Source organism: Neopelma chrysocephalum, unplaced genomic scaffold (assembly GCF_003984885.1).
Source record: "Neopelma chrysocephalum unplaced genomic scaffold, ASM398488v2 Primary Assembly neopelma1_63, whole genome shotgun sequence".
NCBI classification, from domain to species: Eukaryota; Metazoa; Chordata; class Aves; order Passeriformes; family Pipridae; genus Neopelma; species Neopelma chrysocephalum.
Window position 1 is genome coordinate 9,459,780 of NW_020897720.1, and position 126,746 is coordinate 9,586,525.

Genomic DNA, 126,746 nt, shown 5'->3' on the forward strand with positions numbered 1-126,746 from the left:
TTTGAACTTATTTACAAGTTTTACCATTAAACTTGCCCACATTATGCAAGCAGCTTGCAATCTTCCCTAATTCTCTGACTTTAATTATATAATTGAACAACCTAAAAACTCATTTTTTCCAGGAAACATTAAACATTACCATCTTAATGAAATTCTTAATGAAACCGTCCTCTCTGCATGCAAATGACTGGCACTGGATTTGCTTATCACACTGATAGACAAAAGGACAAATGCCCTTCCTTTTGTCAATCATCAAGAGTGACAACCCTTTCTAACACTCCTCCTCGATGGATGGATAGGGCTGACAGAATCACAGACAGGAGTAAGACATCACAGGAAAGGGTGAGGAAGCAGCCAGGAAAGGTCAGTAAATGGGAATAAACCAAAAGCAGATGCACAGTCAATTCAAACTTTTTCCTTAAGCTCAGGTAAGTTCTAAGTGGCTGTAACTGAACTGTCACACATGGGATGGGAAGAGCTGAAGGGGTGAATCAGTGGTCTCAGCAGGGTCCTGTTGCAGCCATGTACTGTGCTACAGCCCAGAATCAGGAAAAAACTATTGGGCATTTTAGACACTTGACTGTTTTAAGACACATGGCCCAGTCTCCCCTGCCTCAAACACCCTCCTTGTGGTGCCTTTATCTCAGGGAGACTCTTGTCTCCAGGCCTTGCTGATGCAGATGTTACATTCACCAAGAAACAAGAAGCCACAGCAGATCTCCACCCTGAAGGAGCCCTGCCAGGGGCATGTCCCCAGCAGCAGCCCTGTGCTGGGAGCACTTGTCCTTCCCCTTGCAGCTGGATGAGTGCCCATTGTGACACAGCACAGAGGGATGCTGCCACATCAAGCAGCTGTACTACAGGGACCCAAAAGGTCTGCAGGGGTGAAAACCCCAGCAAAAGCTGCAAAAGAGCAGGGGGAAGATAGAAACCAGCTCTAAACTTCTTGTGTAACCCCTATTGCCTGTCTCACCTCACTTACTAACTCGCCAGTCCTTCGTACTACACCAGCTGCAGGGGAGAGGAGCATCTGTCCCCTACCAAGGGTGTGGAGGTATCTCTCTGGTCCCAGGTCCTCTTTTGGTATCTGGCTGCTGCCTTTGAAGCACCAACCCAGCCAACACTCCCAACAATTTGATTTACACACTGCAGCACTCTTTTCCCAACACAAGCCTGTGCTGCTCCCTTCAAGCATTTTCTTGCAGAGTATTTTTACACAGCTAATTTCTTGTCCAGTGCCAAGCTCTGCCCAGCTGAAGATATTTTTGACACGAATATTTCAGGTGCATCCCTTCCTTCTCTGTCACTTTGTGACCTCCAATTCTTGTTTTTGATACCAGTTCAAAGACACCACGAACGTCTTTCATTTTTATTCCCATCAAAAACATGTGTAGTTCAAAGACATGACCTTGGTGTCTGCTTCTGCAAACAACACCGGCCTCAGTGCTACACCAAAATCCACGTCACTGAATCAGCTTGCTCGAGCCTCTTCTAAATCTAATTCTTTCTAAATCTAATTCCCACAGATAAAGAGCAGAATAGTTTTATTCAATAAGCATTAATTAGTTCTTTTTTCTCCACCCTCCTGATTCACTGCACTTATAGCATCCTACCCCTTTGGTCCACAGGTACTCCTCACCATGCAGCAGCTCCCAGATTCTCTTGATGATTTCTTGACAATAAAACTCAAGCCCCAGGTGCCTTTTCCCGATTTACACTCAGATCTGCAGTTATGTGGTACATGGCCACGGCAAACTTTAAAATAAACAGAGATAGTTGGGGTCAGTAATTTAGAGGGAAAGAAGGAAAATGCAAAGTGGTGTCAGTGTCCTGGGACTACTCTAACCAGAAGGTCTGGGAGGGAATAATGCAAGAGTTAAAGATCCAGCAGTGCTTTGGAGGTGGGGATCTGAATCTGACCCCTGGATGGCCTCCACTAAGGGCATTCTGCTACCTCAGATTGCTACTGCTGTCAGCTGAATGTCTGACAGTTTTAAAGATATAAGGGCAAAATGGTCTTTTACATTTTAAGTCTAAAAAATATAAATATTTTTGAGTCAGCTACAAATATTTGACAGGTTAATTGCTTGGTATCATTAGCAGATAAAAGAATTATGTTACTTAGGTCACACATTTAATCCAGGTGATCTTATGCTGGTTTGAAGAAAAGGTTAGAGAGCCTTGATTTGACAAGTTCCCACACCTGGTCTTGATTTCTCAGCTAAAAAGAAAATCTTCTGAGTGCTCCTCACAATTGCAAATAGGTTCTGCTTTCTAGCTCTTCATCTTTCCTTAAAGTACTACTCCCCCAGTTACAGCCCTACAAGCACTGCACTGGAACATTATCTGTGTGGGGAACAGAAATCCTTTTAAAAGCTCTGGTATGCAAAAAGATTCTTGATCCCCTGACAGCTCACAATCCTAAACAACAACAGGGATACCCTAACTTACAATTAACACAGACTTGGTGCTCAAACAGTCCAGCTGAAACCAACTGATATATTTGCCCAGTAGAGTAAGAAAACATCCACAAAGCACAGGGGATCAAAACATGGCCATTGAGGCCCAAATCAACTCATTAAAAAAAATAAATGGGAGCAATTCCATTGGCCTCGGTGGGAATTCAATCCAGTGTACAGCTTATAAAGCACTTTCACCAAGTGCCTTTTATTTGAGGCTCTTTACAGCAGAGGTGCATCATTATTTGCTATAACCCCAGAACCTTCCTCTGTTCTGGTTTGTTTTTCACTCTATGATTCATTCCACTCTCTCAGAGTATTCCCTAGTTGTACATTTTTGTCCTTGGCATTGTTTCCTGTCCTGTGCATCCTGTGTGCTGTATTCCTCAGCAATTATTTATAGAAGGGACTCATCTACCCCCGGATCCTTGCCCCCAGCCATGTGTCAGTGCAGCTTCAGCTCTTTGTCTCCCAGGAATTCGATCACCTTTCTGTTCCCAGGTTGCAGCTCACCACTCATGACAGCTCATCCTCTCTGCAAAAGCAGAGCTCCATCCTACCCCACAACAGATTTCTATTTAGCCTCCACAACAGTCATTTGCACATGGAGCTATGAACTTTAAATAGGTAAAAGGGGGGTCCCCAAAATCTATTTTTCAGGCTATTAAACACAGCACAACATTTAAATCCTACCTTACTCTAATATAAAATTTAGCTCTTCATTCATCCTAGCAGAAAGCCTTATTATTTTTATCCTGGTAGCATTTGTGATGATAAAAAGCATCTCAAAGTGCTCAAAATCACACATGCTTGAACACACCAGCCCGAACACAAGGACAGACTCCGTCCATTTTGCTACATAAACTTCTGTCTAGCTTGATTTTCTCTGTTACCTCTTCTTTTTCCTTTCCCCTCTATTCTTCTCGATCCCTAAAAGAAGAAATAATTTTTGCCTTTCCCAGCGGGAAGTCTACAGTGACAGGGTGGGGAAGGAAACCCTTCAGCAATGGGAAGGGGAGGACAGCCAAGTGCCTTGGGAATGCACCAGAAGTGCTGACTCTGCTCCTGAGAGCCAGGAACAGCCTCCTGGTCACGCTCCGTGGCTCTGACCAAGAAGGATGCCCTTTCCCAAGAAGGCATATTGATTGCAGACGACCGTCCCACCACACCCTCCCTCAGCAAGAGGTCACTGCAAAACTTGCTCTCCTCTCACTCGCATCTGTCTTGTTGACTCTGTGGAGATTCTGCTGATTATAGCAGAGCAACTGTATTATTCAGGCTAATGAGAGCGTAATGTTTCATTGCCGACTTCCACAGTCGCTTAAATTTATCCTTATCTAATTAATTTTGCAAAACAAAAAGTGACTGGCCAAATAAACTCCACAACCTGACAGCCATAAAATTGTAAGAGTTACCGTTTGGTCAGCAAACAGACCAAGAAAGTGTAAGGGGGCAAGAGAGGGAAGGGTGAATAAACTACTCAATACATGATTGACTTTAAATGAGTGCAAAATCTGGGGAGGGTGAGAAAACCCCACAACTGACCCACTTTAGCTCTGTGAAAGTGTTACCACTGTCATCCTGCCGTTGAAAGGCACAGAGGCTTACGGATGGCAAACTGATAGAACTGAGCTACATAGAGCTAAGGCAGCCACAGCACATCTCAGAAAAGCAAAATTAAACAACATTAGCAATGACCCATTTCTTCACTCAGCGGGGACCAGCGGAGATAATCTGGCACTGGAGGAAACACGCTGAGGGTTTTCCCACACTGAGAGATCACTCTCTGCCAGCACATACAACACTTCCACTAATCCACCTCGCCCCAAAATGGTTGACCATTTCTGTTTAAAGAAATAAGTGGGGATTAAGAGGAGGAAGCCTGAAATCCAACTGTATTGAAATTAAACTGGCAGGGAAGGTGAGCTGCTGAGAAAGAGCAATTTGCTCTGGAAAGAAAGGCAGAGCTGCAGCAGGACTGGGAGTTGTACTGTGGGTGTAGCAGTCCCAGCCCAATGACACCCTCACCACCATGGGGGGTGTGCTCGTTTCTGGGGGTTTATTTTTGCTTTCTTTTTGTTTTTTTTTTAAGTAGAAAAAGGAATTGTCTGCCTGTTCACCTCCAAGGGAACAAGTTCAAATGTAACTTTAGCCACACAGACCTTTCACTTGTGCTGCAGGTAAATGTTTTCACTTAAATAACCTAAACTGCAGTGACGGCAAGGTTGGACTCGATGATCTTAAAGGTCTTTTCCAACCTAAACGATTCTATGATTCTATGACAGCTACTTCAAGTGTTTGCTCTCATCCTCTCCCTCTCACTCCCCCCGCCAGACTTCTACTTGCCTTGCCTCAGTTTACAGCCATTTGTATTCTCTCTGCTACCAGTTCCATTTGCCCACATGTTCCCTTAAAAACCAGAAGGAGCCCCTCAGCCGATGCTGCCTGGCAGAGATCTTGGACTGCAATCAGAGCAATCTTCATTTATTCCAGCTGAGGACCTGACCACAGGACTTCCAGTGCTTGAGCTCTAATAGAAGTAGAATCAGACCAGGCCAATACACATTTGGGAGGTGTCCAAGACGCTTTCAGGTGCTACAGGAAGCAGTGCCAGCAATTCTGCAGTTCAGAAGGGGTTCCCCCCCCCCTCTGAATCAAACAGAGATGATCAGTGCAAGGGGTATGGCACAAAGGGATCTTATCCAGACACTCTTTTGATTGTCAAAACATGCCAAGATCTACCACAAGGTTTAGTTGAAGGGTGAGGAGCCCAGGGCATGCACCAGCCCAATTTTACTGTTCAGGGCTTACTTATATTCAGGTTTTTTGTTTTCAGTCTCAAAAGCAAGAGAGACCCCGTAAATCAGATGGTCTGTTGTGTTATTGCTGCATGGTGCCACTTCTGGCAAACAGAGCCATCTTTAGATCCAAACTGGGACAATTCAGTTACTTTTGAAAGGAGGTTCAAACTACCAAAAAAAATCCAACCAAAGCAAACAACTGAAACAAAGAACAGGACACATTTTACACCCAAGCATCCAAAGAAAGGGGAGGTTTCATTCTCCCATTTTTTCCCTTCAGACTGCACAATTTTATCATTGTTTTTCCTATTTCTCTGTAGGAAAGACTGCCCTAGATGAGATGAAGGATGGACACCAGACACCACTTGGTCATACCTTGAACATTTCCAACAAGAACAGGTAGCAACTATATTCAATACTCTGAAGGGCTGCCTTCTTCAGTACACATGGTCCAGTCCACAGGAGACTAATTCCACAACTATTTGAGGATAATAATGATAATCTTTCCCAAATACAGTTATGCCTGGCTAAGGGACACAGCATATTCTGCCTAATCCCACCCACACAGAAGTCATAAAACCCTCCTGGAACACTGAAACAAAACTGCCACTTCCACTCTACCTGACTGCTCCCACTTGCTTAGGCCACTACCATTTGCTTAATAAGGTGTTTCACAAGACAAACAAGGAGCAGCACAGGATGACAGTAACACAGAAACCCGAGCCCAGAGACCTGTAGCAATATGTCACCACATGCACAAACCAGCAAAGAGCCTGACCCTGCAGACACTGACAGCAGTTTTCCTTTACAGGAAGAGAATCAGTCAAAACCCAGCAAATATGATTAACAGGTGAGGAAAAAGACATATCCAAGAACAAATCTGTTTATTTATATAGTTATTTTTCCACTAGGGCGATGTATTCTGGCATAACTTGCCATGTCCACCGTTTCTGTCCCTTTAACACCTCTGAGTCTCCCTGCTAGACCAGGAACAGGAATACAGCTCTTTTTCTAAGCAATCTCATTTCTTTCTTACTTTGTCTATCGCTACTAATGTCTTAGGTTAACTAATTGAATTCAAGTTGCTTAATTGAAACATCTTGGGTTAACTAATTGAATTCAAGTTGAAACCTGTTAAGTGCAGCGCCTTTTTCTAATGCAGCAGGAGAGGGGAAAAATACCCATAAAACAATGAGTTTCAGAGCTCTCTGCATTTGTTGGCAGCATTTTTTTTTTACCTTGATGTGGAATAGGATCATCAAAACAATATTATGGACACTATTCAAATTTCTACCAAAGAATGAGAGAAAAGAGGTTCCTTTCGTACAACAACATTTCTGTAAATTTTGTTTAGCTTGCGTGGGATACAGTTAATTACAGTAATTTATCAAACTGGCACAAGGTAGTATTCACACACAAAGTTTTTCCTGCAGTCAGAATCCTTAGTTTTATATGAGACTGGTTTGTGCTAATTGAATTTTCACTTGGGTAGATAAAATCTTTAACAACTCTGGAATAACTAAGTGCTCTTTGTTCAATGATGTGGATCAGAATGATTTACAGCACCTTTCACATAATCATGCTAATTTTGCTTTCATATGATTAATTAAAACAATATGTTCTTTCTTTGTAAAATAGAATTAGTGCACCCAAGGAGACAGGTTTTATTGCAAACTTCTTTTTCTGGTAATAAAAGCAATTTTCACGCGCCACCTTTTTGGCAAAGCTAAGTAAACACGCTTAAGTGGGCAAGGAAACTGCAGCTGGGGTCAGATCCCCCCATGGAGTGTCACCAAGGGGATTAGCAGGTTGCACTAAGGATGGTTGAGCCCCAGTGCTGTGAAGCAGAGCACAGCCAGCAGGAAGCTGCCTTTGGGATATCCAGGTCAAAATCCCTTCCCACTGCTACAGTTTCCTGTGTCTCTCTCATCACATCTAGAGCCAAACTATGAAAACCAGAACCCAACCTGATACTTAAGCAAGAATTGGGATTTAAGCAGTAAATTCAAGCAGCAATAGGGACAGAACTGTTTGTGTGCAGTCAGTCATCACTGCCCTGGACAGTTCAGGAACTCCCCAGCAGCGATGGACCAACCTGGAGTCAATGGACCACTTCACAACAAAGCCACTGACTGCTACAAGAGTGGGAATTTTGGACAGGCTGGAGATCACAGCAGAGTGTGGGTTGGAAGGGACCTTTAAAGATCATCTAGTCCAACCCCTCAGCCATGGGCAGGGACATCTTTCACTAGAGATACCCCCAGGCAGCTCCTGCCATGCACAGATCAAATGATGGACACACCATTCTTCATCTCAGAGGCACAGATTAACCCCCTGGATGGAGAGACTAGCAGGGCCTGCTGCTGAAGAGACAAAATTGTGTGTGGGTAACTAAACTGTCAGTAAAAACTGTTCCTGCAGGTACAGCAGTGGTCACTTAGGACCCATGAGAAGGGTGAAAGTGAATTTGACAGGGCCCTGCTCTGTGTATTGGGTGCCAAAGAAGAAACTGTTTTATTGTCACTTGGTACTGTCCCTTCCAGTTTTTATTATTGGGCCTTGGCAGGACTATTTAGATCTTCTCCTTAAGGTAAATACTGATGAAATACAGCAAATAATGAGACCTGTTACAGGAGAGTGGTGAAGTGGATCACATGGGGGGGCCCTGGAGGAGAGGCAGGTGCTCTGGCTGATGACAAAAAGGGAAGAGGCAGCCCCAAGAGATACTCTAATAGCACCAAAGGGGTAATTGTGCAACCTGATGCATGAGAATGTAGATTCACAACCATCATTATAATTAATAGCAATCATGTGGATGGCTAAACTCCACATACAGATCACTGAGTATTGGCCTCCAAATGTTCCCTCCTGTCTTATTTCACTTCAAATCTGCAAATACCAGAAGGCTTACCCAAGTCAAAGTTTCAAACACACTAACATCATGGTATCACAACTCTGACTACATGCCTGGATCTAAGACTTTTTTTAGTGCATGAAACAGTAAAGGAAAGCCTATAGTGCTGGGTTTCTCTAACCATTAAAAATATTCAAAATGAGAAGTTTATTTTCATCTGCCAAGCCAAGATCTCAAGTCACTTTGACTAAAGTATCCATGTATACCACCAAAAAGAAATCCCTCAACTGTCAAATGTCACATTTCAAGCAGTTAACCCACCACCATACCATACAGAGATATCTGCATAGAGGCATAAATATGAGGAGAGTGAAAATCAGTCAAAGTAATAATTTGGGGGGGTTGAAATAAAAAAAATCAACACTGGACAGATCAAAACAGAATATAACTAGTACTTGAAACTAACACCAATGCTAAAATACAGCTGCAAGTGGTAAGCAGAAAAAAAAATACCTTTTGGAAAAAAACTGTGAAAAATTTAGGCATCAAATAAAGACAGCCCATCAGCAGGTAAAAGAACTCAAAAAATCAATCAAGTTTAGGACAAGCTGAGTATAGATGGAACAAGCACATCCACTGGTGCAAGGAAACACAAGCACTCCCAGAAAGCCTAGAAAAAGCATCCTCTCAGGAAGTCATGCACTTGGTACGGATACTGAAATGGAAATATTTAAACCTAATTCTGATTTCTATAAGAGACTCAGATGCAGAATGAGAAAAAAAAAAAAGGAAAAGTTTTGCATACATGTTTTTCTGTACCTACCAAAGAATTTCCAAGGATTGTCTGATTAAAGGACCATCACTACCCTCTCTGCTGTAACCATCTCCACATCTCAGCTTGCTTTGTCTAGCAGGCAGAAGGGTGTGGGGTTATTTGAAAAATTCCTACCACTGCAAATAACTCCTTGTGCACACAGTCTGTCTCCAGGACAGAGGATGAGCAAAAAGCAAACTGCATGTGACAGGCCACTTAATGCACTTCATGGCGATGCTCAGTACATAGTTTGACTACAGTCCTACCAGACTCTAATTTAGGTGTCATGACTACTTCTCTTCAGTGCCTGATGTGCAAGTTGTTGTCCGGGAGCCCTGGCCAGTTCCTGGTCTTAACCTCTCCGTGCTCTCTGGAGCTCATGGGATTCAGGAGCTGTGTCAGCCAAGGAAGGTGCCCTTCGGCTATGTGTCTCCAATGCTACTGCATGAAATAAAAACTCCAGCTAGAAAAGCAAGGAGAGAACAGACTGATGGGCTGCTTCTGGCTCAGGGTGGTCTGGATGCTAGCAGTGGTCAGACAGCGTGGTTGGTCTGTCTGTCCTCTCACTGCACAGTCCTCTTGGAGCCAGAGCAGGCTGTGCCACACTCTGCTGCCACCTCCTCCAGTGACTGGCATTTTCTGCTCCTGTAAAATTAATTTGATGACTGAATTAAACTAATAATTGCTTAATTTACAAATATGGTCTCTGGGTGCACTTGAGTTAAAACATGTTTCTCTTGTGAGGTACCAGGGAGATCTGGTTGTATTACTTATGGAATATGGGCTAATTTAATTAATTTTTGATGGAAAGTGCTTGATTTTGCAGACGGTAGCTGTCTGCAGGGCCACACAGTTGCTGATATCTTTCCACTTTCCTCTGTGATGCAAGAGATGATAAAGGGCCCAATTAATAAAGTCACCTTGAGAGGGGGACCTGCTGTTAATGGGAGAACCAGAAGCTATTCATTTGGGAAAATTCTGCGTGCCTTATTTCTATCCTATCAGCCATTCACCCACTCACAATATGCCTCTTGAAAACAACTGAATGCTGAAGGAGTCCATATGTCCACACTTTCACAAAGCCTTTCAAAGCAAGGTAACAATTAGAAGCATATTTATAAATGACATCCTGAAATTGTGCCCTTTCCCTCTTTCACTGGGCATCACCTCCAGTTCCATGTGCTCCCACTGGACTGCCATATGCAGGAACAGGCTGTTGTTCATATCCCAGGTCAAAAGTCTGGGAATGCGAGTGCTGAAAATGGAGAAACAGCACCAGGGTAAGTGATAATAAACAGTTGTTTCACAAGTAAGCCTGTACTATTCAGACAATTAAATTCCATTTTCCACTCTCCCACAGCCAAGGGAAGAGTCACAGACCTCCATCCAGGAGCATTGCACATGCTTCCTGTGCTGCCACATCTAGAGTAGCCTCAAAGTCATTGCTGGGGCTTCTAGTAAGCTCCATATGGAAGGCTGCTCCTCTTCTCTCTCTGCCTTTAATTCCCTATGGAAAAGGGAAAATATTCTTGTTTCTTGCCCTCCTCCAAATGATATTAGCAACCCAGATCACTTTTTCCTGCAGGTCCAACCACTGCTCACTGCAAGTGCAGCCAGAATCCAGTCCTGCGAAGTGAACGGGGTCTCTGATTTCCCAGGGATTGAGATACCAATATGACACAAGCAAACCGAAATTGAACCAGTCAGCATGTAATGGTAAGTGCCCTGTCAGCACGCTGAAGGGAGATGGAGAGTATCAGCTCATCCCCACAGCTCACAGGAAATCCTGACAGGCACTTCAGTCTGCAGAGCATGAAACACAACGGTAAAGATGCATCTTGGAATTTGAGATTTACTCTCAAGGGCAAAGTGGTTGAGTTCTGCTGAAGCATGCCCAGCTTTAAACAGCACACAGAGAATAAGGAGCACCAGCTCAGCTGCTTTCTTTAAAAATGATGCACAAGATCTAGGTCATTGTCTGTCAGCAATGAGGAGGAAACCTCCCCAGAGAAAAATCAGCCAGATGAGGAGGAGGAGGAAGTAAGGAAGTAAAGGTAGAATAGTTCTGCAAAAGATGAAGAGGTAAGAAAGTTTTCCAGAGCTTTGAGTCATACTACAGATGAAGGAATGGTGAATTTTGGTGGTACTGTGAGATGCTGAGTGGTCTTAACCCCACGCCTCAGTGTGGGTCATTTTCTATCTTTTTTGATAAAACTATCATTTCCATTTAAATATCTATTGGTGCCAAACCAAGAGTTTGAAGGTTTTATCCTTCAAACTCTCCCAAAGCACTGAATGGAGGAGCAGACACAAAGCAAGTGGTACACACAGAACCATGCCCAAGTCTGGCCTTGGAAACTCAGGTGTCCTCTCCTGAGGCACTGAATGCAGCCTGCTGTGATCTGCCAGGATCACAGAGGGAGTTAAGGATATCTCCATGGGTTTGGTGCCTTCACAGCAGAGAATCTCGCCACATAAACCCTGGCAGTAAAAGACGATTTTTACACCCAGTTCTTTCCTCTTTACTGCAGAGTTGTAGAATAGTTTGGGCCAGAAGGGACCTTTAAAGGTCACCTAGTCCAAACCCCCCCCTCAGATTCTTGAAATAAGTGTTCACTCTGGACACTCATTTCTGTTAATGAGGCTCAGAACCTTAAAAATCAAAAAGCAGAAGGATGAACACATCCATCCAGCAGCATCCACACACACTGACAACAGCCAGCCTGGTACCTCGTGACTCCCCTTGGGACAGAGGAGGGCTCGAAAGAGAAAAGCTCGATTCAGCAGCGCTGACGTTATAAGGTCTCTAGTACAATATTAAATTAGAGGCTTGGTACTCCCTCTAGGACCACATACTGCTATTTGTAATACAGTTGAGCTGCACTTAAAATGACGACTTGTGAAAGGAATAGACTACCATAAAAAGAATTAATTCTCTGTACTCCAGATCAGAGCTGCAGCACTGTAGTGAGGCCTTTGGAAACAAATAATCAAAGAGCAATAAACTTATTAAAAAACAAACTTTTACTGCACCAAAAGAGTGAAATAATGACCTGTCAAAGGAATGGCTCAGTTAAATTAATTCGTTTTCTATTTTGCAAATCAAAGCAAATTTCCTAGAGAAGGGGATCTTTTTTGAACAAATGCTTCCTCTAGGACTAGGCATGTTGGAACTGCAGCTCGACTTTACAACATGGCTGTGCATTAAGCAGATTTTTACTAGAGCAAAGAAGTTACGGATGTAGTTAGTCAGCAAAAAATTAAAAGAGGATAATCGCAATAGTTAGGCATTAAAGACCAAGAGACACTATTTGACATGCAAAATGCTCTGGAGCTGCAGCTTTCAGTGCATGGCAGTGACCATGTCTGGTGCCCAGTGCCTCAAGTGGACCCTGTTTAAAGACAAGTGACCCTTTTCCCAGTGACTGTGTTGCTCCCATCTATTCTCTGCCAGTGACAGCTGCAGTTTGCACCTATGGTAGGTTGCAGCAAGGGCATGTCCAGTTTATTCAAACCTCTGTTCCCTATTCCCCAAATTTCAAAGCAGGGACCGACTGCTTTCATGTCCTGTCATAGGGACCTCCATCAGGTTACACAGCATCAGCTATTCTCACCCCATTGTTCCAAAAACACATGTACTTTGATAAAAGTCCTAGGGTTTGATGACAAAAAAAAGTTTGGCTTTTCTCCCAGCCTGATGCAGACAGGTCAGGTATTCATGATCCACCTATGCAGATGATGGTAGAAGGTTCATGCCTTTGAAAACAAACAAATCAGGCATTTCTAGGAGCTGCAATCTTCAAAAAGATATCAGGCAAGGACCCAAAATTAAAATGGCAGAACCAGCAATGGTTATGTGTACCCAAAACACCCTTATGGTGGTGAGAGGGAAATCACCTCACCCACAGCCCTTGCAAAAATTCATCCAGCACCTCCATTTTTCCATAGTGACAAGGTTTTATTTACCTAAAAAAGATGTATCCTGATTTTGATGAGCTCTTGCTGCTTTTTAATCTATCACTCAGGGAGTCGCTCTTGCAGAAAGTATTTGACACTGAGTGAGAGGCAGCAGTGCCTGGCAAAACCTGACTTGCCTGTTTTTATGGAGGCTGTGTCTGAGCATCCATCAGGTGTGCTGCTCACACAGCCCAGCCAGACACTGCTCTCTGGCAAGTTTGGCAGATATCACAGTAGTACTGTCTCTCACTCAGAGAGAGTGTTTTTATTTCTCTCACTACCCAGATGAAGGAGAAACTCGAGCAGACAGTCGTCTTTCCTCCTCATACCGCTTTTGTTCTTCACAGTAACAGCACTGCTGAGCTCTACAAAGTCTACTTCTTTTTCTTGCTCTGAATGTGGTAAGATGCAGCAATTTTATTCCACCTTTAATAACATGGAAACTGGCATTTAATTTTTAATGTTAGCTTAAAACCCAGGAGGTTGCTAGGCTTTACACTTCAGCAAAATCAATCTCCTCTTGGGTCATTTAGAGAGTTCAGAACTCCAACACTACTGCTGGCAACTAATCCTTTCCTCCCCCTCTTCCCTCCCCTTTCAAACACCCTTTCAATTTTGCTGGACTAAAGGCAGGGGTAAGGTCAGATGACTGGCCGGGCTCCTGGGGTACTGCAGGGGCCATAAACCAACAGGAATTAAAGCAGGATATACATGCCAGGTTATCAAGCCCGTTTCCTGGCCAGTGCAGTTTAGTAGCCCACGACACATTCTCTCGTGCTTTATCTACAGCTCTTGAACAGAGCTTGCTGCTATTCATTTCTGGTCACTAGGACTTTGCAGCTCTTACAATGACCTGCAGGCTGGTTTGATCCTACCTGCAAAGGCTGTCTTGTCTAAGGAACAAGAAAAAAATCCAGTGTATAAAGGAACGGATAAGAACATATTCCTGCGGAGACGAGTCCCTGAGGTTTTAGGGTTTCATGCACTACCAGCAGGTTCACTGGACTTGTGAGAAATGTCCATACCACCAGTGTTTTAAAACCTACTTTAGAGAACATACTGCTTTTTCTTCTCTTTGGATTTTCTAAAGGGAAAGTTCAAGAGACTGGAATGCAAGGGGGGGGGAGAAAAAGCCACAAATAGGATCAGTTCCAAGAATATCAGCTACTTGTCAGCTCTGCAAAATAGCTGTTAATTTATAGAGCAGAAGTGTGCAGGTTCTTTCAGAGCCATACGTCAAAGCTTTCTCACTATGATATCTGGCTTTATTTGGCCTTCATATTATGGACCAAATTGGATTTCTCTGGTTCTGGATAAACCGCACAAGGGTGATGTACACTGTGATTTATTGCTGCAAGTGCTTAAAACGCCTCCCACTAAATTTGTAGTGACCTTATCACACTATTAAAACCTGAAGTAAATAAGTGCACTGAGTAAAGGTTAACAACACCTCAAATAAAACAAACAGCAAACAGAGGGGAGAGGAGCTTCTTGCTCCCATTGCTGGCACACTCCAGGGAATGAATTTGCTGCACGGTCTGGCAGCACAAGAGAAGAGCCCAGAGGATGCAGAGCCATGCAGAGATAATGAATGGGGTTTAACTCCCCAGACCAGCCCCCAACCCTGCAGCCCTCTGAGCACAACAGTTTTGTGTGGGGTTTTCACCTCCAGAAGCCCCTGGGTCAGGCCTCATAAAGAACAGCATCCCTCAAGCTCCAGCCCAGGCTGGGTAATGACAGCAGCACAGAGGTTCACAGGAATCCCTCTGAGCAGGGAGCCTGCATCTAGGATCAAAGCCCAAAAACCACTGAAGAAGACCCTTTACAAAATCACTAAGGGTTACTTGTACTGCCAGGAGTTAAGAAACCAGCAGCTTTCATGTTGTGCCCAAAAGGGACTGTACAACTCGTTTGCCTGCGTTGGTCAGATCCCTTGGCGGAGTGCGAGATGTTCCCCTCTCAGGCCATGACACCCAGCAGTGAGCCCAGGCAGGTCTGTCAAAATCCGGGCAGGTACCACAGAGATCTCTCCCACTTCTCAAACAAGATCCCCTGAGCTGGACGTTCTCTGTCCCCACACCCTCCTGTAGCCACAGCAAGACCCCGAGGGCTGAACCCATCACACCAGAGGTGAGAGGGCAGCTGCCCATTCCTGGAGCAGACTTAAACCATCAGATAACAAATCAGTAACACAAAGTTATCACTGTCCACCTTTTCAGTGTCCCAGTCAGTTCCCCTCTCCAGACAGAGCAGTAACTTAAGCAATAGCTCTACAGCCAAGGGAAGATCCTCTAGAGAAAGAAATTTTACTCTGTGATCTGACAAGAGAGTCGTCATCAAATCTAGCCCAGAGTTTTAAACAAAGGCTGTTATCCCAATAATAATTGTTTTAGGTTTATTTTTGAAAGACCATGCATAGGCCATGCCTTCTACTGTCTCACACTAAGATTTATAAATTATCTTATATATGAATAAAAATAGTATCAGGAAGTAGAGAAGCCCTTACAGAAACACGGACAAAGTGAACAAATACAGACACTGACCCAGAGAAAGAAAAAGAAACATTTAAACCACTGATTTAAACAGGCTCCTTGCTGTTTTGCAGAGGGAGATATTCTCATCTCCAGGTGCTCGTTGTTACAGCCAGATAACAATAATGCCTTGTGCAAATGAGAGCAATGGAACACACCTTCCTCAAGTCAAAGCTTGCTTAAATGAAAAGCAAAATTTAGGGGGGAAAAAGCATTTTTCACTAGAGAACCTCAAAAAAGAGTGTTCAAAGTCCTCAAAACAAAAGAAAAAAAAAACAGATGATTGCTGAACAAAAGCTGAAGCAGGTTTTATCTGTTTGGCCTCTACATTTAGAATTATTTTTTTTATTCCAAAGTAAATATTCATTTCCCATTTCAGATAAGTGCAAAGTTCTGAAAGTTTCTCCCCAGACATTAATCTGTTTGAATATAACATTTAGTCCTCCCAGCCTCATTTTCTCTCTGATACATCACCAAAGGTGAATCAGGTCATTAGAATCTCCTTCCTTCTTATTCCAACAGCAGTTGTGATAATAAATTCATTATTTTCATAATTGCTTTATTATAATTTAGTAATGGATTCACATTAATTTCAAAAGTCTTACTATGAGGCATTATCCAAATAAAATAAGAAACAATTAAAATTAAATTTATCTAAAATCCTATTTAGAAGGCATTATCCAAACAAAATAAGTAATATGTAGCATGAAATTTATCTAACATCCTATTAAAAATTATAACTTTGAGGCCAAAAAGAAATACTTTACATAAAGGCATACAAAATAATTGACTTTTTATGCTGTGCTTTTGAAGTGAGAGCAGATAGCCAGTAATAGTGAGAAAACAAACAGAAATGCTGGGCAATCACAAAGGCTTCAAGCCCCCAGGGCTGATCCCAGCAGCCCACCCAAGCCCTCTCCTCTCATCCCGTCTTCCATTTTCCCTTAGAAACTCAGAGATGTTATTACACCAGTGACTCACTTTTGCCAGGGCAGCCAGAACTCCTTGGGAAGCCTCTTCCTGCTGCCTTGAAGCCTTCAGGTTAAGAATTTCTTCTTCTCTGGCTGCAGTGAAGCTCCATGGCTGGTGTGTCCTCCCTGCCAGCCCCAGCAAGTAATCACAGCCTCACCTGAGCAGTTTCCCACCCCCACAGAACCTGTTACCCCAAACCATGGGCAGCTGTGGGGAGCAGCTCTCAGCCCCTGATCACAAACCTCTTTTCACCTGGTCTGACCTGGGTTGGGTCACTTACTCAGAACCAGAGTCTTCCAAGGAGAAAAGGCTTTGAAACCAAAGGCACCTGATGCCCCTGTCTTTGTCCAGCCTTCATGCACTTTCTTTGGAGAAATCACAGCAGATTGCTGTTTGTTCCCTAAGGCTCCTGAGATCTTTGTGGCACCATCTACTATCTAGAGTTATAAATTTCTTTGTTTGCTGCTCTGGGGAGTGTGTAGCTAGGTCCTGCCTCAGACTACTCTCTTGAATGTCCCTCCATTAGGCTGTAGCCACTTTTAAATTACAACCCTCATAATTTTTTTGTTCTAAGCATTGTTGAACTGTTCTTGCTGGAAAAATGTATTTTCTCTGCAGTAATGGAACATGTATTAATGCTAATCAGCCTTCTGTGTAACAAATACATGATAACCCTAACACATTTCTATAGTATGTCTCAATAACTAGGTCATATACAGCAATAAGAAACAATGCTACAGATCAGATTGCCATCTGTGATGCCCCACATGACAAACAGCAACACTTTATTTGAGTAACTTGATCTCAGCATCCAGTTTTACATTCGAGAATGTATGTCCATGTTCAGAAACATATTAAAGCAAACACTTAACTCCACCCGTCAGTTATCTCCTGTCTCAGCCTTCCTGAAATGAGTCATTAGTTGTATTTCATCTGTTCAGTTCCAAAATCCTCAAATTCAGCTGCAAAAATGGAACCCCTTTGATCTTAGATTGCCACTAATTCATAATTGATAACCCAGTCTGGAAGGAAAGGAAAAGCTTCGTCCCCATTAGTCGTTCCACTTAATATGTTCTGGTGCTTCAATTATGCAAAACCCAACTCTCAGGGTCTGATTGCCTTCCAAAATGTGAGTCAATGGGGGGAAGAGAAAAACCCAGATTGAATTATTCCAGCTGTAAATCTTTGTAATAGCATTGATGTCACGAGAGCGATACTCAACACCGAACAATTCTGTTTGTTTTCCGAGCCGTTGCTTTGTAGAATTCCCAAGGCATCCATTAATGACTTCAGAGAGCTCAGAGTGGAGAAGGACTTGTTCTCCCTCACTTATATTTTTTTGGTCAGGTCATTAGGCTCTGTGTTGTAATGACCCTTTTTGGCCCGAGGCACTAAAAGCCTTGGAGTAATATATGACCTGGTAAGTGAGTAAGCGAGGACGAATAATTAACACAAGTAATTCTGCTCTTTATTTTGTAGAAGAGAAACCGTCACTTCTTTCTGAAGACATTTGAATTATAAATGTTAAAAATATGAGAACTGTGAAGAAAACAGCAACGTGCAAACATCGGTGGGCCAAAGCATGTTTTTCTTCTGGGAGACTGACAGAAGCAGGACTACACAGCAGGGAACTCATCTGCAAAGGCAGATATGCCTGCAGCACCTCATGAATAACCAGCAATCAAAAATATGGATACGACTGCACCTGTGTTCTGTCACCCAGCAAGTTGTTGGGCTTAAAGAAGAATCTTTGAACTTTCTTTTAGACAAAACTGTACAACCACACAGCAAACTCCCAGGAATCAAGAGAAATTAAAGCCTGCAATTGCACAGGTGCTGTTCAAGATGAGAAGTATCACCTGTTCAGGACATTTTGGTTCCACAGCTCTCCAGAATTCAGACACATTAGCACAAAAAGAAAAAATTCAGTTTGGTTTTCTACTGGCTTGTGTGAAGTGTGTGATGTACTCCATGTTCTAGGAAGTTGTGAACTGCAGGTGGAAGTTCTCCCAGAACAGGACCAGGATGAGGCCTCTTTGCTAGAGGGCATCACAGCTTTTCTTTTTCAGGTGCATATAGGATCTCCACTCTACCTATCACTGATTTTTTATAGACTTCAATCTCTTCCACTTGTCCTCAACTGTCAAACTTGGTCAACAGGTCCTGACTGCTGGGAAGTCTGGGAGATATCCAGTGCAAGGGCATAACCTTCCTTTCTGTGTTAAACTATGCTAAACACAAATATTTTTGGAGCAGAAATTCACATCCACTCTTTTATGTACAATGAGTTTCCCACAGTGACAGAGTAAAGTCAAAGGCTTAGAGCAAATGGAGGGAACATCTTCACATTGCAGTTATTGCCAGAATGTGTCAAAGCCATCACATAAACCTACTTGCATTTTCTGGTACATTTTAAGGGCCAAGCCATTAACCTCTTACAAGGCTAAATCTATCGAGTTCTCCAGGCTTCCCTTGCTCTGTAATTACTTCCCTGTTGAAACCTTTCTGGTACTTGGAAATTGCGAGGTACACCATGCTTTTTATAAACAGACAGATGCTACCTGTCCTCACAGACCATTCCCTTTTCCCTCTTTCCTCTTTGTCACGTGCTGCAACACACTTGCTGTTACTTTTGCACCCTTGGTATTCTCATTCTCTCCCAAATTTCCTCTTATTTCTTAAGGGAAACACATGCCTCAGCCTTACACAAGTCTGTGAGAGCACTAGACTGTCAGATGGTTTCCTTGGGCAGTGCAGACCCTTCCCCACATCCCAGGGTAGGGGCTGTCCTGCAGGTGACAGGGGCTCAAAGCTCTGGCTTTGCTGGCAGACTTCGGGAATCCTGTCTCGTGGCCAGCAGGACTGGGACCATTGATCCTGGGCCAGTTCTTGCCTTATACTTTGCCTCTTCTGCTGCATGTTCTCCTGTTGTTTTTATTTTTCACAGACACCTGGCAAAAGAAAAACAACCCTGCACCTCATAGACATTTTAATAATTCATATTCAACTTCAGTCACTGCAAGTTTAATAAACAAGTACTTATTAGAATACAATCACTTCTTCTTAAAGCGGGCACTTTTTAGGGATGAAATCACAATAATTACCTGTAAGAATATGTATGAATAGCAAACATTCAGTCCTCCTGTTTTCATTATTTTGTTCATTTGCATGAAAGCCTTCCCTACTGTTCCCCTTGCCTCTGTTTTAGCAAAGACTTTGCTTTTAATTGGACTGAATATTCAGCTGGGTTCAAACCTAAATTTGTATGTAAAAAAGCTATACATAGCAACCTGCTCATCCTGGAATCCATTAAAAATAACAGGAGGGATTGAAATGAGATTATTTCAAGAGCTCTCTTGCATTCATAGGAAAACAGATTTATTGCACTTGCAGCGAAGCTCTCCCAGGCAAGGGAGATGCAGGTGATAACATTGAATCCTCCTAGTTTTTCCTCTTGTTCACAAAGCAGAACCACGAGAATTTCTGAGCTAATTTCATACCTGAAAACCATCTTTGCATGTACTGAAAGCCTGCTCTCTGCACCTCTGCTCAGAGTCTGATCTTGCTGTAAGCACAGCAACACACCAACCCCGTCCCTTTCTGCAGCCTCCTTCCCTCAGCCCTCCCTCAGGGATGCACTGCAGGTCCCTGTGAAATTCAACTTGGCACTAAATAGAAGCAGTGGAGAATACTGTACAAAACTAAAATAAACCAGACACTGTAAAGTTGCAACTACAATAAAAACATCTGCAAGAGCCAGGAAAGCAGGTTGAAAAGCTGATAAATCCTCAGAGAAGGCAAGCCCAGCTACCTCAGCATCACGCTGCCAGAGGAGGGTTGACCACATCCTTACCACACACCCCTGAGCCAAGCCACCCTCCCACAGGGCACCAATGAAATTTGGGCTCACGGCATAAAAAGCAGCATGTTGCCCAAAGAACAGACCAAATTGCAGCCTGCCATCTCAGCTGCCACCCCTCTGGGAGGATGCAGGCTGTGTTTTCATTCCAGGGGAGGTTTCTTATTTCTCTCACTTAAAAAATAGCTATTTTCATAAAGAGCATCTTTTCTGCACTCCCACTCACAGCAAGAAAATGGAAAGTGATCCAGAGACTTTAGATTTCTCCTTCCAGCACTTGACAGGGGAAGCTTCTAGGAAGAAAAAGAAACCCCACCTTAACAAGATAATTAATTGTTTTGGGGGATGTGTTGTGGAACTGTTTTATGGAAGAGAACACAGGGGGAGGACAATTTTGACTTTCTCAGCAAGGAAAAATAATAGCTTTATAAGTCAGAGGCACACACACCCTAAGGCTGTAGCTGAATTTTTGAAGGGCAAGTCCTCTACTAAGACTTGCCTTACTGGTTGCCCTGCAGTGACCTCATGCAGCAGTCCCAGAAGAGGCATTGAAGTTGCCATCTCCAAAGGCACAGGCTTGGATGTTCCTCCTGAAGAGGATGCACATTTAACTCAAGGGCTACAGAGGCCAGGTGAAGGAGCAGCATGTTCTCCCGTGTCAGGTAACACATGGCCTTTCAAGCTGCTCTTCAAAGCAGAACATCTTCCCTTGCACCACAGAGCCACATGCAGCTCTAGCTTAGGGTCCTGGTGAAAGGTCTGTGCTCAGAGGGGCTGTGATTAGAAGCCAAATGAAACAGAGTAAACTTATAGAGGTTTTGAGAACGTGTTTTACTGACTGCCACACACCCCTTTAGTGTTGAAAGTCTGTTGATCCCAAAAGGTTCAGGCTGCTAAACAGAAGTCACAGGAGCCAAGGTGGTTTTCTTTGAAGTCTTGCTTCTAGTTGCTTACACCTTCCAGCTCCCACAGTAATCGAGCTGCAGCTTGGTGCTCTGTAGATAAAGGTCTTACATTTGCACTATACCAAAAGAGCTCTCAGAGCTCAAGAGTCATTCCCTGCACCATGCAGATTCCTGTAAAGCACAGTAGGGTCTTTTGGTCCCATTTTTTTCCCTTACAGATCCCACATCACAAGTTTGTTTGTTGTTTGGGTTTTTTCTTAAGAGCAAACCGAAATAAATCGAACATCAGTGTGGCTCAGGTCTGTAGCAGATCTTTAGCTGATATAAATTAACAGAGCTCTGACCCATATTCCTAATTCACACTTCTTGCCAAGCCAGGAATGGGTGGTGAAACAAACCCAGGGAGAATATAGTTAACTGTATGAGCCTTGGCTTCAACAAGGTCAAGGACTCATCATTTACCTTCATTTTGATAGTCCTCATGGCAAAACTAGAAGAGGAAAGAGGAATTTGTTTCATTGTCCTGGAGTTCATTCACTCTTGCATTTTATAAGAGCCTGTAACTCGTGTCATCTGCCAACTCATTTTCCCTGGTGCACTGGCAGAGAAGAATGTTGGGCAAACACAAAAATCCCCCCAAAAAATACTGACCATGTTTGGATCTAACCTAGTTTGGGAATCTCTGGGATGCAGAGGAAGTTGAACTGGCTACCCAGTTCCGGCTGTGTAAAAGCACCCTGGCTTCTTTTCAAGCTTATTTATGTACAGATCAAACAAACAGACTTCCGAGCGCTTTCATTTAACTTTGATGCCAAACTTTGATGTTTTCACCATTTACAGTAATCATTTTTATGTGCATTTAATATTATTTTTTTAGTCCAAAACACTACACATAAAAAGACCAACTTCATTTAAAATATGCAGCATTTTTGCTATTTGAAAACTCTGCATTTTTAATTTGTTTCTTATCAGCAGAGTACTTCTGGGGCAAAGAGAACATCAAGTTTTTAATGCCTTTCAGTTGATTTAAATTAATATTTTATGTTTCTATTCAAAAGAGCTGGCTAATAGAAGGGTTCTGACATTTTTTCACACTCTTTTTCTGGCATGTGTTATACGCAAAGTAATGGTTATTTCTCAAATGTTTGGTGCTTTATTCCACTATAAGTACCCAAAAGATGACATTTCCACACAGTTCAATGCACTTGGATCGCTGCTCAAATGCCCTGTGCCCAGGCTGGGGAGGACAGGGACCCCAGTCTCTCAAGATTAAGATTTACATCATAATATATCAACCCTTTGCTTTAGAGGCAAACACCTACCACCTACCTTTGTGTGCTTTAAAGCCCCGTTGCCCCAAAACAACCAAATGGCAAAGTATTTCTCTCCCTAGTTCTGCCTCTGCCAAGCTCTTTCCTAAGAACATAGAAAGCCACAGATAAGAGTGAAGCTTTTAATCAAAAGGGGCCTGAATGATTTCTATTGCATTTAATAACCACTTCATCACTGTCTCTAGATGAAAGTGCTGTATTGGATTCCATAGCTGACAACAGTGGTGAGGGAGAGGATAGTCTTCAATTAGGAAGCTGCACCCCTCTCCTTCGAAAATTGATGGAGGAGGACAGTATCTGAATTTCCTTTTCACTGCTGAACACTCCACCTGTCTTTAATCCAGGTAGCTCAGGGGCTGGTAGCAATGTGGTACCAGCAGGATGGAGCTCAGTTTGTATTGTATTGCAGTATTTATCAGAATTAAGGTCAGAATGATGCCATGGTCATAATGCCCAGAAACCATCCAAGATTCTGCTAAGAAGACAGTCCTAGATGACTGCTAAGGAAGCTGGGAATCATTTCCAATAGGCATCTGCTATACAGAAACAGCGTTAACCTAGGACAACTCATATTTAACCTACAGGATTCACCAAACAGAGATGAACCCTGGGCTTCTGAAAGCAAACACAGCTTGTTAAGTTGGGAATCCTGCTTTGCTGCTCCTGTTTAGGGCACAACTAACCTTCAGCTCACTGAATCAAGAATGTCCCTGCAAGCAGGAAAAACTACCCCTCTGTTCTTGACATACCCACATATTGTACCAAACATTTTCTTCCTCTGTGTTGGTGTATACATGCTCTTACAGCCCTCAGCTTCCCCATGGGCCAGACTACTCTGAGAATTTAATGGGCACACAAACCATTATGTTCCTCAGTTGAAAGTACTGGAGTCAACCAGGATCAGCTGTACAAATGAAGCAGCAGAAGGTCACCACCCACATATGCAAAGCCCTCATTGAACATCTCACGAGGAGGATTTTAGACACCTCTGGAAGCACAAACTCTTCTAGCACTTTGGTTAATGGGAAGCAGTTGAACTGCAGCAGAATCACTGGGGATGCAGGCTCTCACAACTATCTCTGCTTACAGCTACCACAGCCACAGACAGATCTACTAATAACATCTGGAAAATGAGGGAACTTAGGAGAGGACCATAATTACTGAGCCAAGTCCCACACAGCACAGGCTACTGCAGAGTTAGACAGCATTTTTACAAAAAGAAACCATTATTGCCATTATCCAGGAGGACAGAGTACAGGGGAGAAAGTTTTCCTCTCTAGGGCAGATGAAGGAGGAGGAGAGCAGTGAGAAGCAATCATTAGTAAAATAATTGGCTGCCTGCTTTGCACAGTTGCCACAAAATGTTTATGCTATCAGTGCCATGAGTGTGTTGACTTGCCAAAGTCACAGCTGTGCCAAGGAACTGTCAGCTGCAGGGGCTGCTGTTGCATTTCACCTTGTCGGTATATGATGAACCCCTGGGTCATCACCCCTATCCCCCTGCTTTCCCAGAGCCATATCAGAAAGATTTATTATTAGCCTCCTTCTGAAACCTAGAATTTTGGCCCCCGTGATTAATATCAGGACCAAATGTAACATCTGAAACCTGTTTCTGAAAAATGAAGATAGGATACTGACTGATAAAGGATCTGAATTAATTTTTTTTTTTTAAGTGAGTAATAAGTTCGAAGCTTCTGTGTAGACCTGTTGTTTTTCCCTGCTGTAGATAGAAAGAAATGTTAACATCTTAGATTCAGGCACAATGATACTGGGTTTACTCCAGGACTGTGCTGGAGTGGAGTAGAAATGTCATTTCATGAAAGTATTTTTGTTTGCTTCCCCCTCTCATTTTCCAACTAACTTTAACAAAACACACCTTGAAGAAGGAAGGATGCTTTTGTTTTGTATCAAAGATGATGGACATAAAAAAAGAACTCCTAAGAGATGCAAAAGTGGTTAACTGAGCACAGGCAGTCATTGCAAAAATTCCATCAAGAAGTCTCACTTATCACTGAGAAATCATATTAAAGAAAGGTATGGTCTAGGAAGGAAAGACAGTTACTTATTCATAGACTACATGGGCAAGGAAAGCTTCTAAGAACACAATCCTGAAGGCAGCTGCAGATCCCTGCAAGTCACTGCTGCTCTCAGTTCTGGGGGTGGTGAGCACACTCAGCACACTGCAGGATTTGCCTCTAATGGCTATCTGAGCCCAAAGCCAAACTGTTAAATTAATAAAATCCCTGCATGCTAGATCAGGACATGAGAAGATTGCCTGCGTTGCTGAGAGATTATCAAGTGAATAAATCTAGCATGTGATAGATAAAACAAATACCCATTAAAAATACAAATCTCCCAACACTGGGAAGAGAAATGCATTCCCAGCACAGACTCTGAAAGCCTTCAAAAAGACAGGCATATCCAGCATCAGAACAGATGGAGAAGATGAACAATAATTCCTTTCCAAGCATCCATCCCCACAAAAGCAGTGAGCACAGGCCCCCTAAAGAGACAGATAATAAGAGCAGAAGAAAAATGAAGAGTATCTTCAAACACCTCAGACTTGATGAGAACAGCTGGGAATCTCTGCTTTGAAGTGTGACATACTAGAGACAAACTGAGACATTTCTGGCTACTTAGCCAATAGTTCAGTTGGCATTGCCTTGATCTCAGAAATTTTCACTGACTTTTGTAGGTAAGAGAGGTGTAACTGCACCAGACTTTTGACCCTTATTCTTGGCTCCAGTCAGCCCACGGTAAATCCAAGTTTGAAATAATTTTACCCCTTCCCTTCACTGACTTTGGAATCCACCTCCCCTTCCTAAGGGCACCTCAGTTCTGGTTGTTTCACACTCAGATTTCTCTGGATATGCCTTGGTCAAGAAGATGCCATTTGTCTTCCCTCATTGACCTGCCTGCAACCCCATTTCTACATTTACCTAAGGCCCTGGGCACACTACGGGTGAAACTCATAACCAGTGTTATTTAAGAGGTTACTACCAACAGGTATCCTAAGCAGCTTCCCAATTCATATGGACAGGGCAGACAAAACCCAGCTGAAGCAAATATATGGATGTACTATCCACTACTAGAAGCTCTTTGTCTCTAGAAGTCATCCCTGGTGATTGAGCCTTTCCAGCTCAAGGTTCGGTATCTCCAGCTTGTCTTTACTCACAAGAACCATGTTACAGGCTCCAACTTGGGCACCTCTGTCACAGCACGGATTGTTGCTTCAGCCTGTGCTCTGAGCTGACAGAATACAAACCCTCCAGGCAGCCTTCAGCCTCAGTACTAATCCCAGTAAAACCCCAAGCCCAGCCCTGCTGGGAAGAGCCTGTCTCCTAACTCAGCACTGCTTTCCCCCACTTGTACAGGTAGGTTCTTCTTTAGACCACTGAACTAGTGACACATTTCAGGCTTGAAAGAAATAGAAAAGGACTTAATAAGCCTGTGATGAGAATCAGAATAATGAATAGCTGAAAGCTAAAGCTATGCAAGTTATGATAAGTTATGACAAAAGGCATTTAGTTGCTGCAAGAACTACCACAAGGCAGATGTCCCACCTCCATTCTCCATCACAGTGGGGTTCAGCTACACCCACTTTCTGGTGAAAACTTCTGCTTTTTCCAATTCTCAGCTCTTTTAAGAGTTTTTCAGTACAGCAAGGTGAATGATTCAGGAAATTCAAACTCCAGAAGAGAGGGCAGCAGCACGAGGCTCATTATTAGTTATTTAATCAGCCATTTGTGGGGGTTTCTGGGCTTGTGCCAGCTCTACCTTCAGAGTTTTTGGACACACACTGTGTGAGGGGAAGGACTCCTGTGCACTCTCTCAAGCTGTTCCATTACATCTGATTTATAGCATGACACTGCTTGTTCTAGCCCATAACCTTGAGCTTGTAAACTACACAGGGGAAAATTTACTAACCACTGAGTTCATCTTAATGCACTATTGGGACTCTTAAGTGGGGGAAAAAAGAAGGCAAAGAATCGGGGGCATCCAGAGGAGCTGGTTTTGAACAGCAATCCTTTCCTGGCCCAATCTAGTGCATCTCACAGTCCACTCTGTTTTCATTTAAATAAAGTTTTAATTTACATGACCAGCACAGAGTAAGGACTTATGTTTGTCTTGCTTTGAAGGTAATAATCAATAGGAGAGTTGTAGACACATTTCACTTATTAGCTGCACACATGGCTGGAGTTTACCTCAACAGCACATACAAATGCCTTTACTCCACTCTTCGCTGGCATCAGAGTTTGATTAATAACAGAAGCCAGAAAACTGTTTTGTAACTTTTCTATTAGGAAAGAAAGTTGTCACCCACACAGCAGAACAATTTCCTAGCAGTAAAGGAGTCCCCATCAGTGTAAACAGAAAAGCACTGAGAGCTGGAATACAGGTGTTACAGGTCCTAAGTGCAATTCTGATGAGCAACCCAACACAGACCTGGGACTTGCATGAACATCAGAGCCAACAACACGCTCTCATCAGAGGCTGCAAACTGCATCCTTGGCTCCACTAGAAGTGTGGCCAGATGACCAATGGAAGTTATCTCCCTTTCATCAGTGCTGGTGAAGCTGTACCTGGAACACCAAGTCTGGTTTTAGGTTCTGCACTGCAACAGAAATAGGGAAACTGGAGAGGGGACAGCCCAAGGGCTGGAGAACAGGATTTATGAGGAAAGGCTGAAGCTGGGCTTGTTCATCCTGCCCAAGAGGTGGGTTAGCAGGGTGATCTGACAGCAACAAGGAGTTACCATGTGATGGGGTCAACCACTTCTCAGTAGCACCAGGGAACAGAATAAAGGACAAGGACAACAGAGCTTGGGAAGCTCAGGTTGGCTTGGCAAGAAGATTTCACAGGGAGACAAGCGTAGCACTAGTACAGGCCAGAGGTGGCTGGGCCTCCCATAGTGTTAGAGACACAGGTGACTTGATGCAGTGTTGACAAAGGTGCCAACTCTGAGCTAATTTAAAATAAAGATATCATACGAATACAAAATACGGTTTCAGCCTCCACTTCATTATTTTTGGAGCAAAGAAAAAGGGAGTCTATCTAGGTTCATCTTTGACAAGTTCATTTTACCACACAAAGCTCGATGGCTGCACTACTGTGAGATACACAGAAGCAGCACCCACAAATGCAGTAGTTATTCAGATGCTCTGCCCCACGTTTTGTCTTAGTTTTCAAGGATGCTCAGTTCAAGTGTATTACAGACTTTCAGATTAATTTCCTCAGCTAATACTCTGAGGTGAATGTCTAATTTGCCCAAGGTAAAGTTACACTCTCCTTGGTTTGTTCCCTTCAATGGCAGCCTGTCCTCCATACCAGCATACAACTTCCCTGAAACACGAAGAGAGTGTTGATGTTATAGAGCAAATACAAAATGAGCTCTGCGTTTGCCGACTATTCCCAGAAGATATCTTGCTCCTTACTTCAGTCTGAGTATTCAAAAGTCAGTTCCTGAAACTTTCCCCTCCTTTCAAGTAATTTTGCCTAGGTAAGGCTCCTGTGTGATTATTTCTGCTATTACAGTCTCTTATTTTGTTTAATTTTTAATTATTTTAAATTACACAGCTGAAGTGCAACTGGATGTATAGCAGTGGATAGATGTCATTCAGCACAAAGGCTTGTTCTTTGAAGAGCCTGAACTAGGGGCCTTTCTAGCAGGAGGACTGTAGCTCATATGCTGAGGAATGTCACACTGCTTCTATGGTCCATTGAGGACATTAGGGGTAACCTTATTACTATTTAAAGGAGAATACTGTTTGTAAATGACCTCCCAGCATCCCAACAGTGGATTTTCACAGGGACTGGCAGAAAGCAGCAACTCCTATTGTTCCTTCACTCCAGTGACTGATTTCCCAAACAGGAGCAGCAGTGCTGTGACACAGCTCCTGTTTGTGCATCAGGGAATCACACAATTTCCACTGAATGACCTTGGTTGAGTCAAGTCCATAGCAGGTACAGCAACACAGCTGGAGCAGAACACACCTGTCAGTGCCCAGGTACCCCCCGAGCCCTAACACCTCAAGCACAGCAACTCCCAGGACAGACCTGACCAGAACCAGAGGTACCCACCCAGCTGTCCAGTCACTGTCTATCACACTCATTTATCTTCCACATTTTAAAAGAGGCTGATGAACTTTATAACTATATTCGTGAGCCTTTCCTTACTCTGTTTTTGATTAACTACCTCCTTAATAAGTGCCTAGGAGTTTTAAAAAGAAAAAAAAGCAAACAAACAAACCACACACATCCAAAAACACATCAGGCTGACTTGACAGAAATACTTCTACTTTCTCAGTGGATACTTTAAAATGTTTATGAACAAGCCCAACAGCAGGTTTGGAAGTTTTTCTCAATTAAATCTCACACTGCTGAGCACAGCTCACAGTTCTGCTCTCCTCAGATTTCCCTGAAGCCTCACTACACCTTCACACTTACTTGCTCCTTCTCCAGTTTTTGTAACATCAGCACATACACAAGTGGTGAGTTTACAGCGCCCCCAGATGTTACTCATGAAATCAGCACCAAGTAGAGGCCTCGGTGTTTCTCCTTCCCTTCTCATTTAAGAACACTCTTTTATCAGAGGTCACAGCAATAAATGATGTTTTGTTAAAACCTTGTTGCAGTTAGCATGGAATTTCATGTCTGAATCCATATCAGATACCAAACTAAAGTGCAGATGTACTAATTACCAAGAAAGTACAGTAGAATCAAACCCCTCAAATTTTATGTATATATAGAACTTGCCAGTAAAAAGCTTTATCCCTACACCTCAGGCAGGTTCCCTTACCAGTGTTTTGATGCAACTATCACAAAAACCACTTCACTCTTACCATCCTACCAAGGAAAGGCAGGGACAAAGCCCGTTCAAGCCCCTCACTTCACCCAACTTCCCTGTTACAAACGCACCTGTAGAGCTTCCTTAGCCAATGCCATAAAGATCCACTCTGGGTTATGCATCTTTAAGATGGCAGAAAAGGCTACTAAGGAATAAGAACACTAAAAGCATGTCAAAAAGGAGTTTTCCCACTTACTATCTTGAGGAAGAAAACAGGAATGACAAGCAAAAACCATATCTTTCGACTGAAAATTTTTGAAAGCCCAGGTCTGTTTGTTTAAAGGAGTTTCTTTCACAAAGAAGCTGGAAAAGACATCAGTCGTATTCTCACTTCTCTCCCTCTCTGTAGATTCATAACCAGAGCAATGATATCTCTAAGGCTATAGCCTTCTCTGGAGTTTCAAAAAGGATCCAAAGCAAAATCTACAGCATGCAGGAGAAATAGGTACTGGAATAAAACACCTAGAGGCCAGGGTTTAGATATTTATATGTATGTAAGTGTAATGTGTGTGAGTGCTTAATAAACTTGAATTATTTTGCAATTCTTTAGTCTTCTCCCAGATCACTGATCCCCAAAAAGATTAACTTTGCTACAACTTGTAAGAGATTCAGTAAGACAGAAGAGTTTAAGGGCAGCTGGCAGAGCAAAGCACAGCTGTTTATCACAGTACAACAGAAACAGTTCTTCAAACATACATCAGGGACTACAGAGATAGAGAGTTTTATCAGAACACACCTTTCAGACAAGTTACTAAATCGTGGCTTTAACAGCAAGTAATGTGTCTGAAAGTGCACTGCAGAAATCCAGACTGCAAACAGGCACCCATTAACAGGACTGAGCTCTGCATGGACTTCTTGTGTAACTTCACCACCCCCAATACTCTTTAACATCATGAGAACCTTCCTTTGGTAGCCAAAAGAAACACCTGTATGCCACCTTCATTAGGACAATAAAGATAATTTGTTTCCCTACAGGAGCTGCTCTTACCCATCATTCAAGTACTGATCAAAGTAAACACATGTAAGAAAGGCTACCACAGGCTACTGTGGTAAAAAGACCCAGATGAGGTAAGCAATCTATCTCCCATACTGATGTTCCCAGAATGGAAAAGTCTAAATATCAGACATTTGCATGAACAAGCAATTGCTCATTCTCTTTTTATGGTGATGTTCATGAACTCCGGCCATCTGAAGTTAAAAATTTGACTGAGTGAAATGAGATTCCCCCTACTGACTTCAGTCTTTTTCTCTTTGAATTAATGATAAAAATGGGATTGTTTTCATAGAACTGAAGGCCTAATTTGTATATGCAACAAGCCATTTCATATTATGTCCACAGTGTGTTACTTTCCCCAACATTACAAAGGCAATTTGTTTCCAGACAGTGCAGAACAATTAGTTCACTCTTCAACAAAACAAGGTTTTCTCCATATTGTGCCTATTACCCGCACTGAGTTTCCACAGAAAGCAGCCTGAACTCCATGCACATATCAGACTATTAATGCCATGGGCAGAATCCAGAACAGAATTTCAACACCCTCTAAGTTTTTGCTGCCACTTCCTCTCTGACAAACTAAACACTGCCACCTACCGACTGCCAAAACTCGAACTTTAAAGGATTGTTCTTTTATTCCCCACTCCCAGACACATTGCCCAAGAGGCACAATAATAGCTGTAAGGAAAGTACTACATCCCAGATAAACCATAAATCAATGTCTGTATTCTCAAATATTATTGTTGCTTTTTTTTTTCCAATGCTGTAGGTACTTTAAGAAATTTTAGTAGTTTTAGTCCAAGTCTGATCTTGCAATTTGACTGTCAAGCACATATTTTTACCATCAAAGCCCCCACCATACATAACAGAGATCTGTGTGAACTTCAGTTCATTACAAGCTTTATAACAGCATCGTATGTTCTAGATTTGATAGTCCAGGGTCGAGTTTGAATGCTGTGGTCCAAATAACATCTGCTGCTCCAAGATTTTTCCATACCTATGGCTTGACAAATAAGAAAAAACCCTATGATCATTCTCACATCATCCAGCTCCAGCACCAACAAAGATATAACTAAAGCATTATTTTAATTATTCTTTTATACAATTACATTGTCAAACAAGAGATACCTATACAGTCACAACAGTCTGTCAGAGTGTATGAACAAGGGTTCTGTTTCGCAGCTGCTGCACATATTCTTTTGCCTGGTCATAGCCAGTCCTTGGTGGCTCTGGAGGGGGAGGAGGACCTTCCATCAGCTTCACAAAGTAGTGGCACCTGTTGATTCTCATGAAGGCAAACATGCCCTTGGCATGGTAACGAATATGCTTCATGTAGTGGCCTCTGCCCGTCAGGGACTCGGCTGAAGGAAAAAGGAGAGAAAGACTGTTCAGGTGAGGATGAACAGCCACACAGCTGCAGCAGGAACACCTGTCTCGCCAGTGTACGTTTCGTGGCTGCTTCTGGAAAGTTAATTCTACTCAGGATTCTCTCCCCCATCTTTCTTCTGTTACCTTCAGCAGATCAGTGCTACAGAGGGACCCGTGAGCTGAATTAACACTCCTCAGGAGCACAAAAAAGGTGAATTTAGAAAGCATGCACTCAAGACAAATATGTAGGAAAGGGCAAATCCAAAGGAAGCTAGACTGAACACTTACTAGATTATATAGCTCTTCTGAAGGTGATATTAATATCACTGCTTTTCAGTAGTTTGCCTCATGAATTCCTGTAGAAGTCTTACAGACTTCATTTTCTCCCCTTATTGCATATATCACAGGTATTTTCATTATCTACACACCCAGTCCTGCACTAGCAGCTGAACCTTCTTATGGCAGAGGCTTGGAATGCTTCAAAGAATTCTAATCAAATCTGCTCTACAGTCCAGGTGACTTTAAGCTTATAAGGTCTGTTTAGTGAAATTTACACCACATTAGACAAAATGGACAGTAATAACTTTAGGCCTAAAAACACCTACAAGTAAACATTTCTCTAACATTTTTCTGGGCTAAAAAGTGCTGTAGTTATTCCAAGCTTATCCTGTAAACATCTACAGCAAAATCTTTTTATTAAGAAGTTTTCTGTCAATACTCATTTACTTGTATACGGTTTCTGACAGAAGTTTAATTCTGATCCTGCAAATCTAGCTGTACCAACCACAGACAAAGCCCCCAGCATCTCTGTTCACTGGCAACATTAAAAAGTAGTAACGGTTTGCTTTCATATTCATGTCAAGCATCTTCCTCTTCAGGACCTTCTGTTCACATAAGGAGCAGAAATTCCACTCTCAGATGAATGCATCTTAAAAATGATGCATCTGGCAGATGCCAGAACACCACCAGTGAGGCACCAACTACAACAAAGTGATGGCTAAAGGCTCAAAAACCACTACTAACTTCAGCTGTGTTGCAAGCACGTGCCTTTCATGTTTAGGTAAAGATAAGTTCAGCAGAAGCTGCCCTCTATTCATTTCTGCTGATTTGAAGCCAGAAAAACTTATTAAGGATAAAACTTTTTCATAGGGCAGGATAGGGTAGGATGACATTTTCCTGCACTAAATTTTAAAAAAGTACCTATATGTAAATTTGATTTGAATTCCACGTTGTGCTTTCTTACGGCCAAGTCCTGTGCTTCCAACAGAACCTGTAACAAAAGGAAAAGAAATGGAAATACTTGAGTAGGAATTCAAGCAAAGCTATTTCTTATCTCTAGATAACATGGAAGAAATTGAAAGTTTAAGTCGGTTATAGAAAAAGTATTTTATAGAGATAAAAATTGTTAAAAGACAAGCATCTTTTACATAAGGATGTTCCTTGCATACAGACTGTAAAAGCCTCAGGAGAATTTTATTACATTTTTGGGGAGGAAAAGGAGTGGAAACAATGGTTCCCATCAGCATTTGTCAGCCTTCCATCTACGGACCTTTGTCTAATTAGACATCAGACTAGAAACAAATTCTAAGGTGGGCAAAATGAACTTGGGTCATTCAACATTTTCAGCTCATACAGGACACATCTTTGCCATTATTATGCCAGAAACCAATGCTTCAGCCAAGAAAATGAGTAATTTGAGAATCCTAACAACTACAGTGTCTCAAAAGCCTTTGTGCCTTTACAGGCCTTTTCTTGCTAATATCCTTCACTTCTTAAAGAACCAAAGAAAACAGATGTAACAGCCATTAGAGACCAGGATTCTGCATCATTTACCAGGAACTTAACACTAAGCACTGTTACAGAGGGCACCCACATGTAATTTATCATCGTGACAAATGAACACAGCCAGCACAAGTGACCCAAACATATTTATAAGTCACAATATGACATGACTGTAACAAAAATATGTTATTTGAATGTGTTCCCAACAGGCTTACTTGAAACATAAGACCCCACAGAAACATCTCCAAACTTCAGGTGACAGGTATTGATTTTAAAGTTTTCTTGAAACTAGAAGTGTTAAGGAATACTACTACATACCTCTTTGATCACCTTTGCTCCCTTTTTGTCACTAAATTCCAGCTGAGCAAGAGCCTGATCAATGGTCATTCCTTTTATCTGCAATCAAAGCGTTAAAATTAACTCCTGAAATTACAACTATTTCCCTTCTCTTATTCAGAAGACATTACTTGACTTACATTGCCATTATGAAAACCAAAAATACTTTAGTTTCCTTAATTACCACTTCTTCAATATCTTACACACAGAAATTCTGAGCTAAATATTGAATAAATCGTGACAAAACATTCAATTATTTTTTCCTTAAAAAAAAAAAAACAGTCCATTACTATCTTTCAAAATTCCTCTTGCCATCTACCACAAGGCAGAAATCAACATGGAAATTCTTCCACAGTGCATAATCTGTGCATAATCCTGGGTACACCTGAGAGAGCACACTGGGATAAAGCAGCTAAACCAAACCACAAACAGCTGCTCCCTGTCCAGATCCAGGCTCATCTCGAGGACTCAGTATTGAAGAGGCTGATTAGACTGTGGCCAAATGAGGTTATTAAGGCAAATAAAGCAATCAAATTTTGCATTCTAACAAACACAGTACAAAGTACTCTTTGCTTACCAGTTTTGCCAGATACCACATCTTTTTGTGGCTGTATTTTATGTCTCTCCGACAGTGATATATTACCTGGGTGCAAAAAAAAAGAAAAGGTACCAGGATCAGTAATTTTGCCATGAAAATAAGAATGGACCATCCATGCCTGCTCCACAATTTTCTCACTAAGAATAAAATAAGTATGGCTCTCCCTACTATACCATGAGCACATTGGATCAGGCATAGCTCTGAGATTTGAAACTTTGATATTTGAAAGTACTAAAAAAAAGTCGCTGGCACACAGAAAAGTTTAATGCAATTTTATGACAATTTGTTCATAAACAGAAGTCCCTGAAAAGGATAATCAGAAGATTTCTCACCATCTTTTCCTCTCATCCTCACCACCTTTAGAAGCAAAGATTGACGTGCCCATTCAGTCTTAAAAATATTATTCTGCTGTCGAGTCAACTTACTGGGAGAGCAACTAAACAATATTACCAGAATGAACTTAATTACCACTTGAGAAGTGAAGAGGCTTTCAAGTTTGATTGGCATGAAGAGCTGCCTCCACAGACTCATTCAACACTATTACTGACAGGGACCAACAGTAGCTAGTAGAATATAAACATCAATACAAATTTGAAAGCAGTGGCATTCTTTATAAACAGGTAAAAAACTGATTTAATAAGCGAGTCGGTCGATAGCTGCATTTTCACCCATATTGCATCAGTCAGCACAGGCCACACCAGGGATTTCTACATCCTATGGCTTAATGGTCACAGGGGCAATCAATAAATGCTCATGGCCCACAAAAGTACATGCCTAAAAAAATCTCTTTTCTTCTGAGATGCAAACACTTTACTTTGCTGAGCAGTATGTCTTGCAACACATCAATTCCCAATGGAGAAAAATTACAAAAATGGAATTCAAAAATATCAGTTCTTGACAGTGAGTAAATACTGAAGAGTTAACCTAAAATCCTCCTAAGCTGAGCTATAGTGAAAGCAGCACTTAGTCCCTTCAGTTATCAAATACGCAACATTCTCTTCCTATGCAACTTCAGAGCCTTGCTTCTGTTTGCATTTACCTACAACTTCCCAGTTACAAAAATAATAGACTGAAATAACGAACAAATAAGCTATGAAACTAGTGCCTTGTACAGTCACCCAGAGCCAGTGACAATCTGCTCAGAAATTGCTGATCACACACAGGTAAGGACATTCCCAGGTGCATCCTTACAGCTGGTCTGCGGGGTTCTCCTGGCAGCTGTGGAGGGTAAACAACCCCGTTCTTTTTCTCCCACTTCCCAATCTTCTGCAGAGATGTGCTTGTGTGGATGCATGACAGAGGGAAAAGGCTACAGGATGGCAGCCACCTGCAAGACAAGACCATAGCCTCAGCTGCTGAACAAAACAGTTCTTTTTCCCTGCCCAGTTTAGCTGGAAAATTGTGAACCTGCCTGTGTTGATAACAAGAATCGACACATTTTCCTACTCATAAAATCAAACTATTACACTTTATTATAGTTTATGTTAGAAGGGCTTTTTAATTCAACAAGAAACCCCAGGCTTCCCAAAGCAAACCATGAACCATCAGTGACATTGGTACAGCACAAGACTCCACATTTAGTGTTCCTGAATCATCCCACAAAGGCACAGTCACCTCTGCTTATATCTTTTCCAAGACCTACCAATACTTATTTAACTCTTACCAACAACATTTTTAGCAATAGAAATTTCTAGTTTTTCAAGGGGCTGAGTATCTCAAAGCATTAGAAATTTACAAACGTTCTGAAATCTGAAAGGAGAGGTGTTCTGAACTACTTCCAAAATGCAATCAAGTCAATATAAGACAAGCTGACAGTGAAAAAAATCAGTCTTCAGTCAGTCTGCTCACCTCAGAACCTGAAAAACCAAGCCACATTTTACCCCCTGCTGCCTAAATAAAGCAGCACTGGGCAGCCACTCCCAACTGCAAGTTCAAGACCAAATATTGTGAGTTTTACTAAGCCTTGAACAGCTTCATGTGGGTGGTCAAACTGTGCAAAGCATCTGAAAAATAACTGGCAAACAAAACATGCTGATTAGTTTCAATTAGTTACATTGTACACCTCTAAGTTTTGGTTTATTTGATTAATACCTAAAAATGTCACTGAACAAGGCAACAAGTCATCATCATCAGGCAGAATATCATGGATTAGTACAGGACAATCTTTGACAAGCACATGAATATCATTTTGTAGTTTAACAAATTGAGCAGGAATGAACTAAGCATTCCCTTCCTGGCCTCAGAGAGCACATTAATATATCTGACAATTTAAGGAATGACACATTCCCTCTATCTTAAAGCAATCCAGCCTCATGTGAAGAGCAAAACTATCCTAACTTTAGGAAAAGAAACACATTGAAAGCAAGAGAAAACTGTGACAAACAACAAGCAAAATACATTACATAGGCATAAGGGGAACAGGATGGAAAAAAGCTGAAGGAATGCTAAAAGGAATCATCCATAAGCAGCAAGTGGGACACACAGACAAGAACTAAGTAAAATAATGAGCAGGTAACTCTGTCCAACTGCAAGGAAGCAAAGTGAGGACAATATAAACCTATTTCTTCCTCTGGTGACACAGGTCTCTGCAATTTACCTACACAGGCTCTAGCAGAGACTAAAGCTCTGCACTTGGAGAATCCACACCAGCCTTCCCTCTGAAGTCAGGGATACAGCAGTACCACTGCTCCCACAGCACAGCCTGTGATCCCTCCAGACTGAGGGGGAAATCCAGCAACTACAGAAAAGCAGTGGCTGGGGACAGCACAGGGGGGAGCAACAGGTACATGGTTACTGTAACCTGCACCACAAGGTCAGAGGTGGTACTGCTGGTACTGCAGCGGCTGCTGTACCAGTTGGGGCACAACATTGGCACAACATCTCTGTCATTGGCACAACATCTCAGTACACAGAGAGACACCACAGGGGCAGAGAGTGACCTGTTCTCACAGTCCCGGGGCAGGGGGGAAAGGCAGAGAAAGGGCAGAGCCCCAGGTACCCCCCGGGCAGGGCTGCCCGTGTCCCACAGCCCGGGGATGGCAGGGGGGCAGCAGAACCACACTCACCTCTCCGGCCGCGCCCAGCTGAGCAGACCCCGCGCCCAGGAACCGCCTGAAAGGGAGGAGCAGAGAGCGAGGAATAAACACAACCATAGAATCACAGAATGACTGGGTTGGAAGAGACCTTGAAGATCATTTTGTTCAAACCAGAGACACCTCCCACTATCCCAGGTTGCTCCGAGTCCCGTCCAACCTGGTCTTGGACACTTCCAGGGATGGGGCAGCCACAGCTTCTCTGGGCAACCTGTGCCAGGGCCTCACCACCCTCACCGGGAAGACTTTTTTCCTAATACCCTATCTAAACCTACTCTCCGTCAGTGTAAAACCATTCCCCCTCGTCCTGTCACTACATGTCCTGGTAAACAGTCTGTCCCAATCTTCCCCGCCCGCTCCTTCTGGCACTGTAAGGCCACAACCAGGTCGCCCCGAAGCTTCTCTTCTCCAAGCTGAACAACCCCAACTCCCTCAGCCTTTCCTCACGGGAGATGTTCCACCCCTCTGACCACCTCGGTGCTCTCCTCTGAGGCGAGAGCCTCCCCAGCAGCGCCGCGTCCCGCCCGCAGCCGCCTCACCCGCGCCCAGCGCCCAGCGCGCCGCCATCTTCCCGGCCGCGCTTTGCGGCAGCGGGCGGGGGCACAGAGAGGCGCGGGGTTTGCGTCAGTTTGCGACGGCACTCGGCGGCAGCGCCCGGGGCACGTGGGGGGAGCGGGGGGCGATGGCGGCGGAGACGGGAACGGGAGCCGGGACAGGGATGGGGGTGAGGGCACTGCCCGCCTCCCCCAACTGGTACAGCAGCCGCTGCAGCGACGCCAGCAGCGACGGCCGCCTCTTCGGCTTCGCGGCGCGGCACCGCATCTGCCTGCTGGATGTCGGAGCCGCCGCCCCCACGTTTTACGGTACCGTCACAGCCCTCCCTGGCCCCCCGCGTTGTACAGGGAGGGACCGGGATCTGCCGGGGGAGGTGTGGGGCGAGTGGGGGGTGGGGGGTATAGGGAGGTGCCGGGCGCTCCCGGGGATCCGGGATTTGAATCACGGTATGTCGCTGTCGGTGCAGGGGAGCTCATCGGGCACACGGACAGGATCTCCGGGTTCGCGTTCTGCCACTGCCCCGGGCAGAGCGGCCTCTGCGCCAGCAGCTCCGACGACGGGAGCGTCAAGATCTGGGATACGACGTCGCTGTCGCCGGTGCTGGAATACAGCCGGCACCAGGTGGGAGCGGGAGCCACCGGGAGCGGGGGGCAGAGGGACTCGCGAGGGGGTGCGGTTATTTAGGGTTCTCACACAAAGCAGGGTGAGGCTGCCTCACCCAAAGGTGAATTTCAAACCCTCTGGCCGGGTTTTAGTTCTGCCCTGCGGCCTCGTTGCATCACCTCATTGAGCTGCTGGTTGCCATCAAAGCCGCAGTAAACCAGTGTGCTCGCGGTTTGGACTCGTTGCCGCTTAACCCAGCTCACTTAAAATGATCTCAACACATTACTGTTCCCCATGGGGCAGACTAAAGGTACGTTTGAACATTTTCTGTGACTCAGGACACCAGATCAGCATCTGCATCCATTTAAAGCCCAACAGACCCAAGACACATTGGAACAAACTGAACTGATGCTGGAAAGTGCTCACAGATTGTTTTCTGAACTGGTGCTGGGGAGTGCTCACAGATTATTTTCTGCCCATTATTCTGTGTTAGATTGTGGTGGAACAGCTCTAAATGTGTTCAATCCTCTTTCCTCAGAACCCAATCTCTGCGTTGCACTGGTCACCTCTTGTGAAGGATCTCATTGTGTCTGGTGATGAAAAAGGTGTCATTGTTTGCTACTGGTACAACAGAAGTGACAGCCAGCAGTTCTTCCCAGAGCCTCGCACAGTTTTTTGCCTCACTTGTTCCCCTCATCATGAAAACCTCGTGGCCATTGGGTAAATATTCATTGTGGTTTGTTTTCCACTATTCTCCTGCAAGAACCTTATTGGGAATTTTTTGCTACACGGCTGTAGGGTTAATTTTGAGAGGGTTTGGTGGCTGTTCTTCTAGTGTACAAGTTAGAAATAACACTTAGATGTGGTAAACCTGCAAGACACAGAAATCTTTAACAGTGTAATTGTGCGGGTTCAATTTGTATTTTTGAGGTTTCTTAAAACTGTTATTTTTAATTAAACTTGACTGAAAGCTGCATTAATAATGGATTGTTGTCATTCTTGAAGCCAAGTATACTGGTTGCCCTTCTTGAAAAGGCAGCTGCAAGCACCCCATTGCCATACTGGAGCTCCCATTACCATTAGTCTACCAATCCCATTGCTGCTAGGATTTGGCTTCTCTGTCTGTAATATGATAGTGATCCTGGAAAGAGCTTGGAAATCACTTAGAAATTATCCCACAAGCATCCAAGAACCTCTTCATTAATTTAGATCTCTGCTTTCAGCTACAAGGATGGCATGGTGGTTGTCATTGATATCAGCAGGAAAAGAGAAGTCCTGCATCGGCTGAGGGGCCACGAGGATGAAATACATTGTCTGGCCTGGTGCCCTGTGCCTGGTGAAGAAAGGTTACCTGCTTGGCAAGATGAGGTCCAGGGTATGTAGAAGTGATTAATACTTTGTGAAGTAATTTTTACTTCGTATAAATGTCTGTTTCTAGAGAATTGAATTCCTTATAGAAGGTTAGTAAGTAGCTAAGCAAAGGCAACTGATAAGTTCAGTACAGTGTGTTCTGATACAAATCAGTCTATTTTTCAGCTATTTTTTTTTTAAAGCTTTGAATTTCAAAGTGTAATAACATGACTTCAATGGTGTTCAGCAGTTCCTTCAGAGGAAGGCAGAGTTCCAAATGGGGAGCTGACACAGGACACAACCACAAAGAAAGGCTGTTATCTGGCTTCGGGAAGCAAAGATCAGACCATACGAATATGGAGCTGTACCAGAGGCAGGAGTAAGTAGGATTAATAATGTGAGATAAACAGTGACAGTGTGGTGGAAGAGCTGTTCTCTAACTGCAGCCTTTGTCTGCTAATTTGATGATTTAAAGCATGGGCAGTGTACTTAAAAGCTGCAGATTCACAGGGCTACTCTTTCTATCAGGGAATTCTGATGTGCAAGGTCTGGATGATCCCTCTTGGTTCCACAGGTGTGCTGACTCTGAAGTTGCCCCCCACCAAAAGAAGAGGTGGAGCCGTTGATCCCGCTGTTAAGGAGCGCATTTGGCTCACTGTTCACTGGCCTCCTGGTCGTGCCACAGAAATTGTGTCCAGTGGTTTTGGGTGAGTAGGGCACTCAGCAGCCTGGGGACCATCAGCAGCTGCAGATTCATTTGTTGATACTTAAGGAAGTGCTGGGCAGAAAACACACTCCCTTCCTCTTTCTGTCCCAGTATAACAGGAGAGAAGATAGGCCAAGAGTTAAAGTGGGAGTTCAGGCTTCTAGAAAACTATTTGTCCCATAATTTCTCCCATAATCTAACTGAATGTTGACTGCTGATGGTACAAGTTGTGTTTTTGCCCATCTCGTGGGGAAAGATGACCTGTCAGTTTTCAGGGTGGTGTTTGTGTGTAGCTCTGTACAGGCAGGTGCAGCTGTATTAGTCTTGTACTTGCAGAATGTGCACAGGTAGTGGAGTCTGTATATGGCCTGTGTTGTTCTTTTGAAGTGAAAAATTGAATAAATTTAAATTTTGCAGAGGAGAACTGCTTCTTTGGAATTTGGCCCAACCTGGAAAACGCAAGTGGACTCTTCTGGGATCTTCAGAAGGACAAAACCACTCCCGAATTGTGTTCAATCTCAGCTCTGTGAAGCAGCAAGACAAAGAGCTCCTTTTTTCCATTTCCATGGACAGAGATGTAAGAACCATTTTAAAATTAACATAAAAATGCCCATAGTGTACAGTTTGACTAAGTGAGGCTAAGCCTTTTAGGGCCACAGTATTTCTTTTTAAGTGGGTTTATTGCAGCATTTTGTAACATCATTGCTTAAGATTGGGTCGTGTATTTTTTTGTTAGCTTATAAGCTCAAGCTCTTACCCTGGTGAATTGTTATGACATTCTGGACTGCAATGGTAAGCATTTAATAAAGAGTACTTACCACTCCTTTTTCACTTTTAAAAGGTCTGGTTTTCCATCGTAAAATCATTTAATTGTACAAACTAAAGCATCTGGGTTTTTTGGTTTTTTTTTTTAGTCTTTGGCCTTTTACAGGCAGCAGAGTGCCTCCTATTTTGAAATTTAAAGAGGACCATAGTATTAAAATATATTCATTGTGTCCATTTCATTACAGTCTTTCAACTGTTGCAGCCCTGTCAGTGACATCCTCTGGATGCAGATCACACACTGTCAGGCCTTGAATTTGACCTTTTAATTCTTCATCTCACAACATGCTTTGTTTTTCCTTGTCATATCAGTCACTCTATATTTAACTATTCCTTGTTCCTTAAATGTTCTTCAGGTGAAGTGCTGGGACCTGTCAACTCTGGATTGCAGCTGGACCATGCCCTCCCTTGGAGGCTTTGTCTACAGTCTTGCCTTCTCCCCTGTGGACACAGGCTGTCTTGCCATCGGGGTTGGAGACAGCATGATCCGGGTGTGGAATACTTTGTCCATGAACAATATTTACGATGTTAAAACCTTCTGGCAAAGCATAAAGTCCAAGGTCACAGCAGTAAGTGTGCTTTGGATTCCTTTTTTTTTCCTCTTATCTCTTCTCCTCTTTTCACTCCATTTTTTTCTAGTATGTTTTTTCTCTCTTTCACTCTGAAGAAGGTTTTTCCCAATGAAAAGTAGACAAAGCCAAGTTGTCCATTTTGTACTCTATTCTTTCAGTCTACAAGACATTTTGGGGTCTGCCAACAAATTTTTAGACTTATTTACAACCCTCGGTGCCCTCACTACATCTAGTGAAAATCAGCTGAAGTCCAGCTGGCTGTTACATTACTTTTACTTTTATCCTCCTTTGTGATCCTTCCTTGTTTCATCCATGGTTGCCCTTGCTTTGCTAGGAAGTTTGACACATACAAAAACCAACACAACCAACACAGGTGTCTTCAGTTTAGGTTTAACCAGGAGCTGGCCAGAAGCTACAGTCTGGTAAAATAGCTGGCAGAAGTAAAATCATGTTTTCCATTTTTGTTTTGCAGTGTAGGTGTCAAATAGCATTTTAATGATTTGTAGTCCGTTTTATCTTATCCCACCATACCTGGTAGGGGGAGAGCCTTTGATACTCAGAGCTGAGTGATCAGATCCAGTGGCTGTAGTTGGAGGGGTGGGTGTAGGGCATAGTCCTTGCTCAGCAGTTTCAACATTTTCCTTTTATTATAGAAGTGTCTTGGCTTATGTCATTATGTGTTTCTCTGTATTTTTCTTGCAGTTGTCCTGGCATCCAACTAAGGAAGGCTCCTTGGCTTTTGGAACAGATGATGGAAAGGTTGGCATATTTGACACCTTCTCCAGCAGGTAAAAAAGTAGCTTTCAAATGCATTAGTGTCAGATCCTGCTGATGTATGATCACACGTGGGGGGTGTGGTCTTTCCTGAGGAATATCTTTGCTGTTGGACAAGAGTAGTACTAATTTAAAACTATTCAAACAGCTAGATTTTCGGTGCATTTTTTCATCTCCATTATGTTTGATAGCTTCTAAGGTCAACTTGCCTTAAGGTAAACTTAAAATTGCATGACCAGAGGTCACCTGTGGGAGGACATGAGTTGGGGAAGACTTTAGCCAGAAAGACAATTTCAGGGAAGGAGAAGCATTGTGCAGGGGAAGCTCACCAGGACAGTTTGTAGTAGTGTCCTAGAGCAGATGTTGAAGAAAGCTTGGTTGTGCCATGGCTTTAGTATGTTAAAGCACCTGGTGTCTGAAAATACATTGCTTTGATTTTATCTTTTTTTAATTTCTGTTTGCTGAAACCTGACTGGCCCTGCTTCCTTGTCTTCCTTGCCCAGTGCTAAGAACAAGCCACCTCAGATCTCCAGTACTTACCACAAGAAGACTGTCTATGCATTAGCCTGGGGGCCTCCAACTCCTCCTCTGACTTCTGGTGAGTTTTCCAACGCCTTGTGACGAAGTAGAACATCCATGCAGAGCTCAGAGATGCCATGAAGCTGGGATGCCCTCCCTTCTTAGGAGAAGGAGCCCCATTTGCTTGGTGGCAATCCTTTGCAGCAGCTAAGAATGCATTCTGCTTGAGGAATTATTAATAATTTTTGCAATTGTTAATAATTTTGGTTAGTAATGTTTTGTTAATAATTTTTGTTAAAAATTTTTGCAAACTATTCTAGTTTTTGAATTCTAGTATCCTCAGGAAATAGGTAGGATTGTACCACACCTCTGGGGTTGTTTGTCAGGGTGTTACAGCCCAGTAACTGCACAGGCTTCTTGCAGTGACTGCATCAGATCAAATACGTGTTCCTCAGCTCCAGAAGTGTGTTTCTGCCATTTGAACTGAACAGAACTGCTCCATTAGCTCTTCTTACACAACTTGAATTTTTTTTTTTTAGGACCAAACTTAAAAGGGCATTTTAATACTTGCAGTGATTGTGTTTTGAGAATTTCCTGCTGCTGAACTACAGGCAATTGAAACATGCATAGAGCCTTTTGAAATAATGCTTTGATTAATAGTGGGAGTGGTTACTTCTGCGAAGACTGATGAAGAACAAAGTTTATTTAGCTTTTTTTCTTTGTTGGATAGGAGAAGAAAGTGAACAGCCCTCTGTAACTTTGTACAGTTGTGCTGGAGAAGGTATTGTTTTTCAACACAATCCCTGGAATCTTGATGGAGAAGCAAATGACATCAACAAAGTCATCCGAGACACTAATTCAATCAAAGTGAGTATGAATTTGAGGGGGTTTTATGAATTCACAGTAACCATGCCATAGTTTCTGTGGCCTTGTAGTTGTAAGCTTCTGACTTGGCTTTCCTGATGTATCTGTAACAAAGAGGTTGAAGCCCTCAGTCTCCACAGGTGAACTTCAGAGACAAGACACTCATTGACTCAAACTGTTTAAACAGTTTATGTAGTTGCCTCCGAAAAGGGTTGTTTTATTTTTCCCCCGGTGTCAACATGGCACATCTGTTTGGTTTTAAAGCTGTATGTGGCTGTTTAAAATAACACATTCATACAGAGCTTTCCAGTTTCAGTACACTAGAAGCAATATCCTGAATAATGTCCTAGCTTAGATCACATGGTGGTCATGCAGGAGTTATTTACTTCACCTCCTTTAGTTCTCTTGTAGCAAAAATGTACTTTTTTATTTTTTAAATAAATTATTCACTAAAGGCCATCCTGATTTTGCAGGAAGCTGTTTCCATTTACACTGTAGCCAGTGCAGAGTGGTTGGTGATAACTGTGTATCTTCTTAAGTATGATCAGTCATTTCTTAGTTGAAAATATGAATAAGTGAAGTGGGTTAGATCTTCAGTTCCTTTAAGTCACTGTGTCAGCTGAAGTCAATCTAATGGTATTGATTTATATCAGCTGGGTTTTGGCTTCTCCCTTAAGTGCAGACTCACTGGGTGTTAAGAGACTAATATCGCAGGCATTGAAATGATCATATTTAGGCATCTAAATTGTAAGTAGCTTTTGTCTGAATTAGAAAGAATAGAAATAATTACAAGTAAACTTTGGTTGCTTTTGAAATATGTTAAAATTTGCTTGCTCGTCTGGGGCTCTCCAAGGAGCATAAGAAGATCAAAACATCAAGATCCTACTGGAATCCAGACAAACTTCCTTTGAGATGTTTCACTGAACTGATAAAAATAATCACTGGTTATTGCATAAGTTCATTCAGTCTTTCTTAATTGCTAAAGATTATGCCACTGCTATGAAAGCAATGGACCCTTTTGTGATTAGTTGCAGCTCTGTCCAGTTGTGAGTCTTTCTTTGACGGAGATTTAAGAGTTTTTGGCAATAGTTGTGTCTTCTTTCTACAGCACAAACTCCCTGCACGTACAGAGATCAGCTGGAAACCAGATGGCAAACTCCTGGCTCTTGGCAATGAGGATGGGTACGTTTCACTTGTAGGTTAAGTGTGATGTCTGTGCTGATCTTTACTGGAGTCACTGGTGAAGCAAAAGTGCTTCTTGTTGCCCTGCTTTGTCTCTTGTTCTTTCCCTGCTGATGTATTTGAGTTATGATAATAAAGCATTCCTTGTTACTTGTTTTAGCTGTACTTGTCATGGAGGATCCTCATTATCACATTCAATTATTTTTCAAGGATCCACTCATGGTTGAAATGCACTTTTGCTGATGTTTGAAACAAGGGTTTGAGTTGAATCCAGAAAGCACAAACTCAGTTACTGTAATTATGTTCTATAATTCTGCTCATGCAAGACAACCATTTTCACCAAGTACTGGAATTCTTACCCTGTTGTTCTTGTATTTCAGCTCAATTGAAATATTTCAGGCCCCAAACTTGAAGTTGCTCTGCACTATCCAGCAGCATCACAAGCTGATTAATGCCATTCGTTGGCACCATGAGCACGGGAACCAGCCAGAGCTGAGTTACTTGATAGCTTCAGGCTCAATCAATGCCACCATTTATGTGCATAATCTGAAGAGCGTTGTAGGTAACAGTTTGCAGATTATATTTCAAGTTTTGGCATCTTTTTTTTGGTTTAGTTCTGGTTTGTCTTGCTGACCATTCTTGATCCTTTTTTTTTCTTTCAGAGAGCACTTCAGAAAGCCCTGTGACAATAACAGAGCCTTTTCGAACTCTGGCTGGGCACACAGCTAAAATCACAAGTCTTTCTTGGAGCCCCCACCATGAGGGAAGATTGGTATCTGCTTGCTATGATGGCACTGCACAGGTACTGTCCACAGCCTCTCAGAAGTGTTGCTAAACAGCAAAGCTTTTTTGTGAGATAAACTACTGAAATACTGCAAATTTACCCTTGGTAACCATCTCCCGATTCTGGATACCTGATATGCACCTGTCTCCATGTTTTTGCAACTTGCAAAATGATTTGTAAGTCCAGTCATTATTGTTTTCGTATCAACATTTTGGAATCTTTAAAAAAGAAAGGTGTTATGCAACTGTATCAATGCAAACAAAGCAAGCCCTGAATTTTCTCCATTTGCATGTTGGTGTTTGAAATACCCCTTCAAAAACCCAAGAGAGAAGTTCCTACAAGTGCAAATCATGAGAAAATGCAGAGTATTGGGGGAAGAATAGAGTTTCTGAGTAACTGGATTTCTTTCTTGTTGAAGGTGTGGGATGTTATGAAGGAAGAGCCACTTTGCAACTACCGAGGGCACCAGGGCCGCCTGCTGAGTGTCCAGTGGTCACCAGTGGATTCAGATTGTGTTTATACAGGAGCAGATGATTTTTCTGTTCACAAATGGCACATCTCAAAGCAGGAGCACACACGGCCCCCTCAGGGTAAGTATGTTCAAACAAAACATCCTTTCCTGAATGCGATATTGGAGCTGGGAAATAGAGGGTTGCCACGTTGAAATGGTGTCAGTTCTTATGCTGAATTTCCACATCTGCCTGCTTCCTCTTCAGGAATAAACCATGTCCAGGTTTAAATTGAGTTGTATCCTTATTTGGAAACTAAACGTTGATCTTCAGAGACAGGCAGCTAATACACTAACATTGCAATCTTTTATAGGCAAGAAGAGTATAGAATTAGAGAAAAAAAGAAGTATGCAACCAAAGGTCAAAGCCAAGAAGAAAAAAAAGCCTACAGGACAGAGTTCAGGCAAGCAGGATGTAAATGATGCCATGAATGGAGATGAAAGCATGAAGGAAACGTTGCTAGAGGAAAATGGAATGTTGGACCATGAAGGAGAAAAAGAAGCTCAGGAGGCAGAGTTGCCTGATAAAGTCTCTATGACTGGTAATAATTAAATCATCTTAGTTCAGTGGTTCCCAGAGTGTTCAGCCCTCAGAGCATCACCAACTTTAATTTTCATGCAGATTTTCTCATTATATGGTTTTATTGAAATTGTCCAGTTGAAGGAAATATGCTTCAGGAATGCATTTCATAATTTTCTAGACTAGTTTGGGACTAATTGTCTTTAAATAAGAAGATTCTGGCCTCATGAACAGAGTTACTGTGTTTGGCTTGAAACAATGTGAATTTTTGATCAGTGTTGCCTTCTGGTGATAAATCTTAAAATGCTGGTGGACCTTCATTAGTGTCTGTTGACATCTTATTTAGCCTTCTGACAGTTCTCTGATGTTCTCTTGATACTTCCTTTCCCTAAAAAGCTGTTAAGTTCTATGGCAAAGCAAAGCTTGGTATATTTCAAAGTTAATGTAACAGATTGTGAATATGTGAATTTTTCTGCTGTGGCCTTTTCCATTCATTGGGTTTCCTTTTTTTAATCACTTAACTCCACAGTGTCCAAGGATGCATCTTCATCTTCATATGATTATTCTTCATTCAACTTGCCAAAGCCTTTTGTGACCCAGAAAGCTGCTCCTGTGAAAAAGGATCCACCTAAAGAGAAACCAAGTTAGTATGTTTTAGGGTCTTTTAACAGTCCTGCAGAGTTTCTCATTCTGCGCTTGTGTTTGGCTGCAGTTTCTCTTCCTGATGTGACCAAATAAGGGCCAGAGAAATAAGAGTGTGCATGTTTATTTTAATTGCCCTGCTTGTCAGGTCAGTTCAGTAGTTGTTTAATGGGGGCTTAGATATTGCCTTTTAGTTGCTAAAAGGCTATTCCAGGCAAGATGGGCAGAAAATATGCAAAGTGATCAGTATTCAAAAGTCAGGGTTGTCATAGTAAAGATTTTTGTGGGTCTTGAGCATCTGCTTTTTGATTTCCAGTGTGAGGAAGAAGGTACTTTGGAATATGTTGAGGAGTTCTGCTGTAACTGCAGCAGTGACTACAATGTGTCTGATTTTTCAGCTCCTGATGCCTCTCTGAAGAAGAAGAAGCCTCGTTCTATTCTGCCCTTCAGCACATTCATGGATCAGAGATCAAAAGATGAATTGCATCAGGACTGCTTGAGGCTGGCTACATGTCTGAAAACTAAAGGTATCAGTATAAAACTAAAATGCTTAGAGGGTAGGTGCTCTCAAGTTCTCAGAAGCATGTGTGTCCAGGGACTTGGCTGACAACTGGCCACTAGTTTTTATAAATCCTCCCCTTTATCAAAGTGTATGACTAACTGTGGTCTCTTATCTCACTTCTCTTGCAGTGTTTCTGTGCTCTGTAGGCACTCAGCCAGGTTTTGAGTAAGATGTTACGTTGTTGAGACAGGGTAGAATTGTCTGTGTATGTGCAAAATGCTTTCACCTTCAAAAGCATAATGTGAGCAGAGGAAAATAAGCCGTGAGGGAGATGTTTGTCTACTCACAGTATTGTTCCTTAGAGCATGCAAAGGAATGTGCTATGTTTGATTTAGAATAAATGTTCTGTGCAAATACCATCCTTCTAATCAAACTTAAAACTAAGTGCTAGGTGTTGATCTGCAAATTATTAAATCTGCTATGCAGGAAAGGAAGTAAAAGACATAAGTATTTGCCAACAGTTGAGTGTAACTGAGTGGTAGTGACTTGGCACGTTCCAGTTCCCAGTGTTGTACCAAATCTTAAATCTTTTTCTTAAATATTCTTCTTATCTGGTTTAGATAATAATGAAGATGTGTCCCCTGACCTTAAGGATTGCATCCACTTGGGGCTGTTCACAGACAGGGATTCTGTGCACAAGATGATTGATGTGGAAGGTAAGTGGAATAATGAATCCATTTTGCCAGTATGTTCATTGTAACTGGTACATTCAAGGAGAAAACAAATTGAGAAAAATGCTTGAGTTTTCTCTACTGTGGATGACAGTCTAGGATTAAGAATGCAGTTCTGTGTGAAAAGAAGAAAATACATATTTTTCCCAGATAGTTTTTACACCTTTCAGATGCAAACCTGCAATATCTTCGGCTTGCTTGATCTCACTTTTGCCAAGATGTTTTACTGTGACAAATAATGCTATTGCACTCCTGCTGATAGGAGGTGTGCTTGCTTCCAACAGGAAAACATCACTTGGAGAGTGGGCATCCAGAGCTCTTCCAGCAGCTCATGTTGTGGAAAGGAGACATGAAGGGTGTCCTCCAGGCAGCTGCTGAGAGGGGGGAGCTGACAGACCAGCTCGTGGCAATGTCACCCATGGGTACGTTTGCTCTTGTAACACATCAGCAGGTGAAATTGGCTGCCAAGGGTACCCTGGTCCTTCTGGGACAGGAACTCAGGAGTTGGGTTCTTTCTAATAAGTAGAAGTCCTTACAGCTTGCTGTTGATTTAAATATGCTTTTAAGTTATTTTACTGGTAGTGAACTCCTACAGTCATGTTCAAGCCCTAGTTTTGCCCTGTTTTGTTGCCTCATGGACTTGTATTAGGATGGTTAAGAAATAAGAAGCTCATCTGAGGCAGAGAATGAAGAATGTTGAAGAATCAGTGATGATGTCATCCCACATGAATTCTTCCAGTTTTAACCTTTGCCTCCAATGATGTTGCCTTCTCTTTTGCAGTTGGATATCAGGCCTGGGTTTGGACAGTAGAAGCCTTTGCAAAGCAGCTGTGTTTCCAGGAGCAGTATGTGAAGGCTGCCTCCCATCTCCTGTCCATCCATAAAGTGTATGAGGCCATCGAGCTCCTGAAAGTGAACAATTTTTACAGGTTGCTGTATATTTATGTTTAGCATTTTATCTTGTTTTCTAGTGGGTTAGATTTGACATTTTGTTTCACTTTTTGTACACAGTCACTTAACTTTTCTGTCTGGTTTCCCTTATGTGCATTAGGGAAGCAATTGTAATTGCTAAGGCCAGGTTGCGTCCAGAAGATCCAATTCTGAGGGATCTCTACACCAGCTGGGCAGCTCTGTTAGAAAAAGCTGGTCATTATGCCATGGCTGCCAAATGGTGAGTGTTATTGGTTCCATGCCTGAAACAAAGAAAGTCCTTGGTTTTGTAGCAGTTTAAATCTATTAACTGCTCTGGTCATCGTTTGTCTGAGGTGCTTTCTGAGCCTATCTCACTAGATTCCCTCTAATGTAGGTGGGAAAAGAAGCTACTGTGATGCAACACAATTTTAAAGTTGTATTTTAGTACTAATCAATCTGATTTGCTTTAATCTCTTTCAGTTATTTGGGGGCTTCTTCACCCTATGATGCAGTAAAAGTGTTGTCAAGAAAGGGGGATGTGACATCCCTTAAAACTGCTGCTGAGCTTGCACTGATATCTGGAGAGGAGGAGTTGTCAGCAACTTTGTCTTTGAGATGTGCACAAGACCTGCTGTTATCCAGGAACTGGGTGGGAGCTGAGGAAGTCCTTCAGCAACATAAAACTTTATTTGTGAGTCTGGTCATTTCCTTTCTGCTTTCTTTCGTGTTTTGTCTCTGCAGATTATCCTAACTTGGCACCACTTCCCATATGTTAATAGTCCACAAGTAGTCTTTTGAGCTGGTTTTGCCTGAAAATATTTTTCTAGGAGTATATTGCAATGACCCTATGGAAAAGCATGTGTCTTTGCAGAGGGCCCATGGTGGGGTGGTGTGTAGACTCTCTGTACTTGTTAGTTATATGAGAGGTTGTTGAGAAAAGGGGGATTCTTTTTTTAAGTGTAAGAAAAGATTTAAAGGAACAAATGAGCCTAACTGTAAGTCCAGCTGCTGGAGGCTTAAACCTGAAATCTGTTTTCAAGTGAGCTGAGAAGCAGGTGGCTACCTTGGCTTTTTCTGAGGTTTCCTTGTGATTTCCCATCATTGTCTCTGTCAGCATTGTTCTTTGGTAGCTGATGTTGTCAGTCTGTCACCAGCAAGCTGCTACCAGCCATGATGTTCTTAAATCATTGTACCTGCTGTGGTCAGCAAGGGATTGTTTTTCTTGCAGCAACAGCTCAGTGTTCTTTTTTTCTTTTTTTTATCCTTTTTAAAGGGACAAAGACTTGTTTTCTGCCTCAACGAGCTGCTTTGCAAGTGCCTTAGTGAAAGAAATCCCTGTGACCGAAAGAGCCCCGTTCCCCCCTGTTACCACAGCTGGGAGCTGAACAGAGAGGCCTCATTTTTTGACATGGTGATAGAAGTGTGGCAGAATGTGTTGGGCATGGACACCACTGAACGAGCCACATGTGCATGGGAGCAGCTGCGCCAGGTTGAGCATCCTCCTTCTACCAGCAACACCCCCCCAAAGCAGGTAAATGGATTTTGATCTGCACACACACACACACAGTAAAACCAGCCAGGTTGTGCTGTTGTACCAGACGTTGCCAGGACACCCACGTCTGCACCCTGCTGCAGGATGGGTTGTAGTCTGGGAGAAAGAGATGATCATCAGCTGGGACAGCTTTCTGTAGCCACCAGGTGCTTCTGCACTTGTTTCTGTGCAGGATAAGAACTGACGTTTGGTGTCATGGTGAGCACTGAGGTCACCGAGATGTGCTGGCCGGGAGTGACTGAGATAGCTGAGTAGTCTCAGCACTGGTTCAGGGATTTGTATTGAACTTAGGGGAGGCAAGGCTGCTTGTTGTTAAAATATCCTGGGGTTTACAAGGTCTGTCCATAGACTGGTGCTCTTGCAGCTCTTCTCTCTGACCACGGTGAGTCACTGACGGTTGGTGTGCTCCCACTTCTCATCTACTTAGTAGGACACATGCAAGCTCAGCTGCTGATTTTACAGCTATAAGGGGTGTAGAAGTGCTGCATCTCCTGCATGAAGGAGACTGTAAATTACGTTGTCATTAAAATTGCTTGTGGTTGTCATGTGCTGCTGGGCTCTTCCACAATGGCCATAAGCTCGTACTTTGCAGTAAAAACCATTAATTTGCTCTCTGGTGCTTTCTGTAGGTGCTTTTCCATATCTCCCATGACCTGGCCCTTGCAGCACTGAGCTATCAGTCTGGTACCTGGGATGAGGCAGTGAAAAGTATTCTTGGGGCTGTGACTCGCAGTTTTGATGCTGGTAATTTCACTCTGATGCAGGAGATTTGCAGTATCATCCTTCCTGAGGGTAAGTCTCTCCTTGTGTCTCTTCTCCTGGCACTGACAGATACAGGGCTCTTCCCTGTAAGCACAGCTGTGTGTCCATTAATGTTCCTAGGCACAATAACGTTTGGAAGGAGCAAGACACCCATATCTATGGAAATTTGTAGAATTTTGCTAGTGCAAGGGCTGCTGGGTGATCAAAATTCTTGCCAGTGGAAGGAAGCTCAGCTCTGTCAGCTGACGTGAGTGATGTAGGAAACAGAGTGAATTTTGTTCTGTAAGGAAGATAGGGGACATTAGAAAGCTGTGTTCATCTCACAGCTACAAATAACTCCAACCTGCTCTTCCTTTCATTCTCTTTAGAGTGTACAGTGCATTTCTTTTGTGGCTCTTGATTTCATGACTGTTGTGTTGTGCAGCTTGGGACCAAGGAATTTTGCTGTAGCTGATGAGAACAGTCAGCTAGAACAAAGTATTGTGTTTACAAAGATTCCAAAGATTTCTTTGCTTTCATACTTTCTGTACTGCTCTGCCAGCATCTGAGTAAATCCCTGATTTGGGTTTCCAGGGTTTCCTGGTTCATTTACCAGATCTGCTCTTTGTCTTTGGAAAGCTGTGTGAACTGTTTGTAATCCTGTTTTCATTATTAGGCTGTGATGACCTGAGACACAAACTAGACAGCACAAATTCCCAGAGCATGGATGCCTGCAGAAGTTTGGAGGGCTTTGTGGCTTATAGACTGCTCTATGACCTGTGGTGGAACCCACCCAAAGACCCTCCTGGCTTGCAAAAGGCTGTGCTGGATCCTGTGCTGTGCCCCAGTGAGCAGACAGCTCTTGAGAAGAGTTACCTTTCTGGTGACTCCTCCCCTGGAGAAACGGATCAAACTCCAGCTGAGAGGGATGAAAACCTCTGCAATACAACTGAAGTGCAGAAGTGTGAGACACAAAGTGACTCAGGAACCAACTTGGTCGATTTGGTAGACGGACAATCAAAACTGAAGGGTTGCAAAGTGCTCCTTTCAGAAGAGATGGCTGTGCTACAGAACACCCAGAGAGATATAGCGGAGGTCCAGGACACTTTAGCAGAAATGATCCGCCAGCATCAGCAGCAGAGGAACAATCTCCAGGAAAACACAAATGGAAACACCCAGGAAAACAACCTAGAGCAGAGTTCAGAGACTGAATTAGAGAAACCATGCTCTGACAGCAACCAGATGAATGGGTAAGATTCAGCACATGAATCAGTGGATTGAAAAGTGTTGCTTTTTTCTGTGTGTTTGTGCTGCAAATTGCCTCTAATCTCCAGCTGAACACCCAGGGACACTTAAAGATACAGCTCAGAAATCTTGCATTTTTCTGGGGCTGAACCACCATATTCCTAAACTCAGTGCAGCTGAACAGCTTCGTGATACACAAGGTGTGTTGTTACAGTGAAAAGGGGAGGACAATGAAAAGGACAGGCATGGTCTAAGAGGCCTGTTTCTTTGTTGAACAGTTGTTTGGGACTTTGGCAAGAAGGAGCTAGAGCATAAAACACTTTTCCATTTATCTCCTATGCTCTGTGTACAGGAGAGAGGCTATGCAGTAACTTAAGCAAAACAGTTACCAATGACACCTGTTTTTTTCTTGACAGCAAAGATGAAATAAAGCAACCAATTACACTCCCTGAGCTCACAAAGCAGCTTCTCCATGCAAAGCAGAAACTAGCGGAATTCCCAGACAATTTAAAGGTAAGTTTTCAGAAGAGCCCTTGTGGTTCTGAAAGGGCAGCCTCATTACAGAATCCCTTCCATAGAGGGATTGTGATCCTATGGAATTTTGAGACACAGCTGACACGTGGCATCAGGGTGGTGTTTTTCTTTCAAGCATAACTTTTCCTGTGCAGTTGGAAAGCGTAGCTAAAGCTCCTGTGTGGGAGAAACCAATGGGATATCCTGTATGGATCCATCTCATGCATTTTAGAAGTAATTCCTTGCTACTTACGTATGAAAACAATTTGATAAACAGTAAAATCAGAAATTTAAGCTATAAAATGGCCTTTATAGATCAGGAGCTGTAGAAACTACTCATCACATGTTTGAAAACATGTAACCATGGTGATTATGCAAGAGGGGGCAAATGGGGTTAAATGTGAAGAGGAGACAATGCATCTGACTCCTGACTATCTCTGTTTCAAGGATTCTATAAAGCAGTGTTTTTAGAGAGCTGCCTGCCTGAATATGTTGTTGAGCAATTGTAATTGACAGTCACCTCATGTTCCTTTTTTTGCAGGCCTTGCCCTTCCCTGACGTGCTGGAATGCTGCCTTGTACTCCTTCACCTTGGATCCCAGTGCCCTCCTGAGCTACAGGAACAGGCTCTGGATCTCCTTAGGAAACACAGCAGTGCTAATATTTACAAAAAGGCTGTCAGGAGGTTCTTGACATGACATTTTGACACCAAACTGTCTCCCCTCTTGAGCTGCCTACAGTTACTTAACACCAAGGCTGTTCTTTCTTCAAGTGAAGGCTTGTTTTGATGGCTGTGGCTGTTATTGAAACACAAATTCAGGTTTATGTACAGACCCATTTGTGCTCATTCACTAATAATACTTAAGGACACTGTTAGAAAATTGAAAAGCAGGAGAGTGTGGGCTTGAACTGTTATACAGGATTTTTGTATAGTCTTTTTTTCATTTGTTGGACACTATGCTAATGGAAGCTCTTGCTATTTACACGTAAGAGAAACAGTTTTGAGCAGCTGTACAGTCTCAGCAGAGGAAGAGTAGCTGCCCTCAGGAAAATCAATGGTTTCTGTAACCAAACTGACCCTTAAGCCAGTACTGTTCTTAGAAGCATTGTGAGTTTATTTTCCCTCCTTTAAATAAAGTCTTCTGCCACCATGAATTGGTATTTAAGTTGATGTGTAGAAATCAGTATCAAGCAAGAGCAAATGCATTAAAAATAAGTCTGGGCTGGGTTCTTTTTTGTTGTTAAATGTGTGCTATGGCTTAGCACTGTGTGCTGAAGCCACCTGTACAAAGTAAAAGGGGGGCAAGATTATTTGTTTCCAGCATGACTAGTGAGAGAGAAGGAATTTCCCCAGGTCAGGAAAAGTCCCTGCTTTTGAAAACATCCACAACTGAACAAACTGCTTTTTGCTACAGTGGTGGTGAATTTGAGGTACAGTCAAGCTCTCTAGAATGGTGCTATTCTAGAAGTGCCAAAACCAATTGTGGATTCGGCAGTCTTGAACATGTAATATTTTGACCAGTTTTACAGCTTACCTAAAGGCTTTGTCTGTCTGGTTAGAAAAAGTAACTCTTCCTAAGAAAAGCACAAGGCTGTATGAGCCTTAGTGAACATAGCAGCTGCCTTAGTCACTTCTAGAACCAATGTTTTAAATGCAGCAGAAGGGTTGATATGGGTGGGAGGGGAGCGTGTATCATGAATTTAGAAAGTTGGTAAGTACACTAAAGATCATTGTTTAAGAATTAAAAGAAGTGATGGATTTTTTAGATCAAAGGGTGTTCCAAATTCTTCCAGCCAAAATGCAAACTTAATCCTGACAGACTTCCTGCTTCAAGCTAAATAAAGCCTCAGAACAACTTCAAGAGCAGCAGGTGAAAGCCAGGGGTTAGACTAAAACAAGATCTTTCTGTAGATGTGTTAATCACTACTCGAACCTGCCACCTACTCGAACTTGGTAAATTCTGTACAAAGTACCCGAAAACCACGTGGGGGAGCCAGTGCTTAACCAAACTGCCTTCCTGCACTTACAGCGGGAACCACTAGTTTAGATGGAGCAGGAAAGTGCCACACACAACAATTTTTCCCTTTAAGTGGCCACTCTGCACTGTGAGAATACTCCACCCTCCTGCGAGCTGTGCTGAGATGAGCAGGAAGAGAACACAAATCCCCCAGAGATCTTCAGCTCAGCTTTCATCAGCTATTGTACAATAAGCTCAAAAGCAGATTTTACAAAGAACTATCCCAGTTGCATATCATAAACAGTAAAGGAAACAAACTTGAGCATCTTTTAGCATGTATCGCCCAAATTCAGATTCCAGAGCCTCAACTTTGGAAATTCTAGTGCTTGATAGAAAATCCAAAACAAAGCCTGGTTTAAAAAAAATTTATTTTACAAAAAATAAAACCTAGTATTTACAAGCATTTTAAATACCAGCTCTAAACCTCAACTCATAACAATGGATTAAGACTTTTTAAAATGCCAAAGTCTTATGAACTTTAGGTTTGACATGTCCAAAAGGGTTTGGTTTTTTTTTAAGAAATGTCATTACAGAGCTGTTGAAAAAAAAAGTACTGCAAAATAGTCAGAATCCCAAGTTCTTCCATCCTCTAACTACTTTTCAGGTGTATATAATGAAAAGAACCAGTTGGTTTATCTGTTAAGCAAACTGTAAAATTAGGGGCTGGAGAAGCAGGGGAGAGAAGAGGAACAAATACTTATCCATCTGCTGAACTAGCTGTGTTGCAAGGAGAAGAATAAAATTTGTAGGTTGAGTTGAAGAAAACTGAAGTCAGAGTATTGGTCCAATCCCCTGTCAAAGGTAAACTTTTGGGCCTCTGAATCTATTTCCAGAACAGTTCCTTAATACCCGTAAGAACAAAGCTGAGGCTCAGTATGGGTCAAACCTGTAACATACAGAATTAGAAACTAAGGAGTTCTGATCAAATCAGCTCCATTAATATCCACTCCCACGGCTGTTAAAGCAAATCTCTGAATATTTTTAGCTGCAAGGATCATTTTTAATGTCATCCACTCCCAAACCTCTGCAGTGATCAAAGGGAGCAATTTTCACAGACTACACAAAGATAAAATTAGCAAAACATGAGGTGAAGCTGTCACCCTCACACCATGCAGAAGTTTTAAAATAAGCCTTATAAAGCACAAATTGCAAATCTGTGTGCATGTCTGTGTCCATTGTCACTGGATTTCCAGACCCTTAGCTCTACTCAATATCTACCATTAAATCTTCCTTGCCGATTCTGTACAGTATAAAGAGGAAAAAATAAACAGAGGTATACACAGTAGATTCTGTCCTTTGCCCTTGGTATTAAAAATATGGCAAACCACAAATGCTGGTATTAGGAATTCAGTCAACTCTTCTGGGTTTCAAATGAAGATGCAGCTCTTCAGCAACACTGCAGGCCTTGCGCAGCCTGTGGACTGGAGAGGCCTTTTGTTTGAGACACTATTAGGGAAAAAGGTTGAGGACAGCAGCTGCCAACGTGGTAAACATGTTCTGCTGAGGGGCACCGCTCATCACGGCTGCATGTTGTTGATAATGGCCAAAATGCTCATTTTCTCTTGGGCTGAGTCCACATCTTCATTTTGTTTCTGAGCCACCCCCGTGCCAAGGCCGTACAGTCGCCCGCAATACTTTGCATCGTCAATTGTATCCTCAAAAAACAACTGCAGATTTAAAAAAAAAAAGGGGGGGAAGAAAAACAGGTATTTTTTAATTGTGCCTCTAAATCAGAAAGCATCCAATGCTAATTAAACAGCTTATTTGAAATCGGTCACCTCTAAGATGCAGCGTGCAAATTAAAATAAGCACATTAAAGAGGAGTAAACAGAACAAGTCTGTGCCAATATCAACAACTCCTATTACTGACAGTTTGAAGTGTGATGGCCACAAGGCTCAAAAAAATCCAAAACAAAACAAACAACACACTGTACATGTTGACATTTATGGGTAGGAACGGGAGAAAGGAGGACACTGCAGTACCTCTTTCATTCTGAAGAACGCCATTCCTGTGAGAAGAGAGTCTGATCCTGCCTGGTGTTGCCGTCCAATTCGCTGCAAATCCAGCTGATCTGCCACTTCCTGAAGGCCACCCTGCAAAGAAAACAGAACAGGTTTTATTTTAGAAGATCTATCTCTTGCCAAAATTGCCACACTTCTCCAAAACATGAGAACAAACACTGAATATGATGAATCAATGCAGATTCCAGCAGCACACACACACCAGCTGTGAGTGAAACACAGTGGCAAATACTGTTCAAGAGTGCATAAATAACTCTTCTCAAATTTAGGTGCCTTCCTTTTCCTGCTGCAGATACTTGAGATGACTGTGGGTACATTCATAGGTTACACATGCTGGACCTTTCCCTCCCTTTACTCAAACAAGGCTGTGATTCAGTGGATAGATTACTTTCAACCCTCTGAGTGTCTACTAATTGATTAACTAATGAAGTCATGGAGTGGTTCTTGTAAAAGAAATAGCCCTGCATAGGAAAGATAAAGATGCTGAATTATAATTAGCCTCTGATACACAAACCGGAAGGGAATTCCCAATTATGGGAATGTCCCCTTTATAATAAACATACTGATAAGTCTCATGTGGAGAGGGCAGCATCCATTAGATACAAACTGTGTCATAGGTGCCTCTGTGTCACCACTGGCTTTTACACAAGTTCCAGTTTTAAGACAACATAAGTAGCAGTTCTGTCACTTGGCTTCCTGTACATTTACAGTGTTGATGTCCATCACTTGCTTGCTGGGGAGACAGAAGTTACCTTGAGGTTTTTGCAGCTTTTCATTAAGTACTTCACATCATAGATAGATGGGAAGAAAAGGTTCAAGATATGGAAAAATTCATGTTCCTCTTCTGGTAACCTGGAATCTGTCAACAACTTCACCATGTAGCCAAAATCATAACCACTGGAAAAAAAAACATACAGAAACCAGATAAGCAGGCAGCACCTGTAACTCAGTCGGTACCAATATCTCATTTTTCAACAGAATTTTACTTGCTGTAGCTTTCAAGCCTTAACATATTCTGACATTCATAAGAGTTCTCTGGAACAGAGCCAGAACTCATCCTGATTTTCATGCCAATGTAGGACTTTGGAATCCTCCTTGAGTGACTCCACTAACCTTTTCTGAAACAGCTAAGCCATTGGGAAGAACATACATTTCTTCCCAACACTGTACATTTCTGTAGCTATGGGCAATACAGAAAAGCAGGAAACTCTGCAAGTGTCTGTTGAGAGAGGAGGAGGTGGTGGCAGGTCCTTTCACTTGTGATGGCATCAGACACCAGAGGCTTTGCAATCAAGTTGGTTGAAATGTTACAGGAAACACATCTTAACCACACAGATTTCTTGCTCTATGTAAACACAAGATGGAAGTTCAGAGCACCACCAACAGTATGGTAAGGAAAAAGAAACAAAATCCTTACTTTACAATGCATTTACTAAAGTGCAGAAATCATATTTTAAATTGTTACTAACTTCTTGCATTGAGGGAGACTGTAATAGCAAAAGCATTTGCAAGCAACACATACACAAAATTCAGACCATGAAGTATCAATTGTCCTTACTTCTTAAACTTGGCCTTCATATCTTATTTTAAGAACTGCAGGACTGCAAATTTTATTCCTTAAAATCTCTGTCAGTCTCCATGGAAAAGAGCAGAGAACTAAGAAAAGATTTGACAGGGTCAGTGACCATCTCAGACCCACCTGTGGAAGGAGAGCCATTTCACACTGTCACTTAGGACAACCCCAGATGTCATCAGCAACTCAGCAAAATGCAGGGTATCAATCCCTTCTTCTTCGTGCTTCTGGAATTGCAGCCCAGAGCTGGCAAGGAGGTCTATGGAATCCTGAGAGTACATGTCCTCCCTGAAGAAAAAAAAACAGGTTTGCACTTAAGGTGCTGCCAAGACAAGTTCATTTTAGAAAAATTGTCCCCATACAGTATTTCAAGAATTGGACTGACCAATAGGAGACCTCTGGGTTCCACATTTGTCTCTCTAGAAAATTCAAACTAACTCAGTTTTAATATCACTACCACAGCCTCCTACGTCGGTAACAACCTGTTCTGTGATCGTAACTAGTTAATAACTCTGTTGCTAGTGCAAATTCCAAAGATTCCAACTCCACAGAAATGAAACTGAGTTTTGAAAAATGCCACTTCTGCAAGGCAAAGGGAAGTACCACAGAGAAAAGGGGAGTTCTCCCAAAGAGGAAGATGTGCAACTCTAAAGCACTGAGCATCATTCCTATCTACATTTTTCCTTTTCACTTCACAGCATGTACCACCTTATCATCACATCCACTTCCATCTCTGGGAGTAAACAAAATTGCATCACGCTTGACTCAGGAAGGAGGAGAGGGATGAGTGATGATGTGCTTGGTAGAGAGCTGAGCAGGAACCTGACTTCTTTACTGGTTTGTTTCATTTGAGGGGGAGGAAAGGACATGACAACACACAGATCAAAGTTCCTATCGATATGATTACTCAGTCAAATGAAGTGATCACACTGTGAAAACCCCCTCACTCTGATTTCAATACTTCTAAGAGGCTCACAGATTTGTGGAGTAAATAGTACAACTTTTGGGTTCAAGAACTGTGAGCCCTGCACAAAGTAACTAATGCTTTCCAATGACAGCTTCATAAAAATACTGATTGATTTCCTATAAATGTGTGGTTTTGTCAGATAAACCTTTCTTTATTTCCAGGCAGCTCTAGTGGTAATTATGCTGAGTTTGTCTTTATAATTACAGGGGGAAGGAATAATGAAACTTGTTTCAGCTGCAACCCAGGATATTGCAGTATGGAGGAGACAAGAACTGCCACGCTCCATTTAACAATATTCATTCTCCTGAACAGGTGTGATGATTACACCAACATGGTTTTAGATCCCTGTTTATATTTTAGCATGGATCTGTAAGGAGGTCTTTTCCTTTACGATGAAAACAGCACATCCATTTATTTTTAGCAGAAAGACATGGATTTTTATATACATATACATATATATCTCTATCTCTCTCTACATAAAATACATGAAGTTTCAGACTATAACATTGCTCCAGAATAAGACACATAAAATTATCAAGAGAAAGGGTATTAAGGATTTTAGCACGGCTTTGACTTCGAGAAACATTGTTAAGTCCTGGCACTTCAAAATAGGTTCCCACATATTCTGCATTAGAATCTGAATTTTTGTTGGTGAAAAGTGATGATGAGCACATGGACACCAGCATTTGTCAAAGGAAAACATCTCCACAGCAGAAGAGAACAGGAAATTATTCCCTGGCTCAAAAGACTCACGTGAGGTTGAATTTGAAGTTAAACTGCCAGGTGTTGATGCCAGAAGGATATTCCCCCTTCTCATTTGTGAAAGTTAGGCCCAGCTGGATAATTTTCAGCAGGTCGACGTTACACCGCAGGAGCTGGTACTGGTAGTCTATGGAACTGCGGAATTCCCCGATCGGCCTGACAACAACTCCAGGAAACTCTGTGTCCTAGGACAGAAGGGAAAATTTTGTTACACCATGTCCTCTGTTAGAAGTCACTGTTATCCCTCTATTAGGAGTTTATTTGGTTCCACACTTGCAGGTCTCAGCACTGTATTCTGTGAATTGTTCTGTAAAAATCAGCTTTTTTCCCCCCTCCTTTTCCATATTCATATAGCTTTTAAAATGCTACAAGTCAGACACTAAAAAACCCCACACAATTAATAAACTATTGCATTCATTAATTTACTACACATATGCCTTCTTACAGTTTTGTTTTATTCCAAATCAAAAACGTTGCGAAGCCCTCCAACATGCATTACTGTACAATCTAAACATCTCTCCCTTGCAACAGACTCCCTCATTTTCCCTAAATCTACTACAATGGAATAGTTTTTATTTATTCAGCATTCTTTCACGTTCTAAATACAAGTTAGATTTGGCACTCTGACCATCTTCACTTGATAGCCCAGACAGTGAAACCCTTCACTGTTTCTGAGGAACAGCCAATGCCTACATTAACAAAAATTACTATCAATCAAAACAGACCTCAACAACAGCAACCATCTATTAAACAAAAAAACATCTATTCGATGAAAAACATTTTACTTGGCCAGGGACTGTGTGCTACCTTTGCTGAAACCCAAACTGCCACACTATTTTTACCCTCAGATTAGGTCATGTAGCTTCTACTGACTATATGCAAAATCCTCCACAACGAACCCAGTGCTGGTGCATCTGACAGAGTCTCTCCCTTGCCCAAGATGTTTTTGTGTCCACTCTGACAGCACAGCCACTAAAACAGGCCCTGAGCACACTTTCAGAGAGATGAAAAAGCTGCAAAAAAGGCTCATTTCCCACTGACATATGACAACAAGAAATCATATTCCCTTCCACAACTGCGTTTGACACAGAAATCCTGCACACACTGCAGGGACACCAGTCTTTGTGCCAGACTTTTACTAAGGACTTTTGCTATCTTGAGGTTTAGTATTCCTAAGCAAAGTTGGCAGAACTTGCAGTATCAAAACTAAAACCAGTTCTTTATGTAACTCACTGGTTGCTGCCAAGCAGATACAGACTTGTAAGAGCAGGAGGAGATTCCTCCCACCCGGGGGAGATTCTGGTCTTCTTAAACAAAGCTTTCTGAACACATTGTCTTATCTACAGCCAGAATATTTTTCTTTCCTAAGAATCAACATCTGCCCTCATTAAAAAGGAGCTGGAGGCAGCCCAGCTGACTGGATGTCAGGCCTTTTGACCTACAGTCCCATGGCATCTTCCACAGCCAAACAGAGAAAGACATGCAAAGGACAAATACACCAGTGGAAAAATAGGAATTTAAACACAATTGTGACCTGTTTCATTTTTGTATTGTACAAACTAATACACTATGAATAGCTAAATGTTAAATTAATTCATCTTTTTAAGTGGGTCTCCATCTTCCCCTTTTTTCACTCAATCCATGCTCAACACTGTTTGTATTAAATTCTGCAAAGTTACTCAACATCTTTTTAATTTTTCACCTCTTCTATCTCAGCTTGACTGGGGGTAGGGAAAAATCATTTCTCACTCAAGAATCAACTTACTCCCCCCACCCAAAAAAATCCCCAGGCTAAGGCAATTAGGTCAAGTATAAAACATTTACCATGGCGATGTAGCTGTAACTCAGAACGATCTCCCGAATTTTCCTCATCTCTTCCTCCAGGTTGTTGGCCCATACTTCACAGATAACCTGGCTGTTCTCTGCAAGAGCTGCTGGCATCTTGCAGCAGAGGAAAGGCAGCTGATGCTGAACTCAGACAACAGTGTAGGATCACAAGCTGTGCAATCTTATCAGTGGGCTGCAATAAAGAGACACATAAATAATGCTTTAAATGAAGAGTCACATGTGAATAAATGCTCTGTAGCAGTCAGTCACACTTCCATTTCCAGCTTCAAACAACACATTTAAAGTTTACATCAAGTTTCCTCTTGCTTTTATCACTTTCTGTAAACGTGCTGATTGAAATCTAGAGCACCTGTTCAGGTCACAAGAGCAGATGCACAATTAACAGTACAGTTATTCATGCAAAGAATCATTATCCCATCTTTCTCCTTCTCCTGGCATAAGCTCTGAAACTTTGGGCACATGATGTACAGCAGGGAATCCTCATGTTTAACCCTCAGCTACCGCCCCAGCCCTGGAAGTGTTCAGGGCCACACTGGATGGAGCTCTGAGTAACCTGGTCCAGTGGAAGGTGTCCCTGCCCATGGCAGGGGGTGGAATGGGATGATTTTTAAGTTCCCTTTGAACCCAAACCATTCTGTGATTCTGTGATGAACAGCTTTTAAACACAGTAACAGAACGTGTTAGAGAGAACACTCACCAACATAAGTTTCAATGTGTGTGAATGTCTGACGGGGGGATGACAAGAGGCTGGAGCCAGGATCTGCTCAGTGGTGCCCAACAACAGGACAAGAGACAACAGGCACAAACTTATGCACAGGAAGCTCCACCTGAACTGTGGAAGAACTTCTTTCCTGTGCAGTGACCGAGCACTGGAACAGATTGCCCAGAGCGGCTGTGGAGTCTCCCTCCCTGGGGATATTCCAGAACCGTCCGGACGCAATCCTGTGCAATGTGCCCTGGGATGGCCCTGCTAGAGCAGGGACGTTGGACCAGCTGACCCGCAGTGTTCCCTTCCAACCCGACCCACTCCGGGATGCTGTGATTCCCTGATGTAACTCAGGACACGCTGCAGGGGGGTATTTCAGCTTCAACATTCCAGCTGACACCGGCAGCGTCAGCAGCGCTACCCCGGGACAGCCCCCGGGCTGGAACACAGACCCTGCTCAGAGGTCCCACCCAGCCCCCGCCCGGGCCCTGAGGCACGAGTCACCGGGAGGCACCGAGCGCAGCGTCACAGCCCGGGGGTCCCCTCAGGGCTCCCCTCCCTCAGAGCGGCGGGGCCGCCCGGACGCGGCTCACGGTGGGGGGGAAGCGGGCGGGCCGCTGTCCCCGGCGGCCCCTCAGCCCAGCCCCGCAGCCCAGCCCCGCTCCCCGGTGCCTGTGCCGCAGGGCCCGCCCCATTCCCGCAGCCCCGGCGGTACCTGCACCCCAGGGCAGCCCCGGCCGGCACGCGCCGCTCCGTCCCCGCGCAGCCGCGATGGCTCCGAGTCCCCCCTCCGCGGGGGGCGGTGCTTCCGGGTCTCGCGGCTCTTGCTCTCGCGCGACGTGGCGAGCCCGGCGGCGCGCGCGGTGGGGCGGGGCTACGGGAGAGAGGAAACGTTACGGCGCGCGGCCGCGCCGCCCGCACTACGCATGCGCGGAGCGCCGGGAGAGCAGTGTTTCTATTCCCCGCTCCCCCCCTGCGGTGCCGCGAATGGGCTCGACCGGGTTCCCAGCGCTGCGCGTGGCGGGCGCGTCCAAAGCCCGCGGGTGGGGGGGGGAAGGGATGAGGGAGCCGGGAGCCTCCGCTCCCTGAGGGAACAGGCGCCATCGCGCCCAGTGGGGCTGGATGGGCTCCCAGCATGGGGAGCCCCAGCGCCCCGACCCCTCGGGACACGGGCTGCGCCGGGCCTTGGCTGAGCGTCCCCGGAAGGATCAGCGGCCGCCCCTCCCTCACCACAGGGGAGGTGAGGGGGTCCCCGGGTCGGGGCCAGGCCCGAGGGCGCGCAGGGTGGCGGAGCGGGATGAGGGTTCATTTTCCAAGGCCCAGAGTGCAAAGCACCTCTGTCCTGGCACGTGTCGCCCCTGCGGTGCAGTGCGTATCAAGCTCATTAGTGGAGGAAATTCTGCTGCTTCCTGCAGGAGCGTAGAAGTCTTACAAGTCCCTGTTACACCTGCAGACTTTTAGTCTGGCTTCTGCTGTTCCGGGAATGGAATTTCAATTAGCAGCAGAAGGTTTTATCTGGTGAAGCAGTATAAGCGAACTGCTTGTGGAACGCGGCCGCCAACACTGCTTTGCGGGCTGATGTTGATGGCAGAGAGGCAATTTATTTGGAAGCTTGTCTACTAATTAAGCTTGGATAGTATTTCCTTTAGACTGCCTGCCTTCTGGACAGGATTGCATCGGTTATAAAATGCATGTGTGTGTGTGTGTGTGTGTATATATATATATGCGTTCTAGTACGGGGTTATCTGCCCACCATTTGGGAGTCTTTCTTCTCACTGAATCTCAGCTACTTGCCCACCCATTTTGATCAAAGTATCTGGAAAACCAGATACCATGGGGTCTTTCCCACTTCATAGTTCAGTGTCTCAGTTTTAATGTTCATGCCTCAGCAGAAATGTAACATTTAGAAGAGGTTTATTTGAGTGCTGCTCTCTCTCAAGTGAACTTGCTGCTGTCAGCATCTTATGACATCCCCTTATTTCATATTATTTTGATTCAAAGTTTATCTTCATAGATGATAGTTACCATTTTGCCTTAGCTCTGCAGTCTCTGGCATTGAGTATTATGCAATATGCTACATGGGCAGAAAGTAATCACTTTTCTGCCCGTGGTCATTTGAGTTTGGGATTTCCTGCTAGAAAACATGTGGTTAGCAGGTAAATTCACCAGGTTGGATTACAGCGCTCTGTGCATAGATTTTTTTTTTTTATTCCCTAAAGAGTTCAGAGTTAAATACACATACATATTTTTCTGGCTCATAGACCCAGCACTTGAAGGTATGTTGAATCCAGGGGAAAAGGGAGGATGCATCTTCTCAGGACACTGTAAATATTTGTGCCTTGGTACTCTCACAAAAATGTGTTGCAGGCAATAATCGCCTGTGATAAATTACACTTGTAGTGTTTGAAAATTCCCATGTAAAAAAAGGCTGTTGAAGGATGTTTGCAAGCACTGGTGGGGAGTGCTGGTGACATATTTTGCTGATGGAGATCAGAATTTGTTTTTCCAAGCATGGCTGATTTTGATTATGGCTAATAAAGACGAAGAATAGCTGGAAAAGGCACCTTCCTCTTTTAAAAAGTCCCATGGTTTTTGTACTTGGAAGTTACCATGCTCCAGGTCCAGCAGTCCAAGGAGACCTCACACCCTCTGGTTCTGTTAAGATCAGAGTACAAAAAACAGTTTGTGTGTGTAGAGCTACATTATAAAGTGGAATAAAGGGCTTTAGCTCAACATTTTCATGTTGGGCAGTGGGAGCTGCATGTCTTGGATCATGCCCTGTAGAAACAGTTGTTCCTTTCTTGTAGAGCTCAGTCACAGCACCACAAATGAGGAAAAAACTTCTTTATGGAAATCCTAAAATTTTACATTTTTCTAACCCTTCTGTGGTTCCACAGATGCTTCCAAAGCCACCAGTGCAGTAGGAGGTGGTGGCCACATGTGCCCTAGGAGATGGTTAGAAATCTGGTTCAGAACACAGGGAATTAGGGAATAGGTGAGGCGTGCTAAGGTCAGATTCCTCTTCAGCGTTAGAGGAACTATCAGAGTGGGCTCATACAAGCCTGAAATGGACTTCAGAGATTTTCTCCTGATACTCTTTTCAAACAGTGAAACAACCAGTGACTATTAAAAAAACTGTGGAGAGTGATCAAAGGTATTGTCTCTAATCAAAAAGCTTTTCTGCTGAGAAGAAATCAGACTTCTTGCATTCCTCAGCAAAGATTGCACCAGCCTTGGAGTGTCTGTGGTGGCACAGTGCAGGGCACAGGGCAGCCAGCAGAGAAGCAGCTGATTAGTGACAACACGCGCTAGACACAAGTTGCAGCAGAAGGTAAATGACATTTACATCCCTATGATGTAATGTCATGAGCTGTCACATCCCTGATGCGCTGAGCTGTCTGTTCCTATGGGTATGAATATTTCAGAGATCACCCATGTTGGAATTGAGCAGTGGTTACAAAGGAACACCGAGGTCTTTGAAATTCACTGTTTTATCAGCTGCTTTTGGCTGTTGGATGAACAGTCCTCCCACTGCAATCTCAAGTCCAAACAAAGATGGGCTCAGGACATCATCCATGTGGCATCCCCCTCTTGAAATGCCCATTTCCACTTCCTCCTCTGCATGTGAGTACATAGTTTGAAGGAATCACATTCCTCCCTGTTGAGTCTGCTGTTTTGGATAAATAACAATTAGTAGCAGTAGCTACGAATTACAAATTCCTACTATGGAGCGGTTGGAATTAGTCAGGAGAAAGTGTCAACAGCAACAGTAACACTATTAAATTTTAGTCACGCTTGCAGCCCTCTTTGCAGCTCCAGCTCTGCTGGTGTGAGAGGTTGCTTCACCTGAGAATGGCCATACAAGGCTAACTGAGGTAGAGGTGATATTCCTTGTTTTTCCTCATGTGAAAAAATAAGTCTGGAAAGTTATGATAATGACACTCAGTTCTCAGAGCTTAGTTTGTAATAAATCACTATATATTGGGTAAGTAACAGATTGGGGCCACATTTGCATAATAAAGACCAACACTACTGTAAATTACATCTTGCTCTCTGCAATACCATAATTACAGACTTTATGGTCTGTAAACATCATGTTCAAAGACAACTAAGCCCAAGCACGTGCTAACCTATATGCATCTTCTTCCTCATGGAACCACTGCCTGTGACTGGTTGAGGACACTGTAACAACAGCGTTGGTGTAATTTATAGACCTGGTACAGCAGAATGAAAACTGGACTGCTGGTTTTTTGCCAAATTGCACAGTAACCCCTATTGCTTTTAACAAATACACCTTTGACTCATTCAGTTGTACTCACTCTACCTATTTTGTGCTCAAAACATGAGTTGCTGAATTATAAAAACTACTTATCCTTAGGGTGTTGGTGGCTCTTTTATTCTCAGGTACTGTGATGAACTGTTGATGAAAAATTCTTACCTTGCACATGCTTAACTGAGTAACAGCACATAGGCACGGGGAACACTGCCAGCACTAACAGTGACATGGCACTGGCTTCACATGACTTGTCTGGGAGGGGACAGCCAGCTCTGCTTGGAAACACACCCCTGTTGCCTTTGCCTAAACCCTCATAAAGTTTCCACAGCAGTAGTGAAAGGTGAAGAGTTGAACTCTGGGCTCTGAATAGACACAAAGGACCTCTCCTAGGCTACCATCAGCAGGAGGTGAGCAAAGAATGGGCAGCCAGAGTTCATAGTTTAAAAAGATATGATAGAAACTTTGAGGAAGTCATTAAAAGGCAGTGTCGTGTGTCTGTGTGAAGTCCATTGTGAGCTTTTCTAGGAACGGTGGTTGCCCTCAGATCCGTGCAGGGCTTGGTAGGACATCAAACACAACGTCTGGTCCTGTGTCTGTCCACAGAGCTTCGTGGATATGCAACTGCTCAGGTGACCAGGTGAGTGGTCCTGTGTTTTTGTTTCTATATGTTCTATACTTTCATGAATAGTTGCAGCCTTTTTTCTCCCTGGAGCAGCTTTCTGCTGTCTGTGCACTATAAAGGTTGATTCCAGGGAATTGAGGTCTACAACAGAAGGTTTAAGCAGGAAGGCAGAAGGAATACCGAGGTGGGCAGCCAGTCCATCACAGCAGATGTGCCTGTTACTCAGCTGCACCCTCTGTGCAGGACTGGCTGCTGTCAGAAGGGTGCAGTGCAATGGGTGCAGTGCAGGGGGAATGGCACCTGTGGTGCCTCACCTTGGGCACCAGAAATCTAAGGGGACAGCAGAGATGGGGCATAAATAATGATGTTAAACATGTTAAAACAATTGTAAAAAATATGGCAGTTCTCTCCTTTTCAGATTATACTGAGCATTGTGAAACATGGCTTGGACAAACTAACCTATCCTGGTACCTGAAGTAGAAAATTTGCTGAAAACAGATCTGTGACTTAATAACACTTGTTGGACAAATGAAGTTATACATGGAAATAATAATTTAAAATAATGTATTAGAATTCTTTTTTGACTAGTGTATGTGTCCCCTTTAATGTCAAGAGACTGACTGGAAAATCAATTACTCTTACTTCAAGGTTGAGAATGTGATCTGGATCAAATTTTGTGTTAACTAATTTGAAATAACTGAAAAGGAACTCTTTTTTTTCTTACACAGCTCTAGTTCTAGCTGATATTTGAAAATAGCTGCAGGCAGCTGAGAGCTTCACTGGTTGATTCGGGGCTGTAAAACATGCCAACATGAGAGCAGTGCCAAGCAGTTGAATGGCTTTTTTGTTTGCTGAAACAGCCATGGTTACATGAATGGTTTTTTAATGTATTTGGTTTATCCTGAATCAGGAGAGACATTATCCAACACTAAAAAGAGTAGGTAATTAGATGTTGGGGAAAACCTCATCCATCCAAATTTATCTTGGTTTAGTGTAAATAATGTAAAGTTTTATCCTGAAATGTGGCTTACTAGAGGTTGCATATTGCATTTTACACATTAATAAGTGTTGCACATTACTGTTTTCAGCTCCCTGCTGGATGGTTGTAAAGATAGGGATGTGTACAGCCAAAGGGTAAATAATAGGAGTTATAACAGGGAAAATTCTGAGGGGAAAAAAATCACAGTGAAGGTTGTCAAATGCTGGAACAGATTTCCTGCAGAAGCTGTGGAATCTCCCTCCCTGCAGACACTCAACTGTTGAAGGCTCTGAACAATCTGTTAAGAAAGCTGGAATGGAATAAAGCCTCAAAAATAAATGGATTATTTGAGCCTGACATATTTCAAGCATTTCTTGGAGGCAGTGGGCACACCTGCCCTGAGAGGACCTCTGTGACAAGATGGGCATATAGTGCATGTTATGTAACAGATGTGATCAGAAGGTCTTGTAAAAACTATGATAAGATCAATTTAAATTTATCCCGTGGCAAGGATTATTCACGCTGTTGTGTTCAGGCCAGCAGGTTATTTATGATTGTTTCTTACAGGTATTCTTCATCAACTATCTTAGAGTCCAACTATATTTTATCAATAAAATTATGGTTGGCAAACAACATATAAGAGGAGAAGAGGCTTGGCCCTGGCAGCTCACAGAGTCCAGTAGTGAGGAGCTCTAGGTCTGGGGAAAGACAAGCCCTGGGACACTGTGAGCTCCCTAACGCATTCTCATTTAAGCAATAGCACCTTAGGGCACTTCTCACACTACCTTTTTTGGCCAAGGGAGACAAAGTGAACTTGGGTTTGGGTTTTTTTTAAAGACTGCTACCAAAAGTTAGCATTTCCCACAGCAGTACATCCAACCCTTTTGTTGAAATAGGGGGTTGGGAGTTAAGCTCACGGTTTCCAGTTTCAAATCATTTTTTGCCTAGTTTTTCTTTTTTCCTTCTCAAAACTGTTAAACATTAGTTTCTTCCACTGAAATGTGTGGTGGGTTGTTCCTGTCCTTTTCTGTCCATGAGTAAGCAGGAAGAAGGTGTCTTAATTTTTCTATCTCATGCCCTTTAGCCTGCATATAAATATGTAATGTAGAGAAACAGAGCTGGAAACACCTGTAAATAAACAGAGTTGTATTTGTAAGAACCCAGAAGGCTATAATTCCAAAGGTAAACTATAACCTCCTGGCTAATAAGGGGACTTATTTTTGGCAGTGTATTCCTCCTTTCTGAGTCGCTGCAAGAAGAGTACTCCTAAGAGGCTTCCTCCCATCATAAAGGTAATAGAATATCATCTTCCTAATGAGTAATTTTCCAAGTGTTTGTACCTTAGACAGGTGCCTTTAAACCTGTCTGTGCTTTCCTTTGTACCTTACGTAACACGTTTTGCCTGTGCTTGAATATTCTGCTGAGTATGAAAAGCAAAATGGATTAAATGCCTCAATCCTCAGTAATCTGGCCGTTGTATTATTAGAACTTGTGTGTTTGTTCTTAAAGATCATGTGAAACCAAGAAAACATTATGGAATGTTTTGTTAACTTTTGCTAATTATATCTGATGATAAGAGCGTTGCAATATAAAAACAGCTAAACAATAATCCCTAGGACAGCCAGAACATGGCCTGACACAGAGAATCCTTCATGGCTGTGGCCAGTGGTGGAGGCCCAGCAGCTACTTAAACCTTGGGTCTGATTTATTTTTGAAGTTTTTTTTTAACAAAACGATTAACAAATGGTCAAGCCAGAGCCAGATGCAAGGGGATTTATTATGAGGTGGCCACATGTCCATTTAGGACTTTAACCCTCTAACTGACCGTAGCAGGACTTGAAGCAAAGATGATTTTCTCAGTTACCATGTTCTTAGGCTGTAACTTACAGTTTCTCTGCCACGTGAGTGAAGGCTGTGTGGAGCTCTACTGTGTTAATCCTTTGTGGCAGAAACTCACTTTGTTGTTTAGGATTTTTTTTTCATTCCTGTTAGTTTAACTGCATGTTGTTGTTATGGAAGAAAACATCCCACATCATCATTTCCTCACAATCTGAGAAGGGCTGAAGCTGCTGCTGGGTGCACTGTATTCCTGGATCAGATCAAGGGAGGCAGCTGTGCCACAACACACGTGTGCCACGAGCAGAAAGCTTTGGGTTTGGCTATTCTCCCATATTTCTTTGTTATCCTTGCATCCCTGTTAGTCTTCTGGGACACTTCTAGCTCATCAGGAAATAAGGGCATTTTTCTTCTCTAGAGCTCAGCTTTGCTCGATGGTCAACATGAAGGATGGAGCAGGACAGGACAGGGCACACAGAGTAAATATTTTACACTTTTGCAACTGACTGGAAGTTGAGGGGATTTGCTGTTGCCAGCGGTGTGTTCTTTCACTCTCCAGCTGTCCAAGGTTCACTTACTTAGATCACCTTTTATTTCAGATGAAAAGGGACTCTGGATATTCCACCATGGCTGAGCAGCAGAAGCAGGTAAAGGCTCAAGGTCATCTTTTAAGGGAAGAATTATCCAGGTGCTTTGGAAGGCTGGATGTGTTGAATCATCTAAGAGAAGTGACAGACACATCCGCGTTCCGATCACTTTACTACAATTAGGAGCTCATCTCTTATCACTACAGCAGCACTTCCCCTGCGTTTTTCCCTTCCAGTGGACTGCAGCTACAGCAGCAAGTGAGGAAAGGCCTGTTATCTTTGTGTGGCAAGAACCCACAACACTCCCCCATAACCAGAAGCTGGACCACCTCACTGGGCCCAGACCCAGCTGATGTGCCCCAGTCTCTTCACCATGCCAGCAGCAACCCTGTTCTGCACTTAAGGAATTTGCCAACTTCTACAAGCCCTTTAAGGGCAAGACCTCAAACAATCCATGAATTAGTCTGGAAACTACTGTGCTGGAGCTGTTGGCATGAAGAGAAACAGGGTGTTAAGTACTTGAACTTGATGAACAAGATTTTTTATATATATATATGTAAACTTCTCTGCTTCTACAGCTCACGTAATTACATTGCGTGTGATTTGTTCATGTAATCACTTCATCACATGCAATAAAAGCACAGCCCCAAAACAAAACAGTTTCTAGCCAAAGGGCTTTTAAAATAGCTGAGGTTCTGAGCCTTAGCTACTCTATCCTGTCTCAAGGCAAGACTTGCACAGTGTGTGGTGAGTACTAGGAGTTACTAATTTTTGAAACTTTTGAGTTCTTCAGCTGGGGGATTCTAAAGCGTCTGAAATCTTATTTGGTCTAACTAAAAATTTTGACACTTGTAAGACATCAGAATTTTTGTCTGGTATGTTCTTTCTTCATCCCAGGAGAAAAAGCATTTATAGGATACAAGTCTGTTAAAAAGCTCAAAGCTTTTTATAGCTTTTGTAACATTTTTTTTTTAAAGAATGTGTGGGTGATGTTCCAAGGTCTAAAGATTAAGAAAGTCTTACTTCAGCATAACATGGAGGCAACTGGAAGTATGAAATTGCTAAGAGAGCAGATCTCCAGCCCAGGATCCAGCAGGCACTATCTGAAGCTGGAGTTGAGACTTTTGCCAGCCTGACCTTTGCAGTTCAGTACAGCCAGTGATAACCCTGGCAGCTGATAGCATTGCTCTAATACAAACCTGTAGGGTTCACAAACATCAAGCTGTAGGGCAAGAGTCCTGGCAATTAATTCCTCCCCAGTTGCTCACTCGGTTAAAAAAAAAAAAAGAAGGTGATAAGAGGAAATGGTTGTTTGTTTGTTTTAATAAGGAATATTTCAGTGCTAACAAGCAAAGTTCTGTCCTGGGACAGATAAATATTGCTGACAAGTCCTGGGTCACATTTAATGTTCTGTAGCTGTTACAGAATCTGAAAGCCACATAAAGAGGATTTTTCTATATTGCATTACCCTAAACCACCTGCATTCAATGTTGCCTCTCTTGTTTGTCCTCTCTGACAGGAGACAAGCAGAACAGCAACTATGAATCATACTATTTCTACTCCAGTCTGTTTGTACAGCACACCACCACAGTTAAAAAACAGGAAGGACAGAGGAATGAAGAAGACAATAGCTGGTTATTATATAATATTATTTTAAAATTGCATTGATTTTTTTAAAAACATTTATCCTGCAGATAAATATAATTCATATTCACTCAGGAAAACCCAAAGTAAGATTGGTGAACTCCAGAACCAATTCAAACTTGGGCCACTCTAAAAGATAGATCATTAATTACAAATTTGTCATATATTTGCTATCTTGGTTTTGAATATTTAAATATTCAAATATTGAATGCTGCTTTTTGAACATACTTATTCCTAGAATCAAAAGGTCTCACTGGTAATTTTCTGAGTCTTGCAGTTGCCCTGTACAGTTAAAATCCTTACTGTGATAAAAAGTCCTGCTAACATTAGAGCTGCCCACAGGAATATTTCTTCAGAAGATAACATTTCTGTGGCTGAGAGCAGGGATTTATAGAACTTTGTACTTGTGAGAAGCCAAGTGTTTTAGCTCCCTGTTGATGTGCAGTTGTTTTATACAGATGGCACATGATACCTGCTGGCCAAGTTGTACTCTCAGCACTGGAGCTGAGTTGTACCTGTGATGGCCTAAAGGCACAGCAAAGTGAATTATGAAAGGTGTTAAAGCTCTGTTATACTTGGGGAAAAACGGCAAGTTTCTGGGCATGTGGGCAATGGGCTTCACAAAGGGTCTTCAAAGCAAAAAGGAATGTTGAGAGGAGAGGTTCTGGATTAACTGGAGCTGTTAACCAGGCCATCTGAGCACAGCAGTTCTTGACTATTTTGGGTGGGAAAAAGCATACTGTATCCTGGGAGGGAGAAAATACTGAAGGAGGGAGGTGCTGAAGTGGAGCACCACTCCTTACCCCCAGGTGTTCTTTTCCCACTGCTCCGAGTTATCCAGAAGCTCCTTGTGTTATAGCCCTCCAGGTACTGAGCAGCGTGCCAAATAGAAACAGAGAGGGAAAAATCAGTGGTCCTTTCTCTCCCTTTGGTTATTCCAGAGAAATTCCACATCAGTGGCACGTCAGGTCTCTGTAAGCATGGCAGATGGATGTGTGTGTACTCCCCCCTCAATTACACACAATATCCCATAAAAGCTTTGTTACTGTGTTCTCTAGAGTGTGTGTGAAACAAAACAGGCCATCACAGGACTGCCTTTACCATTGCAAATACCAAAAATGCCAGGGCAGGCCTCAGCAGCACGTGCTTTCTCTTTTTGCTTCTCACAGGAAGAGAAACTCTGGGATGCCTTGAAGATCAGTGCCTATGCCTTCAGTACAGGCCTGCTCACGTTCACTGCCTTAGTGAACTCTGTTTCTTGGTAAGATTGTTCAAACGAAGTGGCTTGAGGGGAAATTTTTCTGTGAAAAGGGGAAAAAAGTGGATGACAAGAAGATGGGCAACAAAGAACTCTTATTTCCACAGGTTTATGCCAAATATAACTTTAGGCAATTTCTGGCAAACAACATGGCTGAAGTTCTACAACTACTTTGAGGGAGATGAGTGGACAATCTTCCTCCTTGGTGAGTTTTAACAACACTCCTCTGTAGGAGAAATCATCCATGTACTGTATGTAAAAGGGGTTCATGGACCTGCCAAACTCACCAATCCCACAGAAAAGCACTGGCTTGGAAGCCAGAGACAGCTGATGTGGTGCAGCTGTTCTGAGACCCCCTGTACAGATTAAAAATCTGATCTTTTTGCTGCTGCTGAAATGGCTTCCCTGTGAAGATACTTTGCTCCTGTGAGAACCGAATGACTCAGTAGAACTGATTACTAAAAATTTAGTACAATTAATGGGTTTTACTCTTGCTCCAGTACCTGTAAAACTCTTCTCTGTGATTAGCAGCTGGTGAACAGAACTTATAGGGACCTTGCAAGGTTCTAGGGATCAACTCAACATTATACTACTTGTATTTAAAAGTAACCCGTAACAGAGAGGTCTTTTCTTAGCCTCAGTTTTCTCAAGTTTCAACCTGTGAGACATTTGTCCTCTCTAACCTCCTCCCCATTCTTTAGATCTTACCTGGATGTCAAAACTTACCCCTATTCCATTTTAAAGCATCTCGGGGCAGGTCTTGGCACGTCTGAGTCCCAGCAAGGTCCTCTGGATACTATTCCAGTGTATTTTGTTTCTGATTTATTCATAGCTCTCAATTCATTCACACATCTCTGCCCTCTCCTCACGCCACAGGGGCTGCATTGGTGCCTGCACTTGCTTTCTGGGGCTTCAATGGAATCCTTATGGTGGCTGATATAACAGGAAAGCCAACTTTCATTACTCGCTATCGCATTCAGCTGGGCAAGAATGATCCTGTAAGTACTTCCCACTCTGCCTCTTCTGCTGGCTAAACACTTCCTGCAGTCTCTTAGGCCAGGAATGGGGAGAAGAACCTGTTATGCTTTTCTTTTGCAACCAGGTATGATTCCAGAAGAATCAAGCCAAGTCTTGTATATCCACTGCAGAGAGGAAGGCAGATCCTGTAATCAGGTTACCGATCAGATCTGGATTGACAGCTTGTTAAAAAGTTGGTCCCAAAATGAACTGCCTATAAATCTGAAAGCTTTTTATCCTTCCAACTAAAGCTGCATCACTTCTTACTTTGCCTCAAGTCCTGACTCTCTTTTGCAGGTGGACACAAAGAAGCTGTGCAAAGCCATCTACACAGCACTGGGTAATCAGTTCTTTGTCTCCTTGCCTATGCTTATGGCCATGTTCTATGTCATGAAATGGTGGGGCGACACCTTCAGCAAGGAATTACCCACTTTCCAGTGGTTTCTTGTGGAGCTAAGCATCTTCATCATAATAGAGGAAATTCTCTTCTATTATACACACAGGTGAGCTGAGCACAGGAACAGGACTCTGATTGTCCTCCATGCCTTTAAGCTTATACTCATCTCCTACAACAGCAATAATCCTAGTCCCCCTCTTCCACCAGTCTAGTATTTATATGGGAAAACTTACAGGTCCTGAAATCCACCCTTACAACATGAGGCTTTGGTGCTGCCACTACCTAGAGTAAGCAAAAATGGGTAAAATTACAAAGGTGGAACAGCTTAGAAGCTAAGGAAGAAACAAAACAGGCAGCTTTACACAAGAGCTGTGTTCTTTGAAAAGAGTGAGGCTCAGTATCCTGAAAGAAAAAAAGTCCAAAAGGTCAGTGACTGATCTTCCATTCCCTTGTACAACACCTACGAAACAGGGCCTGGCTCCCAACACTGCAGGATTTCTAGAGGACAAAGCTAGAACAAGAAGGACAAAAGCCTACAAAAGCCCATGCAGAAGTGAGCTCAGCACTCTCAGAAATATGTAGGTTTCCCTTTTAGACAAATGCACCAAAAAAATGTAAAATCCATTTCTTACAAAGGGCCCATGGAACCAAAAATTCTGACTCTAATAGTTGCCAGTTGGAAAAGTCAAAACAGTGGAAATACAGAGTCTTCCCCTAAGCAGTACCCCCATATTTGAGCAAATGAGTCATTCAGGGACATTGATTTATAGGATTTATGTGGACTAAGTTTAACATCAGCCAGTGGACACATCAATTGAGTGAAGGCTCAATGCTACAGAGAGAGAGCATGGGAAGCCAGGAGTCCTACACTCTTATTCCCATCTTAAATCCTTAAGTGAGTGGAGATATGAGCAAGTCCCCCACAAAAATTCTGTGTTCTGTTATTCCATGTTCCTTTCTGCAGAGCTCAAAACCTGCCTTTCTCTGTTTTCTCCTTTCTCTGTTTGCTCTGCTTAGGCTTGTTCACCACCCAGTCCTGTATAAGCGCATTCACAAGAAGCACCATGAGTGGACAGCCCCCATCGGCGTGGTCTCCATTTATGCTCACCCCGTAGAACACATAGTAAGTGGATTCTCCCACAATCACCCTCCTGGTGCTGTGTGGAGCATGATTTCCATGGGATTAGGAGGAGTGGTAAGAGAAGAGAAGCAAATGTGATCAGTGTTTGCAGGAGCATCTCCCAGCGCTGCTCCAGCTGAGGCTTCCCAGAAAACACATCCCACCTTGAAAAGATTCCACTTAGAAGTCCCACCTCCTGTTAACAGGAGTCCTGGGCCAGAGCACCAGCTCTGAGTCTCTCTGTGTGTCACGGGCAGGACACAGTGAAGTGATGCAGATCATCACATTGCTGTGTGTGTCCACAGGCCATACCCTTTTACAGTGAGGTTTCCCAAGAGCAGCCTCAGAGTTATTCCACAGTGAAGCTGAAATTCATACCTGAGACTCCAGGATGATTTACTGGAATCATGCTGCCCTCACATCCACGGTTTGGTCTCATGTCTAACTCCTACTACAAGCTTAGGGAGCTTGGGCTATGACTGTGGTTTGCAGTTAGTAGAACTCTGTTAGTCCTGTAATTATTTTTTGGATGATTATGTAACTTTATTAAGATGTTCACAGAGGCATCTTCCCTTTGTGCTGTTTGCACAAAACTAATGTCGTGCATCACCCAGGTGACACAATTCAGCTCCTAGAGGAGGGTCTGCTTGTTGTGGAGCATTACTGAGGTGGTTTGTTCTCCTTTCCAGCTCTCCAACACGCTGCCTGTCATGACTGGCCCAATGGTCATGGGGTCTCACATTGTTTCAATCTCAGTGTGGTTCTCCCTGGCTCTCATAACAACAAGCATTTCACACTGCGGATACCACCTGCCCTTCCTGCCATCTCCAGAGTTCCACGACTTCCACCACCTCAAGTACGTCTGGGCACTGCTCAGCTTCCCCTTCCCCTTCCCCTCCTGCCGGCACTCTGGCACCGCTGGTGGGCAGAGCTCCTTTCCAAGGGTCAAGTGGGTTTGCACAACTCATGTACAGGCAGAGCAGCTCTCCAGTTCACCTGCTGAATGCTGCCAGTTCTTACAGCAGTTAAACAGATCAGGATTTCAAGGGACTCCAGCCCTGTCAAAGACAGTTCTCTGCAAGGCTCTTCCTAGAAGTTTAGAGAACACTGCATGTGATGTAAAGACAGAGCAAGGGCAAGTGAAACAGGTGAAGTGAACGTGCAGGAAGCCTGTCTGTTCCTCTCCCATGCACTGGGATTAGAAACACTAATCAGATAACACCTTGCTCAGACAATCACAACCCTTCCTGGCAGAGATTCCCAGCCTCCTCTTATTCTGGAGAGAGCAGTTGCAGCAGGTTGTTCAGGGACACATACCTGAGCAGTGGAAGAATTGTTCCCATCTCCCAGATGTGTACCAGATTCAGACACTTCTCCAAGTCTGCCCCTCCTACAGATCCAGCCCATGGGACAGTTCACTCACCACCCAAATGTTGGGCAGCACCAAAAACATGGTGCCAGTTCTTATCTGTTGTTCCCTCCGAATCTCAGCTCCTGTCAGGACACAGATGATTGCAGATCCAAGATGCTCTCTGGGCAGGACAGCTGTGCCAGTGTCCCAGTGCTGGAAGCACAGCCACTCTGTGTCCCACGGCAGTTGAGTCTTGGGAGCACATGGAATGGTAATACAAGTGTCCAGCTGCTCCCACAGCTCAGCTGCCTGGGAGAGTCGTGGCTGCTGCTCAGTGCCACCATTTCTGGGTAACAAAGGCACCAAAGAGGGAAGCTGCACAAGTTTCACCCAGGCTTCAACAGAGTTGCCAGGGAGACTGGTGCAGGGGCAGAAATCACACAGACAGGTTACAGGGCTCCCAGAGGAATGGAAATACAAAAGGTGAGGTAACCTCAGTAGCTTTCTAGCGATGTTTATCTTCGTTTGGTTCTCAGGTTCAACCAGTGCTATGGAGTCCTGGGAGTGCTGGATTATCTGCATGGCACAGACAGAGTGTTCAGACAAACCAAAGCGTTCGAGAGACACAAGGTCCTCCTCGGCCTCACACCGCTCTCCGAAAGCATCCCCGAGGAACCCAAGAGGGCCGAGTGAACCAGCCCAGCAGCTCTTGTGACCAGCAGAGTGAGAGACAATGATTTATGCCAAATAGTATTTTAATTGGGAAACAAGTTATTGTTCACACATAACGAGACCCGAAACATGCTGCTGGAAATGACTGCACATTTACTGCAAAAAACTCTTGCTCTAGAAATCTATTTTTAAGCAAAATGTAGTGGTTTGCTTCTTAATTACTTGCACTGTCCCTTGGTTCCAGTTGCCTGTGCATGAGCCAGGTGTGTTCTGGGCCACGTGGCTCTGGAGAGTTTTCATTGAGAATTACTGAGGTTTTGGCACCAGTTTCCACAGGCAACGCTTTGGCCTCTCTCAGCAGCACTGACTCTATAGAAACACCAGCAAGGTCACTGTAATTGCATGTGATAGTATTAAAACCACTATTTTTCTGAGACTCAGGGCACCTGGGATAGTAGATGCAATCCCATGGAAAATCAGTGGTGCCACAGCTTTAGAAACTCTCCCCTGCTCATGCAGCAGAGATCTGACTCCTCCTGAGCAGTCTCTCCTTGGGAGAGGTCAGTCCAGCTCTGAATTAGGGCTGTCATGGCCTCATGGCTGCTCCACAGACCAGTGGCAAACAAAAGTGAGTTTCCCCTCATGGGACAGGGAAGGAGCTGGGAGCTGATGTGCTACATGCCATCACCTCCTCCTGCTGAGCCTCATCTCACTCCAAGATACAACCAAAATTCCAAAATGATGAATTATGGAAAGAGTCTTTCCAGGGAAAGCCGAGTCCCTGCTCTCCTGAGCTGTGTGGAGATCAGTGGAACACTGTAAGAAAGGACTCAACATAGCAGCCCCCAGAGCTTTATGCACATCCCCAAGTACCTACAGACCCACCGAGACATACTGTGAATTTTTTTTCTCAATCTTTTTAAGTTTCAGTCTTGCCTGGGGGCCTGGGACAAACAGAACACCTCTCCCCCCAGTGCTAGAGCAGCCCCCCGAGGAGGGGACACGCAGGGCTGAGCTGTGCTGCACTCACCTGTGGTCAGCCCAGCTCTACCTGTGGAAGTCAACTTGCTTCCCCAGCCCTCCTCTGGTCCCTACAGCCACACAGGGATGAACCTGGCCCACTCATCAGCTCCCAGCTCCCTGGGGAGGGCAAGGCAGCAGAACAGAAAACCCAGGCTGCGATGTCTTTTGAAGTTTTTATTTTTATACATTTTTTTTTGTATTAAAAAGGAAAAAGCATAATTACCACAAATTACAAAGGACTAAAGCATTACTAGAATAATGAATCACATCAGCCTAGAAAGCAGATAATCTGAATAATATTAATGTTATAATACAAGCTCTCATTCAAGTATTTTACATTTTCTCTTTTCCGTTTATACGTGATGATGATCCTAGCACATGGGTCAAAGATTATGTACTATCGACAGAGATGGATCATGTACAGCCGGCCGTATTAACAAGATTTTCCTCCCAAGTGATACATGGTCTGTGATGAGTCATTTTAAGTTTGTCTCTACGATAAATGCAGCTGAAGAAGGTTGCACACACTTTCTAGTTTTGGGAAACAGAAGGCTGAGGTTGGACACATGGGGTTTGAGAAGGGCCAGCACATCGAACCATCACCCCTTTAGCTCCAGGCGAGAGAGCAGAGGGCTGCACTCGCTGGGGTGCAGCTCAGCAGGGGTTTCTGAGCCACAGATCCAAAGGTTTTCAACCCCAGCGGGACCAGGACAGGCTGGGAGGGGAGGAGGGGGAGTGGGGCTGCACCAGGGAGGCTTGAAGGGACCAAGTGGTGCCAAGCATCCCTTCCCATGAGGGGCACCACGGGCACAAGCCCCCTCGGTGCAGGGCTGGCACCTGGGGAGCGAGCAGGGACAGCACGGGGGGCCGGGGGGACCCCGGCACACCCTGCAGGGCCTGCTGGCACCCAGGGCACTCCCTGCTCCTCTGGAGCTTCCCACCAAGGGGATGTGCTTGTCACAGATACATCGGTCCTATGTTCAAGTGTCTGCAGAAAGTGAAACTGTAAACTACGCCTGGAAATGCTGCCCTCCAGCCGCCTGCTCCATGCCACCGAGAGGAACATCTGTTAAAAATGTCATTTATCTGTTACCTGTACTGGAAGCTTTAAAAAAAGCCAATGAGGCATTTAACATCAAGTGTAGCAACCCCCTCAAGAAGAGCCCAGCACCCATTTCAAACAGTGACAAGTGACATAACCAGCCTCAGAGGAGACAGGAGACAATAAGCATTGCAAACACAGCTTGCTACATACACAATTTTCCTTTTTTTTTTTTTTTTCTCTTTTTCTTTTTGACAAAATAACTGGAAAGGCATTAACAGCTAGAAGGCCCCCTCTGCACTGCCATGCAGACACGTGGCAGGACACTGAGGTTAAACACGTCAGTTTGTTACAGTACAGTCGACCAGTCCCGAGCAGTTCCCAAAACTCAAGGGACCCCCATCAGGGGTGCAAGGGGGCAGCAGAAGAGGGACAGACAGGCAAAAACGGAGCAGCAGTATTATTACTTTTTTTTTTCCCAAATGAGCATGGCAAAGCAACAAAACCTCCTCTGAAACACACCTACCTCCACTCCTGACCCCACGCCAGAGCTCTGTACCTGTTGCAGCCACCTGCACCCCAAAGATGGGCTGAGCTCGGCAAGGAGCCCCAAGCTGTGGCAGCCTAGGGGACCTCCTGAGAAGAGGGGAGCACTTCCCCCTCCCGACTCAGCCTCCCTCAGACCTTTCCAAAAGCAGCTGGGGCTCCCTCCAGGCTGTGCCAGCAGCTGGGCACCAGCACCACGCAGCCCTCTCGAGCTGCGGGATGGATCAGCACTCACAGGAGCACACGTGCAACCACTCAGACCTCTAAAATCAAAAAAAGCACAGAACACGGGGAGGTGAAGGATCCAAGCTAAAAGCAAGGCCAAACTCCATCCTCTACAGGAGGGCAAGAACTTCCTCAAATACAACCCCCCTCTGGACAGCTGTCCCTTCGTCCAGGTGGGACACAAGTCATGTGCGGTGCCTCCTGCAGCCAGGCACAGACCTGGGCAGCCCTGGCCTGGCCACGGCGACACAGCACAGGGTGCAGGACACTGCTCCAAGGAGCTCCCTGCCCTCTGCCAGCACCCACCCCTGCACGGAGCAGGAGTGAACGGCTCTGTGTTCCCTCCACCTGGAGGAAGACAGGTGGGAGCAAGCAACAGCTGCCTCAGGCTGTCATGTCCATCTTTCCTTTGCTCTGCCCTGCCCGCTGCTGTCCGACAGACAGTAAAACAAGGCACACAGTCCACAAACCTGGAGGGTGGTGGGACCACTGGGATTGCTCTTCTGACCCACCTTCCCCTGGGAAACAGGTGCACACACTAAGGTGACAAACCACTGACTTGGCAGAGGGGGAAGGGAAAACTCTGAGACTAGAGTCTCAGGCTCAGAAGTGAAAATATTATTTAAAATCAACTCAGATTTTAGGAAATTCTTGGGGAAACGTTCTACCTCTTCTACTACCCAAGCAATTCCACAGTCTGCTCCACAAGCAACAACTCCACAGCAGAAGCTCATTCCTCCTCATTTCCTATTATGTTTGTTGCTAAAACGCAGACAATTGGCTTCAAAAGAGAACACGCACCCACAAGAGGAGCACAGGACATGGCAACGGGGCCACCCGCGCACATCCAGACCCGCTTCCACTTGCAAACAACCAGCAACACATCTCCAATGTCCTTGATCCAGCCTCCTCCTTCCCAAATCAGGGACAAACCTGGCTACATCCGTAACCTCAAGAGATCTGACTCTGGCTCACAAGAGGGGAAATCCAGATATAACAGTCACGGCCACAGCACTGTACAAGTGTTAACTTTTTGCCCATATTGCCCAGTTCCCACCCCACAACCCCAGAGCACTGCTGCCGTAGTGGAGCATCCATGGCCTCAGGCAGGCTGGCCTGCTGGAATCTGGCCTGTGAGTGGTACCAGCTGCAGGGTGACGTAGCAGGGGTGGATGGAGCAGGGCAGGATCACACCACCAGGGAACAGCAAAGCAGCAGCTCCCCAGCCTCTCAAACCCAGCCGTGCTGTCAATTCTAGCAGCAGTTCACGAAGCCGCTTCACTCCAGCCCAGCTCCCCCCACCAAAGCAGCATCCTTGAGGCAGTGTCAGCTTGGGAAGTGATGACCTCAGCCAGGGTCTGGTGAGCACCCACAGCCACTGCTCATGACAGCCTGACCGTGCTCCCCCTCCTGCTCCTCCTTCTCAGCTCCTGGCTGCTCAGCCCCGTGTCCCATGGCTGCATAGGGACAGCCCTGGAAAGATGACTCTGAGATGCAGCTCTGGATCAACTGGATCCTTTGGGAAAACGCTGTTCGGTACCAGCTTGTGATGGTGCAGAGAGGGTCACACAATGAGCTGCACCTTTGGAGCCACCCATTGCATGCCTGCTCCGCTCCACAGCACACAGGAGCACGTTCTGCAGCTCAGGCAATGGAGCACCAGAGCCACAGCCAAGCCACCTGCACAGCAGGTATTCCAGGGACTGAGGAGATGGAGCACAATGGCAGCAAGGCAGGCAGGTCTGGCTGGAAAGAAACAACTTTCCAGTGCTACCTCTGGAGCAACTCCAAAGGTAGCACTGGAAATCTCAGATCTCACTCCTCTGACACAAGCCCCTTGCAAAGCTCACAGGCTGGGGAGGGTTTGCCTGCCAAAGCCCACCTGGTGTGGGGTAGCAGGATCAATCAAATAAATGCCACAGCAGCTCTGCAGCCACACCCTGCCTCAGCCCAGCGAGGAGCTGCATGGTGTCATCTGAGCCCTGGGGGGTGCACAGGGACTGTGTTGAGTGGGAGGCTCCACGCAGCCACCTGCCAAAACACAACACACAAAGTGAGAAGTGAGAGCTCTCCTGTGCTGGGCAGGTCTCCTGCTCGCCCCTGCACAAGTCGCACCAGCAGCCCCGAGCCAGCAACTGCTGTGGGACAGGTTTCCCAGAGCTGCATCACTCCCTGTCAGGCTACAGCATCAAGTGGCACCAGGAACACACCAGCTCTCCCACTCGCTCACAGCAAGGACCAGTCCCTCCAGCTGCTGTGACAATCTCCGTGCTCACCCCCCAACCACACTGGAAGCACAGACTGGAGCAGATCAACCTCCTGCCCGGAGAGGGCCGGGGGGTCTGAGCAAGGCCATGAGCACGTTCAGTTGCTGTCGTGGGGAGGAGGCTGCCATGGTACAAACACAGCAGAACAGCTTCAACTACTGCGTGAGCACAAGTCTTGGATTTGACTGCCCTCGGCACCTTCCCCAGGAGACTCAGGCCTGGCAGGGAGGCTCCATGACAGGAGAGGCATCCGAGCGAGCTGCGGGGTCAGAGGAAAGGCCGCAGGGAAGATCAGCTCGGCAGCAATGCCGTGAGGAGTCTCTGGGCCTGGGGGGGCCAAGAGCCCAGTGCACCCCAGGATGCAGGAAACCAACAAGCCTCCCCGGTCCAGCTCCACCATAAGGCAACTTTTTTTTGTGTGTTTTTGGGGTTTTTTTGTTTGTTTTTTTTTTGTTTGTTTTTTTCTTCAATAATATTTCCAAGGAAGAAAGAAAAGGGAAATGTGTCTTTTTAAAGAGTTTTTTTGTTGTCATTTTTTTTAGAGGGGTTTGTGGGGTTTTTTATGTCATGTCATTTTTTCCAAGGGAAAAGGAAGAGAAAAGCTCCTTCGGCAAAGTCCTGTCTTTGCATGCGATGGGCATTCCTGGGGCAGCGGATGCACCGTCCACACAGGCTCGAGTCCAGGTGCCTGCCAGCCTCCCAACCAGCCATCCTCGCAGGAAGGAGTCAGAACAAGCCTATCCTTGGCAAAGGTCCTTTGGTTGACTTCCAAATTGTCCGTGACGGAAGGGAGAGGTGGGCAGAGGGAAGAGCCAGACCCTTGGGAAGGTGAAGACGTTGGGGTTCGGAAGGGAGCAGGAGGACGAACAGGGCGATGCTCCTGTCGCGGTGGTCGGTGTCGGGAGAGGCACCGCCGTACGTGGAATGGGAGACGCCAGCCGGGTCATGGAGATCAGAGGCTCCGCAGCATCGTGACACACTGTGGCTTCGGTCCCCCACTTGGGGAACCTCGCTCCTCCGAGCTTCCTGAGCGGCTGCCCCGCGAGATCCGAGGGGGGACACAGAGGGGAGTCGTTGGGGCCACACAGAGCAGACTTGTTTTGGTAAATCCAGACGAACTTCTAGCAATAATTTAAAACTTGATATATATATATAATAATAAAAAAATCTCCCCTTTCCAACCCAGCCAGAACACATTTTTTTTGAAGAGACGCTAAGACATGAGTGTGTGCACAGGAGGGGAGGGAAGGGAAAGGAAAGGGTGGGTCTGCTGGGAGCGGGTCTGGCTCTGGTCAGGGTTGTAATAGCAAAATGGTGTTTTAGATGTAGATAGTCTTTGCTTTCCAGCCACAAGAGAAGATCATGTGCGTTGAAGTTTCTCCCAAGCAGCCTATTCCTGGGCACCCACCTTCCAGCTCCCTTCCTGTCCCACCCCTCATGTCTTCCCTTCTCCAAGCCAGTCCCCCACCAACCCACCCCATCCCCTGGCAGGAAGCAGACGCTGCAGCCTCTCTACTTCCCCACTGTCTGCGACTCTGCAGCCAATGGGGCAGGGGATTGCTGGCTCAGGTTTTTGGCATCCTCTTGTGCAGGCTGGCTGGGTGAGGCGTGGGCTTGGCTGGATGGGCACTGGCTGACCGTTTTGCTGGAAGACTGGGATGGGTAGCGCTTCCTGCCATCTCCCCCTGATGTCGAAGGGTATCTCTTGTGTCCACCTTCCTCCCCCATGGGTGGCTGGAAGAGAAGCACCTCAGCATCAGCACAGCCTCCTCCCAATGCAGGTGCCCTCCCCCAGGATCAGGGAAGAGCCTTCCTGCAAGCCTCCAATTGCAACTTCTCTCCCTGACCCACAAGGAACATACATGTCCCAAGCACTCAGCTGCCCTCCTCTCCAAACCTCCCACTGACAGATTTGCTGACAGAAGGACTGACTGACTTCCAATCAAGCACGATGGTGATAACTTGTTCTTAGGCACCTGCTTCCCACACAGGGGCACAGTCCAGAAGTCTGGGAGCAGAAGCTCCACACAACGTTGGCTCTACTTAAACCATCAAGGCTCCCTTTTCCTTCTCCATCCTCAGTTCATCAGGGAGGATGGGCTCATCCAGCTCCCTCATCCCGCTCTGAGTGGATTTACAATATTCCAACCCTGCAGATTGTTCCCAGCCCAGCTGCAATAACAGGAAGCAGTAGATGTCACTGCTCCCACTCCCCTGCCTGCCACCACCTGGGAACCCCCCAAAATCCTCCATCCTTGGAGGGGCCAAGGGCTGTCTGCAGGTACATCAGTGTGGTGCAGGCGCTGTGTCTACTCACATCTACTCTGAAGTCCTCGAGGCGCTTGAACTTGCTGAGGTATTCTTGCAGTTTGCTGTTAATGTCCAGATTTTTGGCTTTGGAATATTTTAAGAAGGCCCAGAACTTTTCCAGCCCATAGAGCTGCCCTGGAGGGAAAGAAAACCAATCCAGATGTCAGCAGGACAAAAACCAAACCAGATGTCAGACATCTTTCCTCCAGGATTCCCCACAAACCCTCCTGTCCTGCTGGTGGGCACAACCTAGGCAAGATGGAAAACCTCAAGGGAAGCAACCTACAACAGTCCTGGGAAGCTCCCTTGACTCGGGATGTCTCCAAGCTCAGCTGACCTGGTGGTGACAAGGCCCAGCCACTGCAGGGCCTTGAGAAAACTTACATGAACTGGTGTGTCTAAAGGAATGCCTTGGGAGAGCTACAGCCCCCCACTGCCCTCCTCCATCCCCCAGGACTCTTTAGGACAGTGAGCATCCACTGACCCTCGCGCAAAGTGAGCAACAGGACGTCCACCTGATCCCTGTGGCACACGTTAACGTACAGCACTATGTGGCTTCCCCAAAATGATGAGAAGAGGCCCAGTGGCAGCCCTGCAGCTGGGCTACATCACTGCCAATCCCAAAGGAGGCACCTACCAGCTTCGTAATCCTTGATGGTCTCTTCTTGAAAGTCCTTAAATATGTCTGGCCGGAATTTCTTCTCCAGCCCGTAGCTGTAGTATCTGAAAAGGCACTCCAGACCATACCTGGGAACAGAGCAGCACAGGGGGCTCACACAGAGGTGCACACAACATAGGGCACAGAGGCTCTTGAGGCGAGAGCCTTGCTGAGCACCAGCAGCAGGTGACTTGAGGGTGACCTCAGACCCACCTTCGAGCAAGGCAGAGCTGCTGCCTTTTGCTGTGAGCCCTGTGAAAGGCCAAACCCTTCTTCCCTCACTCCCCTACCAGGAGAGGCCACTCTGCTCCTCCCCTCCTACCTGTATCCCTCCTTTCCGTCCTCCACAGCCAGTTGCTTGAACTCCTCATACATTTTCTTGTTGAAGTGATCTCGGAGGAAGAAGGACCAGAACCGGAAAAGCGTGTTCATCTCCTGGGACTGACCAATGCCCAGTCGTTTCCGCTCTGTTTTGGGAAGAGGGGACAATTACAAGGCAGATCCTCTCCCAGGGAGTCAAGGGCTTATGCACGGGAGGGCCCCGTGGCAATGTGACTACACCCAGCCCCAGTGCTGGACACTGCAGCCCGTGCTCTCCACAAGCCATGGAGACACATCAGCTGCCAGCAGGGTTGTCCCACAGGGCCTTGCCCATGTCTGTGTCCATGCCCTGTGGCAGTTCCTGCCCCCAACACAGCAGAGCAGGGACACCCTGCCCCCCTCAGCGTCCCTACCGTTAAGGCAGCGCCGACGGTACTTGTGGTAGACGTGTTGTGTGAAGCCATTCTCCTTGAGCAGCTCGTGCGAAGGGTGCTGGAACTTGGGCAGGGACTGTGGGGTGCAGCCGTAGCTCCCAACAGCTGGGGTCCCCTCCGAGGGGCTGGAGCTGAGCGTGAGAGACTCCTGTCAACACCCTTCCTTGGCACCACCCAGCCAACAGTGGAGTGGGGCCACCTCCACCCCATGGCACCTGTCTGCTGGTCCCACTGACTCCCTGGTGACTGTCTATCCTGGGCTTGGGATCTGAGCCATGGAATAGCCTACTAGGAAGGGAATCAATGTTTCTAACAGAGTTTCATCTCGCTGTTCTCTATGGCTTCAGATTTTCCCCAAGCCCTTCCAGGAGGGGCAAGTTTGGTCCTAGTTCTTTCTGCAGTCACCTAAGAGGAGACTTCCCCTGCAAGAGCAGATGCTGCCTTCCCCCTTCCTTCCCACACTCGCTCCCTTTCCCGTTTCTGGCTGCTCCATGATTTTGCACACATGTCCCTGGTACCTGATGGAGGCGGTTCGTGGCCTGTGCTCCCGAGAGTCCATCACCCAGCCCACGTGGCACTCCATCGGAGGGTTCGAACTGTGCCTTGTCTTCCTTTTCCGTGGAGTCTGCAACACACGGTATATCAGGGATGTGTTCCCTTCCTCCCTAGGCCCCAGCTGGGACACCCCAGCTCCCGTCAGGCAGCCCAGCCCTGGCTCCTACCTTGGCATCTATCGTCCTGCCCTCTTTCACCACGGGGTAGAACCGGGGCGTCTGTGTCGGGTCCTTCAGCTGCGGCGTGCGGGGGGTGCGGGGGGTCCTGGCGTTGCGGTAGTTGGGTGATTCTGGTACAGTCGTGGGCAAAGACCGGGCGATGGTGGAAGGCTCAGGGACTCCAAACAGCTTGTTGGCCAAAGCGTCTGTAGGTACTGCAGGGAGAAACCCCCCCAGCCAGGTCAGGCTGAGCTCTGAGCATGAGTGTCTCTGCCATCTGGCAGATGGGAAGTAGGGAGGGGAGGAATGCAGGGACATAAACCAGCCCTCCCACACGACCAGCTTCAAATCCAGCATGACATCAGCTTGGTCAGAAAACCCAAAGCCTAGCAGCAGATCAAAGGATGGAGCTTCTAGGGATCCCACAAGGTATTTGCTTTCTAGTGGCAAACTACAGCAACAAACCCCCCATTCCCAAGAGAAGGACATGGCACTGGGGGCATACACAGGCAAACAAGGTCCAGCAGGCAGCTGCCTTCCAGGTACTCAGAGAGTGTCCAAGAGGAAAGTCACATCTGGGTAATTACATCCAAATCTGCCAAGGTCTCCTCACTCCACTGGGACACCCCTTCTTTTGCACCTCCTCTGATGGAGCCCCAAAACATTCAGTTGGAAGAACATAATTACTCTGGGAAAGATAATCCCACATGCCTGTGGTCCCAAATTCCTTCTCCCTAGCTGCTACCCAACCTTCAAGAACCTCTCAGCATAAGGAACAGGGACAAATTCAGTCCAACCCATTCATGCCCCAACTCTTACCTTGCTGGAACCTGGGGGGACCTGGAGGGACTTCTTGGTTTGGATCCACAGGGGGCTCTGGGGTCAGGGTGTCAAACTGCTCCCTGCTGATCATATTCACCTTCTTGAAGTTCTCCACCTCTTGCTGTGTTGTAAGAGGAAGATGGTGAAGCAACCAATTGCCCTCTTCTGCCCTCACCCCATCACAACCATGGCTCTGCTTGTGCAACAGCCACAGCACTGGGCCCCGAGTGCAGCCACAGGGCCTGGTGCCCAGAGGGGGACCTGCTGCACAGAGGTAGGAAGGGGAGCTTTGGCAGACAGAAAACTGGGCACTGCACAGTCCAGTTATGAACTGTGAACCACTTGCTGCTCCCAAGCTTCCAGGGATCCTTCAAGGCAGCTCCACTAATTAGCACTTGCTTCTCTCAGGCTTTTACCCACCCAGGCCAGTGCTGGTGCAGTGAAAGCTCAAGGTGAGCTCAGTGACCTGTTCTTAGCCAGGTCCCCCTGCCACTGCCATGGTGTTGTGTCCCCAGAGTTCCCTCCCCACACCCCCACAGCCACGCCAGCAGTGGGGCACAACACTCCCATGTATCTGAAGGACCCACACCCACAGCACACACTCTCCCTGTCACCTGCTCCCCCCACAGCCTCTGTCACCCCAGACAGCAGCATTGCTTCAGCCATGGGCCATGAACCAGACATGGAAGCACTGAGCTCAGCTGTAGCTCCAACAAATCACCCCACTTCCAGCCATAATTTCTGTCACTGAGCAAGTCCAGGCAAGTCCCCAACTGTGAGAGTCACCAAGTTGGGACTCAAACATTTCAAAGCAGATGAGCTTTCTATAAAAAGCCCGTGTCTGTGCAAACTGACACCAAAACGGAGAAGAGCAGAGGCCAAGTGCAGCCCAGCCATCTATGAACCTGTCCCCAATATGTGTGGTCTCCAACAGACTGTGCTATGAAGCACAGGGTGCTCTGGATAGTACAGACACCTGTCTCCCCTCACAGATCTGGCACTGCCAGCCAAGACCCTGGCAGACAGCAGAGCAATGGGCCCCATGTTCCAGGTCACCTCACTACTGGCATTTGTTTACCTGGCTGCAGCCTTACATCTTGTTACAGAGCTGTGTTTATCCCTGACATGGCAGGGCACGATGCTGGGAACCAGGAAGTCCAAACATTGCAAGAGGACTAATCCCAGCTTAGCTCTACCCCATGAGTGGGCTGTAACCTGCTGTACTGCCCTTCTCACCCCACACTAACCATCAGCCACCCTGCTGCATGTGAGGCTCCCCACAGCCCACACACACTCCCTTCCTTGGATCAGCCGCTCTCACCTTGATCTGCGAATACTCTGGCTCGAACTGCTCTGTCCACAGGTCCTGCTCGTAGTAGTAGAGCCCATCATTGATCACCTTGGCCAGCTCCGAGCTCATTTTAGCCCTGGAGGTGTGGTTGCCAGTCCGGTCCCCACCAGGATGCCGGCGTAGGTAAGGAGGTGTCTGGGTCACGATGAGGATCTTGTTCACGTCGCGGTCGTCGATCTCGTAATCGGAATCTTCATCTGACCAGTCGGTGAAGGTGTTCTTGCGGCCATCCATCTGCTCCATCTCCTCATCAAAGAGGAAGTCGAGCTCCTCAGGCTCATCTTGGTCCTTTTGCTTTTGCTGCTGCGGTGTCTTTGACTCCTCTGGTTTCTACAGATAAGGGGACAAGGGTGATACAAGGGTAAAGACCACACAGCGAAACAAGTAACAAGAGATCCAGCTATTGCCCCTTGTTTCTTTACCCCGGCCAGAACACCTTATTCACACCACTGAGGAGCAGCTCCAAAGGGGTTCACATACCCTATTTGATCTGAGGCCTGCCAACTTATGATTCAAGTCACCTCAACAACTGGGACACTCCCCCACTCCAAGAGCTCCTACATCACCACCTACCTTGGGCCTGGCTGGGGAAGGCCGAGGCCTCTTCTTCACTTCAATCCATGTCTCTGAATCCAGGTCCGGCAGACTTGTGGACAGGCCCTTGGGCATTGTCTTCAGGTTACTGACCTCCTCTGTTTTGGTGGGGACAGGGCTGGCAGGGCGTGGGGAGCCAGGAGCAGACTCTAGAGCCAAAAAGAGCCACAAGGTGCTTTAGAGGGAGGGAGGGAGCCTGGGGGGTTGTGTACTTACAAATTATCCGACCAAAGGAGGAGTCATTCCAGCAGCACAGCACAGCTTGCAGGACTAGCTGGCATCCTGTGGTCAAGGCTACCAGCACAGTGCCCACAGGTGCTGGAGTGGGAATCTCCAGTGACCACAAAGCTTTGCAGGTGACAGTTTCCCAGACACACAAAGCCCTAAGGCAGATGCTGTGCTGCTCTCTGGGAAACCTTCCCAAGACAGTCTGGAGCCAGTGGGAATAGATCTTCTCCTGCCAAAACTCTTACAACAGGACCAAGAAGATTCTCCAGTTGGGCTCTCAGGTGCAGGCTTGGGCTCCTGCCAGCCCCCATGGGGTGGGGTGACAAGAGCAGGAGCAGCCCATGAAGGACAGCAGACCCTTCCCCAGCACTTGGTTGACAGCTCTACACCTGCTGCCCAATTTGTGCCCGGTATCTCCTCACCCAGTAAGGAAAAGCTGGATTCTCAAGTGTCCTCTGCTCCACTCAGCAGCCATAAGACTATTGCCAGGCACAGCCAAGAGACTTCCAGCAGGAGTGACCCTCCCTGAATGCCTTCAGCCCCCACAGAGGAAAAGCCACAAGACTCAATCTCTCATGTTTCCCCCCATGTATGGAGGCAGCTCTGAGGGTCCAAGGACAGAGCTCAGATCAGCTCCCACCACCAGGCAGAAAGCCAGTGGCAGAGCCCTGCCCTGGGGAACACTCCTGACTATCAGGGTCTCAGTCCTGCTGCAGTCCCAGCACTGCATCCCAACACCTCCCTCCACATTCCCCCAGTGCTCACCTGTCTCTTTTTGGAAGCTTTGCCGGGGGACAAACTCAGGGCAATTGATGAATTGTGAGAAGTCAGTCTGAGTGTAGTCTGCCATAGGAGGGCCAGGTAGAGCCCATTTTTCTGGCTGCTCTTTTCTCCTGATCTTCTCATCCACAATTTCCACCACCTTGCTGTCCTTCAGAGCCTGGAACCATGGGATACTTGGTTAACTTAGCACTTAGCATTGGCACATTGAGGGGCTAACTCGTCCACAGAAAACAGGCACCACACAAAGGGTGGTGAGATGCAGGACAAGAAGGAAAGGCCACCTTTCCTTGCCCTCACCTTGATGATGAGGCTGATGTCGGTGGTCAGCGCCTGCACTCGGTGGAAGCTGGCGATCAGGGTGATGGGGAGGAAGCCGTCCGAGTCCATCTTGCGGCGCAGGAAGAAGTCTCGCTCCAGGTTGTCCACGCTGAAGTAATATTCTCTGTATGGACAACATGTCAGTGAGAGGAAGCTCCAAGTCACTGTCCCCTGGGCAACCCCTAAGGAATTATAGCCCCCTCCCACTTAAGCTACTGAAGGGAGAAGCCTGGGGAGCCCAGATGTGGGGCAAGCTGGTGCTGTAAGTGAAGCAGAGTGTCAACACACCTCAGTTCTAACCATTCCCATGGGATTGGCCATGCAGTCCCCGCCCCCCCCAATGCTCAGCAAGGACAAGAGGTGGTGCTCACATCTGCCTCTTGATGTAGTCTTTGAGCAGCTCCTGGTCCACGCTGTAGAGCTCAGCACTGCTGATGTTGTCGAAGTAGTAGGTGATGTTGCTGGCGTACTTCTGGGTGCGGGAGCCATCCGAGCCCTCGAATTTCCGGTACCCATACTGATAGTCAAAGTGCCCTGTGGGATACCAGTAAGGGTCAGCACAGAGACACTGGGATGTGCCAGACAGGCTGTGCTGCCAGATAGGGCTGGACTCCTGTACAAATAGTTCTCCCTGCACTGTTCCTGAGGACCCCACCGCAGCCCATGATGGGGCACCCACATCCTTCATCCGCATGCTCTCTGCCTTTGCCACAGGAGAGGCCAGAAGCCCTCTTATCCAGGAGCAATTGGGCAGCCCAGCTGACACACAAAGGCCTTATACTGAATCCAGGTGAGGCTTAGCACAGACACTGCCCAGTCCAATGCCAGGGCAGATGCTCTTCCTTATCCAAGACACGCCTCCTGCTTGGCTCTCAACATGACATAAAGCCTACACAGAGTATCAACATGTTTCAACTCCTGCTCACAGAAGTACTGCAAGGGAGAGAAAACAGGAAGAACAGCTTGGCCTGAGTAGCGGGAAGACATTTGCTTTTATTAAAACACTAGTAAGAATTTTTTGTTTTGTTAAAAGCAGCTCAACTTATCAGCTGGGATGACCTGCCACAATACTTCCTTGTATCCCTACAGTGCTCTGCCCTTCCCAGCCCACTTCTGGAGGCCCAGATCTCTCACACACAGAGACGCAGAGCTGTGCACACTTTGTCACGTGCTCAGTTCTCTCCCTGCTGTCACAAGACCACACATACAGCGATCACCTCCTCGGCCACGGCCACGGCCCCTGCCACGGCCCCGGCCTCGGCCCCGGAAGGTCCCTCGCACGGCCCCTCCCTCGCTCTTCACGCTGGAGGTCTCGTCGTGGTCCTGCCAGCTGCGCTCGTGCTTGTTGTCTGGGTGCCAGCCTGCAGCAGACAGGGAAGGAGAGGCAGGAGTGTTACAGAATGAAAGCACCTCCCTGGAGCAAGCCCGCTGCACCCGGAGCCCTCTGAAGGCAGGAAATGTGCCCACTGGGCATCAGGGCTTGCTGTGCCCCACGGCCAGGGCAGGGAGCAGGTCCCCAGCCTGAGCCCCCACCTTTCAGCTCGCTGCGGTTGTTGGAGGGGTGCCTGTGCTGCTCGTTTTGCCGGTTGTTCCGAGAGGCGGTTTTGTCCCTAGGCACCTCTGACTTCATGTCTATCTGCAAAGGGACCCACTTGTGTTTGTTGCCTGCAAAAGGACAGGGTTTGGGTGTGACACAGGTTCAGAGAGCATCTGCTTCCTCCCCCGCAGCCCTCTCTTGCCACACAGCCCCCACACACGGAGGAGAGAAAGCAGCAGGGCCTTTTGGACAGACCCTGTCCTTGGACATCCCTCCAGGCCTTGCTGGATGCAGAAAGGCACTGACCAGGACTCTCAGGCATGAAGGGACATGACACAGACCTTTCCTGTTGTACTTGCCACAGCACTTGTCCTTCCTCTGCCCCCGCTCAGAACAGACTGAGCCCACATGTCAACCACAGCTGACACAACCCACAGTCAGGGGCTGTTCTGTGCCACCACAGAGCACAGGGAGGGCAGGTTCCTGTCACACCCCTACTTGGGCCCTTCTCCCACCAATATGACACTTTGCTCCTTTGAAGTCTGCAAACACCTTTCACTACAGCTGTCCCCACACTGGGATTGTTTCCTGCAGCATGGCCCCCAGGGAAGGCAGTGGATGCTTCCACCTGGGTTGTGGAGGGGGAGACAGGCTGAGGCCGGGGGACTGCCCTCATCAGGTTCTGCCTTACCTTTCTTCTTCTGCGCTGACTTCTGGTTGTCATCATCACCGTTCTTCTCCTCCCCCGACTCATCTGATTTGGTTTTCAGGCTCTCTTTGCCATCGCTCCCATCCCCCTTCTCCTGCTCTTTCATGTCTTTCTTGACAGGCAGTTTCCGAAGGGTTGGTGCTTTGTGCGGCTGCTGGAGACACACCAGTGCAGGAAAGACGTGAGAGGTGGGAAAAAGGAAGGGCTGAAGGTAGAACCCAACTGTCCCCTCAGGAAGGCTTTGTCCTAGGCTGGAAGCATCCCTGCTCTGCACCTCCCAGAGTTGTCCTGCTCCTCTGGAAGAGCTTATGGATGAGCAGGGCAAGAGCTGCAAAATGCTCAAGATGTGCTGAGACACCAAGATGGACTGCCAGGGAGGCCTGGAGCTCCTGGATGGGAGTGTCCTATAAGGGACCAGTCTGGCAAAACAGTGAGTGACAGACAATCAGGGGCTGGCAGAGCAGCATCCAAAAATAGAAAGGTTTCAATGACACCCAGGTCCCTTAGCAGGAGAGGAAGGGCCAAGCCCTTCAGACACACCAGCCCTTTTCTCACACATTTTCAGTTCCTCCTATGGAAGTCCTGACTTTGGCCCAGGCCCCCTCCTGCACTAAGCAGCCCTGAGGAGAGTGGGTTTGAGAGCTGCCTTACCTGTTTCACCCAGCCCAAGGTTTAGACTGGGCTCCAGGTTCCCAGAATAGCACTGAGGGAGGGAGTCGGCTGCATGGGCAGCCCTAAAAGGAAATCCCCTGCACACTATTCCTGGCTGCCTCCACATTGACACTCAGCACCCCAAATGGCCTGGCTCAGCCAGTGCTTCCAGAGGGACAGAGAGGTCTGCAAGGGCCTTATCCTGCTCATTGCAATGGTTCTGTGTTCTCACCTGGACACTCTTGTGGGCTATTTCTCCAGGTGTTGGCCAATTTGTGGCATCACCGAAGTCACCAACCTGGAATCCAAAGAGAAAGGTCCCGTTAGTGCTGTTCCCTGCATTAGGGAAGCCAGAAGCCCTTCCATGCACCACCGTCCCACAAACAGCTGTCCCTGGGAGGCTTGAGGGTGACATCCAAACTGCATACACACAGCCCCTCTCCCCCCCAGGCAGGGTCCCTGAATTAATCCCAAAAAACTACGTCTATCAGCGATTGTAACAAGGTTGTCACCAGTCCTGCAAGCCTCATTTTGCCTCAGCAGCAGCATTTGGTAGGCAAGCAGCCCAGGTTAACTCACCATAAGCACCATCCCTCGGACAGGGAAAGTGCTCAGCTTCCAGCACTCTAAATCCACCTGAAGCAACTACATCCCATTAAAGAACCTCCTCCACCTAGTGGCAGGTCACGGCCAAGCACAGTTCCACTTTAGTGCCCAACTACATCCACATAGCAACAACAAAGCAAACAGATTGCCTAGCAGGACTGGTGAGAAAATTCAAGCAGGTGATGGGATCTCCCCTCATTCCAGTCACCCCATGTCCACATGGGGAACACCGGTCACCTCTCTGCTCAGTAAATGACCTCACCCCTGCCATCATTTCTACCTTTCACATTTCAGAGAGAACCAGTGGACAGAGGAAAGAACCCAAACAGCTGCCCAGGTACCAATGAATCCTGGCTGGGCACTGAGTTTATCTGGGCACAGAAACTCCTCATTGCACCTGTGGGGTTTTTATTTTTGTATTAATTTGGAGTCACTGAGTTCCTCAGGACATCACATCTTTACATTCAGGTGCCATGCTCCTCTCCTCAGGAGGCAGGTTTCCTGAGAAAACCAGTTCTAGGGCAGGGCCATGCCTGTTTCACAGACAGGAGCACCTTCCATCCCCAGGGTCCTCCTCTCTCCAAAATGGAAAAGATAAGGGAAGTCCTATCAAGCTGCAGATCCGTCTTCACTGGTTGCTGGGAGCCAACACCAACAACCCATGTCCCTTGCTGTGCCCCGGCTGCATGTAACCTCCTCAGCAGTCTGTCCCTCCATCACACACTGATCTCCTGGAACAGACTGGCCAGGTTCCTCCAAAGGAGTTGCTTTGTTTGAAATCAATTACCCTGGCTCTCCATGTGCCAGTGAGGAACAGACAGCACAGGGAAGAAGAGACCTGTGGACACACCACTACCACTGCCCTGCCTGCACTGCAAAACAGGGCACAGGCTGAGCCCACAAGGAACTTGGGGTGTCCTTGCAGTGGGGGGAGAGGTTTTCTAGGACTGCTCCAAGTACCTCCCTGTGAGAGAGGAGGTAAGAAGGTTTTCCCTTGCCTAGCTGGGCAGAAAACCAGACAAGGCATCGTGCAAGACCACTAAAATGCTGAAGAGATGGAGAATCACAATGTTTTCCTCCACACCCTTGCAAGCAGCCATGCCAGCATGTCAGCCCCTCCACAACCAGGCTTGCCAAGGGAGGGGTCTGCTCTCCAGGCCCTCAAGATGCTCACGCAGCACTGACAACTGCACCAGATGCTGGAGGCCACAGAGAGGGACAGCAGGTACAGCCTTACCTTGCTTCCTTTCCGCTGTCTTGGGTTGGCAGCCCTCACCACTTTTGCTGGAGTCGTAAGTTCTGCAAGAGGAGGAGGAGAACAAAACTGTTAAAAACACAGCTGAGGGCTGTGGGAATGTTGGCTCTGGAGGGAAGCAGGCAGGAAGCAAACCAGCTCCCCCTTCAGCAAAGGAGGGCTAAGAGGCAAAGGTGAAGAGGAAACAGAGCCAGTTTCCGACCTGTGTCTCCTAAGGGCCCTATCAACATCAGAAAATCAATCCAGGTGGCCAAGAGATGGACTTTTAACCCCATCCTGCTGCAGGAAGGCACTCCCCGACTTAGTTCTGCCCTCCCAACTCAGCCTTGCCAGCCAGGGAGGAGGGGTTTCGAGGAGCTCAGCTGGCTCTGCAAAGCACCACGGAGAACCTGATCTGCTTTGAACAGCAAAGCAAACGCCCTTGAACAGCCAAGGCCCATCATGACGCCATGGCCAGCCCTCCCCAGGGTGCAGAGGAGGGCTCAGTGGAGGGATGAACACACGGGCACTGCTGTCTCCTGGTTTGAACTCCAGCATCCCAGCAGGGGACAGCAAGTTCATAACAGGGAAAATACAGAGAGAAGGAACCAGATCCATGAAGTGACCAAATCCTGCTACAGCCAGAAGTATTTAGGCATCAGAGTGCCTCTGGGGTGTTTTAACATATCAGAGTGTAACTGTTGGGGTTCATACCACCACAGACCTCACAGGAAGTCAAGACCTCAACCCCACCATGACCCATCTTGGCTCCTGCTCACACATCACCTCCTTACAGGCAGAAATAGAAATTCGATTTGTTTTCCCCCCCTCACAGGTTTGGCTGCAAGGTCTCTGGATCAGGCTCACACAGGGCACACAGTCACACAGAGCAGCACGTCACTGCCCGACACAAACCAGCCCCACAAGGACCAGGTACGAGGGTCTCCTCCAGGACACTGGTGCTCACAGGAGAGCCCACTGTCCCTGCCTCGAGGGGCAGCCCATGCCAGGTGCCACACAGCCGGCAGGAGTGAGCTTTTCCGCTGACTCACTGGCTTTGTTTAAAAGCAAGGCAGCCCTGACTGGGGTAGGGTGAGGGTGGGAGGTGGGTGGAATGCAGAGGCTATCTGGGGATGCCCCAGGAAACACCCTAAGTAGCCTACTCAGCTCTGCTCAAAGCTGCCTTTGATCTCCTGTGCAAGGCTGGACAACTTTGCCTAGATGATCAAAACCGGTCCCCTTCCGAGCCTTGAAACCGGTGATTCATCCTGCTGGCCCGGCCTTGCTCAGAGCTGGAGGCTTTGAAGTGTCAATAAGGCAGAGTCAGACATGGCAGGACAGAGCCACGTTCACTCCCCTTCCCCGATTCCTCTCTCTAAGGCATCTGCACAGGGATTTCAACTCCAGGAAAGTCCAAGCTCTCAGATGAGTCCCTGGATCCTCCCCTTTCCTGCAGGACCTCCCCAACCCACCTGCATTGCTTCCTGCATGAGAAGTGGCAGTCCCACATGTCCCTCATTTATTCCACATGCACTTCATTGAGAACCCCAGCTCTACTGCACAAAGCTTGCCACAAGGCTTTTGAACTTTCCTGGTAGTGGAGGATGAGCAAGTGCTTTCAAAACAGCCCCCCAAATCCTCCCCTCAATGCTCACAGATGTCACCACCTAAAAACAGCCTCAAAAGGCACTAGGAGCTACAGCACCCTCAGCCAGCCCAGTTTTCCACACATACAGAGCACCCCTGCTTGCTCTAACAGCACTGTCATGACTGGCACTGCAGAAAGAAATAACTGAACTTGCTGTGCAGCCTGATTAGGCACCGATCTCCTGGGCTAGAGGCAGCAGAGCTCCCTCTCTCCCTGTGAATATCCCATCCCAGCTCCTGCTCCCACCATGCTGCTGCCCTAGCGCTCACAGCAATGGCATCCAGCCTTTTCCTCCAGCTGCTTCAGCTCAGAAGCCTCACGGCCGTAGATGTTCCTGCGCTTTTTCTGGGGACCAAAGAGTGGTGCCCTCACAACCGCAGTGAAAGAGGACGCCGGGGCACAGGCTGCAGGGGTGTGTGCCACAGACTCAATCATCTTTGTGGGGGAGGGAGGAGATTGTTTCAAACAAGTTCTGCTGCTTTCCTTATCTGCAAGATACGAACAGGGATCCCTTATCTCGCTGAGGTGCCGAGAAGACTAATTAGCATTTGCAGAGGCTTCGGAAGACAAAACACAAAGGGTTGCAGCCAGGCAGGGAGGGAGGGAAGGAGGCTGCTCCAGGCAGCACAGCCAAGCCAGCGTGGATGATCCAGCAATTCATAGTGGAGACCAAGGTAGGAGGTATGTGACAGTGTTGGCAGACAGACAGCTGGACACACCATCCACCCAGCCAAGACCGTGGTGAGCAGAAGCCGTGCATGCCTGGCACCCTCTAGGGCACACCAGCCTAACCCAGGGCACCAGTTCCAACCCATCAGCAATTCTGGAGTCAAGCTCCTGGACATCAAACCCAAAACTGCTCTTCATGTTGCCTTGCAGAGACTCTAGCAAACACAAATGTTTTAAAAACCAAACCCGACGCACCCAAAACACATTTAGGTTAATCCAGATGCTCAGGCTTCAGAAGTCCTTCCTATAGGGACAGCAACACATCTTGAGGTTCTCAGCTGAGAAGACCCTTTATGCAAAAACTCAACTGTCCTTTGTCACTGTGTCAACCTGGGAAGTGGGGAGCAAGTGGATACTGCTCATCCCACATAAGAGCTCAGGACAAGCAGTGAGGGACACTAAATACTGCCCTGGTTCACAGCTGAGCCCTTAAAAGCTGCTGACAGATGTCTCAGACCTCTGGTAATTTCACAACCCTCCTTTTACATTTATTTGTTGGCAATAAATAATTTTCAGTTACACTAGCACTCCCTGACCAGCCCCCAAAAAACAGGGCCTCTCTGTGTGAGGGGACAGACAAAACAGCTGCAGCAGGAGCCAGGGCTTTAGTGGTGTGAGACTGGCAAGGGGACAGCGGGCAGGGAAGCAAGGAGCAGCTTTGCCTGTGGCCACAGAACAGATGCTGGCACAGCCAGGATAGAAAAGCAGGTCTCAAGTTTGGATCTGCTGCCTGCAGCCAGAACCTGATCGTTTGTTCACCCATAGGGTTGCCCAGCCACGAGGAGATTACTTCTTAGCAACTGAGGGGACGAGGCACAGGTGGGAGCACCCACAGTGGCCCCAACACCAGTATCGCAGCCAAACCCTTCCTACGGGCACGGCGCAGCCAAAGCACTCGCTGGCTTTTGACACTTCCTCCCCAATGCACCTGACAGACACCAAGGGCAAGGCTGTGCAGACACCTCGTGCTTTCCTCCAGCCCACGGATGGCAGTGGCACAGCCCTCGGGGAGGGAGCTCATGGGGGCATCCAGGTGAGTGACGCCCTGTACTTGGAAGGAGAAGAGCCATTGCACAAGGCCAGGCAGAGTGACAGCACAGCCCAGCCAGAGTGACAGCAGATTCACAGCTAAATGTCCCTCCATCCCAAGATGGACATGTGCCATAGGACAACTGAGCTTGGCCTAGAAGACCTTACCTCTGAAAATCACCAACACCCGCCAGCCTGGTTCCCTGTCTTTTCTTACATCCCAATGCAATTTGTAATGGAATTTTAGAGAAGGTGGATGAAGAGAGGGAATAAATCTACAGCGATGGGCAGAGAGACCTGGCATTATACTGCAGAAATACCTGCACCTGTAGTAAGAATGCTGTAGTGCCTACTTCAGGTGTACCACTCGTGCAACAGAAGGGCTCAGAGAACCCCAGCACCAGCTGGGATAGCCTAAGAGGGCAGCCCAGGCTCCCAGCAGGAATACAGAGTCCTCAGCTCCAGCATATGCTCCATCCCTGACACAGCACACCCCTCCTTACCCAGCAGCCAAGACAACAGAAAGGAGGAGGCCTGCGCCCGTGCCGCTCCAGCCCACGGCCTGGCACCTGAGAAACTGCTGATAAGGGTGGTTTCAAAGCCAAGAGCCCGGACTTTGTGCTGGAGAGGCTGAGGCAGGGGCACATGCTCTGTACTGCAGGTCCTGATGGGGCTGGAAGAGCCAAACTGGTATCCCCAGTATCCCCAGAGCCCCGGCAGGAGCTCGAGGGTGCCATGAGGGATAGATGGCCACGTGCCCAGCAGCCCACCAGGATCCACTCCACTACTCTGCCTCCAAACAATCCTCCCTCCGTCTCATGCTCCACGGGACAGTCCTGGCGCACGTGAAGACCACAGGTCATAAACACCACCACAGGACACCCACTCTGGCAATGCTCCCCAGAGGCTTTTAGGTGAGAAAGAGCAAGTGCAGCTTGGGTGAGCCGTGCCCAGAGCAACTGGGGGGCTTGGCAGGTTGCAAGTGAGAGGGGGAATAGTGCCCCAGTCAAAATGACACAGCAAGGACAAGGTACTGCATTAACCTCCTGAGAAACCAATTGACAGCCAGGTATGACAAGTTCTGAGAAGACTAAAGACAAACCATTAGACAGCTTACAATCAAGAGGACCTCTGCTCGCTCACACTATTGGTATATCCATGCTCACTGTTTGGACAGAGAAAACCAGCCTGAGATTAACTGTTTCCCCTGGAGACAGCTTCCTCAGAGTCTTTCCAGGAGGGCAGGCGAGTCCCTCCTGGGGTACTGACACACACGAAAGATGTGGTGGGACAGCACCAACCTGCAAAGCAACTTCCATAAGACAGACCCAGCAGAGGCAGTCACCCACAGCCAAGCCTGCCAGGACACCACTGTGGCTGCAAAAATCCCTTTCTTGGCCTAAAAGGAGACCTCAAAAGCCAACAGATAACAGCTCCGAAGGTGTATCCTCACCTTGCCAACATGGGAAACTCAGAGTACCAAACCTGTCCCTCCTCCAGGCCTCAAGCAAGCTCTCTCCCAGGGTGGCCTTACCTGCACAGCACCAGGGGCAAGACATGGATTCGGAGGCATTCCTGTGGCACTCATTGCTGTCCATGCACTCAGCTCCATGACTTCAGAGTCTGAGCCTGGTCAAGCCATCAGAGGACACAGCTGTTGAGCTTCATGCCCACCAACAGCACAACTTCTCCAGAGACATCTGCAGGATCAGTCCTGCAGGCCAGATGTGACCTTTCCCTCCCACCAGCAGCTCGCCAGCTGCAGATGGTGCCAAAGATTTTTGTTGTTGAGACTCCATCCCAAAGAGGACCCCTTGAACTTACAGGCAGAGAAGCCCTGAGGGACAGACAAACACTGTCTGCCCACTGTGGGTGCTGCACCCATTTCTGCATCAGCAAGGCAGCAGCGCTGGGCAACATATCCTTCCTATAAAGGGGCCAGGAAGGACAAGCAGATGAGAGAGGGCCTCAGCCTGCCCAGGGAGTGATCTGGTAGCACTCCTGTGTGCAGAGAGAGGTGTAGATACCCCCCGAGACCGATTAGCAGCTTCTACCTCTGCCTGCCTCCCAAGGAGCTGCTCCCAGCACCGCCTCAGCCGTGTGTCAGAGCTAATGCCAGACTGACATGAGTAACGCTTGTCACTGCAGCTCCACACACGAGCGGAAAAGCCTGGGATTTACAGCACTGACTGCTTGGCATGCTCACATTTTGCTGAAGACATCACAAGGCTCACAAAGCCAGCAAGGTTCAGGACAGACTCAGCACACAGACTGCAACTCCTCTAGGTTTGAAACATTTTATGGCTTTATCTCCCACCAAACTGCAGTGGCAGCTGGAGGTGTGTGCATGCACGGAGGGGGAAAGCAAGGGAGCACAGGATGGAGTTCTCTGACAACTTTAAATGAGATGTTATCACAAGGACATCTTCCAGCATAAGGAGGTTGGTGTCTCCACAACAGGGGTTCCCACCTGTTCCTGGGGACTGCAGAGAACCACAGCTGGTCCCACCACTTGCAGGACATGGTCTCATGCTAGAAGCATTTAGCCTTGTTCACAAAGGCAAGACTTAGGAACACTTCAGCAATATCACAGGTTTCCTGCACATGCAAGAAAAGCTGCACTAGTACAGGCAAGGTCAGGACCAGGCAGAAGACTGGATCCCTAAAGCGCATGGCTGAGCGGGACTCAGGCTTGTAAAGCATGTGGGAAGCTGGTTCCACTGGAGCAGGAGATAAGCTGCAGGCACTATGGTTGAAAGCATTCCAAGCAATATTCTACAGCTCCTCAGCAGAAGCTCCACCGTACAAGCCCTACTGTAACAGCAAAGGAAGCAAGGAGCTGCCTACACCTCCCTGCAATGTAAGCTCTGCAACTGCTGCAAAGATCACTCTCTAAAAATAACTTCAAAAAGGGCATCTGACAGCTCTACAGAGAGCATGAGAACATTCCCACCTGGGTGTCCTAGGCAGCTCTGGGAGCCCATGAGTTTGCCCTGGAAAAGTGCAGGGAGAGAGGCCAGGATACAGGCAGGTACAGGTAGGACACCTCTGTCACAGGCTGAAAGTGTGGGCACACAAGTTATAATCCCAGCTCTCCAAGCCCTCACATCCCTCAGTCGATACTTCCAAAATCCCTGGAACAAGGGGAGGTAAAGCAGCTCAAGACACGTGCAGAGCCAATCTCTGCCGACAGCACAGACAGGCAGCACAGACCTGCACAGACCCTCAGAGTGAGCAGGAGCTCAGACAGAGCACAGCCCTGCTCACGGGGAGCTGAGGAACAGCACTGCTCCTTTAAATGCACATAGCTGCTACAAGCTCTGCACACACCAGTGATCTGCAGAGTCTGACTTTTAATTCCAGGGCAAACGGGGGACAGGAAGGGTCTGGACTTACCAAAAATGCATGATCATCCTCCCTGCATCTCTCTACCCAAGACAGAAATGCTTCAACTTGTGGCCAAGCTACACTCCAGGAGGAGCGGCTTAAGAAATGCTGACAGGCATTTCTAACGTTAACACTGTCAGTGAGGGCACTGTGGATTCTTCCTGGCACAGACAGCCACTATTAAAGGTAGCAAATGAACTCTCTTTAAGGGCAAGCGACATCTTTCCACCGCCTTTTCAAGCAATGCTCTTCCCTGAAGGGGATTTCTAGGAAACTTCTGACACACGATCCATGCTCAACACCGCTGCACACAATCCCCGAGATGCCAGGCACATGCAGAATGAGACAGCACATGAAACCCTCCCTCCTCCCCAGTTTTCTACAAAAAGATGAGTCCTAAACTAAGGGTTCTCTGCTGAGAAAGCCAGTGCTTCCCAGAAACCAAGAGGCATCACACAGGGGACACAGGCAAGGTCACCCAGCTGACCAGACTCCAGAAACTGTCAAAATGAGGAAGCTGGGCTGGCTCAGGCTCCCATAGCTGCCGAGCCACCCTGTTCTCTCTGACCAGGGAAAAAAGGCACCCATCACGCCACCATCCCTGCGGAGAGGCTACTCCAGCATCAGTGCTTGACAAAGCTTGTCTGGTGCAGACAAGTGTCCAGCGAGCAGACCACGTAACCAGCAGTTCCTCTGCCAGGATGGAAGACAGAAAAGCCTTCAAGGACACCTGCAAACACTCTGCCAGGTTAAATGGTTCAGGGAGAGGGGCTGAAAAAGCCAGCGGCGCTCCAGGGAAAACACTGTGTCAGTCCATCATGGACAGGCTGGGCCCCTGAGAAAAGGCACGAGTTGATCCACCTGCCACTCGGGGCAGCTCCACACAGCAAGGACACCTCAGCGCTGGGAGAGCAGGGCGCCTGAGGCAAGGCTGCAGGGGCCCGGGGCACGCAGGCAGGCCAAACCCTGGATGAGATGAGGGTCAGGCCCTCCTCCAATCCAGCTCAGAGATCAGTTGATAGTTCACAGTGGGGGAAGGGAGGGGTGACACGAGCAGGAACAACAGGACAGCAAGGACAGACGCACAAGGCAAGACTTGCAACTCCTTATAAAACACAATAGAAAACCCAACCCACTCACCTTTGGGGACAACTGATTTGCAAATTAAAAGGGGGTGTCCACCCTCCAGGAGGGACCAGGAGCAGTTTCCTGCTCCCCTTAGCCTTTGCTGCACTGCTCTGCCTGTTCTGCCAGGCTCTAATGAAAAGCTAGTTAACAGTTAATTATTACCCATTCAGACACACGATCCCCTACTCTGACCGAGGGCGGGCGGGATAAGACAGTCACGTGATACAAAAATCCTGACCTTATGAAAGCACGGGCAACTATATTTAGTTGGAAAAACGATGACCTAGCGAGGCTGCTCCTCCCTGGCCTCCCCCAGAGAAGCAGACCTGCCACCTCTGGAGATCCTACCTCCATGAGACCCGGGAATTTCTTCGTCCATCACAGCTGTAACACTGAGACAGGAGCAAGCCCTGTGTGCACCTACAGGCTGTCCTGGGGGGAGGGGGGGGCCAGACCAGCACATGGCCCAGGCTGGGGGGACGCTCCCTCCTCATCCTCAGTGCTGCACAGCAGGTCACCTTGTCAGCAGCAAAAGCTGATAAGCACCAAAGCCCACAAACAGGGCCCAGCCCAAGGTCCTGGACCTTATCTTGAAAGCAGGAGGCACACTGGAAACCTGACCAGTGAGACCAGCACAGCAGTGGCATTCAGCAGCAATGCTCCAGCCGCTGGAGTCTGCGTGCCCAGGGCTGGTGATGTCCAGAGCTGGTGATGGGAGTTTGCCTCCCTGATCAGCCCAACCCCTCTCTCCACAGGGTGGATAGGTGAACAAGACAGACACTGTCATGCCAAGAACAGAGAGGGAGCCAAGGCAGTCATGCAGGAGTCACACATGGGCACCACTGCTGTGGAGAGACAGTCCCAGAAGAAAAAGTGTGCAGCAACAAAATCCAAGAGCATCACCCGCTCCCTCTGCCACTGAAGTGAAACAACTTCAAAGGAGATGAAAAACAAAAGCCTGAGGACCAGACATCATTAATCTCTTGTCATCAGCAGAGGGGTGCTCTCTGCCTGCATCCCAATGTGGCCACTGAGACAGCAAAACCCGTGGCACCCACAGCATGAGCGAGAGAAGGTCACTGTCGTGCTGACATGATCCCTTTAATGGCCGTCAGCCTCTTCTGCAGCTGCATCTGGGCACTTGGAAGCTGACAAAACCCTTCCTGGGAAGCATCTGGTACGTCTCACTGTAAATATTTAACAATGAAGAGACAGGAATCGAGAGCCAAGCGCCTGCCGCGAGACCCTCCAGCTCCAAGCGTTCACACTGTCTGTGAGGAGACTGCACAGCTCCCACTGCGCCAGTGGAGGGGGTGAGGGGTCGTACAAGGCTAAAGTGCAACCTCTGCACAAAATACGCCTCTGGAAAAACCTGTCATCTCAAAGAAAGGGGCTTTTAGAAAGGAAACTGTGACGTAATTTAAGTAACATCATTCCTAGTTCCTCCCGCTTTGATTCCCGTAACTGACTTTGGCTGCTTTTGCAGAGCCATCTCAGTAGGACCAGAGTGTCCCCTGTGCAGTGACCACTTAACCTCGCCCTCAAAGCCTGCACCAGGACAGCTGCAGACCTCCCTCCCTGACTGCATATAATGAGGAGACTGAGCAGGAGCTCAGCGTGTGAAGCCAAGGAACACAGAGCCACCACCAGGCAGAAATCCAGCCCTGTCTCCTGGGGTGGAGGAAAGATTTGGAGGCAGGAGAGCAAGTGCAGCAAACGCTCCCAGGAATTCAGAGAGGCCAGACCTAGGTCACCTGCTAAGCAAAGTGTCTCCAGAAATGAGCTGAGAAAAATCTTACAGTCCCATAAGCACCTGGATTAAACTAAGCACAGGTATGGGGGCTTCCTCCAGCTGGCAAATCCAGAGCATTAAAACCATGACAAGGCACTTAAATATCCCTGCTATCTTTGAGAGCAAGCAGAAAGGCTTCTTTTTTTGCTACTTAAGGATTACTGTACCTCAGCCAAGCTGATTTCAGGGCATGCTGTCCAAGCACAAAATAAAACATCCTCACTTGTGCCTCCCACCTTAAGCCAGACGCAGAGAAATTCCGGATTTTCTGAATAACTTTGATATAAAAAAAACTGCCAACTTCCTTCCTGGGTGCTCAATCACATTGATCCTGGTGCATAAACCACTCTTTCTAATCCAGGTAATTTCAGTGCTACAGGTGGCTGCCTCCCCTGTGTCAATACATAGCATAAAAAACACCCCAGTAAATCAGTCTTCCCAAAGAAGTCAGGAATACCCAATTAAAAAAGAGTGCAACACAGCACTTTCCTCATTTAAAGATCTATCTCCCTTCCTTTTCTTTATAAAGGATTAAAAACCACTTCCTTGCAGTGGTAACATCACCCTCATCTCTTTATGGAAAACTTCACAGCATTTAATTCAAAGGGCCATTTATAACTCAAGAAAGATATCCCAGCCACAGCTGACAATTATACAAAATGAACAGGTCAGGGTGCAGCAGCAGATTAAAAGAAGTCATCAGGAGTAGTGAGACCAAGACAGAGCATCAATTGTTGCTCTGCTGAACACCAGCACATCCACAACTGCACCCTGCAGTCAGCTCTGGTCTCTGGATTTCAACAAGGGCACAGCAGTGTTACAGATGGTCAAAGAAAAGCAATTAAACCACCCAGAGGCGGCTCCTCAAGAGGTGAGACTAAAAAGTCTGGGGATCCTCCAGCATGGAGAGGAGGAGGGCTGGCTGTGGCACACAAGGCCCGGAGGGCACAGGCACAGCACACAAAGCCAGAAGGAGATCTGCTTGAAGTGACAGAAGTATTCCCTTCCAGAACAGGCAGCAAATTTCACCACCACACACAGTAGCAGGCAGAGGTGGAGCATCAGCCACCTCAGAGAGGGGTCTGGTGTTCAGGGCAAACACATCCACAGGAAGCTCAGCTGCAAATGTACTCCCCCGGTTCTACTCCAACAGCAGAAGTGGGGAATATCAGTGTCCCTCTGCCCTGCCACCACCCTGCCAAGCCCAGCCCTGCATCTCTCAAGGGTGCTACAGTCTCTCAGCTTTCCATGTGAACTCCAGATCACATGGTTTGAAGGGGCTTCTCCTGATGCCAAATCCTAGTTGCTGGATGCGGGAGAGGAGAGGACCAAGGAACTGCTGTGCCAGACAGAAAGAAAGTCAGAGGCCTCTCTCCAACAACTACTGTATTTCCAAACACTATTAGGTAACCAGGACACAAACACTGCTGCCCTTCCACCTCCATAGAGCTCACACGTGACACCAGGCTGAGGGCAGGACGCCTCTGGCATCCATCACTAACAAGCAGGAACACGCTTTGGGGCACTCCACAGCTACTGTGCCTACAAAACGGCTGATTTTTGGCTCAGGCTCCTCACCCATGCAATTCTCAACCCTGTTACTGCAACTTAGCATCCTCCATCACTCTGCTAACTGCTTCGTTGGGAGGAAGAACAACAGACTTTTCACTCAGAAGGGAAACTGCCTATACAGACCCATCTGACCTTACAAGATCAACCTTAAAAAATAGGCACTGACATAGGTATGGGAGTCCCAGTGACTTGCAGTAACAGACTTGAGCAAATTAACTCATTCAACAACCTCAGCAAGGAAAGGGAGGTGAGGGAGTCAAACCCAGCAGCCTGAGGAGTGCACAACAGCTCTGGTGCCAGGTGCTGCTCTGTCTTTGCCTGCTCTGCTCACACTTCACTGTGTTTTGAGATACCAGGGCTTCCAGATAAGCTTAGTGCATGGGAAGAAAAGGCATGGCACCAGCTTTAAGGTTTTCCTGGAGAAGGTTTTTCTGAAGAAAGACTATACAGTGTCCTGTGTAGCTACTGTAAAGAAGAATCCTGTTTGAGCTTTCACTTATCTCCTAAAAAAATAAAGAATTGTAAAAAAGCCCCAAGCTCTGCAGGTAACGTTTTCTGTAACACTATTGACATGTAACATGGACTTTCTGAAGCACTATCATCTGCTGCAGACATACATTTGTGCCCCACCCTGGAGGTCCCCAACCAGCTGGAGAACAAGAGGATGGAGTTGTGCCAAGCAAAGGACATCTCTGAGTTTTGCAGCACAGGCAGACAAAATCCAACACCCAACAAAGACAGACCTTAAGCAGGGTGGAGAAAAGCCTCTTATGAACTCAACACATGGGAACGTACCTTTGCTCCTTCAAAACCAGTCTTAATATGTCACTCTTACACATGTTATGAAAGCAAGAAAATCCTGAGACTTACAAATGTGGAATCAAAGCCTTAATCCAGTGGATTCAGTTATATACCACAGCCTCATTAGCTGGCTAGGGCTCTGGAAACACATCCACAACTCCCAGCCCTCTGTTCAATTCATAAGTTAAATTACACTGTCTCCAATGTTACACCACACCATTCTAAACCAGTGAGTTTCTTTCACTGAACTCAGCTTTAAGACAGTGGTGTTGACTCCCATACTTCCAAATCCTGATCATGCAATGCTTCCACAATCAGCAGCAATTTATCCTCACACTATCCATGAACTGGTGAAATGTAATCCCATGCAAAGCCAAAGATGGAGGTCAGAGGTGCCTGGGGTTGCACAAAGCCAAGCCAGGCACTGACTCTCATCCCCAGTGCTTTGCTACAGAATATCTCCACATGGCACTACAGATCTGAAACAAGATCTTATGGACTGATCTCGGTATCACTGGGTAAAACACAAACCTTTTCTTCAGTCCTGGCACTCTGACAACATTAACCTGGATGAAGACCTTCTGGTAGTTTGGGAAAGGCAAGAACTGAGATCATCAATACTGGCTACACTCTTTTTCTGATTTGGGATTTCTACCCAGAGCAGCCTCCCTCCCTCTCAGGGACCCCAATCCATTTCTGCTCCATCCTTCCCAGCGATGTGCACACCCCTACTGAGGCCAGGAAGTTTTCATTGGTCTTGCACTGATGGCAACACTGTTGTATTTTTGTTGTCCTTAACAGCAATACAGGGAAAGTCTGAATCTTTCCAAAGTACTGCAAATTCAAACATACATCTTCAGGTTCATGGACACATCCAGCTGCACACAAGTAATATATAAACAACAGCAAGTCTGAATTATATTTCCATCTTGACACGTCAATGTTTTTCCATTATGATTGATGACCAAGACCAACAAGTTCCCAAACTCTTTCACCCTGGAAACCCAAATTTGCTAAGCTAAAATGTATGGAAGGAAAGTAACCTTCTAGCTGTTTAGTCATCACTACATGAAAGCATAAAAGATGTCACTGCCACATGGGAATGGCCAAAATATTAGAGGTTTGTATTTTAAGAATTTTTTTTTTGCTTGGGTTTTTGGGTGTTTTGGTTTGTTTGGTTTGTTGTTTTATGGTTGTTTTTTTTTTCAAATTAATGCCCATTGCATATTCTTCTACCAGTCTTCTGTATCTGGTTAGTGCTGGCTCTGCAGAAAGAGAAGTGCAGGGAAGACAAGGGAGAGGGTTTGAAGAGCTCCATTTTTACTTAATACATACCAGACTGGCTGTCAGCTGGAAATATATCTGTAAAAGAAAAAAAAGAAAGAAAAAAAATCAGTACTGGTTGCAGCTGGAGTGCGAATCATATTTAAAAGGTCTCCTCTCTCGATTTGTTTGCTTTAGCTAAATAGAGGAAGTATTTTCTTAGTATTTCAAGTTAAACATCAATCCAGCTTGGAACCCACCTCAATTCAACCACTTGTTGTGAGAAAGATTTTGAAGGAGTCTGTGTTTACTTGAACACATTGCTCTCATAAATAACCTTCTGTATTGGCTTCTAACACACAGCATTGAGCAATAAAAGAGGTTGCTGAGATGTACAAAGATCCACACAATGAGCTAGTTGGTGGCACCCCCACACTCCCCCTGAGCAGCAATATCAGATGGAAACCTGCAGAGAACATGTAACAGGGAGCACAGGTGGAAGTCAAGGCAAAAGCCAAGTGAGCATTTTCCTCATGGTCCTTGGTTTTCGCAGCCACGAGGGACATCAGCAGCTGTGCCAGGCTCTAACACAGCACCTACACCAGAGAACAGGCAGCCAGAAGCACCCAATCATCATCAAACGGGCACCCAGTGCCTTGGCACATCACCCACCACCCCAGAAGAATGCCTTCCCCTTCCCAGCTCAGGTGTCCCTGTCAACAAGCACAGCCTGCTGTGGAGTCTGGGGGAGTTAAGACCCTGACACAGATTATTCAACCTCACCACCACCCCACGCTCTTTCCAGTTAGAGGTACAGGTCCTTCTCTTGAAGGACCCTATTTATTGCTGGGAAGATGTTTCCTGAAGTAGCTGGGAAGGACCAGATGGAAGATTTTTCATTTGAGGAGCACACAGGACATTGTATGCGGAGAAAACCTGTTAATAAAGGCTCCCCCAGAAGCTATGAAAACAGTACTTTTGAGAGAGCAATACATTATGTTGTTTTCTTCAAGATCTTGGAAGAGGAGGGCGAAGGGAAGCTGCCAGCAAGGCAAGGTCTCCTGGGACAGGGGCAGGCCCCTGGCTCCTGCTTATCAGCTACCCAAAACACACATTCAGCTGGAAAGTCACAAGGACTACCCCTCATACAGGGCAATGCTCTTTGGCCTGGGCTCAGCCAATGCCAAAACAGCAAAAATACAGACAGAGAACTTCTATTTCTTTACCTTTGACAGCGCACCATGTTCAAAGCATCCTCAGGCAGGGATGCTTTCATCCCATGTATGAGCAGGAAGTAGTAAGTGGAGCAAAAAGCCCTAAATCAAGACATTACACAGTTATGGTCTGTGGCCATTTGAAGGCATGATATCAGGGCCAATCCAACACATCCAGAAAAGCCTCCAAGCACCAGTCTGGATCCTTTGCAAACTGCATGTTCTACTGCAATCCTCCACCAGCCCATGACCCAAATGCACCCACTGGTATCCCACCTGTTTCGCTCAGCTATATCAGCTGTTATCAAAAAGCAAAATAAAATAATAACAATATAAAGGTTGATAAAAGAAATTCCTTTGTGTCAGCCAAGAACTACAGGCCTTGGCAATCACTGCCCTTGCCATACCCCAATGGGTGCAGTTCTCCAGCCTGCATTCCTGCTAGGCTGTCCAACTAACTCCTCAAACACACGCTGCAGCAGAACCAACTACTCACAAGAGGTCCAGGCTAGAACCCACCTCTAGAAACCACAACTGCCACCAAACCAGGCAGCAGCTGCAGGTGACCCCTAAGCAACATCTCCTGTCAGTCACGCCACCACCACAACTCCCAGTCTGCATTCCCTCAAGGTCTCCTCTCATCTCACTGCTGTATCCCCCACTGCCCCATCTGGCTCTAGATGTGCAGAAAGGCTCACCTGGCTCCTCTTGAGCTCAGCCACAACTCAATAGCAGATTTGCCACAACATTTACTAGAAAAGCAGTGAAACTCCTCAGTGGCTGAGGTCGGTAGAATTCAAGGACTACACATGATGGTCGAGGGCAGATACAGCTCACATTCACCTCAAGAGGTTTGCCAGTGCAACTCCTGCAGAGGAATGACACTTGTATCCAGTGGTCAGACCTCCTGTCCAACTCATCACACCTAAAATTAACACAGATTTGACTCCAAGCTCTCCAGAGCAGAGATCCAGAACTCTGGGCTTGTAGGAAGTTTTCCCCACTGTTGAGAAGAAGCACAGAGCAATCAGTCTGCAGGACTTCTAAAAACGGGGTTGCTGGGAGTACACATCTGAGGCAGGGCTGGTCAGGGACTGTCAGGCACAACGACCCTTTGGGACACCTTTTTCCCCTGCAAGCACAAGTGACTAGATTAAAAATTAGCCTGCCAATTAAGGGCAGCACCTCAGGTGCCCAAGAGAAGTCTAAATCAGGCAGCACTTTCTTTTCCCAAGAAAGCCATGGTAGGGAAGGAGGCAGAAACACATGTGGCCAGCAGGGCAAAGATAAACCCCTCGGACTGCTCTCCAAGGAGCCTGTCTAGTACACTGCAGGACTGAGGCTGCCTGTCCAGGTCAGCTCCCTTCCCAGCTCTCCCAAGGTTAAAAATCAAACACAAAAGACCCAGGCACAGAGATCAGGCTGGTATTTTGGACAAGGGAAGTCCCAACACAGCAAGGTGAAGCCAGCAAACCAGCTACACCGATTCCTGCCACCACACACCCTGCTTTCCCACCTGCTACCTCCCAAAGCACCCTGATGCCAGGTATCCCAACAAAGGCCAGATGCTGTAGGACGATGCTCCACAGCAGTTCTTCACCATCCCATCAGCCACCTGCCCAGGAGGGGCAGTCCCTATGTGGGAGCCAGGCAGCTCTGCCTCTGCCTGCATCACACCTCCCAGCCATGCCCTGCCTGCCCCGCTAGGCCAACACTAAATAGCCTTCAGTCAGCCCAGGGGGAAGGAGCAAAAAGTAACAGTTATCATAATGCAAATGAGAAGGTCTAGGAAATTTGGGCCCTATGGTCTCACATTTCCTTCCCCTTCTAGCATGCAGACACTTTGGTTTCTCAGCATGTGCCCAAAATCAGAAAGACTTGGTGACTAAACAAAGGGATTATAATCACCACAGGAACCAGTGATCTCTTCACTGTCTCTGCCGAGCCAGCTATTTCCCAAGCCCTTGACCATCCTTCCTCAGCTCTGTACAGTATCCACACAGCTTACAACATCTCAACAGAAAACACATTGCACGACTCTTCCCATTTTCAGGAAAGGGAGGTGTAGGAAGGAGTGAGCAGGAGGAGGTCAAGGGGGTGCATGGCAGAGTGTCAGGATGGGCACAAATAGCCCCTTTCAGGACCACCAAGTCAGGGTGCAGATGTGGTACAGGGGTGCTTGCTCTGAGCAGCAACACCCAGAGTTGCTCCACAAAAAGCCCAGGAGACATAACTAAATTGAGGGCAGTTGTCCTGATTTTAGGTGGTGCTGGGAGGGTGGATACAGAATCTCAATTTTTGCCTGGTGGTATTTTTACACGCAGGAGGAGCCCGTATGCTAAAATGGGGCATCTAAAGAGAAAAGCTGATGCATCCACACACATACCCCCTCCCCAGGGGCTATCTGGCTCCTGCTGCTATTCAGGTATCTGGGACAGGTCCAGGAAGGTTACCCCATTTGTGAGCCCCCATTTCCCCTCCACTGCTCCCCCCACTCCCTGTGGAAGCACACTGCCAAGGGGGCTCCTCCACCAGCCACACTTATAGTGCTGAATCCAAATACCCTCACAGGAAGCCCATCTTCTCCCTGCTCAGAAGCTACAGCTGGGAAGGGACCTCCACCACCCACTGCCTGTTCCCAGCCCCCCTTTTCCACCATGGACACTGCTTCCTCCTGGCAGGGCCCAGGAGGCAGTGGCTGAAGAGCAGCTCATTATCCCTGACGCAAGAGAAACGCTGACTCGTTATTACAGCAACCTGCAGCCATAACTGCCGAGGGGCCGCGCGGCCGCAGGCGGAGCACCAGCAGGAACCAGCTCCAATTACCCTCCTGCTCTCCAAGCTGGGGGGAAAAGGACCTCAGAGTACTTTATGTCACCTGCCAGTCACCAAAGCACGCTGCCTGGTACCACTGCACCGGTGTGCTGAGCAAAGGTACCAGCGGAGATGACAGCCAGCTCCTCAGCCGCTCCCAGCAGGACACAGGGCTCATCCACACTGCCACTGCTACAGGAAGACACCAGCTGATTTGTTCTGGCTTTCGACCCGTGAAGTTGTAACCAAATCATCCTCCACATTTTGCAGACAAAAGACTCGGACGTCAGCAAAAAAAATGACCTCTCCAAGGTCACGCGGGGACTCGGCAGCAGAGACGTGACCAGAACTCGATCACAATGGCTCGAAAGCTGCAGGGCTGTGCTGGCTGCCCAGGAGAGGGACTGGGAAGGGAAGTGCTGGTGGATGGCAGGATCGATTGGTATCTCTCCTCCTGACCTGCTGCCCAGCAGGGACAATCCAGAGAGGGAAAAAGTCCAAATTACACAGTCCAGCATGTGCTGCAAAGAGACCAGTGGTGCTTGAATCTTTTCCCTGTCCCACGCAACATTCCAGCTCAAACCTCTATCATCCTCAGAGGCCAAGGCAGTGCCTGCACAGGTTCCCGAGGCAGTTAGAGGTCTCTTCAAAGAAATGCTCAGTAGAGAAGGGGGCGAGGTTTATTAGGAAAAAGTAGCAAAGCAAGAAACCCCAAACCCAAAGATTAGCATGGCCAATTAAATCACTCCCGAGATCTCATTTGCTTCCTGTTCCCTTCCTTTGTTACCTGCTGAGCAGGCTCGGGGAGGGTCCAGCTCTCAGCCACTTAGATTTTCCCAACCCTATCCAGCTGCCAGGTCCACGCAAACACCTCCCATGCCTCTTAACTTACTGTAGGAAGTATCCTTACCCCCCCTCAAAGAGAAGCTGAAGCTTGAGACAGATGGATCAATCCTAACCTGATGCTGGTTAAGTCCTAAGACACCACCTATGGTCTGTGCAAGAGAAAGAAAAATCTGCCCAAGGGTTTATCAGCACCCACATCAATTCCTCCGCAAGGGTATCCAGACTAGCAGACCCCGGTAAGTGGTTTTCTACTCTCCATTCAGAGGAGAGGTTTGGTTCCTTCTCAGACACCCCCATCACCTACACCAGCTCAAGAGCTACAGTCAATGTGAGCTCTAAACATCAATTTCCCACAAACCACATGGAAACAAATGCTTGAAATAGGTTTTCAGTGTATAAGCACCTGTGGGTTTGGTGAAGCTCAGCTGTGGGGCCACTGCTATCTTACGTACTTGAAAAGGAATGAAGACCTCCAGCATCACCAAGCTGTAAGAGAAACACCTCTAGAAAAAATTACCTATTCCAAAGTCAGAGCATTACCTGTCTGAGACAGCTCCATAACTTTAACTTCACACCAACACTAAATTAGTACCTTAATGCTGATGTTCAGTCTCCTCCAGGCCAAAGGGGAGCAGCACTGACAGAGCAGGGCTGACACTGTGGGACCGGCACTGTGTCCAGCAAAAGCACCTTACAGAGATCCCTGTGGAAGAGGGTCCAGGTCTCTTCTCTGAGCACCACAGATGCCAGCGGGGTTCTGAGGAATGTATCTGGTCAGCCTGACCAGAAAAATGAGAACTGTCCAAACAGACAGTCCTGCGAATCCAACACTCACATGTGCACAGGCACACAAGGAATAACTGGAAGGTCACGGCTGTTTTTTCTCCCATCCACTTATCAGTGCTTGCACTGGAGAGAACAAACACTGGGTGTTCTCTCCTATTAACCCCTTCCCTCATCTCCAAAATGGAGAAGCAGCAAAACACTGTTGCTCCAAGCTAGAGTCCCAACATTCCTAATCATGAACCGAACAAGAAGCTGCAGAGGAAGTACAGGGCACCTTAAAGGTGCTCAATTACCGTTCCCATGGAGCTGCTGGTGACCCAGCTCTGCCTCACATTCTTTACTCACCAGTAAGCCTGAAGTGACATTACTGCAGACCTCCAGCCTTCCAGGAGACCAATCCTACATGAATCTGGGCCAAATGATCACAGTCATCCTCCCCAAATTGCTCTTTAAGACACCGGATATTGAACAGGCAGCAAAATTTCAGGCACAATCAAGCAAAATTAACATGCCTTAAAGACTCTTGTTGAAACACAGGAACCATTTTGGTGGAGCCCAGAAGCCAACTGGATCCCATACTGTGGAAAGTGAGATAGGATGGTGTTTCCCTCTGAAAGGGTTGTCACACTATCTGCGTGCATATCGAGGGTAGGCTCATCCTCCACAGACAAGCTTTGCCCAAGGACAGTGCAATAAGCAGCAGGCAGGACAGATCCTTCTCTCTACAGAGGAGAATCCATTACAGCAGCCAGAAATCCAGTCTCTCCAAGAAAGGGGATCCCACCCCAGCTCCTCAAAACCACCAGTATCACAGGTAAGCCTCATAAAATCAGTCAAGGATGTCATAAATCCCTCTGAAAACCCCAGGAACTGAAAATTGCAAGGCTCTCTCCACCTTAGGGCTGTAGGCAGAGGGCCAAGTAGGGGGGATGTAGGATACACAAGGCAGCACAGTGAAGACAACATAATTAAATCTCTTAACTGAATTACAAATCATCAGACCCACAGTCTGAGATGTTCCCTCCCTCTGGTCCGGGCTATCTGCTTGGTTTTAATCAAACACAAAGCCTTTCCAATCGCCCTCCGAACTCCAACTGTGCTTGGTTCCACTTCTCTGCTGGCAGTTAGATCAACTCAGATTTCAACTCCAACAAGAGGGTTATCTCGCTGTAATCTGCCACGTCTTCTCCAAATCATCTTCACAGTTGTTCTTACACGTTTAAGTTTAAAAATTTAAAATCATGGGTCATTTACAGAAAATTCTTCCCTGCACAGTGTGCAAATGTCACATCTATCATTCTCCAATTAAAAAAACAAACAAGCAGGGAGTTGAGTTCACCTCAGACTGGGAAGTCAAAAGAAAAGTCCCCTTTTGTTCAGATCAGTGCAAGACCCTCCACAGTGGCTGAGGATTTCTGAGCACTCAAAAGATGCATTAGATCATAGTCGGTATTCCCCCGAGCTCTCAAGGTTGAGCTGGGAGTTGGGAAATGAAATTCAATACGATTGCAGACCGTGAAGTCTCCTGCTTTGTCATCTGAGCACATGGTGGAGACACCTCTGTGATTTGCTCTTCTTTTTTGCTGGGCGGAACCTCGTGCACAAATATCCCATCGCTTCTGTTTCAGTCAGAGTAAAACCTCCCAACAATATTTTTTGGATACAGTACTCCACATTTTAGTATCTGCTGATACTTTGTCAGCATCCTGCATACTGCTGTCACTCTTTACACTTAATTCTTCATTCTATTTTTCCCTTTACCTGCCCACTTGCACAGCCTTGCAGCTGACCTACCAACAAGAGCCCTGGAGGTACACAGGTACAGCGAAGTGCTTCAGCCACTCCTTTAGGTATCTCTTTTTGTGCTAGAGAAGGCCAGGAGCATTGCTATTTCTTATTATGGTCAAGTCTTTATTTTCAAAGGCCCATTCTGTGAGGCCAGGAGAGCTGACACAGACTTTGTGACTATCTGGAAGTGCAACCCTTCTGGTTACAGCGGAGGTACAAAAGAATCCTAAGGGTCTTGCAGGAATAAACTCAGCGTTCTTTTGTAACATTTAATAAAATAAAGAAAAGGAAGATCTGACCTTGGAGAATCTGAAGAAATTAATTTCCTGTAGTTTGAAGTGAATGCTGGCTTATCAAACATTTAAGTGTTGCTTATAAACCGTTAAGTTCTCACTCTTTTATTCTATCACTAGCTTTGTCATCTGTAAGTGTGCAGACCAGATAGTTTGGTAACTAAGATATGGTAAATTAATCACTCATTTACCCCACTGACTAGGAGCTTTCAAAACCACAGTCTTAATAAAAAAAAAAAAAAAGGGCAGTGTGACTTAGTGTGAAGGCCGAATATATATCACAAATAATCTGCTTAAAGACAGTGCTCAGTATTTAGCAACATACCCATCTCTGAGTTACCAAGCAAGTAAAACACCAATCTCCCCACACACCTTTTCTCTTACTTTCCCCCATCAACAAAACTCTACCCTTTCCTCATTGTTGTGGTTTTTCCAATTTCATACTTGTTTCCCCACATATTTAGTCAGGAAAAAACTCAGCTCTTTTCTCAAGTGTTTCAGAACTTCTTAAAAGCCACCTTATCTAGCCCTGAAAACCCCCTGTTCTGTCCCGGCAGGCGAGTCAAAGAAGTCAAATGACTACCAGGAAAGCAGAAGCGATAAGAGCCCCCCTTGCCGGGTCCCTCCGGCGCAGCCATGCCCTGCAGACTGCAGAGTCACTCTGCAGGAGCGCGGCACACGCCGCCGCTCAGCTGGAAAAACGTGCTCAGCAGTGTGCTCAGCACAGACTCTGCTTCCTCCTCCCACCGCCCCCCGGGGAACTGCACCCCCATACCTGGGCCGGGAAGAGCGGAGCAGGACCCATCTCCCAGCTGCCGGGCCCCCCAGGCTCGCACAGCCCCTCCGGCTGCACCGGCGGGCGGCCAGCAGGAAGGACACGCTTCACATTTCCGCCCCCCGTCCAGCTTTCCAATCACAGTTTAACTCTGGCTCGTGTGTCAAGGACACGTGAGGTTCACAAGCCCCATCCAAGCCCCCATTTCTCCCCGTTACCTCCCTGGCTGTCGCTCTCATGGTCACCAAGGGATCTCTGCAGAGCCTGCCAGAGATCAAAGGAGTGACACTGGAGCACCGGAGACGCTTCTCCTTCAACACTTTCCTTGTGGGGCAGGGATGCCTCTCCTCGGCCCCATCAGAGGCTGGGGCTGCTTTGGGGAGCAAGTTGGGAGTGGAGAGCAGCGCCTGTGGACATGTGGCCAGGTCACAGGCCAGCTCTGCTGCTAAAGCAGCAGGTTGCAGACCTGTTTCCAGCCACTTCAAGAGGTGTCCGGCAGGAAGTGAACGTGCCTCCCTAGGAGCACAGGTTGGGGCAAGCTGTGCCCGCCAGCACATCGTGAGTGTCACACCCACTCTGGAGGGAACCAGAGTGCCATTTTCTAGATCAAGCGAACAAAGGGCATTTGTGTTACCTCTGAGTGCCACCAGAGCCAGACTGAGCAGCACCGAGACCTCAGTCACACCAACAACCACCTTTGTTGACCATTTCTAAAGGAAATGGAGGCTTCCCTCTGGCCTGTGGTGCCAGAGCACCCAACCCAGCCAGGGCCACCATGATCACCCCCAACACACTGTCAGTCCCAAGCTATCTGAAGCAGAGAACTCCACCAAACCTTCCAACTTGCAACCACGCAAAGGAACAGAGTGACTCAAACCCACAAAATAAGAATAAAATCACAACCATGCAGAGTATTGAAGCCTGCTGCACGTTCCCATACAACGCTGAAACACATGGAAGTGTCAAGGGAAGCTGCTGCTCCCTAAGTCAGCTTTGCTCTAGAAGGACAGTGAAGGTAAACCACTGATAAAGCAGGTTCACAGTCCTTCCTCCCTCTCCTTGCACGTCTCAGCAGAACATCCCTCAGCACACACAGCTTTAATGCTGCAGGAAGAGCTCTTGATCCTGGCAAAATCCACAGTGAGTGTCACACCAAAGCTGGGCTAGATGACTTGCTAAGGATGGCTCCAGTAACTTGGTCAGCCTGGTGCAATATTTAGACCAGCAGAGCCACAACACATCACACACCGATTTGCTTGGGAAGGACAATCCACCCAGGTCTTCCAAGGAAGCCCCCAAACTGCAGCACAAATGCATGCTCTGATAGAGGAAAGTACAGTTAAGAGGATCTTCTGGGAATCTCCAATTACAGGATGAGCCTCCCTTTAGAAACATGTTGACACTTGACCACCATTTCCACAACCTTTCCCAAAAACAAAAGTTTATCTTGCACAGCATTAGAATTGCTATCAGCAAACCTATTTCCACCAAATGCCTCGTGCCAGTTTTTACTCCACAGCTGCAGGACCTTCATGTGCACACCCACTTCTTTCAGCCAAGCAATCCAGACTGACCCTGACGCAGGACTCTCCCCACAAAGATATCTGGTAATCAATTTATTCAAGGCCAAATTCGGTTCCCATTTGTTCTGGTCACCCATCAGCACTGCCTAAACACACAAGTAGCTGTAAGTTCTCCCAGCACTGCATTAACTTCTTTGAAGTCTTTCTTTTCCCTCTCCTCTGACCTGCTCAAGTTGTGCAGCTGCATTATTTGCTGCAAGATATTCGGATTAGCCAGTTACTTCAATGCAAGGAGATAAAGTCTCCCAACTCCACTCAGAGCTCACTAACAAGGACCTGGACCTGCAGAATGACTTTGGAACTGAAGCTCAGTCTCAAGTGAAGAAAGGAAAAAAATGCAGAGCTGTACGTGCCACAGACCACAGATCCAAAAGGTACCCAGAGCTTTACCCAACCCCAGGAGATAACTTCTTGCCCATGCAAAGCTCCACCTAGTCAGCAATACCACCGTGGTAGAGCCCAGTAGGTATCACCAAGGTTGCATCACCTCTTTCCCCAAGCTCCCTGTGTGCACAGCAAGCCAGGGATTTGACAGGGCTAGCAGCATGGAGACTTAAGCCCTTGGTAGGAAGTCAGCAAAGGTTTCAATGCCAAGATGACCAGAGGCTAAATAACATGTTAAAGACCATAATGTAAATGTGTATCGCGGTTGGGAATGAACAAAGCTCACCAGTCCCAACTGGACTCAGGGTAAGCGCAGCTGTAATAACTGTAAGGGTTAAAACATTCCACCTGGTCTGAACAGCATGGATTTCTACTAAAATGCTCATTCCTTATTTTGCCAAACAAGCACAACCACTGAGGTGGTGTCAGAGATTCATTACAAAGTAGTCTCAAGTATGTAAAGAGCAACCTAACTCTATCCAAGTCGGCATTTGGCATTCCCCTGAGGATAATTTCACACTATTCGAGCACAGCAAAAGGATCGGGTGTCATAATCTGGAAGGGAGAGCAGAGCATTGCAGCCCCAGTGCCCCCATTCCCAGCCCTGCTTTCTGGACTCACTTAGTCTTCACATCTGAACCAAGCCCTTCTGCTGCCCAATCCAGTGATCCCCAATGCACTCCTGGTGGAAACCTCCATGACACCACAGGCAAAAAAAAAGCTTAAAAGAAGAGTTATGAAGGTAAGGAGGTGGTTGGAGAGAATCCTCCAGTGATGCCTTGGCAGTTTGGATCCAGAGGTCGCAGCAGGAGCAGGCGTTTGAAGCCCAGCAACCAGGGCCAGTGAGTCAGCTCTCAGGAGCTACACTGCATTCCCCAGCCTTCCCTTCCCGAAACAGTGCAGAACAGGGCAAAGGTCCAGCACAAAGCTGAAGGGCAAAGGTATGCGGGGGAGGGAAAACACTAAGCTTCACGTTTTTTGGTGCAACGAGTTCCAGTTACCCTCATCCTCCCCAACAAGGCGGGAAGAGTTACTCAAACGTGAGCTGTGGGATCGGAACAAAACAGTGTTTTGGAGAGGAAACTTGGGGTGATGGGGAGGGAGGCCTCCTGCTGCGATAGCAGTTCTGTTGCAACAAACAGCCAGGAGAGCTCCACAATTACGTGCCACGACAGAGCAAGAATTGCCCAACACTTTGGAAATAGGTGTGTGTAGCACTACCGAGCTGGGTGCCCGAGCAAGCAGATGTGTGTGTCTACTCTGAACGCAAAGACACGCCAAAGGTAAAATAAGCTTCCCATACATCTTATCTCCTGTGCTGGAGGCTGGTTTCAAGGAAAGCCCTATGGGGAGTTAGTCTGCAAGGGGTGAGAAGCTAACAAATCTTCCCCTGCCTTTTCCTCAGGACCGGTAGCCAACACAACCTCTGCTCTGGCACAAAGCAACACGCACTCTCTCTTAACAATAGTCAGGCAACCTCTGGTGCTTGCTGGTAGCAACCAAGGTGTGCCTTCTGGAAAGTACTGCTTATCCGCCCAGTGCCTTTGCCAAATAGCAGGCAAGAAACTCTACTCAAGAAATCAAAGCACCTCCTGCATTTCCACTAGGAAATGCACTGCTTCTCTTGGTCGAGCGCTTCCAAGGAGAATGAAAAATGGCATAAAACTTAGTGCAGGGAAAGCTCAGGGACTGCAGTGCTGGTCATTAAAACCTGAGTGTTCTTACTTCCAAGATGTAAATGGTTTTAAAAATAAAGAAGTGCCAATTGCCTTGATGCAACATTTCTTGAAATAAATCCAGCAGGTTTTCAAAACGGGGTGCTGTTAACACCTGTCCGTACCAGTGCTTGCATCAGCACCAGCCCTGATGCAGGGCACAGCGGAGGAGTACAACATGTTCCAGAAGGTCGAGCTGTCTTAACTGCAAGCCACACTTCTCCTCTATAGAAGAGTTGGAGAAAATACTTTCAATTTGGTTTACAGACAGTAGTGCAAAGCTGGTTTTGCCAGAAAATGTTTCCTTTGCTACTACAGACACACACTACCATCACGCCTTCGCCAGCCAGGCTGCTGGCTGCATTTATTTACATGATAAGAAAAGAATGTGTAATAATGAGGGGACAGTCACATAGACCTTGTTACTAGATCATTAGAGAGTAAAAACGAGGCATCATTACATCTCTGCAGCGTCCCTCACAAGCAGTCAGCAGTGTCAAGCCCTGTCACATAGGACAGGACGGTGCATATCTCAGGGATCAAAGGATCTTCGCTCTGATCTTTGCACCCCCACTCTGAAACACACACATAAACAAATGTAACACACATCTTGTCAGGACACCAGGAAAATTTTCTCGTGTGCCACTCCAGCTGAGCCTCAGCCTGTGCTTACAGCATCAGCAGTATCACTGCTGTTTAACTCGACCTAATGGTTGCTCCACTTACTGCTACAGTCATGCTTCTGGGAGGTTAAAAAGCAAGGAGACGCTTTGCTTCAAGAGTCCTCCTTCCTGAAAAAGCAGAAACATTTATTTAAACACCCTATTATATTACTGACTTCACTGCCAACTTTGAGCTCAAAAAACGCTGCAGCAGGTAGGCAAGACATGAGCTTCTGAAGGTAAATCCTGATCCACCAAAAAGGACCCTGTTCTTCAGTCCCTGAATCAGCCCCTCAATGCACTGAACTTGCCCAGCTGTCACAAGTCAAACAGTTCAAAACAATCGGAGGTGGGTTTGTTAAGCTCTTCCTTAACCATATTCCAACAGAGACAACAGAAATTCACCAAGATCTTGCAGGTGGCTCTGTTTCCCCTGGGCCAGAGCTCAATGCCCTTACTTTTATAAACACCAATTCCAACACAGACCATTACAGAATGAGTGAACACCTAAGGAGTGAGTAGGTCTTGTCTATTAAATCTGCTCTACGGGTCTATAATTAATACAATGATTATAAAAAAAAATTAGGGCTTTCAAAGCCTGTAAAACAAGTCATAGAGGGATCCCTTTATCATTATAGAGCTGTCTTCAGCTCTACACTTCTTGGTCTCCTCACTACCTTTGGCATGATCAGGGCTGAAAACATTTAATATCTCCAGCACAGCAGCATTGCTCTGGGAACACTGCTGGATTATGAGCCAAGGCTTCCTAAGCTCTGCTGAGAAACCAAAGACATCCAGCAGTGCCTTCCCAGAGTTCAGCAGCTCTCAATTCACTGTAAGGGTAAAAAAGAGTCACTTTCCTTGGGTGATCCTTCTGGAAGTCACTACAACACAACTCACCTCACCAGCAGATTCTTTCACACAAATTCATGCTTCAGATGTTTTTGGCAAGTATTTGCCAAAAGAAATCCTCCACCCAAAGCAGCAAAGACACAATGGGAGCTGGCAAACTCAGCGAGAAGGTACTTGGGCGCAAGGCTGCCAGGCAAGGTCAGCTGCCAGCCTGCCTCTCATGGGAGCTCACCAGCCGTGTTTATTTTACACGTTTTCTCTTCTGCTAACGAACAGGCAGCAAAAGAAACAATGCCCCAAGAGAAGAGAGCCAGGCAGCAACACTGGGGGCACTGCTGGAACCAGCTGCTGCTGCCAAGTGTCCCAGAACACACCACCAACCAATTCCATTATTTAAACACCTTCAGGAATACTGGGACAACTGTATCAGACCCAAGGATAATTCTGATGTTGCAGCATTACTGCCTTACCCTACAATTGGGTGGACACGCTACAGATACACTCTCACTCCCTCCTTCCAAAAAATCATCCCAGGAGTTGTAAGGACCCCCTGCATGTGTTGGGCAGCTGTCTCATCTCTCACACACCTTTGTGACTGATGGGCCTGGTAATGAATCTGGACACCCCTTAGACCAGAGCCTCAAACAGGAACATTCAATCTTGTGATTTTGCATTTTTTGGTTTGTTTCTATGAATTGTTACCCTCAGGAGGCATCACAATGGAGTGCAACCTTCACACAAAGGAGCGATGTGACCAATTTTGTGCCGTAACGCACAAGGCAAATGCAGACAGCGACGCTGTCCTGGATTTTCTTAAGCTTTGCTTATGTCAGTGAGTACAATGACAAACCACCAAACAATCCGAACACAGACTTCTACCTAGCACGATTAACTTGTCCTCTACACTTCCCCTTACGATGACAGCTTTCCACATGGAAATTGCAGAGCTGTCCATCTCCCAAAGATCAATAACTCTTGATGAATCATCATCCTAGGCAGTAACAGTTCTTACAAAACACTGGCACGTACAGTAATTGGGAATTCGATGTCATATCTGGCAGTGTGTTTTAGAGTTAACAGAGGCAGGTAGGAAAAAACAATAACTATTTCCCAAACAAGACGTTTAGTGAAAACTTCTGTTTTCCTCCTAGTCGCGATTCACTGGAAGCAGGTACGGGGGGGAGCGCAGCACCCATCCCGACACGCGGGGAAATGGTGCTCTGCAGCTTCACCCTTTGCTGACGACAGCAGCGGGCTACAAACGCGATTTGGACAGCGCAGCCTTCCTGGGGACAGCCCCCCCTTCCCCAGCCGTGCCCCCACCGGGGGCAGAGCCGCGCTGGGCGCCGCCACCGCCATGAGTCGGCAGAGAAAGGCGGCGCGGCCTGCGCGGGGAGCCGCGGCCGCGCACACGTGGGCAGCGCAGGCCGCGGCCCGGGCACGGGGCCCCGCGGGGGCGGCGGGGCCGCGCTCCCGGGGGACCCGCACATGTGCCGGGGAACCCACCACGTTGCCGGCGCTGCTGCGGCGGAATGCCGGGAGCGGGGAGGAGGAGGAGGAGG

General features: G+C 46.4%; 5 protein-coding genes across 16 annotated transcripts; 2 read left to right on the forward strand and 3 right to left on the reverse strand.

The window, feature by feature from the left end:
• Positions 1-31,079: 31,079 nt before the first annotated feature.
• On the reverse strand, positions 31,080-38,094 carry MRPL22 (mitochondrial ribosomal protein L22; the record flags this gene model as incomplete). Its single annotated transcript, XM_027682809.1, has 7 exons — positions 31,080-31,685; positions 32,893-32,962; positions 33,793-33,870; positions 34,388-34,453; positions 35,600-35,735; positions 37,474-37,519; positions 38,040-38,094. Coding segments are annotated over 7 exons (663 nt in total), but the record flags the coding sequence as incomplete, so codon positions are not given.
• An 88-nt stretch (positions 38,095-38,182) lies between these two features.
• GEMIN5 (gem nuclear organelle associated protein 5) lies at positions 38,183-55,251 on the forward strand. 2 transcript variants are annotated; one of them, XM_027682380.1, is made up of 28 exons: positions 38,183-38,363; positions 38,522-38,676; positions 39,197-39,378; positions 39,882-40,033; positions 40,256-40,387; positions 40,583-40,715; positions 41,132-41,291; positions 41,893-42,105; positions 42,811-42,896; positions 43,386-43,480; positions 44,132-44,268; positions 45,374-45,447; positions 45,828-46,009; positions 46,110-46,249; positions 46,650-46,821; positions 47,054-47,281; positions 47,789-47,902; positions 48,300-48,428; positions 49,024-49,119; positions 49,419-49,556; positions 49,916-50,063; positions 50,186-50,305; positions 50,527-50,737; positions 51,320-51,577; positions 52,228-52,390; positions 53,016-53,589; positions 54,001-54,097; positions 54,639-55,251. In XM_027682380.1, the coding sequence occupies exons 1-28, from the start codon at positions 38,183-38,185 to the stop codon at positions 54,792-54,794; spliced, it is 4,626 nt and encodes a 1,541-aa protein (XP_027538181.1). In that variant the 3' UTR covers positions 54,795-55,251. The 2 variants fall into 2 exon arrangements, with proteins under 2 accessions (XP_027538181.1, XP_027538182.1); XM_027682381.1 differs by having other exon boundaries at positions 38,195-38,363; positions 40,259-40,387.
• Positions 55,252-56,463: 1,212 nt separating this feature from the next.
• Positions 56,464-64,807, reverse strand: CNOT8 (CCR4-NOT transcription complex subunit 8). The gene is made up of 7 exons (XM_027682395.1): positions 64,708-64,807; positions 63,263-63,458; positions 61,430-61,623; positions 59,836-59,997; positions 58,889-59,033; positions 58,098-58,208; positions 56,464-57,781 (listed from the first exon to the last, which is right to left on the reverse strand). Exons 2-7 carry the CDS (start codon positions 63,377-63,379, stop codon positions 57,632-57,634), a joined length of 879 nt encoding a protein of 292 aa, XP_027538196.1. The 5' UTR covers positions 63,380-63,458; positions 64,708-64,807; the 3' UTR covers positions 56,464-57,631.
• Positions 64,808-65,099: 292 nt separating this feature from the next.
• Positions 65,100-81,232, forward strand: FAXDC2 (fatty acid hydroxylase domain containing 2). 7 transcript variants are annotated; one of them, XM_027682388.1, is made up of 11 exons: positions 65,100-65,232; positions 65,408-68,905; positions 71,097-71,161; positions 72,305-72,352; positions 75,106-75,197; positions 75,302-75,399; positions 76,071-76,192; positions 76,509-76,714; positions 77,626-77,731; positions 78,418-78,584; positions 79,616-79,772. In XM_027682388.1, exons 4-11 carry the CDS (start codon positions 72,305-72,307, stop codon positions 79,770-79,772), a joined length of 996 nt encoding a protein of 331 aa, XP_027538189.1. In that variant the 5' UTR covers positions 65,100-65,232; positions 65,408-68,905; positions 71,097-71,161. The 7 variants fall into 7 exon arrangements, with proteins under 7 accessions (XP_027538189.1, XP_027538194.1, XP_027538193.1 ...); XM_027682393.1 differs by having other exon boundaries at positions 68,774-68,905; XM_027682392.1 differs by having other exon boundaries at positions 68,794-68,905.
• Positions 81,233-85,386: 4,154 nt separating this feature from the next.
• LARP1 (La ribonucleoprotein domain family member 1) lies at positions 85,387-120,084 on the reverse strand. 5 transcript variants are annotated; one of them, XM_027682385.1, is made up of 20 exons: positions 119,989-120,084; positions 111,545-111,571; positions 98,127-98,188; positions 96,516-96,581; positions 95,615-95,786; positions 94,920-95,051; positions 94,595-94,747; positions 93,758-93,920; positions 93,366-93,510; positions 93,051-93,225; positions 92,037-92,206; positions 91,434-91,793; positions 90,110-90,233; positions 89,300-89,505; positions 89,096-89,202; positions 88,557-88,708; positions 88,145-88,289; positions 87,802-87,911; positions 87,172-87,299; positions 85,387-86,588 (listed from the first exon to the last, which is right to left on the reverse strand). In XM_027682385.1, exons 5-20 carry the CDS (start codon positions 95,736-95,738, stop codon positions 86,367-86,369), a joined length of 2,616 nt encoding a protein of 871 aa, XP_027538186.1. In that variant the 5' UTR covers positions 95,739-95,786; positions 96,516-96,581; positions 98,127-98,188; positions 111,545-111,571; positions 119,989-120,084; the 3' UTR covers positions 85,387-86,366. The 5 variants fall into 5 exon arrangements, with proteins under 5 accessions (XP_027538186.1, XP_027538184.1, XP_027538185.1 ...); XM_027682383.1 differs by lacking the exons at positions 111,545-111,571; positions 119,989-120,084 and adding exons at positions 103,064-103,158; positions 106,057-106,077; XM_027682384.1 differs by lacking the exons at positions 111,545-111,571; positions 119,989-120,084 and adding exons at positions 103,064-103,158; positions 104,926-104,974 and having other exon boundaries at positions 94,604-94,747.
• Positions 120,085-126,746: the final 6,662 nt, after the last annotated feature.

Bases quoted from the DNA above. Each gene is read 5' to 3' on its own strand.
- GEMIN5 (XM_027682380.1), top strand. From the start codon at position 38,183: ATGGCGGCGGAGACGGGAACGGGAGCCGGGACAGGGATGGGGGTGAGG. The intron at 50,064-50,185 runs GTTGCTGTATAT...TATGTGCATTAG, and splicing joins AAAGTGAACAATTTTTACAG to GGAAGCAATTGTAATTGCTA. The intron at 54,098-54,638 runs GTAAGTTTTCAG...CTTTTTTTGCAG, and splicing joins AATTCCCAGACAATTTAAAG to GCCTTGCCCTTCCCTGACGT.
- CNOT8 (XM_027682395.1), bottom strand. From the start codon at position 63,379: ATGCCAGCAGCTCTTGCAGAGAACAGCCAGGTTATCTGTGAAGTATGG. The intron at 61,624-63,262 runs GTAAATGTTTTA...CTTCTGTCCTAG, and splicing joins GTTACAGCTACATCGCCATG to GACACAGAGTTTCCTGGAGT. The intron at 59,034-59,835 runs GTGGGTCTGAGA...TTTTTTTTCCAG, and splicing joins AAATGGCTCTCCTTCCACAG to TGGTTATGATTTTGGCTACA.
- FAXDC2 (XM_027682388.1), top strand. From the start codon at position 72,305: ATGAAAAGGGACTCTGGATATTCCACCATGGCTGAGCAGCAGAAGCAG. The intron at 75,198-75,301 runs GTAAGATTGTTC...TTATTTCCACAG, and splicing joins TTAGTGAACTCTGTTTCTTG to GTTTATGCCAAATATAACTT. The intron at 77,732-78,417 runs GTAAGTGGATTC...TCTCCTTTCCAG, and splicing joins CTCACCCCGTAGAACACATA to CTCTCCAACACGCTGCCTGT.
- LARP1 (XM_027682383.1), bottom strand. From the start codon at position 103,127: ATGGACAGCAATGAGTGCCACAGGAATGCCTCCGAATCCATGTCTTGC. The intron at 89,506-90,109 runs GTAAGAGTTGGG...TTCTCCCTGCAG, and splicing joins TCCCCCCAGGTTCCAGCAAG to TACCTACAGACGCTTTGGCC. The intron at 87,300-87,801 runs GTAGGTGCCTCC...CTTTCCCTCCAG, and splicing joins CATCAAGGATTACGAAGCTG to GGCAGCTCTATGGGCTGGAA.